General features: G+C 42.3%; 2 protein-coding genes across 4 annotated transcripts in view; one reads left to right on the top strand and one right to left on the bottom strand.

The window, feature by feature from the left end:
* GPR161 (G protein-coupled receptor 161) overlaps positions 1–16,119 on the top strand; it is a 70,004-nt gene extending 53,885 nt beyond the window's left edge. For 2 of the 3 annotated variants that reach the window (XM_056558207.1, XM_056558208.1), the window contains exons 3-6: positions 7,749–8,470; positions 8,591–8,695; positions 10,640–10,756; positions 12,902–16,119. In XM_056558207.1, the coding sequence (XP_056414182.1) occupies positions 7,749–8,470; positions 8,591–8,695; positions 10,640–10,756; positions 12,902–13,134 (1,177 nt within the window). In that variant the 3' untranslated portion in view covers positions 13,135–16,119. The remainder of the gene's footprint in view (positions 1–7,748; positions 8,471–8,590; positions 8,696–10,639; positions 10,757–12,901) is intronic. The other variant, XM_056558206.1, reaches the window with a different exon arrangement.
* Positions 16,120–25,241: 9,122 nt separating this feature from the next.
* On the bottom strand, positions 25,242–93,031 carry DPT (dermatopontin). The gene is made up of 4 exons (XM_056558205.1): positions 92,671–93,031; positions 34,250–34,375; positions 33,520–33,627; positions 25,242–27,017 (listed from the first exon to the last, which is right to left on the bottom strand). The coding sequence occupies exons 1-4, from the start codon at positions 92,964–92,966 to the stop codon at positions 26,951–26,953; spliced, it is 597 nt and encodes a 198-aa protein (XP_056414180.1). The 5' UTR covers positions 92,967–93,031; the 3' UTR covers positions 25,242–26,950.
* Positions 93,032–144,179: the final 51,148 nt, after the last annotated feature.

The following is a 144,179-nucleotide window of genomic DNA, read 5'->3' as shown; positions in this document are numbered from 1 at the left end:
TCGCGGGAGTCCTGCCGCTGGGGACCACTGGGCGGGGGGCGTGTGACGTCACGCCTCCGCCCCTCAATGCAAGCCTACGGGAGGGGGCGTGATAGCTGTCACTCCCCCTCTCGTAGGCTTGCATTGAGGGGCGGAGCGTGACATCACGTCACACGCCGCCCGCCCTGTAGTCGCCGGTAATCAGTCCCGGAGCGAACACGCTCCGGGGACTGATTACAAACGGGGTGCCGCGTGCATGATGCCGGGGGTCCCCAGCGGCGGGACTCCCGCGATCAGGCATCTTATCCCCTATCCTTTGGATAGGGGATAAGATGTCTAAGCACCGTAGTACCCCTTTAAAGTTCTAAAATTAACTGTTACTCTATCAGTAATATGGACATTATGCCAGACCTGTGTTTTTTTTTTATTTATTTTTTTTTTTATTTATTTTTTTTTCCTCTTTAGCACCAAAGGATACAAAGATTTTATCACCAGATTGGTGGAGGAAAACAAACTTCCAAGTGTTATCCTTCTTCTGACAGACTGGCATTCCATACTTTCTAGACCTATAAATAAACTACACAAGGCTGTAAAAGTGGTGTTTGTCAGCTTGGGCACTCGCCAATCCCATAACATGTATGGCTGCTTATATGAAGTCTCATTGTTCTGCTGAAGCTCTTGCACGCTGGAAGGGGCTTTACACTTTAAATACTTAAGGCCAATTTGACTGAGCGCCTAAGTGTTTCTTGTAGCGTGACTGTTTGGTTTACGTAGCTGCCTCTGTGCATGTGGCCCTCAGGATGAGCTTTGATCACTTTTGTATAGTATGTTGATGATTTACATTTACATAATTTTTCAGTCCTCCATTGCCGGTGTACCCATGGCCCACCCATAGACCTCCATAGACCAAACGTAGTGTGATGACTACTTTTGGTCTGATTCCTGAACATATACATTTTGTTTGCAGGACACACATGTGGTAGACTTTTATAGGGTTAAATTGGCTGGTTGTGCAATGGACTCTTTAAAAGTGTAATTCTTCCTTTGCACTTTTAGGCACTCATTGTCTGATGGATGGGGTGCTGACACCCGGCACTCTTGCCAATAAGCTGTTTGGCAGACACTCTGCTCCGGCATATGTACAGTGAATGGGGCCTGAAGAATACAGCTCTGGATTTTGTGTAGTGGTGGCAGAGGTTACTGCACTTGAAATGGAAGTTAAGAAGCAGTAACCCGGGTCCATCACTATTCAATGAAGGGAGCAATATGCTTCTGGCCCAGTTCACTGTGTATATGCTTAAATGGGTACTCCGCCCCTAGACTTCTTATTCCCTATTCAAATAATAGGGGGATAAGATGTCTGATGGTGGGGGTCCTGCCGCTGGGAACCCCTGCGATCTCTCCTGCAGCACCCCGTGTCAACTGCTGCACGGAGCGATCTTCACTCCATGCCTGATGAGGGGCGATACAGGGGCCGGAGTATCGTGACGTCACTGCCCCACCCCCTTGTCATGGCCCGCCCCCTCAATGCAAGTCTATGGGAGGGGGTGTGGCAGCCCACTCCTATAGACTTGTATTGAGTTGCGGGACCCCCCTCGATCAGACATCTTATCCCCTATTTTTTGGATAGGGGAAAGGCGGTCTAGGGGCAGAGTACCGCTTTAAGCCATGGCTCTGCTTAACAGCTGAGAGGCCAGAGCACTGGTTGTTGGTACCCTGCCCATCAGACAGTAATGGAAACAAAATCAAGACACTGAGCACTCCCTGTGTGGAATCAATGATGGAATCGCAGTGATAAAGATCTTGTAAGAAACTCGCTCACCTGGTTCTGTTGTGCTGAGAAGGCACAACGCTCGAAAGCGTATGTTAAATCCAATACACTGCAGCGGCTTTCAACGCCGACCAGCGGGCGTGACGATAATGGAGGATAAAGAGAGGCTGAGGAAATGGAAGCTGAGACCGCGCTGTCAGGAAGGAAGGTAGGTGGATCCAGGATAGTGATATCAAACTTTTATTCTTGTAACAAGTGCATCCAACGCGTTTCAAAACATCTGTTTTTTTTTCATCAGGCGTGATCATAATAAAACTTGGATATAATTTATACAGGATGTGATCAAGATGTCACAAAAACATGTGACGTGTTGATCATTCACAAAACATAAAGACGACATGATAAAAACCTGTAAACATACAAAGCATGATAAAATTACAATGTTATATAATTCCTGGTTAGCTAATATGAATAAATTCTAGAAACATATATAGCAAAGAGATTCAAAATTATCATAAAATAAATCTAAAAAGCAGTTTCTTCTATCAATTCATTCAACCCATGAGGCCACAGCGAATTAATGTTAAAAATCCAAAATGATTCTCTATTAATGAGTCTTTGATATCTATAATGTGTTCCATCGGGAATAGATTCAATTATACGGGCGGGGGGGGGGGGGGGGGGGGTCACTTGCATGAATCGTAGTAACATGCCTTGATACACTGTGCTGCATAAATTTAATGTGGATATTATGGCGATGTTTATTCATTCTCGCTCTAAGTGTCTGCACGGTCCGGACGATATATTGTATTCCACACTTACAGGTAAGTAGGTAAATAACATACAAGAACAGTTCTGTCTTCCTTTAATGGAAAAATTCTCGTCTGTAGAGAGAGAATTAAACGTGGAGATGTCATTTTTAGAAATCCACGAACAACAAAGACATCAATGATGTCCATATTTAAAAGTGCCTGTGCAAAGGGAAGGTATATTCCTTATTTCTGAAGTGGAACAGTCTTCAGACGGCCGGGTGCCAAATGGCTCTTCAATGTCCGGGCCCTCCGATAAGTAATCAGAGGTTTAGTGGGGATTTTTTGTTTCAATATGGGGTCACTTAGCAATATCGTCCAATTACTTTTTTTTTTATTATTTTTTTTATATAAATTATGGAACTATTAAACTTTGTTATAAAATAAAATTTTCTTCTGTCATCGAAATATTTAGTATTTTCCTTCTGTACACTTTTTTGGTTATTTTTTTTGATTATTTTTGGACACTAAATCCTCTTGTTTTAAGGCCTTTGTCTTATTATATGCCACTTTTTAGTAATTTGTTCGTATAGCCTTTTTTCTATGAAGCGACTTTGTAGGATTTTCGCTTGATTCATGAAATCTGTGTCGAGTGAACAGTTTTTTCATATCCTCTGATCCTGCCCAAATGGGATATTCTTAACCCACTTGGGGAAACGGCAGCTATCAAAAGGATAAGAAACTGTTCACATCGACCTTTTTTAAAATGTGTCTGAGTGCACAAGAAGTTACTATCAGTTCTTCTAAAAATTTCCAAGTCCAAAAAAACTATTTACTTATAAGATATATTCGGGGTAAAAACTAAACCCCAATTATTAAGATTAATCGTATTAACAAAATCCAAGGCTTCCTGTTCAGAACCCTTCCACAGAATGATCAAATCATCTATATATCTCCGATAATATAGAATACGTGGATGTGCAATAAAAAGGGACTCGAACCGCCCCATATACAAATTTGCATAACTGGGGGCGAATTGAGTCCCCATCGTACATCCACGTATCTGACGATAAATAGCGTCACCAAAAGAGAACACATTATGTTGAAAAATATACGAAATGGAGTCTGCAATAAAATCAGCTTGTGCTGTCGTAATGTAATCTGATACCGACATTACAACACCACAAGCTGATTTTATTGTAGATTCCATTTCGTATTTTTTTCAACATAATGTGTTCTCTTTTGGTGACGCTATTTATCGCCAGATTGTGGATGTGCGATGGGCACTCGATTCGCCCCCAGTTATGCAAATTTGTATATGGGGCGGTTCAAGTCCCTTTTTATTGCAAATCCATGTATTCTATGTTATCAGAGATATATAGATGATTTGGTCATTCTGTCGGAGGGTTCTGAACAGGAAGCCTTGGATTTTGGTAATTGGATTTTTACCCCGAATATATCCGATAAGTCAATAGTTTTTTTGGACTTATAGCACTCGGACACATTTTAGAAAGGACGATGTGAACGGTTTCTTATCCTTTGATAGCTGCCATTTCCCCAAGTGGGTTAAAGTAGTATTCCAGGCAAAAACATATTATCCCCTATCCAAAGGATAGGGGATAAGATGTCTGATCACAGGGGGCCCACTGCTGAGACCCCCGCGATCTCCCTGCAGCACCACTATGCGGGTGCTGAATCTCCAGTTTCGGAAGCCTCCGGGTTTCTGGAACTGGGGACGTGATGTCACGCCAAGCCCCCTCCATTCATGTCTATGGCCGTCACGCCCCCCCCCCCCCCCCCCCCTTAGACATGAATGGAGGTGACGTGGCGTGACGTCGCAAGTCCCGGAAACCCGTAGGTTTCTGAAACTGGAGATTCAACACCTGCATAGAATGCGGGTACTGCAGGGAGATCGCGGGGGTCTCAGCAGCGGGCCCCCTGTGATCAGACATCTTATCCCTTATACTTTGGATAGGGGATAAAATGTTTTGCCCAAAATACCCCTGTAAGAATATCCCATTTGGGCAGGATCAGAGTATATGATAAAACTGTTCACTCGACACAGATTTCATGAATCAAGCGAAAATCCTACAAAGTCACTTTATAGAAAAAAGGCTATCCGAACAAATTACTAAAAAGTAGCATATAATAAGACAAAGCCCTTAAAACAAGAGGATTTATTGTCCAAAAATAATCAAAAAACTAACCAAAAAACTGTACAGAAGGAAAATACTAAATATTTGGATAGATGTACAGAAGAAAATAAAATTTTATAACAAACTTTAATAGTTCCATAATATATATATATAAAAAAAAAAAAATAAATAAACATTGGGCGATACTGCTAAGTGACCCCATATTGAAACAAAAAATCCCCACTAAACCTCTGATTACTTATCGGAGGGCCCGGACATTGAAGAGCCATTTGGCACCCGGCCCGTCTGAAGACGGTTCCACTTCACAAAATAAGGAATATACCTTCAAATATGGACATCCTCGATGTCTTTGTTGTTCGTGGATTAATAAAAATGACATCTCCACGTTTAATTCTTTCTCTACAGATGAGAATTTTTCCATTAAAGGAAGACATAATTGTTCTTGTATGTTATTTACCTACTTACCTGTAAGTGTGGAATACAATATATCGTCCGGACCGTGCAGACACTTAGAGCGAGAATGAATAAACATCGCCATAATATCCACATTAAATTTATGCAACACAGTGCATCAAGGCATGTTACTACGATTCATGCAAGTGACCCCCCCCCCCCCCCCCCCCCCCGCCCATATAATTTAATCTATTCCCGATAGAACATATTATAGATATCAAAGACTCATTAATAGAGAATAATTTTGGATTTTTAACATTTATTCGCTGTGGCCTCATGGGTTGAATGAATTGATAGAAGAAACTGCTTTTTAGATTTTTTATATTTAATTTTGAATCTCTTTGCTATATATGTTTCTATAATGTATTCATATTCGCTAACCAGGAATTATATAACATTGTAATCTTATCATGCTTTGTATATGTTTCCAGGTTTTTGTCATGTCTTCTCCATGCTTTGTGAATGATCAACACGTCACGTGTTTGTGTGACGTCTTGATCACATCCTGTATAAATGATATCAGAGTTTTATTATGATCACGCCTGATGAAAAAACCAGATGGTTTTGAAACGCGTTGCGTCCACTTGTTACAAGAATAAAAGTTTGATATCACTATCCTGGACCCACCAACCTTCCTTCCTGACAGCGCGGTCTCAGCTTCCATTTCCTCAGCCTCTCTTTATCCTCCATCAGACAGTAATGGCCTATCCGGAGGCTGTCAGCAATAATGGCTGTCGTGCTATCAGTGCATACAGACATGAAGTCTAATCTGACGAACCCGCAAGTGAAGTGCATGCAGGGAATAAAAAAATAAATAAAAGTGCATCTTATTGTCAAATATAGTTTGTTCACATTTTTTTTTTTTTTTTTTTTTTTTTTTACGAAAGTGCCCCTTTAAGACCCAGATCACAATTCTGCTGAGGCTCCTTATTGCTTTATACGAAGTTCCTTGCAATAAATCTACAGCTGCTACAAGCAGTCCTCCATGCACAGCAGGCTATTTCCAGTCTTAAAGACTAGGAGATGTATGGCGTACAAGCCAATGTCCACAGCTGTTGGATCTCAGCCTTTGACACTTGCTCCTCTCTTTGTATGAGGGATTGAAAAGGAGATCTTTTAAAAGTAGGAGTTCAGCTGTTGCGTTTTGGTTGGGGCCAATGACCAGACATGTTTATTAGCTTTAAGCTCTTAAGTTGTGGCTCCCAGCCCAGAAATCTAAAGGACATTCTTGTTGCAAGAAACAAATGTTTCATTGTATCATACAGTTCTAGAAATCCCTTAATGTCTGGAATGGAAACTGTAATTATCTGAATGAGAAGGTAAAGACCAACATTTCCTTAATCTGGTGTAACCAGATAGGTGCAGGGTTATCTAAAGATCTGATTCCAATGTATTTTACCGTCCTGTGCTACAAACTAGTGAGGGATTGTAAGAATGTTCTGGCTATAAGGCTATGTTCACATGGGGAAATGTCTGCACAGGCAATTTCCGTGTGGACATTCTACCGACAGTGGAGCGCTGGCAGAACATGCCGATGCTGGGACTTCTTGGAAATGTGCCGTCTTATAGACGGTAATGCATTTCCTTGCAAAATCTGCAAAAAGAATAGACGAGTCTATACTTTCTGTGGACGCCAGAATCTGAATTTCTGGCGTGGTAATTCTTCTGTGTGTACAGTGCGGCAGAATCCCAATAAAATCAATAGAACTCAATAGTTTTTTTTTTCTGTAGTAATGAAAATATGGATTATGTATTTTTTGCCCTATAGGACGCACCGGCATATAAGATGCACCCAATTTTAAAGGTGCAAAATCTAGAGAAAAAAAAGATTCTGAACCCAACAGTGATCTTCAACCTGTGGACCTCCAGATGTTGCAAAACTACAACTCCCAGCATGCCCAGACAGCTGTCCGGGCATGCTGGGAGTTGTAGTTTTGCAACATCTGGAGGTCCGCAGGTTGAAGACCACTGGTATAGGAGGTAATACTCACGTGTCACCGCTGCCCTGGATGTCGCTACATCGCTGTCGCCGCGACTCTCCGGGCGTCTTCTTCCCCGGGGTCCACGCTCTCCGTTGCCGTCATCACGTCACTACGCACGCCGCTCCTATTGGATGACAGGACGGCGTGCGCGACGACGTGATGATGTCGAAGGAGAGCGCTGGCCATGCAGGGGATCCCGGCACGGAGCAGACACCGAGGAGGCAGGTAAGGTCCCTGCCGGTGTCCTGTAAGCTGTTCGGGATGCCGCGATTTCACCGCGGCGGTCCCGAACAGCTCGACTGAACAGCCGGGTTAGTGTCACTTTCGCTTCAGACGCGGCGGTCAGCTTTGACCGCCGCATCTGAAGGGTTAATACAGGGCATCACTGCGATCGGTGATGTCTTGTATTAGCCGCGGGTCCCGGCCATTGATGGCAGCAGGTGTGTATTTGCCGTATAAGACGCATTAACTTTTCCCCCCCAGTTTTGGGGAAGAAAAAGGGCGTCTAATACGGCGAAAAATACGGTAATTCTTAACGATTTGTTTTATTCAAAGTTGTTTGTTTTTAGGCAATAATCAGTCTTTGCATTATTTTGTCATGTGATATCTTCATTGTGTCATGTCAGTCTCGTATTAATTTTCTTTGTGTTTTATGTAGGTATTATGCTGTTCTTTATCCAATGGTATATCCTATGAAGATAACAGGAAATCGAGCAGTATTGGCCATAGCATATGTGTGGCTCCATTCCCTTATAGGTTGCCTTCCTCCTCTTTTTGGTTGGTCATCGCTGGAGTTCGATCACTTTAAATGGATGTGTGTGGCTGCGTGGCACAAGGAAGCCGGGTACACTGCCTTTTGGCAGATATGGTGTGCTTTGCTTCCCTTTATCACTATGATGATTTGCTATGGGTTCATCTTTCGAGTGGCTCGCATAAAAGCTCGGAAGATCCACTGCGGAACTGTTATAATAGTACAAGATGCGCCCCAGAAGAATGGCAGAAAGAATTCCAGTACTTCCACGTCTTCATCGGGAAGCAGAAGGAATGGATTTTCTAGTGTTGTCTATTCAGCTAACCAGTGCAAAGCCTTCATAACAATACTGGTTGTTATTGGGGCCTTTGTGCTCACCTGGGGGCCTTACATGATTGTCATAAGCACTGAGGCCTTATGGGGGAAAAATAGTGTTTCTCCTGTGGTAGAGACTATGGCTACGTGGCTATCCTTTACAAGTGCAATTTGCCACCCTCTTATTTATGGACTTTGGAACAAAACCGTGCGCAAGGAGCTTCTCGGCATGTGTTTTGGCAACCGGTACAGAGACCCATTCCATCAGCAGCACAGGACTTCACGGATGTTTAGCATTTCTAACAGGATTACAGGTAAAATCAAGTGCCTTGGCATTGCTGAATATGGCCCATAGTATTGTATGTGAGACTGCAGCAATAGGCATGTTGGCAACAGTCATATATTTGTTCTAATGTTATCCCTTTGTTGTATAGATCTTGGGTTATCGCCACATCTGACTGCTCTGATGGCAAGCGGGAAGGATTCAGATCGGCAAAGCACAACGACAAACACTGGTTTCAGCTACTCAAATGATTCAGGTAACTTGGTTGTATACTGCTTTGTTTAAAGGGGTACTAAGCTGCTTAGCGTTTGGAACAAACTGTTCCGAACGCTGGAGCCGGCGCCGTGAGCTTGTGACGTCACACTCCACCCCCTCATGACGTCACACCCCACTCCCTCAATGCAAGTCTATGGGAGGGGGCGTGACATCCGTCACACCCCCTCCCATAGACTTGTATTGAGGGGGAGGGGCGTGGTGTCATGGGGTGGGGCTATGATGTCACGAGCTCCCAGCTCCAGCGTTCGGAACAGTTTGTTCCAGACGCTGAGCAGCGGAGTACCTCTTTAACTGTGTTGTAACTGAAAAATTCTGGACAGAAAATTCAGAAAACTGTGCTTGGCAGGTACCCAATTTTTTTTTTTTTTATAATTGTATTGTATTAGACTTTTTAAGCGCCAGTAACACAATAAAGTGCATGTGTTGCTAAAGAGCAGGAATCTACAGCCTGAGGTTGTAGTTCTGTACCAGCTGTAGAGCCACAGGTTCCAGATCATGGCTATAGAGGAAGCATTTCAGGCTGCAGTTTTGGAATACTGGCCCATACTTCAGACAACTCCAGAACTCTTTTCTACATGATGTTGTTTGTCAAAGAACAGGCGTTTCCATGTTTATAAAACTCTGACAAGTCAATGTATTTCTTTAGCAAATCCGATTTGAAAGACTGTTCATCTTGATGGGGAGAATCCTGTGTTCTGTTTTACATCAAGTCTGCAGCTTTATTCTGCTTGCACTGTGCATTTGACCATATTCCAGTAGTAACATTTTGTGAGCATTGACTATTTTAGGAGGCAAAATGGAAGGGAGGTTGTACAGCTACACACATGGCTTGTGATCAAACAGCCCTTTTAAAGGAAATCTGTCATGTGTCACCTGCACTAACCTGTCGGTACAGACAGGAAGTGCAGGTGACACTGATGACAACTACTTACCTTGTCCCGTGCTCAGGTTCTCCGGCACGCCACTTCAGTATCTTCATTTCCGGGCTTGACTTGGAGCATGGGCGGAGCTTAGTGACATCACCGATGCTGTTCTGTGCTGGGTCCCGCTGCTAGCAAACAGCAGCAGTGACGTTGCAACGCTTCGCCCATGCTCCAAGTAGAGTCCGGAGCTGAAGATACCAAAGAGTCTTGCTGGAGAAAGATAGCACGGAATGGGACAAGTTGCGTACCGTTGTCATCAGTGTCACATGCACTACCTGTCTGTACCGATGTCAGGTTAATGCAGGTGACACTAATGACAGATTTCCTTTTAAAGGGATTATCCACGAGCAACTTTTATCAACTGCTCTGTAGAATAGTGATGCATGCAAGATCACTGGGACCCAGCCAGTTAGTAGTACGGGAAGGTCTAGTCCCTGTTCCTACTAACCAGGATGGCTGTGGTGAGGAGGAGTTTATGGAGCAATAGACAATGGGGGAGATTTATCAAAGCTGTCTATGTCCGGCATCAATATAGACCAAACTACAGAGCGTTAGGCCGGTCTATTGTGCGCCTAATTTATCAAAAGGCGTACGGCTCTTGATAAATTCTGTGCACAGACTTTGGGATCTATGCTTTAGACTGTATTTAATCCTGCTCCAGTATGGTCTGACATTTCAGCGTACTTTCAGCCTATGCGACTTGTCGCTGAAAAGTCGCTTTTGATAAATTCAGCACCAATGCATTTTTCTGTCTAAAATAGACTGGAATGCATCATGTTCTAAAAATCCTCTAAAGCAAAAGTCGCAAAAAAGTCGCACATACTTAGACTGCGACTTTCTGTGCGACAAATTTAGATGGGAAAAACCAGTCTAAATCCTTTGAATCTCCCCCCAAATGAGCTTGTATAGGAGTTCTAGAGATCCATGCAATACTTATCAACAGGGCTCACAGGAAGAGGATATAACATTTACTCTATTATTCCCCTTTCTTCATTGGGTAGGTACTGATGTCATGCTACTAGACGACTGCAGCTCTGACAGTGCCCAGCAAACCCGCATCCTCTATTCCAGAAGAAAAAGTTCTGTCACTTTTGAAGATGAAGTGGAGCAAAAAAATGGTACTTCCCCCCCGCCCCCCCCCCCCCCCCCACATTTTACTTGTTCTCCTTTTTGAAACCTTTACTTATTCTATTTCTGCTTATGTATATGAAAGATAACGGGGAGATTTATCAAGGGATTTAAAGCTGTTTTTTATTATTCCGTCCCATTTACCCATCCTACACTGTGTTTAATCCCCCAACCCCTTGCCGCTCATTTCCTCAGACCAGCCCCCACCCCCCCCACGGTAATCTCCCGACTTTCAGTGAGGACATGCTGTTAGTGTATGCAGAGGACTTCTTCAGATTCGGTGGACTACGTCGATGACCAGTGTTGTGTTCTTTTGTTTTAGTTTTTTTTTTTGTTAAATATTAATCAAATGGCTAACGAGGACTTGTGGGGGAGTGTTTTTTGGAATACATTTTTATTTCCTTTACAGGCTTAGTAGTGGAAGCCGTCTTATAGATGGAGTCCATTACTAAGCCAGGACTTAGCCCCCAAAACAGCTTGCGCTAACCCCCAATTATTACCCTGGTACCCACCGCCACAGGGGTGTCAGGAAGAGCCGGTACCAACAGGCCCAGAGCGTAAAAAATAGGCCTAGGCGGTAACAGGCTGTTACATACAGGGATATATACAGAGGATAATATACAGGGAACCCGACGTGTTTTTTTTTTTTTTTTTTCATATTTTATTGAAAAAAAGAAAAAAAAAAACAATACATAAGGTTCTCTGTATTTTCATTCTCAGCTAGATACCAACCAAGCAGAAACAGCCTGACGTTACCAGGGTGAGCGAGGACCATTGTTACTGGCCCTCCCCAGCCTAAATAATACCAGCCTGTTACCACCTAGGCCCAGGAGCGTCATTATTGACGCTTCGGGCATGTTGATACCGGCTCTTCCCGGCACCCCTGTGGTGGTGGGTACTGGGGTAGTAATTGGGGGTTAGTGCTAGCTGTTTTTGGGGTTAATGCTAAGCCCCATCTTAGTAATGGATTCCGTCTATAAGACATCTTCCACTACTAAACCTGAAAAGTAAATAACAAAAAAAACACGTTTTAAAGACTTTTATTCCAAAAAAAACACTGCCCCACAAGCCCTCGTTAACCATTTTATTAATATTAAACAAAAAAAAAAAACGCTGGTCATTGTAGTCCACCGAATCAGAAGAAGTCCACAGGATACATGGATCTGAAATTAGTAGAGAAAAAACAAACAAAAAATGGGTTAGTACATTTAGGGTGGAAAAAAAGTGGTAAAAGAAAATGTAATACACACATACATACATACATTTTTTCACAGCTGCGACTTTAGGTGGTGTGACAAAGTGGTGTTTTGAAGTCATTTATTGGTTTTTGCTTATGTGTGCTAAAAAAAAATGGTATTCAAAAGTGATTTATTATTTTTTGCTTATGTGAGCCAAATTTATCAACCCCCCCTGTGATAGTATGATAAATATGTCACACACAAGCAAAAAAAATAAAAAAAATAAAAAAAAAAGCCTACAGAACTTGCTTACCAAAGCAAAGATGATAAATCTCCTTTACCTTCTTTTTGTGCAAAATAAATTTTTACATGTCAGAAAGACATGAGAGAGATGGGGTAAAAGGCTCTGAGTGCTTTTCCCTTCTCGTAGTGGTCTGTAAGGTTCTCCTCCACCAAACCCTGATCGAACTTTTGACATGTTTCTATGCAAAGTCTTTAAAGGGGTATTTTCCGCCCCTAGACATCTTATCCCCTATCCAAAGGATAGGGGATAAGATGTCAGATCGCTGGGGTCCCGCCGCTGGGGACCCCTGCAATATAGCAAGCTGCACCCAACTGTAACTGCTTCTGGAAACGCTGGAGGCTCTCGGGCTAATTCCTCCCGACCACGGGGACGGAAGATCGTGACATCACGACTCCACCCCTATGTGATGTCACGCCCCGCCCGCCCCCTCAATGCAAGTCTATGGGAGGGGGTGTGACGGCCCCGGCGATCTGACATCTTATCCCCTATCCTTTGGCTAGGGGATAAGATGTCTAGGGGCAGAGTACCCCTTTAACTAGAAATGGGTTGCAAAGACTTCTTTACTTAGATTCTTGTGCTTTCCTAAGATCACGGCCTTATAGCCTGCACTCTTTGTGGCAAACATCTAATGTATGATCCTATTTTGTCCACAGATGACAAAAAAACACCAGCTGAGGAAACACCTACCGTCTGCCTAGAATCTTATGCATTCAGTTTGGCAAAAACCATTGAGATGGATGCAAAAATGAGCTTGTTTGGAGAAGAAGCATTCCGTAGTACTGTGCAGCCATTGGTAGGGAGTTCTGGGATGAACCGATGTAACAGAAGCCATGTCATCCAGAAGCAAAAGGTTGTACTGCAAAGCATTGAAGAAGGGGCCACATGACCATCTGTACATTAGTACAGTACATGATCGTATTCATAGAAGGCCTCCAGCAAGAGGATTTATAGAAATTATTCACATCACATGTATTTCTTGCAAAGGGAAAGATTATTCTTATCATTACCGGTGCCATGGGCATAAAATGGAGATGAGAATGAGTTCTGTAGTGCGTACAGTAAGATTCGATCCCTGGTCACACTAAGTGTTATATACCAGTAGTATTGCTTTCAAAATGCTAATCTATTTTGGTTACTTTTGTATGTGTGTTTTTTCACATATTTGGTACTCGTGTTGCCTTAAAGATCTAAACATGGTTTAGTTTCTAACTTCAGCACTCATTTTTTGTAACTTCTTTTTTTCAATTTTAAACGAACCGTATTGTTTTTTTTATAATAATACTAGAACTTTGTTTACATATTTTTTGTTTTATTTATTTTTATTATTTACATTTACTTTTTGGTATTTCTTGCTCTGAAAGTACTATTTTTTTTTTTACACTACAATTCATATCTAATGTGCTTGCCAATGCCACCATGGTACTGTCAATGACTTATAGATAGATGAAATATGCAGACCGTTAGAGTACTACATCTGTATGTCAGTATCCTATTGAACTAAATAGTAATTGGACCATTTCTGAATGTGCCTTGTGTTGCATGATTTGTGGCAAACAAATGGAAAAAGTTGGGTGGTATATTAAAGCCCTGCGTAGCTGCTATTTTATTTCCTTGTATAAAAATTTTTTATTTTAATATCCCTGGCAAATTTCGACTTGTCCAGAATGTGCTGGATTCATGCACAGTATTTTAGGATTATTTGGTCAGCATTTTTATCAATACCAGGAATGGGTCCAAAAAGCACACAAAAATGGAGCAAATCTTTCCATTAATTTTTTTCTGTGAGTTCCACTGTGGGTTTTCATAAAACTACTGACCAATATAATGCCGAAAATACTGTGTGTTTATTCAGCCATTAAGTATATTTTAAATCTGGCAGATTTTTTGCAGAAACTTGTCCATCTGTCGCATGATAGATTAGAAAAACAAGGCTGTTTTCTATCTCAAAACAGTGCCGCACCTTTCTAAAGGTTGTGTGGAGTATTGCAGCTCAGCCACATTCACTGCAACTGTGCTCACCTACAGTACCACACACAGCCTGTGGATAAGTGTGAAGAAAATGACCATTTATTTTCCTAATATTGGATAACCCCACTGCAAATTATGTTGGTACCCATTGACTTTAATTGGTCTGCAGCATATCTGCTACTGGTACTCCACAGAAGATTGTGGACGTACCCTTAAAGAGGTACTCCAGGACACTAAACTTATCAGATTTATTTTTACCCACTTTCATGAGTGGGACCAACCACTGAAGCCACCTGCTATCTCCTATATGGCCTGCTCTGGCCCCCACCTTCCTGGACATGGGCAAATGATGGTCTGCTCAGCCAATCACAAGCCGCAACATGTGGTTCATTACTTGCCAACATCCAGGTAGGTCAGGGCTGGAGTGAGCCCAGGACTGGTAAGGACAGGCCCAATACCATAGAAAACAAAGGGCCCCAACGATTACACACACCACGATCAAACCATTATCTCCCATCCTTCGGATGTTTTCTGGATTTCCTTTTCGTACTTATGGTCAATGACTCAGTCTTTTACAGGTGACATCACTGTGTGATGCCTAAGGAAATCCTGAAAACATGACCTGTTGGGGGGGTCTTGAGGACCGCACTTGAGAAACACTGGCCTATACCAGAGCAACATACATGGTGGCAGTCTATACCAGAGCAACATACAGTACAGACCAAAAGTTTGGAAACACCTTCTCATTCAGAGTTTTCTTTATTTTCATGACTATGAAAATTGTAGATTCACATTGAAGGCATCAAAACTATGAATTAACACATGTGGAATTATATACATAACAAAAAAGTGTGAAACAACTGAAAATATGTCATATTCTAGGTTCTTCAAAGTAGCCACCTTTTGCTTTGATTACTGCTTTGCACACTCTTGGCATTCTCTTGTTGAGCTTCAAGAGGTAGTCACCTGAAATGGTTTTCACTTCACAGGTGTGCTGGTGTGGAGGAGGAGGTGTGATGGTGTGGGGTGCTTTGCTGGTGACACTGTTGGGGATTTATTCAAAATTGAAGGCATACTGAACCAGCATGTCTACCACAGCATCTTGCAGCGGCATGCTATTCCATCCGGTTTGCGTTTAGTTGGACAATCATTTATTTGTCAACAGGACAATGGGGGACATGTATCAAAGATTTTACCCGTTTTGTGTGTGTGTTTTTTTTTTTTTTTGGCGCAAAATTTTGCGCAAGCCCTTGTGCATTTTTTTGCGCACGTTTTGGTAGAGCATGTCCTCCAGATGTGGCCGAATCAGGGTAACTTGGAGTGACATCTATAGTACACATGGATTTATTAACTGCGTACTCTTCCTTTACACCAAAAATTTTGCCGCAAGAGCTGTTTTTTTTTGCGCAAATATAAGCCATCTTGGACTTAACGTAGCAAGATGCTCAAAATCATCTATTCTATTTTCCAAAGAGTGGATTGAGGAGATTACTATATTTACCCGCAATTTATGAAACTCATTGCGCTTGATTGATAAATTTTGCGCTTCTGCGCATAATTTAGAATTCAGGAAAAGGGGTTAACTGCTTCTACCATACACAAATAATGATACATGTCCCCCAATGACCCCAAACACACCTCCAGGCTGTGTAAGGGCTATTTGACCAAAAAGGAGAGTGATGGGGTGCTGTGCCAGATGACCTGGCCTCCACAGTCACCGGACCTGAACCCAATCGAGATGGTTTGGGGTGAGCTGGACCGCAGAGTGAAGGTAAAAGGGCCAACAAGTGCTAAACATCTCTGGGAACTCCTTCAAGACTGTTGGAAGACCATTTCAGGTGACTACCTCTTGAAGCTCATCAAGAGAATGCCAAGAGTGTGCAAAGCAGTAATCAAAGCAAAAGGCGGCTAGAACCTAGAATATGACATATTTTCACACTTTTTTGTTATGTATATAATTCCACATGTGTTAATTCATAGTTTTGATGCCTTCAGTGTGAATCTACAATTTTAATAGTCATGAAAATAAAGAAAACTCTGAATGAGAAGGTGTTTCCAAACTTTGGTCTGTACTGTACATGTTGTCAGTCTATACCAGAGCAACATACATTGTCAGTCTATACCAGAGCAACATCCATTGTCAGTCTATACCAGTGGTCTTCAATCTGTAGGCCTCCAGATGTTGCAAAACTACAACTTCCAACTGGAAGTTCTTTATCTTTCGGTTATAAAACAGTATTAGGGGAGGGTCATGTGCTGTATTTTGCTGTGTCTTTACTTCTACATATTTTTTTTTTTCTACCCATTAAAGTCAAAGTAGCTAAATCAATTGCAGAAACTGTGCAGCAAAATACGGCATGTGCGACCCTTCCCCTATTAAAGGGGTTGTACAGAATTAGAAATAAATGTGTGAAGTGTTCTGAAAAACCAGTTCTGCACCTGTCCAAGCATAAGCTGCCATGTTTTTCTTATCTTGCATCCAGCCCTGTGTGATGAATTCCAGTTTTTGAAGGATCACATGTGTAGGGTTTTTCTTTGTATACCCCCCCCCCCCCTCCCAAATAGCAGGAGCATTAGGTTTAAATAAAATTAGGTTAAATATTCCACAGTTCAAAGTACCGTGAAATGTCAACCTTGCCTGAGCTATACATTATTCTACATTTATGTCTTTGCATGATGAATGTTTTAGGTTTAAAGGGGGTGTTCCTTCTTTATACAAAGCATAGGGAAAAGATGTATGATTGCAGGGGTCCCGCAGCAGGGGACCCCCGCCATCTCTGTGCAGCCTCCGGTATTCTGTGCCAAGCGCTGCCGCCGAGACGGGGATGTGACGTCACAGTCATGCCCCTAGTCACACCACACCCCTCCATTCATGTCTATAGGAGTGGTCGTGACTGCAGGGGTGCAGGGATCAAAAGGATAGGGGATAAGATGTATAAAGCCGGAATACCCCTTTAATTGACCCAACCTAGAAAGATTGACATGTTGGTTATGCACAGTGTTACTGCATTTGCCTTCCATCACTGATAAATATTGTCAGGACAGCAATCTAATTGGTGTTGATATTACCAAATATAAACTAGGGATCGACCGATATCGTTTTTTTTGGGGCCGATACCGATAATCTGTGGCCTTTCAGGCTGATAGCCGATAACTTATACCGGAATATCGGTATATCTTATCGGCTATTTCTCAACCCCCCCCAAGAAGCCACTGCAGATCGTTGATTTAAAGCGGGCGCTTTAAATCAATAAACTGCAGCGGCTTTGGCTGAATCAGAGACCACCGCCACCCACTTCTCTCCCCCTGCCTGTCCGGGGGTCCTCCCAACCACCGCAGCTATCCCCCCCTACCCCCGCACCGCACTCCGCCGCTTCACCCCCACCCCCGCACCACACACCGCCCCAACCGCCGCTGCCCCATAGCCTCCCCTATCCCACTGTGCGCACTGACTGTGACGTCACGTTGAGGACGTCACCGCGCTGCGCAGCGCACAGCGTAACGCAGGACACAGCAGGAGCCAGAAGTAGCGCGGGCCCCAGAAACAGGTAATTATAAAACCGGGGATAGGGGAGGCAATGGGGGCGGCGTGCGGTGCGGTGGGGGGGGAGCGGTTGGGTGGGACATTGTCGGATTATCGGCAAGGTAATTGCCGATACCGATAACGTCAAAAATCGTGAATATCGCCTGATAATATCTGCCAAACTGATCCCTAATATAAACTAACAATATTAGTTGTTACATTTCAGGCATGGTGAAGTCCTCTTCTGTTCCCAAGGACCATGATTGTGAAGAAGACTGGACAGGTCAAAATTCGTATTTCAGTATTGACTTATGCTTTTCTATTTTGTAAGGGTTTTTATTTTATTATTATTATTTATTTTAAAAAAATATATTTTTTAATCTGCGTTTTTACTCGCAATAACATTTGGACTTTGATGCATGACTGGCTCATAAACCCCCAATATATGATAAAAATAAATAAATAAATGGGATGGCAGCACTGATTGGTACTGCAGCTCCTACTCTTCTGGTCCCTACACAGCAATGTCCCTCTCTATGCAGGGAATTGCAGGTTGTCCCATTTGCTCAATTCGTGCTTTACTGGGGTTACCGTGCATACATAGCTGCTCCCAGGCTGTCTGTCCCATTCTAGCACAGTGCATACCCAACTTTTTAAAAGGAATGATCATTTTTTCATATATTTAAAAGGAGAGGGGGCAGGGATTATTGTAGTTTTTTAAATTCCACTGTCACCATTTTGTTGGTGTCTGAAGAGTGGTAAAGTACAGACTACTAGATGTCTCTTGATAGGTCACTGCTCCTCAGGGACGTCAAGAAAATAGTGCTGGCTCCCCCTTTCATTTCACCTAGTCTGTGCTATGCACACGTGCAGTAAGCAGTCCATGCTTTTCTATGAGACACTCTCGATGTTAACTTTCTTATGCCATAAAGCAGCTGTGTAGGTGTTGTGAAGTGGCACACCACACAGAGGCTACAATAATAGCACCCCCCCAAGTACACATTTTATTATTAAATAACATTGAAACTACATTGTCCTAAAACTAAAAACATACGGTAAATGAAATGCTTTATCTTCATAGAACAATTTTATTTATAAAAAAAAAATGGTGACACATTCTCTTTAACTAAACAAGTTGTCAGATTGGTTGCTATAGATTTAATGGCTGGCAATGTCTTTTTAAAGCACATTCCTAGCAACTAGTCTGTTGCAGCTTACTCCATTCTTTAACCCCGACAAAAAGAGTAGAGTCGTGGCAAAGAGTCTTGGCATGACTTGGGCCAGTGTTTTTAAATCGGGGCACCTGCAGATGTTGCAAAACTACAACTCCCAGCATGCCCGGACAGCCTGGCTGTCCGGGCAATGCTGGGAGTTGTAGTTTTGCAACATCTGTAGGCGCCTTGGTGTAAATAACACTGACCTAACCATATATTGTTTTGTTACACTATAGGTATTTCTTAATAATATTACCCATTTTATGTGATGGGCTGATGAAGTTGTTTGCTCTATGGTTGGTATATTTTTGTTGTGTGGTACTGTCCAGTTTACATTTAGGCATTGTTCCTAGTTGTGTGACTGTGTGTTCTTAATTTTAATAATTGACATACCGGTATATACGTTTTATCAAAGTGTTAATAATGCAGATTTTGTACTACTGTGAGTAATAGCTCAAGTAATATCCAACAATTTTTATACTTTTATATTACAATGCTGCCAATTTTATATAAAAGTTATAGTAAAGTAAATTATACAGATTTATAAATTACTCCGGTGGAAAACATTTTTTTTTATTTTTTTATTTTTTTTTTTAAATCAACTGGTTTTAGAAAGTTAAACAGATTGGTAAATTACTTCTATTAAAAAATATTTTCCCTTCCAGTACTTTTTAGCAGCTGTATGCTACAGAGGAAATTCTTTTCTTTTTGAATTTCTTTTTTGTCTTGTCCACAGTGCTCTCTGCTGACACCTGATGCCCATATCAGGAACTGTCCAGAGCAGGAGAAAATCCCCATTGCAAACCTATGCTGCTCTGGACAGTTCCTGATACGGGCATCAGGTGTCAGCAGAGAGCACTGCGGACAAGACAAAAAAGAAATTCAAAAAGAAAAGAATTTCCTTTGTAGCATACAACTGCTAAAAAGTACTGGAAGGGTGAAGATTTTTTTATAGAAATAATTTACAAATCAGTTTAACTTTCTGGCACCAGTTGGTTTAAAAAAATGTTTTTCTACCGGAGTACCCCTCTAGGCCTTCCAGTACTAATCAGCTGCTGTATACTACAGGGGAAGTTTAGTTCTTCTATGTCTGACCACAGTGATCTCTGCTGCCACCCCTCTGTGTCAGAATGTGTCCAGTGTAGAAGCAAATCTCCATGTCAAACCTATTCTGCTCTGGACAGTTCCTGACATGGACAGAGGTGTCAGCAGAGAGCACTGTGGTCAGACTTAAAAAAAGAAAAAATTCAACTGGGAGGCTTCGATTTTTAAATAGACAAAATTTACAAATCTGTATAAATTTTCTGGTATCAGTTTTTATTTAAAAAAAACTTTTTTTTTTCCAGAGTAACCGATTAAGTGAAGCTAAGTGTAAATGATTTTTATATGTATTTTTTATGTATTTTTTTTTTTCCTTTTACATCTCTCTACAAAACGTACTTACATGGAGTGGAAAGAACACCATGTGCCATACATACTCTTACCATATGGTAATTGCCCTTTATACTTGGGCACCATTTCTATACTGACAAACGCAGTGTAAGGTTATGTTCACACAGGGCAGCTACACTACATATTTTCAGAGTTTTTTGCACCCAAAAAAATTGGAGCAGAATATCCACAGCAAGTATGTGGATTTTGTTGCAGATTTTATGTATTTGCTGCAACAAAGTTCATGCTTCTAAATCTAGAAGACTAATACCAATGTATTTGGAAGACCTAGATGGGCCAAATGGTTCTAATCTGTCGTCACGTTCTATGGTTTCTGTATATTTGAAATCCCTATGTGTTGATATTGCTGTAGCAACAGTTGTAGATTTGTTGTGAATTTTGACTTCCCTTTTGATGGGGAAATCTTGCAGAGTTTTTTCGAGATGCTGTTTATGTGAAATCCGCACAGCATGTCTATTGATACGTGGATTTTGCGCAGATTATTCATGCAACTTATAGATGAGATTTCTCTGTATCCAATCTACTTTGCTGCTACTGTAAAATGCTGTGGATTTTCTGCACACAAATCTGCTGCAGAAAATTCTCTGCATATCCTATTTGCCCTTGGTAAACATCCCCCTAGGCTCACGTTACCTGGTACAATATTTGGGGCCCAAAGCAAGAGCTGAATATGAACAATCGGCACTGAGTGATTTTAGGGGACCATTCATTTCGGGCTAATCAAAATATTTTGTATCAGTCAGTTGACTTTCCTAAGAAAGAGGGTAGAGATGAGTGAGTTACAGTAAATTGGCTTGTAGCGAACCTCGCAGCTCGGCTGTTGAATACTTTAGGCTGCGTAAATTAGTTCAGCTTTCCAAGGTCTCTGGTAGCCTGGAATAGTCTGGGATGACAGTCTTAGGTCTCCTAGGTCTGTATCCACCTTTTCCAGGCAACTGGGCCCCTTGGAAAGCTGAACTAATTTACACAGACTAAAATAATCAACAGCCGAGCTGCGAAGTTCGCTACGAGCCAATTTACTGTAAGTTCGCTCAACTCTAAAAGAGGGATATGGATACAGAAAAGAAGTGGGCAATGGATATCTATGAGTAGAACTGATTGCTAAAAATCAGCCCTAGTTCTTGACTATAAATGACTTGTAATTGTAAAGTTTTCAGATCTTTCTCTGAGCTCATGTATAATGTTGCCTTGGATGCAAAAAGTGGTCCTAAAGTATTCCAATGCAGTAAATATTTTTACTACTTTGATCTGTTTCAGGTATTTTAATTTTAAAGGATTACTCCGCTGCCCTGCTTCCGGAATTTTATTGTTCCAAACGCTGTGTGCGGGCTTCCGTGTTCAGGGACGCCCCTTGTGACGTCATTCCCGCCCCCTCGTGACGTCACGCCCACCCCCTCAACGAAAGCCTATGGGAAAGGGGAATGAAGGCCGTCACGTCCCCTTCCCATAGACTTTCGTCACGAGGGGACGGGCGTGATGTCACGAGGGGCAGCCCTGAACACGCAAGCCCGCACACAGCGTTCGGAACAATAAACTTCCGGACGCTGGGGCGCGGAGCTCGGGAAGCAGGGCAACTGAGTACCCCTTTAACGTTTTTTCTTTACCAGCAATAGATATTGTTAGAGGGCATCCCATCATGGCCACGGTAGTAACGAAGACAAGTTGGCTACTTGAAATGTTAACCAACCCAGGTATAGGATAAAAGTTTTTGTGTTAGGAATATGAGACCCCTAGTGCCTGTGTGTCCTTTTCTCCTCTGTCTACGCGCTGTATTATATGGTAATCTGTACATGAGCTACTGTCAATAAAGTGCATGAAAATTGGTCTAATCTGTAATATATGGCTCCTGCTGCTAAAGCGGACTATAATCTGTCACTAGTTTTAACCCCCTGCTCCGTACCCCCAGTAAATATGAGGGCTGTGCACATGCTGCTTTTAATACTGGTGTTATGCAATAGAAGTTGTAGGCATCGATGGAAAGTCTCCACTAGGCACTACCATATACCTGTTCTTAGAGTATGTTCACATCAGCGTTAGCCATGTGGTTTATGTGCACATGCCTTTACCCAAGTTTACCTTATTACACCACAACCAATGCATGGTCCGTGAGATACACTAAAGCCAAATGGAAGTAAAGGGCATTTACACTGTGAACTGTTTTGCTTGCTCAGCTTTGGGAAGATGTTGCCACAGTCCGCATTGTCACTAAGGTAGACGAGCAAAGCGATTCCACAGACAAAGAATATCTGATTTGCAGGTAATGCCAACAGCAGGGGAGTGATAAGTGTGGAGGGTGCTCAGGAGATAACAACCGTTTCCCGCCGCTAGAGCGGCGGGAAACGGTTGTTGTCTCCTGAGCACCCTCCACACTTATCACTTCCCTGCTGTTGGCATTACCCGCAAGTCGGAGATATGCCTTATCAATAAAGAAGACTATTGGTGATTGCCACCATTTATTCTTTGTCTGTGGAATCGCTTTGCTGAATAAACACTATGAACTATAGTCGGATGAGCACCATGAACTAAGCAGCCAGCAGGTTTAGTAACTGGGTATCACCCCCACCCATTGCGTGATTAGGAACATGCAACCTAACTAGAGCTGTGCCAAAGACACACTATTATACAGTAAATTGTACTAAGGTAGACAAGACTGACATTTTTCACAGGTAACTTTTATTGCATAACACTGGTATTGCGCCTATAGAAGCAGCTTGTATGCAGCATGGGGACTGGTTGGGTAAGAGGGGGCTTGGTTCGGGGACCGATTTCCTTAACCAGTACATCGGGAGAAAATGCTGAAACTCTATTTGTGGTAGTGTTTGTTGAATTTTTTTTTGCCAAACACAGGACTGGATGCAAAATGGAGAAGTAGTATTATTTCCTTTTTAGATATTTTTCCTTCATTTAGGATCCACTCCATAATTTGGCCTAAAAACTGCATGTAAAAATCCTGCCTTAAAGGAGAGCTCCGGAATATAAAAATTGTCCCCCATACTGCCGGCAGTAAAAACATAAAGATGTACATACCTTCCTCCGCTCCCCCGGGGCCTCCGGTAACCGTCTCCGGTCTCCGCCGTGATCCTCTTCCTGGTTGCCGGTGGTCGGAGAATCCTACTGCGCTCAGCCAATCACCAGCCGCAGCGAAGTCCGACTTGGCCGGCGATAGGCTGAGCGGCAGTGTGAGAACGCTTCAGGACACAAAATTCTTCACTACACCGGCACCTATCGCCGGCCGAGTCGGGACTTCACTGTGGTCGGTGATTGGCTGAGCGCAGTATGACTCATCCGACCACTGGCAACCAGGAAGAGGATTGTGGCTGACACCGGAGCCGGTTACTGGAGGCCCCGGGGGAGCGGAGAAAGGTATGTACATCTTTATTTTTTTTACTGCCGGCAGTATGGGGACAATTTTTATATTCCGGAGTTCTCCTTTAAAGAGGGAGATTTAGCAAAACCTGTGCAGAGGAAAAGTTGCTGAATTGCCCATAGCAACCAATCAGAATGCTTCTTTCATTTTGCAGAGGCCTTGTTAAAAAATTAAAGAATCTGATTGGTTGCTATGGGCAACTTTTCCTCTGCACAGGTTTTGGTAAATCTCTCCCAAAGTGTTTTTTTCTTAATGCATTGCTGCATATTGTTTTATCAGTTTTACAAGTGTTGTATGAAAAGTGCCCAGATGAATGAGCACATTGTTGCTGCCTTATATTTTGTAAGTACAATCGAATTTTATATTTTTGGCTGCCGACACAGTGTTTGTGTGTGTTTTTGTATTACATTTGTTTGCATTTAGTTTGTTTTCTACATACCTGTAAATATGTGCACATTTCATAGCATTCCAAATGCAGTGTTTCATCTGTTAATAAAACATTTTTTGTACTTTAAAAGTGTAGAACTCTTTATTGTAAACCTGTACGGACAGTATACAGAAAGAAACACATTTCTACAAAATACACAAGACACCAAAACCCATTATTAGACATATTACTTGATACAAAGAACAAATGCGCCAGGATTGTTTAATAGGAAATGAATTTTCCCATAAACCATAAGCCCATATTCACACGTCAAAATTTGCGTGCCAGATTCCGCATTGGAATCCGGCAGGGAGATTCCACTGCAGCAGAGTCCCGTTGAATTAAACTGGATTCTGCTGCTCTGTGCACATGGCGGAATTTCCGTGCCAGATGTTTCTGTTCCATTTTCCATGTCCGCACAAAGAATGAACACGTTCATTCTTTGTGCAGATACTGCGCGAAGGATGTGGACTATGCTCACCCTCCCGGTAGGCCTCTCAATAAACCACAGGTCACATCTATCATTTCTGTGGATCCTTGGACCCGTGGTTTATTGAGAGGCCTACCGGGAGGTGGGAGAATGAGCATGGTCCACATCCTCCACCCCACTGTGATGCAATTCCAATTTCATTGTTGCCATAGTTTTATAAATTTTAAATGTGAATTGAATGACTTATACCCCCTAAGCGCTGGCTATCGGCCTTTTTTGCATTTCTTCTCATCGGGGCTCGTTGAGTGGATCCGGGAGCGGACTAGCGTCCCCCAAAGTACTAATCCATTGTGGAAAGTTTGCAATACACTGACCAGGCTGCTTGGTGTTCTGGTGGGCCGGTGAATTTATTTTGCAGCCCCCCATAAACACCCTGAGAGTTCTTATTGATGTTCTCTTGTGACTGGAGTTGAATTAGAGCGCTGGCTGCCTTTTTCGTGAAAGTTTCTTTGGTCCAGGTTGGGGAATACTAGATTAGAAAATACTTGCAGAAAAGAAGCTGTAGAGATACTTTAGGTGAATTTAAAAAAACAAAAACATAATAAAGAGAAGTTATGAAAAAGCCTTTTATTTTAGCTGATACAGTTTTGTGCATTTGGATGCCCATCCTGCATACTACTGAATATAAAGTGAAAAAGGTCTTGAACATCATTGTTTTTCCATACAGTAAAAAATAAATCATTGGGCCTCACTTATGCGTAAAGTAGCTCCCTAACCAATCAGATCACTGCTTTCATGTTTGTACATGGTGGAGGAAAGAAAATCTGAAATCTGACTGGTTCCTACAAAAAATTTCAATTTTTTGTACTGTATATGCTTTTGAGGCCCTCTGTCTTGTACAGAAGCAAATGTTAAAAGGGTTATCCAGTTGCTTTTTTTTTTTTTTTTCAATAATATTCCCGATCTGTTGAATATGACAAAACAAACCTTTTACTCCCCTCCTGTGCCCCAGCATTGCCTCTGGTGTCCTGCTTTGGACTGATAGTCTTCTTGAGCAGCATCCTGACATGTTAGGCCAGGGAAGCACCAGGGTCCAATGTGTGACACTGCCACTTAGCGAATCGCTGGCCACAATTGATGTCTAGACCCACCAGCGATTCCTCAGAAAGAGGATCGCTGCGGGCCATCGGAGGCTTTGCGGGATCGCAGCAGGTATGTAAAGGTTTGTTTTACTTTTTAGGTTTACTTTTGAAACCCACCCCCTAGGGCTGGGCGGTATACCGGTTCATACCGAATACCGAAATTTTTGTGCTGCACGATATGAATTTTAACCCATACCGCAATACCGGTTTGGCCCCTCCCCCTCGGGAATGAATGAATTATCAGCCCAGCGCTGTCCCCAGGTCTGCAGGTTGAAGACCACTGCTCCACTGTATCCCTATGCCCGGGCTGCAAAAGGTAAACAAAATAAACTTTAACCCGCCTTCTTCGTAAGTCCGGACCAGCTTCCTAGGGAATGGAACGTGGGAGAGCCATCAGCCTATCACCGACCGCAGCGATGTGACGCCTCGGCCGGTGATAGATTGAGCGCACTGTCATGTAACAAGCCGGCTTCTTACATGACAGTGGGCTCAGCCTATCACTGGCCAAGGCGGAACATCGCTGCGTTCACGTCCCCAGGAAGAGTGTAAGGCCAACGTAGGAACGTGCGTTAAAGTTTATTTTTGTTTACTTTGCAGCTGGGGCATAGGGATACAGCTATAGAGTGTCAGTGTCGGGGGCCACAACAAGCAGGAGGACGAGGAGGGCAGCACTTGCGGGTGATATGTGAGTATTTACCCCGATGAGGACAGCGCAGAGCTGGGCTAATGATTAATCTTGGGGGGGGGGGGGAATACTGTTATATACCGTGGAACTGCCATAAGTTACAAAAATACTGCGATAATGTACACATATTTGGCCATACCGCCCAGCCCTACCACCCCCCAGCCGCTGGACAACCTCTTTAATAGCACATGTATAGACACAATAAAGCATACTAGAAAGGCAGACAATGTATATAACATGGTAAGCTGTAAGCAGTCTTTGCTGTAAAGTAAAAAATATAACATTTTCAGCTGTGCCTTTTGGCATAAGGATATATCTTATTTTGTCACTGTGAAGCTTTAAGCAACTGCTGTGATGACAATCCTAATTGTGTTTGTAGCTATAAAGGACAAGTAACTTCTGCAAAAATCATACAAGCAAAGGCAAAGTAACTAGAATACATATTCGGTTTCTTTACAACCAGTATTGATCCGTACATTGGACTTGGGCATTCTCTAAAAGTTTTCAAATTCACAGTCAAAATCTGTCATTCTGCAAAGGATATACTTCCATTGACGATCCCTAAAAAAAAAATTAAAAAAAATTTAGTTGTGGAAAGTTACTTTAAACGGTTACTCCACTCCCCAGCGTCCGGAACATTAAAGGGGTATTCCAGGAAAAAACTTTTTTTATATATATATTATCAACTGGCTCCAGAAAGTTAAACAGATTTGTAAATTAGAAAAGAACTCCGTCCGGCACCAAAGTATGGGGTAAAAGGCTTGTCTTTATTTATTCCACAGCAGGATACATACAGATCAAGATATCTGACGCGTTTCGCCCTTTACAGGGCTTAATCGTAGACTAATACATCTTGTAACAAGCATGATTAAAATACTGAACGATCCGGTCACATGACCTACCGCATCAGTTTTCAGGTGCTCCGGTGGGCTGGAGACCCTCTCCTAGGACTGTATCCACCTTTTCCAGCCTACCGGAGCACCTGAAAGCTGAACTCATTTATGCAGGCTAAAGTCAGCAACTGCCGAGCCGAGAAGTTCGTATCGAATCACTGTAACTTCACTCATCTCTAATAAGGAGAGATTTCTGTCAGGGCAGGCAGAATTGACTGGGAATAACCCTGATGCTTATTAGTTCAGTCAGCATCAAAATGGTTACAGGTTCTTTTTTAATATTTTCCATTTTTTTTACTTTAGAAATTATAATTAAACTGAACAAATAGTGGTAAAAACACCCACTTGCAGACATTATGATATTTGAGTTTGTCTGGTTATGAGAAAGTAGAAAAACAACAAATCCCCTTTCTTCTCCTGTTTTCTGACAAGTTCAGTGTTGATGTATAAGCCTGATGTTCATATTATTTCCATTAAACCCTTGGCATTATGTGAGCAAATATACTACCGTATGCTGGGAACCACAACACAACTTTTAGCACAGCACATTTACAACGATGTGCCTCTGCAATCACCTATAATAACTCAACACACAACCATTAATGTCTAAACCTTGGAAACAAAAGTGAATACACCCCAAAAGTGAAAATGTCCAAATTTGGTCCAATTTTCCCTCCCTAATGTCATGCGACTTGTTAGTGTTACAAGGTCTTAGTTGTGAATGGGGAGCAGGTGTCTTCAATTTGATGTCATCGCTCTCACATTCTCTTTATACTGGTCACTTGAAGTTGAACATGGCACCTCATGGCAGAGAACTCTCTAAGGAGCTGAAAAAGAAAATTGTTGCTCTACATTAAGAGAACCTAGGGCAGTGATGGTGAACCTATGGCACGCCGAGCCCCCCTCTGTGGGCACGTGGCCATAGTTCGCCAGATCTTTTCGGGACACAAGGATGCCCCGGTTACCTTTCTGCGGCCCCGTGTTAACTTTAAGAACGCAGGGGCCGCCGGAAGGTAGCGCATGCAGGGACGTCACTGACGTCCCGTGTGTGTGCCCATAGCAACAGCAGAGTGGAGGCGTGAGGAGGAGTACGCGCACGCATGGTAAGTTACCTGTATGTTGTACGTCATCTTCAGTCTTCCGACCACCACTCCTCCGGTCCCGGGACCTACTGCTATGGCCTGTAGGCCGGAGGAGCAGTAGTTGGATCACTGAAGTGGGGCAGTACACAGACATACAGCCTCCAGCCATACACTGTATATGGCTGAAGGCTGTATGTCTGTGGGGGAGCTATACTGCACCTAATGTGGGGGAACTATACGGCACCTAATGTGGGGGAACTATACTGCACCTAACATGGGGGAACTATACTACCAACCAAATGTGGGGGGAACTATACTGCACCTAATGTGGTGGGAACTGTACTGCACCTAATGTGGGGGGACTGTGCTGCCAATCTAATGTGGGGGAACTACAACCTAATGTGGGGGAACTATAAACTATCAAAAAAAAAAAAAAAGTTTGGATCATTGAACTCTGTTGTAGTGTTCTTTTAAAACAAAAGATGTTAATTAGTTATGGCAATTGTATGAGTTGTTTTCTCTAAACTTAAACCTCAGTATTCTGTTTTTATTGCTGTGCTGGCACTTTGAGGGAAAAAAGTTCGCGTGCATTACGGTTTAGGCACTCGGGCCATCACTGGCCTAGGGTATAAAAAGATTGCCAAGACCCTGAAAATGAGCTGCAGCATGGTGGCCAAGACCATACAGTGGTTTCACTCAGAACATGCCTTGCTGAAGAAGTTGACAAGTGTGTCTTGCCTACAGTAAGGAATGGTGGTGGGAGTGTCTTGGTCTGGGGCTGCAAGAGTGCTGCTGGCACTGGGGAGCTACAGATCATTGAGGGAACCATGAAAGCCAACATGTACTGTGAGATACGGAAGAAGGGCATGATCCCCTTCCTATGGAGACTGGGCTGCAGGGCAGTATTCCAACATGAAAGAAACATAGAATGTATGGGCAGATAAGAACCATTCTGCCAATCTAGTCTGCTCAATATTATGAATACTTTCAATTGTCCATGGCCCTATCTTGGGCAATAACCTTATGCCTATCCCATGCATGCTTAAAGGGGTACTCCAATGGAAAACATTTATTTATTTATTTTATAAATCAACTGGTGCCAGAAAGTTAAACAAATTTGTAAATAACTTCTATTTAAAAATCTTTACCCTTCCAGTACTTATCAGCTGCTGTATACTACAGAGGAAGTTCTTTTCTTTTAGAAATTATTTTCTGTCTGACCACAGTGCTCTCTGCTGACACCTCTGTCCGTGTCAGGAACTGTCCAGAGTAGGAGAAAATCCCCATAGCAAACCTATTCTGCTCTGGACAGTTCCTGACATGAACAGAGGTGTCACCAGAGAGCACTGTGGTCAGACAGAAAAGAAATTCAAAAAGAAAAGGACTTCCTCTGGAGCATACAGCAGCTGATAAATACTGGAAGGATTAACATTTTTAAATAGAAGTAATTTACAAATCTGTTTAACATTCTGGCACCAGTTGAGACCAGAGAACCCCTTTAAATACACCAAACACACCTCCAAGACTGCCACTGTCTTGCTAAAGAAGCTGAGGGTTAAATGGGTACTCCGGTACCACAGCTTTATGGTTAGCTAGCGTGTTTGTAGCGAGTTGAGCACTTTTGTAATCCACATGTTATACATCTGTCCACAGCATGTCTATTTTTTACTGACCTCTTTTCTGTGAAGGAAGTTCAGTAGTTTTTCTGGTTGCTTTTGATTGTCGTCCACACTCACGGCCATGTTTGTTCACTGTTGTGGACAAGACATCTGTGCTGCAGGCATTGCTGTTTTTTTTCTCCTGAAATGGCTTTGTTCCGTGATTGGTTGGGAGTTCCATTCTCTCCCTTCCTTTTTCGCACAGCACAAGATAACAGCGGGAGGATGGATGTCTCCTCCCGCTATCAGCCAGCCCTGCGCCCACGGCTCATAGTGTACTGAATGCCCTGTATCAGTGCTGCGGCTGACATGTAACCCCTTCCCCGCCATAGGGACTGTGCGCCCGTGGGGGGAATCGGGAATCGGCTATCATGATTCCCCCCACGGGCTCATGGTACCCATGGCGGGGAATTAGAAACATGTCAGCTGCAATGCTATCATGATTCCCCCCCAAGGGTGCACTGTCAGCTTCTCACCCCGCAGTTCCCACATCAGGGAATGAATGGTCAGCCGCAGAGCGCTGTCCCCACATTGGAGACTAATCATATGTGACCCGCGGGCACTGCTCTGCTTCTCCCCCCCCCCCCCATAAGTGATGTCCATGGGGGAAAGGGTTAACTGTGAGCCACAGTGCTGCACATTCTCCCCACGTTGGGGAATGAATGATTTGTGAACCGCGGGTGCAGGGCTTCTGTTCCCCGTTCGGGGATCGGAGAACAAAAGCTGTCCCCTGCAAGCGCTGAAAGTCAGTGAGCCACGGGTGCTGCAGAGCTTTTGGAGCTAGAGGAGGTGACAACTTCTGTTTTCCAATCCCCAAACAGGGATCAGGGAACAGAAGCCCTGCGCCCACAGCTCACAAATCATTCATTCCCCAACGTGGGGAGAATGTGCAGCGCTGCGGCTCACAGTTAACCCTTTCCTTGATGTGGGGACATCGCTTTTGGGGGGGAGAAGCAGAGCAGCGCCTGCAGGTCACATATGATTAGTTCCCCGTGGGGAGAGCGCTGCGGCTGACAATTCATTCATTCCCTGATGTGGGGACTGCGGGGTGAAAAGCTGACAGCGCGCCCACGGGGGGAATCATGATAGCATTGCGGCTGATATGTCACTAATTCCCCCGCCATGGGGACCGTGCGCCCACAGGGGGGGAATCATGATAGCCGATTAGCCGGATTACAACCTCCCCGCAGGCACACGGTCCCCATGGCGGGAAAAGGGTTACATGTCAGCCGCAGTGCTGATACAGGGTATTCAGTACGCTGTGAGATGCTGGCGCAGGGCTAGCTGACAGCGGGAGGAGACAGAATAGGGGATAAGTGTCTGATCAGGAGGTCCGAATGCTGGGACCACCGCGATCTCCTATATGGGGTCGTGTTTCTCCTGTGCAGGAGGCGTGTCGGCCGCAGCATGAGGCTGCCGCTGACATGCCCCCTCCATGTATCTCTATGACAGAGGTGGATGCAGCGTTCGCGCATCTCCACCTCTGCCATAGAGCTGTATGGAGGGGGCATGAGGGGGTCCCAGCGGTTGGGCCCCCCACGATCAGACCCTTATCCCCTATCTTGCGGATAGGGGTTTAAGTGTCTATGGATGCAGTACTCTTTTATGGCAGTGCTAGGAAATAATGGAGTGGTAGCAGGGTGTGTGGTGCAGGGCAGATGATGTTACCCTAGGGGCAGATGGCATTAACCCCTTGTATTCATGACGCCAGGGCGAGGTTTAGCCTATAACCACCCGAAGGTATATCGCTGGATCCTGGGCTTGGCATGGGGGCAATAAAGACTCTGATGCCAAGTTACGGACAACGGTAGCTTTACTGAGGGTAGACAATTGGTAAAGTCTATACAGTTCAGCCAGGGCCCAAGGAGGTGACCAGTGACGCAGAGACCTTAAGGGCTTGCTGGGACTTTTAGTAGGACTGGACAATTGAATGCAGACCACGCTGCAGATGACAGGGATTGACTTGACTTGACTCATAAAGCTGTGACTTTAGCTTACTTGGCCTCATGGAGGCTGCAGGACTGGATTTTGAGGTCTCCATCACTCTGGACACACACACTAGGCGACTGCACTGGACCTCAGCTTAGCAGAAGAGCAGAGCTCAAAGAGAGAGAAGCGTCACCCAGGGCTTATATGGGGGAGACTAGCAGGGATCGCATAGGTCATTCTTGGGATCACCTGGTCACTGGTACCTCCTGGGTAACAATCACATGACATATCACATGGTATAACTCTTAAAGCAACATTACATTTTATAACACTTTACATGGTAAAACATATTTACAATGGGGAAACAAGTGCAGGGGGCCTTGGGGACACTGAAGGAGGCTGCCTGACAGGACAGCAGGAGCACGGGGTAACACCTCCTGGGTAACCACAATGGCCTTACAAAATATTTACACTTTTGGCCCAATTTGGATATTTCCACATTTCCTTTTAGGGATGTACTCACGTTTGTTGCCAAGGTTTAGACATTAATGGCTTTGTATTGAGTTATTAGACATTGTTATACAGACTGTGCACTCACTACTTTACATTGTAGCAGATTGTTATTTCTTTAGTGTTGTCACATACATATGTGTGTATATATTTATATAGTAATTAAATCTCCTAGGTTAACTAGGTCTTTCCCAGTCTACACAGCGAAGAAAAACTGATTTTTGTCATATACAGTACATGGCCTTTAAAGATTAAATACAGCCATTAAAGCCCTCGCTAGTAATATGCCTGATTAGACATTTAATGTGTGTATGAAAGACATTGTAGCACCTGGAGCTAAGCTCAGGGAAAGCTAGGGGAAAATGCCATATTAAAATCATATAATGACCAGATATACTATTACAGTTTAAAGGGTACCTCTCATCAAATAAACTTGTGATATATTTTAGATTAATGAATGTTGAATAACTTTCCAATAGCATGTTAATGAAAAATATGCTTCTTTCTATTGTATTTTCCCGATCAGTCCTGTCAGCAAGCATTTCTGACTCATGCTGGAGTCCTAAACACTCAGAGCTGCCAGCCTGTTTTGTTCACAGCCAAACAGGCTGTGAACAAAGCAGGCTGGCAGCTCTGAGTGCTCTCGTTTGTGAACAAAGCAGACTGGCAGCTCGTAGTGTTTAGGACTCCAGCATGAGTCTGAAATGCTTGCTGCCAGGACTGGTAGGGAGACCCCTAGTGGTCATTTCTTCAAAGTGGAAAATTAAATAGAAAGAAGCATATTTTTTAATAACATGCAATTGTGAAGTTATTCTGCATACATTAATCTATAATATATCAAAAGTTTTTTTTTGATGAGAGGTATCCTTTAATGTGAAAGGACAGGTATTATTTTATTTCTTCTATAATGTATGTTCAAAGCACTGGGCATGATCTGTCAATGATATATGAACAATAAAGGAATTAGAAATAAGCAATAAATGAAACTAACCTTTCCACTCCAGAGAAGGTTGTGGTTGCTCCTCTTATGTAATAGCCGTAGGAATATAGAACCATATCCACTTCCTCCCCATAGTGTCCTGGATAGTCTTGTGTCAACCTGTAGACACATTGTAAAAAGATCACATTTCCAGTAGAATAAATTGAAATTTACACCATTATTTCTAATGAGGCTTCTCAGTTCGATCCCTACTCTATTACAGATAACAGAAGGCCACTTACCAAATCATGGACGCATGCCTTATGGGAGAACTGAAAATATAGATTTTAATGAATGGCTTTATATTTTTACAAGGTTTACTGTAACAATGGAAATATTTATCTGTACATAGTCACCATTATTAGATGGTAGATGCTGTGATTGTCAGTGGAATCTATCATCAGTTTCATGTTGCCAAAACCAAGGTCACAATTAACTAGAGACAGGCTCCCAATGACTCATGGTTCACAGTGTATGGAAGTGATGACAGGTTCCCTTTAAGATGAATTTGCACCCTCCTCATGACGGGCACAGTGGTATTAAACAATAGTACTTTTATAGCAGTTTCCTAAGATATTTTAAATAATAAGAGCGTTTTCTTTGTAATAAAAGTTATGTTAGTTGTTTACCCTAGTAAAACCCATTTAAAGGGGTACTCCAGTGGTAAACAATTATTATTATTATTTTTGGTGGCAAAAAGTTAAACAGATTTGTAAATTCTTCCATTGTAATATGCACTTACCAGCAACTATAAGAGCATCTTCGACTGTAACGGCAGCAGTAAAATTGCCATTCTCTATCCAAGACAGCATCAAAGTACTGACTCTGGAATCCAGCTACCAGTCCATTATTAGAACATGTCTGATACCTGCAAACGACAACAGAGCAAAAGTTATTATGTACAGAAGTTGTGTGTGTTATATTTCTCATTTGTTATTTTCCGCTTTGCCTTGTAAGGTTATAACATTTCTATTTTTCCATGGACTCAGACGTAGGAGGGCTTAAAGGGGTATTCCGGGCAAAAACATCTTATCCCCTATCCAAAGAACAGGGGATAAGATGTCTGATCGGGGGGGGGGGGGGGGGGGGGGGGCACCACTGGGCCCTCCACAATCTTCCTGCAGCACCCGCATTCTATTCGGGACTGCATCTCCAGTTTCGGAAACCCATGTAACTTCTCGCCCCCTTGTGACATCATGTGCCGCCCCCTCCATCAATATCTATGGGAGGGGGCATAACTGCCATCATAGATATGAATGGAGGGGGCTGACATGACGTAATAAAGGGGCGAGGGATTAAGTCACGTCTCCAGTCCCGGAAACGGGGAGGTTTCCGAAACTGGAGACACAGCCCCGCATAGAATGGGTTCTGCAGGGAGATCAACCCCTTTAATTTTTGAAGGGTAAGTTGTACTTTTTTAATGACAGCCTTCATTTTGTCATAAATTGTACTGCAAAACCGCCAGAATTTTTTTTGTGGTAGTGAAACTGTAATAAAACCCACAATTGTCTCGCCCCTTCCCATAGACTTGCATTGAGGGCGTGGCCGTGACATCACAAGCGGACCGTGACATCACGACCCTGCATTGCCAGTCATCCGGCACAGAGCGAAGCTCACTCCGTGCACCGGATGTCTGGAGTACCGTAGCTTAAATCACGGGGTCCCACCGCAGACATCTTATCCCCTATCCTGTCTAGGGGCAGAGTACCCCTTTAACTATCCTCAGCAATGAGAAATTGCAAAATTCTTTTTCAACTTGGCGTTTTTCAGTTTGTTTGTTTTTAAAATCCTTTTGGCGTTTTTTCACTCTTTTTTGGCGTTTTTCAGTTCCTTGGTGGTTTTGCAAAATCGCAGCATGTTGAGCCTATGGCATTTTTTCCCCTGAAATGGTGGTGTTTTTCTCCCATAGAAGTCTATGGTAGTAAAAAAACGCCAATAAAACGCCATGTGGGTTTTAACTTTGGCGTTTTTTCAGGCAGATTTTATTCTCTTTTGGAATTTAACGATCCAAAAAAATGATGGAGATACCTTTTTTAATAAAATTTGGTTAAATTTGGTTATATTTCGTTAAATTTGGTTTAATTTTGCTGTGACCTTTCCTTAACTGCAGGTACTACAGCTCCCAACATGGAACAGAGTGTGCTCCATGATGGGAGTAGTAGTACCTGCAGTTAAGGACAAATCACAGTGGGTATCACTCCTGACACCAGCTGCGATCGTCTTATCTATTGCAGAGTGGCTTTCTCCTGCGTTCCGCATCTCTGCACTGTACTCCGGCCAGTGATGTGAATAGAACATCACTCATTCATATTTCTCTCTGAGAGCAGTGATTGGCTGCAACCATCCGGCCAATCACCACTCTGGGCGGAAAATATGAATGATGTTCTATTCACATCACTGGCCAGAGTATAGTACAGAGATGCGAGCACTGTATAGAGCCACTCCGCATCTCTGCTATATTATGGACGATAGCACGGTGTGTCACGACTGACACCCTGGGCGATATGTCTATTAGTACAGGTACTACTACTCCCATCATGGACAGTCTGTTCCATGCTGGGAGTAGTAGTACTTCCTAAAAAAAAGTGAAACACACACACTTTATAAAAAATGTATTAAAAGTTCATTATAAAAAATACAAATTTCCGTAAATAAATTTTTTTCCCCATCCCTACTGCATCCTTATTTTTTATTTTTTGGTACCCAACACATTTAAAAAAAAACGCCAAAATGTAATTTCAATTCAAATGCAAAAACGCCAGAAAAAACGTGAGACACGGGAAATTGCACTGGTGTTTTTCCTGGCGTTTTTTTCGGTGAAAAAAAACCAAGTGGAATCCTAGCCTTAGGATTGTTGAACGATTATTATTTGGATGACTTCAAGCTGTTGGCGATTCAACACATTCTGTATCAAATAGGGAAATGTAGATATGTGTAGCTCAACCACAGAAAAATGAGCGAGGTTAACTAAAAGCTCTCCCCCACAGAGAGATGCAGAAAAGTGGAAAAAATAGAATATTAGTCCTCAGCTCAATATCAGAAAAAAGATTAATGGGGGATGTCTGGTATCAATAATAGAGAAGAAACACAATTTGTGTATAAATGGTATTTAATAAATATTAAATAGTGCGTTCCCGCAGGGCCCTACGGTAGCGCACAATTAGTTAAAAAAGAAATATAAAATACAACAAGTAGTTACACTACAGAGCGAGTGTATCTATTAAGGCTAACAGCCGTATAATGATACACTGGGTGATACACTGGGTGATGATATGTTAAAGTGTTACTCTGATCAGAATAATAGTAAATTCAGTGTGCACAAAAATAAGAATAAAAATAATAATAATAATAAAACGTTCCTCCTGGAAAGAAAAATGGTTTGATAGAAAAAATGGATGATACAAGAAAAAAAATAAATAAATAAATAATAATAAGTCCTGAAAAATAAGTCCTGAAAATGAAAAGTGACAGTCCTGTAAATTATGGAGTTATGACCTGTAGGATGGATCCTATAATTGGCCTAAAATAATGTCCTGCAAAAGATAATGTCCTGCAAAAAAAACGTACACTGTATATGATGATACCATATGAATTGTTTGAATAGTGGATATTGCAATTAAATCGCTGTTGCCGGTTTCTCCACTCCACAGCCTACAAATAGAAATAAAGTCACTGGCACGATTGTGCCACTCACCGCACCGCTGGTGGACAGATGGATGATGAACGAATAAGCTCTAGCCGGGGCGGCGTGATGGTCGCGGGATATACAGCCGTTCTCACCGGCGAGCTGTCCCTTGGCGTCAGGTGTACTCTAGCCGGGGCGGAGTGTTGGTCGCAGAATATCCAGCCGCTCTCACCGGCGAGTTAACTCTTGGCGTCTGACGTAGCAGGTCAGCTGATGGCAGGTCAGCTGACCTTGTGCGGGAGGTTAGTTGGTGCTAAATGATGTTGTATAGTAATACTGCATGCAGATAGAGATGTTGATCCAATGGTGGAGGGTTCAACACCGGTTCAGCAGATGAGTTTAAGTACCGGACCATGTAATGAATGGATAGTGGATGAAATCTCTCCAGAGAGGAACTATCCGATAGATGCTTGTATAACCGCAGCTGTAGTGTGAACTAGACCAATAAAAGAGGCTCAATCTCAGTCACCAAACTGAGATGACTGAGATTGAGCCTCTTTTATTGGTCTAGTTCACACTACAGCTGCGGTTATACAAGCATCTATCGGATAGTTCCTCTCTGGAGAGATTTCATCCACTATCCATTCATTACATGGTCCAGTACTTAAACTCATCTGCTGAACCGGTGTTGAACCCTCCACCATTGAATCAACATCTCTATCTGCATGCAGTATTACTATACAACATCATTTAGCACCAACTAACCTCCCGCACAAGGTCAGCTGACCTGCCATCAGCTGACCTGCTACTTCAGACGCCAAGAGTTAACTCGCCGGTGAGAGCGGCTGGATATTCTGCGACCAACACTCCACCCCGGCTAGAGTACACCTGACGCCAAGGGACAGCTCGCCGGTGAGAACGGCTGTATATCCCGCGACCATCACGCCGCCCCGGCTAGAGCTTATTCGTTCATCATCCATCTGTCCACCAGCGGTGCGGTGAGTGGCACAATCGTGCCAGTGACTTTATTTCTATTTGTAGGCTGTGGAGTGGAGAAACCGGCAACAGCGATTTAATTGCAATATCCACTATTCAAACAATTCATATGGTATCATCATATACAGTGTACGTTTTTTTTGCAGGACATTATCTTTTGCAGGACATTATTTTAGGCCAATTATAGGATCCATCCTACAGGTCATAACTCCATCATTTACAGGACTGTCACTTTTCATTTTCAGGACTTATTTTTCAGGACTTATTATTATTATTTTATTTTTTTTTTCTTGTATCATCCATTTTTTCTATCAAACCATTTTTCTTTCCAGGAGGAACGTTTTATTATTATTTTTATTCTTATTTTTGTGCACACTGAATTTACTATTATTCTGATCAGAGTAACACTTTAACATATCATCACCCAGTGTATCACCCAGTGTATCATTATACGGCTGTTAGCCTTAATAGATACACTCGCTCTGTAGTGTAACTACTTGTTGTATTTTATATTTCTTTTTTAACTAATTGTGCGCTACCGTAGGGCCCTGCGGGAACGCACTATTTAATATTTATTAAATACCATTTATACACAAATTGTGTTTCTTCTCTATTATTGATACCAGACATCCCCCATTAATCTTTTTTCTGATATTGAGCTGAGGACTAATATTCTATTTTTTCCACATTCTGTATCAAGCTCGGAAAACATTGCCCTCTAGATGAAGGTAATCTGCCGCTCCCACATTCCTTGCTATTATTATTATTCCTCCCTATTTTTAGCGGGTATATCTAAAATGGAATCATTTTGGGAAATGTGAAAAATATGGGGGCGTTTGTTAGACCCTCCCGAGATCCCCACAGAGATATTATTACAAGTATACAGAACCCCTTAGCAGTTATTTCTAAACTCCCTTCGGCCCTAACCTGTACTCGTCTATTCTCTTTGTACTTTTGATTCTTTTTAATTATTCGTTTCTGAATGACGCTTATGTGATCGTATATTTTTGGTGAGCCTTACATGCAGTTAGCTTATCCCTCTGTCTATTGTCATTGACATCCTACCATGTATCTGGCATATTATGAGCACCTCAGTTCTATTGTGTTCTGTTTACTCTTTCTTTTTATGTGAGCTGTATTTTGCATCCATTCACACCTTGTAACTCTCTCTTTTTTGGTGTAAAGTTTGGAAAAATACTTTGTTAATTCAAAATAATTTAATAAAAAAATAGCTGATGTTTTTTTGGTTTGCCTGGATGGTGGGTTTGCCTTGATCAGGATCCCTGCTGATCTAATGGTAATGGCCTATCCTGTTGATAAGCCATCATTTTTTTCCTCCACCTATTCTTGCCCAGCACTACCTATTTGAAGGTTTTTTTTTAATCCATCTCCCCTCTTTACCTCTATGCTGCTGCCAGCCTGCTTACATTTCCTTGTGATGTCCCTGCTGCTGCCCGTACATGCACGCTTCTGATACTGGCACAGAAAAACTTGCAGCCCTGCTCTCTACCCGAGTACTGGTTATTAGATTTTGATATGGTCGCTTGGAAGCCAGCCTGCATGCGTTAGCTGATGAGCGAACCTGCAACCTGTCTATCCTGCAGAGAGAGGGAGTGACCTTACCAGCCTGGCCACTGCTAACACAGAGAAGTGGTGGTCAGAAAGCTAGAGAATGAGCAAACACTGGGGAGAGAAACACCATAAGAGAAGAAAAAGACAAGTGGGGAAACTGAAAGTATTAGCAAAAATGTTCAAACAGATGTGTTCTAGACATACAGACATGAAAGCTAGATATAAGCATACAGATCAGAATATCCCTTTAAGGCTGCTTCACTTGCTCACATGTTCCAGAGCAATACTGTGGTTTACTCCATAGCAAAGGTTCCTACATAGCATTCCTGATTTTCTGTGTAATTGAACCATGAACGTCTTCTGGATTCAATCTCTGCCTGAACCGCTTTGAATCTCTAGTGCTTGACCGAGTCTGTTTTTTCTCGCTGGTGTAATTTAGAAGTTAATTTTAAAACACAGGACTGTTATACATATGCATAGAATGCTCTAAAAAGATAACTCGAAATAACCCTTTAAAGAGTATCTCTCATCAAAAATGTTTTTTTATATTTTATAGTTTATTATATATAAAACTATTTACTAATAGGGTTCTATTAAAAAAAAAATGTAATCTATTTTTTTTTTTTGTGTTTAAACATTTGGCCACTAGGGGTCTCCCTAGGAGTCCCTTTTTTGGTGATTTCGGACTCACGCCGGCCTGGCGGCTGAGTTCGAAATCTGATACTCAGTGCAGCTCCCGCCTGTCAAGCAGACAGGCGGGAGCGAGCACTGTGCCCGCATCCCTGCTAGGCGCGCTCCTGACTCTGCTGGCCAGCGGTGTTTCAGGCTCCTCCCGCTGACAAGGAGAGCCGGTGTGAGGTGAATTTTTCAAACCCATGTAAAAGTCGGACCGTGGTCCGACTTTTGCATAGATTTGAAAAATCCACCTCACAACGTTCCTGCCCTGCACTCCGCCTGTATGCGCGCTCCCGAGAGGGAGCGCAGCATACAGGAAGAAGGGCGGAAGTGGCCCGGCAAGGCTTCAGATGACGTCACGCCTGCCGGGACCAGCCCACTTCCTCCCTTCTCAGACGCTCCTCTCTGAGCTACTGGAGTTGAACATAAAAAGGTATTTTTATGTTTTTTTTAAGTAAAATAAACGCTAGGATAGATAGAGTTAGAGACCGGGACAGATGGGGAGGGAGATTAGGGAAAGTTTAGTTGATAATAGGTAGTCTTTAACCCTTTAAGGACCCAGCCATTTTTTGAACATCTGACCACTGTCACTTTAAACATTAATAACTCTGGAATGCTTTTAGTTATCATTCTGATTCCGAGATTGTTTTTTCGTGACATATTCTACTTTAACATAGTGGTAAAATTTTATGGTAACTTGCATCATTTCTTGGTGAAAAATCCCAAAATTTGATGAAAAATTTGAAAATTTTGCATTTTTCTAACTTTGAAGCTCTCTGCTTGTAAGAAAAATGGATATTCCAAATAAAAAAAAATTTGATTCACATATACAATATGTCTACTTTATGTTTGCATCATAAAATTGACGTGTTTTTACTTTTGGAAGACACCAGAGGGCTTCAAAGTTCAGCAGCAATTTTCCAATTTTTCACAAAATTTTCAAACTCACAATTTTTCAGGGACCAGTTCAGGTTTGAAGTGGATTTGAAGGGTCTTCATATTAGAAATACCCCACAAATGACCCCATTATAAAAACTGCACCCCCCAAAGTATTCAAAATGACATTCAGTAAGTGTTTTAACCCTTTAGGTATTTTACAGGAATAGCAGCAAAGTGAAGGAGAAAATTCACAATCTTCATTTTTTACACTCGCATGTTCTTGTAGACCCAATTTTTGAATTTTTACAAGGGGTAAAAGGAGCAAATTTATACTTATGTTTGTAGCCCAATTTCTCTCGAGTAAGCACATACCTCATATGTCTATGTAAATTGTTCGGCGGGCGCAGTAGAGGGCTCAGAAGCGAAGGAGCGACAAGGGGATTTTGGAGAGTACGTTTTTCTGAAATAGTTTTTGGGGGACATGTTGCCTTTAGGAAGCCCCTATGGTGCCAGAACAGCAAAAAAAAAAAAAAAAAAACACATGCCATACCATTTTGGAAACTAGACCCCTTGAGGAACGTAACATGGAATAAAGTGAGCCTTAATACCCCACAGGTGTTTCACGACTTTTGCATATGTAAAAAAAATATATATATTTTTCACTAAAATGTGTGTTTCCCCCCAAATTTCACTTTTTTGCAAGGGTTAATAGCAGAAAAGACCTCCCAAAATTTGTAACCCCATCTCTTCTGAGTATGGAGGTACCCCATAAGTATACCTGAAGTGCACTACGGGTGAACTACAATGCCCAGAAGAGAAGGAGTCATATTTGGCTTTTTGAGAGCAAATTTTGCTCGGGGGGCATGTCGCATTTAGGAAGCCCCTATGGTGCCAGAACAGCAATAAAACCCCACATGGCATACCATTTTGGAAACTAGACCCCTTGAGGAACGTAACAAGGAATAAAGTAAGCCTTAATACCCCACAAAAGGGATTTCACGACTTTTGCATATGTAAAAAAAGAAAAAAAAATTTCACTAAAATGTGCGCTTCCCCCCAAATTTCACATTTTTGCAAGGGTTAATAGCAGAAAAGACCCCCCAAAATTTGTAACCCCATCTCTTCTGAGTATGGAAATACACCATGTGTGGACGTCAAGTGCTCTGCTGGCGCACTACAATGCTCAGAAGAGAAGGAGCGCCATTGAGCTTTTGGGAAAAAAATTGTTTGGAATGGAAGTCAGGGGCCATGTGCGTTTACAAAGCCCCCCGGGGTGCCAGAACAGTGGACCCCCCCACATGTGACCCTATTTTGGAAACTACACCCCTCACAGAATTTAATAAGGGGTGCAGTGAGTATTTACACCCCACTGGCGTTTGACAGATCTTTGGAACAGTGGGCTGTGCAAATGAAAAATTAAATTTTCATTTCAAAATTAAATTTTTCATTTTCACGGACCACTTTTCCAAAAATCTGTCAGACACCTGTGAGGCGTAAATGCTCACTGCACCCCTTATTACATTACGTTAGGGGTGTAGTTTCCAAAATGGGGTCACATGTGGATATTTATATTTTTGCGTTTATGTCAGAACCGCTGTAAAATCATCCACCCCTGTGCAAATCACCAATTTAGGCCTCAAATGTACATAGTGCGCTCTCACTCCTGAGCCTTGTTGTGCGCCCACAGAGCATTTTACGCCCACATATGGGGTATTTCTGTACTCAGGAGAAATTGCGTTACAAATTTTGGGGGTCTTTTTTTCCTTTTAACGCTTGTGAAAATAAAAAGTATAGGGCAACACCAGCATGTTAGTATAATTTTTTTTTTTTTTCACTAACAAGCTGGTGTAGCCACAACTTTTCATTTTCATAAGGGGTAAAAGGAGAAAAAGCCCCCCAATATTTGTAGTGCAATTTCTCCCGAGTTCGGAGATACCCCATATGTGGCCCTAAACTGTTTCCTTGAAATATGACAGGGCTCCAAAGTGAGAGAGCGCCATGCGCATTTGAGGACTAAATTAGGGATTGCATAGGGGTGGACATAGGGGTATTCTATGCCAGTGATTCCCAAACAGGGTGCCTCCATCTGTTGCTAAATTCCCAGCATGCCTGGACAGTCAGTGGCTGTCCGGAAATGCTGGGAGTTGTTGTTTTGCAACAGCTGGAGGCTCCGTTTTGGAAACACTGCCATACAATACGGTTTTCATTTTTATTTTGGGGGGGACAGTGTAAGGGGGTGTATATGTAGTGTTTTACCCTTTATTAGGTGTTAGGGTACATTCACACTGACGTGTTACGGTGAGTTTCACGCTAGGAGTTTGAGCTGCGGCGAAAAATTTGCCGCTGCCCAAACTTGAAGCAGGAAACTTACTGTAAGCCTGCCCGTGTGAATGTACCCTGTACGTTCACATGGGGGGGGGGGGGGGGGGGGCAAACCTCCAGCTATTTCAAAACTACAACTCCCAGCATGTACTGACAGACCGTGCATGCTGGGAGTTGTACTTTTGCAACAGCTGGAGGCACACTGGTTGGAAAACCTTCAGTTAGGTTCTGTTACCTAACTCAGCATTTTCTAACCAGCGTGCCTCCAGCTGTTGCAAAACTACAACTCCGAGCATATACTGATCGCCGATGGGCATGCTGGGAGAAGTAGTTATGCAATAGCTGGAGGTACGCAACTACAACTCCCAGCATGCCAAGACAGCTGATTGCTGTTAGGACATGCTGGGATTTGCAGTTTTGCAACATCTGGAGGGCTACAGTCTTAGAGAACACTGCAAAGTGATCTCCAAACTGTGGTCCTCCAGCTGTTGCAAAACTACAATTCCCAGCATGCCCTGACAGCAAACAGTTGTTTGGGAATGCTAGGAGTTGTAGTTTTGCAAGATCTAGAGGGCTACAGTTTAGGGACCACTATATAGTGGTCTCAAACTGTAGCCCTCCAGCTGTTGCAAAACTACATATTCCAGCATGCCCAAACAGCTGTCTGGGCATGCTGGGAGTTGTAGTTTTGCAACATCTGGAGGGCTACAGTTAGAGACCACTGTATAATGGTCTCAAACTGTACCCTCCAGATGTTGCTAGACAACTCACCGGCTTCCGTCGGATCCAGCCGCACGTCATCGCCGCCCGCCGATCTCCGTCGCCCGCAGCCTCCGTCGCCCGCCCGGATTGGTAAGTGGATCTTCGGCGCCGGTCCCCGTCGTTTCCCCCGTCCTGCCCCGCCTATTGTGGGAGGGCAGGACGGGGAAAATTAAAGAAAACCCCCCCGCCCCCGATCTGCTATTGGTGGTCGCGTCTAGACCACAAATAGCAGGGATAGGAGGGGTGGCATCCGTGCCACCTCACTCCTATCGCTACAGGGGGATCCTGGGTGTCTTAGACACCCGCGATCCCCCTTACATTCCGGGTCACCGGGTCACTATAGACCCGTAATGACCCGGAATCGAGCAAATCGCAAGTGTGAATTCACTTGCGATTTGTCGCGATCGCCGACATGGGGGGGTCTAATGACCCCCCCTGGGCATTTGCACGGGATGCCTGCTGAATGATTTCAGCAGCCATCCCGCTCCGTTCCCCGCCCGGCGCACGGCGGAGACCGGAACTGCCCATGACGTAACTGTACGTCATGGGTCCTTAAGACCCAGGGTGTCGGGACGTACCGTTACGTCATGGGTCCTGAACGGGTTAAAGGTGTACTCCGGTGAAAACCTTTTTTTCTTTTAAATCAACTAGTGGCAGATAGATAAACATATTTGTAAATTACTTCAATTAAAAAATCTTAATCCTTCCAGTACTTATTAGCTGCTGAATGCTACAGAGGAAATTCCTTTCTTTTTGGAACACTGATAACATCACGAGCACAGTGCTATCTGCTGACATCTCTGTCCATTTTAGCAACCATGCATAGCAGATGCGGGCTTGGGTTCAAATCCCTCTAAGGACAACAATAAATAAAGCTTTATTATTATTATAATAATGTCAGCAGAGAGAACTGTGCTCGTGATGTCATCAGAGAGCATTCCAAAAAGAAAAGAATTTCCTCTGTAGTATTCAGCAGCTAATAAATACAGGAAGGATTAAGATTTTTTAATATAAGTAATTTCCAAATATGTTTAACTTTCTGCCACCAGTTGATTTAAAAGAAAAAAGGTTTTCACCGGAGTACCCCTTTAAGTATTCTGCTTGATTTAGCACATATATGATGCTTTACTTATAGCACTGGTCTACTATAACAAAGGGAGACCTTCTGGGCCCAGGTGCAACCTCACTCTCTGCACTGGTTAGGACCTCCACAGATCAGTAATTTATATAAGTTTAAAATAAATTCTTGCACATCTGATACAAGTCTGTCAGATTTATGAAACAGAACATTAGGAGAGGAGGCCTCTGTAAGTCTATCTCTTCTCCACCAGATGGCGCAGGTGGATTCAGTGGAAGACAACAGTAGAAATGCAGTGTTGTCCTGTCTACAGAACTGACTGGTAACAAGCAAGTTGTAACAATGTTGTCTTGATTGCTTAATTAATAATTGTTCTTGTGCGCAGACAAATCGCATCTTGCAGACAGTTGTTGGTTATAATTTACCTGCCGAATAAATTTTCAGTGTCGGGTGAAGAACTCCTTTGGCACACGATCTGGCAGGAGATTATATCGGTATGTTTAAAATGAATGTATCATTTTCATAAAGGCAAGAAGAAGCATTCTCATGTGCTTACAACAAATCCACTGCCAAAATCTAATTTCTTCATGGCCAGCGTTGTCATTTCCTTGCTAATCACATTCAGGGCCTGTCTAAAGCAGAGGGGTTTCAGAACTCCTATTCAATAGTTAATAAAAAAAAAGTCAATTCAGAATATTGACTAAAATAGTTGGCTGACGTCACCTCATAAAATGCAGAAACACACTACTGATTCGAAATAATTAAATTTACTGGAAAGCAGGGTTTTATAATGAGAAGACGCAACACGTGGACATCTGAGATAAATGATCATCTATTACCACCTGGAGTAGGAGGATGTGTCTGGGGTCTATGTGGCGCTATTGATCTATATTGTACATGCCATTTTATGGGAATTTTATCCTTAGAGAGTGTCTAGCTCAGTGGTCTTCAACCTGCGGACCTCCAGATGTTGCAAAACTACAACTCCCAGCATGCCCGGACAGCCGGCGTAGCCTCTCAGCGCTCCTTACCGTTTCCATCTATGTCGTGGTGATCCCGGACCTCGGGCCTGCAGCTGTTTACCCGCGGTGAGTGCACGCTACCTCTTTTCACTGTATAATTTACAAATCTGTTTAACTTTCTGGCACCACTTCATTAAAAAAAAAAAAGTTTTCCACCGGAGTACCCCTTTAACCCTATGGATTGCAGCTATGGATCAGAAAAGCTGACCTGCAATACATAGATATATGGTAATTCAGCAAAATGCTGTGTTTAACCTAAGAACACATGGTTTTAAAATGCTTAGACAATAATTATATCATTTTCATGAAAAGCATTAAAATCACTCTTTTAATACAGATGCAGATTCTGAATCTGTAATTCTTATCTTTCTATTCACTTGCGGTCCCCCAATGTCCGCCTGGGTACAAGACATGCTGATGCATAGAGAGGACTACTTAGCTCACTCCGCAGGCTAACAGCAGGGAATGCAAGGTGGTAGAAAGGTAAAAATAAGAAATTCCCAACCAGCAACGTTTAACCTGTTCACTGATGTCTTTAAAGGGGTACTCCAGTGAAAAACTTTTTTTTTTTTTTTAAATCAACTGGTGCCAGAAAGTTAAACAGATTTGTAAATTACTTCTATTAAAAAAATCGTAATCCTTCCTGTACTTATTAGCTGCTGAATACTACAAATTATGCGTGAAATTATTTTCTTTTTGAAACACAGAGCTGTCTGCTGACATCACGAGCACAGTGCTCTCTGCTGACATCTCTGTCCATTTTAGGAACTGTCCAGAACAGCATATGTTTGCTATGGGGATTTCCTTTTACCCTGGACAGTACCTAAAATGGACAGAGATGTCAGCAGAGAGCACTGTGCTCATGATGTCAGCAGAGAGCTCTGTGTTTCAAACGGAAAATAATTTCCACTGTAGTATTCAGCAGCTAATAAGTACAGGAAGGATTAAGATTTTTTAATAGAAATAATTTACAAATCTGTTTAACTTTCTGGCACCAGTTGATTTAAAAAAAATAAAAAAATAAAAAAAGGTTTTCACCGGAGTACCCCTTTAATTTAGGGAGGGTTTGGAGGTGAGTCTCCTCACATAGTGGTCCAAAATGTCAAAATATTTCTTTAGGCAAATTGAACAATTTTATTTTGTGGCTTCTGCTTATGGACGGCATTAAATGGAAGTGGTACTACATGCAATATACAGTAGGCATAACACTCTACAGGAATACAGTGCATTAAATGAAACATGATATGCACCAATAAAAGGGGGGGGGGGGGTGAAGACTGTAAAGACCTGAGAGGGGAGCAGTGAAGGACAATGTAACTAACTATACAATGTAAAAAATGTCTATGAAAATAAATGCTTTAAAATCACAACATCAAAGTTGTGTAAAAATGTGAAACAATAAAACTGTTAAATTTACAGAAATATTCTGAAAAATTGTAACAATACCTGTCATATCACAGAAAAAAATAATGCTTATATATATGTGTTCCTCACTAGTTAATGCCGATTCTTTACATGTATTTTTTGTGTCTAGCTTCTGTAATTGGCTTAGAAATGCCTCTGTTCTGCTGCTCTAATTCTGCCATTCATTGCTTAGGAAGGGGCATGTCCAAGGCAACAACTGAGCCCACCCTCACTCACCATGCATTTACTTCCTCCCTGAGTCTGCTGTGCAGTGATGGGTCTGATAGAAGAGGATTGAAAACAGAGGGGTGCTAGTCCTCACTAGTCCTCACTTATTGGACTTTGTCCCAGCCTATGCTTCACATGGGACAAAGATGATGCTGCAGCCGGACAGGATGTTCTGGATGGTATGGGGAGCCCTATTTTTTTATTTTTTTATTAGCCATGATTTCTATAAAAAGTAGATAGATATTTTCATGAAGTATATGAGATAGGTTAAAGGAGTTACCCAGTCAAAAAAAAAACCTATGGGAACCCCCGACATCTTCTGTACAGGACCCTGGCTGTCCACATGAATGAAGTGTGTTGACCACAACAGGAAGCTGTGACTGACATCCCTCCTCCATGCATCTCTCTATCCACTAGACCCCTTGTGATCTCCTAAGTGTGCGTTCACACTGAGCAAATCAAGAGGAATTCACGCAGAAAAATGTACATGCGGAAAAAAGAATTTTCTATTTGCGCGGAATTCGAGTGGACTTTGCGCGGAATTCGCACGGAATTGTGCGCGGAAATGGGGGGGAAAGAAGTGAAGGGGTTTTCAGCCATTTCCGCGCAAATTCCGTGTGAAAATGATGTCGGGCGGAATTATTTTTTACCATTGACTTCTATCGATTTCTGCTAGTGGATTTTGCTTGAAGAATAAACATGTTCTTTCTTCAAATGGAACGGAATTCAGTGTTGGAATTCCGCTAGCAGAATTTCCAATGTGTGAACAGGAGAGGGGAAAAAACATTAAAGTCAATGGGCAGAGAAGATGTGCATTAAAGGGGTATTCCAAGTCAAAACTTTTTTTTATATATCAACTGGCTCCGGAAAGTTAAACAGATTTGTAAATTACTTCTATTAAAAAATCTTAATCCTTCCAATAGTTATTAGCTTCTGAAGTTGAGTTGCTGTTTTCTGTCTAACTGCTTTCTGATGACTCACGTGCCAGGAGCTGTGCAGCTCCTATGGGGATATTTTCCCATCATGCACTGCTCCCGGGATGTGACATCATCATTGAGCAGTTAGACAGAAAACTTCAGAAGCTAATAACTATTGGAAGGATTAAGATTTTTTAATAGAAGTAATTTACAAATCTGTTTAACTTTCCGGAGCCAGTTGATATATAAAAAAAAAGTTTTTGCCTGAAGTACCCCTTTAATTTGGAGCGGAGAATTCAAGAGGAATTACTCGAGTAAATTCCTCTTGAATTACTCAGTGTGAGTAAGAGAGGAGTGTGCCCTGGAGATTCCATGCGTTCCATTCATTCTCTATAGGAGCACTAAAGAGAGCTGAGTGCTTGTTCTCCCATAGAAACGAATGGAGTACATGTTGTCTATAACACATGCTCCATTTAGAGAGCTGGATCCCATTAAAGGGGTACTCCGCCCCTAGACATCTTTTCCCCTATCCAAAGGATAGGGGATAAGATGTCTGATTGCGGGGGTCCTACCGCTGGGGACCCCTGGGATCTCGGCTGCGGCACCCCGCTGTCATTACTGCACAGAGCAAACTCCCTCTGTGCGTAATTATGGGCGATGCAGGGGCCAGAGCATCGTGACGTCACAGCCCCTCCCCCTTGTGATGTCATGGACCGCTTCCTCAGTACAAGAGACACCCCTGCCAATGAAGGCCGATTTCTCCCAAAATAGCGTGAAATAGGGGAATTTGGGAAAAAAATGCCAGAAAAAAACCAAACTACCCATATACAGTGGTCCCTCAACATACGATGGTAATTCGTTCCAAACGACCCATCGTTTGTCGAATCCATCGTATGTTGAGGGATCCGTGCAATGTAAAGTATAGGAAGCTGTACTTACCTGTCCCCGCCGCTCCGGACCAGGTCCTCACCGCTCCCGCTGCTGTTCCAGGGGCTCCCGATGCTGTCCCGCTGCTCCGGTGTCTTCTTCGCGATCCTCCGGTGTCTTGCGCATCTTCTGCAGGGTCCGGGCCTCGCTTTCTGGTGACGTTATTACGCTGCTGCGCCGGCGCGGTGTACGTAGTGACGTAATAACGACGCCGGAAAGCAAGGCCCGGACCCTGGAGAAGATGCGCAAGACAGCGGAGGATCGCGAAGTGGACCCGGAGCATCGGGAATAGGTAAGTGAACCTGCTGGGGCACATTACACTGCTATCCGACAGCAGCTTAAGCATTTTGCGCTGTCGGATAGCAGTTAATGCGATGGCCCCGACATATAACAGCATCGTATGTCGATTTTATCATGTCGGGGCCATCGTAGGTCGGGGGGTTTCTGTACATGATGTGATTTTGATTTACTGCAATTGAGCCAAAAACACCACTAAAGGGTCTGTTATAGGATTATTAACTGCTTGTAAAAAAAGAAATCATGGGCTTGAATTAGAGATGAGCGAACTTACAGTAAATTCGATTCGTCACAAACTTCTCGGCTCGGCAGTTGATGACTTATCCTGCATAAATTAGTTCAGCTTTCAGGTGCTCCCATGGGCTGGAAAAGGTGGATACAGTCCTAGGAGACTCTTTCCTAGGAATGTATCCACCTTTTCCAGACCACCGGAGCACCTGAAGGCTGAACTAATTTACGCAGGATAAGTCATCAACTGCCGAGCCGAGAAGTTCGTGACAAATCGAATTTACTGTAAGTTTGCTCATCTCTAGCTTGAATAACTTGTTTGAATAGTTAAAGGCAGTTGCCGTACTTTGTTGTATTAGTGTGAGAGTTAGATCAAACTAGTCCTTATCTTAACAAAGCTCTGGAGCACATAGTGCGTCCGGAGACCAAACAAGCTGCGAGGGTGAGGTAAAGATCAGATCTTGGTACCTTTGTAAGGATCATGGTGACAGGTCTGATAGAACTATTACACCCATAGAACTAATCTCCAGTATAACATAACATAACTGCTTTAGAAAATCTGTCTGGATTTATATCTTTCCTTTACTTACATGAAAGGTTTAAGTAAAGCGATAGAAAAAAACGAATGGAAATAAAGCATTCAAAAAGGTGTTTTATTTATTCATTAATTTATTCACGTTAGTTCATTTCCTGGTCGCTGTGGTCAATATTTCTCTAGAGCAGTGGTCCCCAAACTGTGGCCCTCCAGATGTTGCAAAACTACAATTCCCAGCATGCCTGGACAGCCGTCGACTGTCCAGGCATGCTGGGAGTTGTAGTTTTGCAACATCTGGAGGGCCACAGTTTGGGGACCACTACACTAGAGCATATACACCAATGTTTTTAATACAGATAGGCCCAGATCTATCGGTTTAAATGCCCAAAGCTGTCTGGTTTTGCCCATAACAACCAATCACAGCTCAGCTTTTATATATTAATAAGCTATGGGAAAATGAAAGTAGAGCTGTGATTGGTTGTAAGGGACAAAACCAGACAGTTATGGTTTCAGGCAGATTCATTAATATGGATCTTTGTCTAACTCTGTAATCCTATGATTAGTCTTTAAAGTGACACTCTGGCCACAACGCTGTCTTACCTAAACGGTATATGGGGTTTGCCATCCATTCAGCTTCCAAATTGTATAACTCGCTAACTTCAGCAGGTATTACCTGCCCGACCACCTTTTGCATCTGCAGATAGGTGCGGGTCCCGGGGTGACTTTCATCTAAGGGACCTTTATGGTATATCCTGTGGATAAGTGTCCTAAGCCTATGTGTCCAAGTGTCATATATTAACAGATAGTAAGACATACAAAAAGAAAAGACAAGTCAAGACATAAAAGGGAAAATGGGGGGAGCCAATAGGTGCATTCTAGGAAGCATAAGAACGCTTACTAATTAAGTCTAGTCTGTTGATCAGTCCAATAAGAATCTTAGAGGTCCCAAATAGCATTGAATGTATCTAGGTCATACATAACTACAGCCAAGAGGTACTCCATTCCCCTGACTTCCTTAAAGTGGTTATCCAAGAAAAAACTTTTTATATATATCAACTGGCTCCAGAAAGTTAAACAGATTTGTAAATTACTTCTATTAAAAAATCTTAATCCTTTCAGTACTTATGAGCTTCTGAAGTTAAGCTTGCTCTTTTCTGTCTAAATCCTCTCTGATGACACCTGTCTTGGGAAACGCCCAGTTTAGAAGCAAATCCCCATAGCAAACCTCTTCTAAACTGGGCGTTTCCCGAGACAGGTGTCATCAGAGAGCACTTAGACAGAAAAGAACAACCTTAACTTCAGAAGCTCATAAGTACTGAAAGGATTAAGATTTTTTAATAGAAGTAATTTACAAATCTGTTCAACTTTCTGGAGCCAGTTGATATATATAAAAAAGTTTTTTCCTGGATAACCCCTTTAATCTAGACAAGCGTGCTAGAGTCAAAGAAGGCACTGAATTCTTACAATGTTTAGAAATAAGACATCTGGCAGCCGTCAAAATATGCAAAAGCAGTTTCAAATTGTGCCTTACGAGCTCGCAATATCAGAAAAGATGCGTGAGAGACCCCCAAGCTGTATTGCACCTTCATTATGCAGGAGAAAGTGCTAGGTTGAACTTTTGCAGTTACGGCTGTCTTTCTTAAAGCTGTCTTTCTATCATAAAAAAAATAAATGTTGCTCAGATATGTCCAATGTTTTGATCGCACCAGGTGTCACTCATGAGACCTGTGGAGATCTCTAGTTATAGGCCAGGAAATAGCGAGTCTCCCACGCCTGCCGCAAGATCTGACCTTTTCACTGCTTAAACTTATATAACAAAAAGGTCGGATTTGATTGACAGCCGGGGAGTGAGGTGCTGGTCGCCACAAACTCCCTAGGCTTAAAACTAGCAATCGCAGCTCTTGAGAGTTAGACTAGGTGTGATATTATATCCCCCTGTATTATTAACCCCATGTATTATTATTAGGCCCCTGTGTAGTATTAGCTCCCCCTGTAGTAATATTAGCCTCCTGGTATTATTATTAGGTATTATTAAGTCAGTTTGGGAACCCCTGGTATATACTTTATACCATAACAATGTTGTATCTGTGTTTATCACATACTGTAGCTCCTCTACTAGTCCACCACATCTTCTGCCACTGGAATCATAGTAAATGAATGAGCCTGGCTTTCCCTTAGAATTAGTTTTAGAAACGCTCTGTAAGCTCTGTGATCAAAGTGAGATGGTAAGATTACATTGCTGACAGAGCGACATTGTTTTTGAGATAGAAAGCATGTGCGCCTGCCAGATCCGCAGTGAAATTCCAATACCCTTCAGCAAACAGTTATAATGCCATTTAGAGATGAAATTGTAATGTTGATAGCCAGTTTAGTTACCCTTCCGTCTGCATGTAAACAGAGTTTATATTTATGTTCTTTTTCCTTTTCTCAACAAAATCCTTTTTCGGCCAACGCTATTGTGATTGTGGGCTTATTTTTTGCGAGGCAAGTTTTTTATCGATACTTTTTTTTCCGATACATGCTATATTTTGATCTGTTTTATTCTACCCAAAATTAGCGATTTTATTAGGTTTTTAAAATTTTATTATTAGGATTTTATTGGGAAAGGGGTATTTTTTTTCTTTGTACTTAATTCATTGAAAAACATAATTTTTAAAAAAATATTTTTCACTTTTTACCTTTTATACTATGCTGCAGTACAGTATAACTGTCAGTATACATTGACATTCAGCCTGTGCAATCCAGACTTTGGCTGGACCTCGCAGACTACCGTACTAGGCAGACAGAAGGCCATCAGCTCGCCTCCTGTCGCCATGGCAACCAACGGGACCCCGCAATCGCATTGCAGGATTGTTGTTGGTGCGCAAGGGAAGCCCCCTCCCTTTGTCAATTTCATAGTTGGCATCTATGGGGTTAATGCTGCTGAGACTGACTTAAAATTGTCCTCTTCTGAACACTATATGAGGGCTCATATTTTGCGCTGTGATCTGTAGTTTTCAACAGTATCGATTTTGTTTTTGATCACTTTTTATTATCTTTTTTCTGCTATATGAAGTGAACAAAAATGTGCAATTCTGCACTTTGGTATTTGTAACAGTTTACGCCATTGACCGTGCGTTTTACTTAACATTATATTTTAGTAATTCAGACATTTATGCATGTGGCAATACCACCTGTAAATTTTTTTTTTTTACATTATTTTATTTATTTATTATTCTTTTTCCCTTTTTTTTTTTTTTTTTTTTTTTTTTAACACTGGGCTATTACATAGCATTGATCAGGCTAGAGCAACACAAAGAAGATCGAATGGCATGGAGGAAGGAAGGGACTCTCCGACCATCATTTAAGGTGATCCGGACCGTGCCATCGCCCTCCCGGTGGTCCGAATCCCCTATAGCAACCAGACAGCGACATTGAGTTGCCGGCTTTAGGTCCCACGATCAGCAAGTGGCTGCGCGGTACGGAGCGGGTTGTTGGGTGGTTGTGGTTGGAGATTGTCGGTGCAGAACTTTGCTGCCATCATTTGTCACCACATCCGTAATTACACATGAACATGTACAGTCAACAAATGATGACCTCTGTAGCATACAGCAGCTGATAAGTATGTGGTAGCCCAGTACGGGAGTTGTTACCCCGTACCCTTGCTGTCCTGTCAGGCAGCCTCCCTGCAGTGTCCCCTTGGTCCCCTGCATCTGTTTTACTGTAATTATATGTTATCCCCTATGTTATATATGTGTAAGAGTGTTGTATCTTTAAGACTGTTTAACATGTGATCTGTCATGTGATTGTTACCCAGGAGGTATCAGTGACCAGGTGTTTAAAGGGTGACCAATGGGACCCCTTCTAGCCTCCCTTATAAAAGCCCTGGGATGAGCAAGCTCGCTCTCTTTTGGAGATAAGTCTTTGCTGAGGTCAAGTCAAGCCTAGGAGTGAGTGTCCAGAGTCATAGGAGACCTCTAGTCCAGTCTGCAAGCTACAAACCTGCAAGTAAGCCACCATCACAGTATTGTCAGTCACAAGTCAAGTCAGTCACAGTCATCAATAGTCAAGTCAGCGTGTCCTGCACTAAATTGTCCCGTTCTACTACAAGTCCCAGCAAGCCCTTAAAGGACAACTGCAGCGGAATTACACTTATCCCCTTTCCACAGGATAGGGGATAAGTGTTTGATCGCGGGGGGGCCGACCGCTGGGACCCCCCTCGATCTCCCTAACGGGGCGCCGCCATTAGCGCCCATAGAGACGTAGCATCGATCTAGAGGTTGACGGTGACGCCCCGTCTCCTCCCCGTCCCCATACAGTTCTATGGGGGATGCGGGGAGGCACGAATGCTGCCTCCCCGCCTCTCCCATAAAGATGTATGGAGGAGGCGTGCCGGCCGCAACGTCATGCTGCGGCTGGCACGCCCCCTGCACGGGAGAGCCGCGGCCTCGTACAGGAGATCGCCGGGGGCCCCAGCGTTCGGACCCCCCACGATCAAACACTTATCCCCTATCTTGAGGATAGGGGATAAGTGTTTGTACCGCTGCAGATGTCCTTTAAGGTCTCTGAAGTCACTGGTCACCTCCGTGGGCCCTGGCTGAACTGTATAGACTTTTCCACCTGTCTAACCTCAGTAAAGCTACCTTTGTCAGTAACTTGGCATTGGAGTCATTATTGCCGCCATTCCTAGCCCAGGATCTTCGGGTGGTATTGAAGATAAACCACGCCCTGGTGTCACAAATACAAGGGGTTAATGCCATCTGTCCCTAGGGTAATTCCATCTGCCCTTTGCATCACACCCCATACCACAAGTACTAGAAAGATTAAGATTTTTTAATAGAAATCATTTACAAATCTGTTGAACTTTCTGGAGTTCATATGAAATTTTTTTTTCCACCGGAGTACCCTTTTAACATTTACAGTATATAGCAGAGCATAGTAATGTGAGATTATTTCTATTTAAGAAAAAAAAAAAAAAAACATTTTATCTACCTCTTTTTGTGAGCATACTTTTTATGTTTTTATTTAAAGTAAATAAAACCAATCCATAAAACCGATGTCAGTGCAAATGATGCAAGCACGCACATTTTTTTAATCACTATCTCCATAGGGGTATTACAAATAGTATACAGCTGTTAAGTAATAGTCTCCAAACTAATGGCATGTCTGAAGACTTTGGATAAACAAAACTAGGTCAATCCAAAGGATGGAAGGTGTCTTGAACACAAAAAAGCTGGAGGCAGTTAATGGCAGTGCCAATTATTAGGTCCATTCACACAGCAGAATTCTCGGTGGAATCCAGCTGAAAAATTTGTCTAGGAAATTCTGTTGCAGCAGCCTTTCATTGTTTTCAATGGGATTCTGCTGTACTGTGCACATGGGGTGTTCCATGGCGGAAACATATACGGTAATGCAAAAATTTAAATTCTGGATTCTCCTAATAGAATAAAACGTTATTTCTTTCAGCATAATATGCTCAAAAATGCATTGCTGTTTATGGAGATGGCGCATTTCTAAGTGGTCCTAACGCTGGCTTGTTCTACCAGCCCCTGCGGCCAACCAAATTTTCCTTGGTGAACATTCTGCTGTATGTTCATATAGTACTGTCTTATTTGGACATGACACAGGTCTTTATACTGTGTCATGTAGGGAATTAATCCTATCTTGGATGGGTCAACTCTTACAAAAAAAACTAATCTACAGTAAAAAATTAACCATCCATGAGGAGATTAATTCCCTAAATGACACAATAAGGCTAGATTCACACTACAGCAAAAATAACAATAGAACTCCAAGGTGTGGACGGGATACACGGGCGCTCAACAACCAGGTAGCAGGATAAAATGTTTAATCACCCATAATGCAACGCGTTTCACAGCACAGCTGCTTCATCAGCTGTGGGGGTGTTGCTGCTGGCGAAGTAACGGGAGTAGGTAAGAGGAGCTCCCCGCCCAGGAGACTACTTACAGGGCCGGCGAGGATTAGTTTATAAGTTCATATCTTCAAGATCCTTGGGGGCAAGTGCGTCCCCCAGGGATGGTGAGGAAAATAGGGTAAAATCCAATGATTGGTTTCATTTAAGAGCATGTGACAACAGCATGTGGTATATGTATGGCATCTCTTTGGGCTTGTCAGTGCCATCACTATTCTGTGAATTTGTTATAATAATACTATATTTGTGCATGACTGATTTTGCACTCTAGAACATGCACTCTTCAAGTTTCCAGTAAGAATATACGATGTTAAAAAGAAATTGCTTTTAAAGTCATTATAAATGACATTATAAAATGTCATTATAAAAAAACTTTTGACATGCCAAAAGTTATGATCGGTCTGGGTCTATGGGAGAGATTTATCAAAACCTGTTCAAAAGAAAAGTTGCTGAGTTGCCCATAACAACCAACATAACAATCGCATCTTTCATTTTTGAAAAGGCCTTTGAAAAATTAAAGAAGCGATCTGATTGGTTGCTATGGGCAACTCAGCAACTTTTCCTCTGGACAGGTTTTGATAAATCTCCCTATGTGTCCAGAACCCAACCAATCATTAGATATAACTGAAGGAAGCACACAGTTATGCACTTTACTCTCTGGCTCTTGTGATCTCCCTCTTGCTACATTAGATGCGCCCATAGTCAATGCATTAAACACTACGTACACTGCTCAAACAATAAAGGGAACACAGATAACACATCCTAGATCTGAATGAATGAACTAATCGTATGAAATACTTTCCTCTTTACATAGTTGAATGTGCTGACAACAAAATCACACAAAAATTATCAATGGAAATCAAATTTATCAACCCATGGAGGTCTGGATATGGAGTCACCCTCAAAATCAAAGTGGAAAACCACACTACAGGCTGATCCAACTTTGATTTAATGTCCTTAAAACAAAATGAGGCTCAGTAGTGTGTGTGGCCTCCACGTGCCTGTATGACCTCCCTACAACGCCTGGGCATGCTCCTGATGAGGTGGCAGATGGTCTCCTGAGGGATGTCCTCCCAGACCTGGACTAAAGCATCCACCAACTCCTGGACAGTCTGTGGTGCAATGTGACGTTGGTGGATAGAGCGAGACATGATGTCCCACATGTGCTCTATCTGATTCAGGTCTGGGGAACGGGCGGGCCAGTCCATAGCACCAATGCCTTCCTCTTGCAGGAACTGCTGACACACTCCAGCCACATGAGGTCTAGCATTGTCTTGCATTAGGAGGAACCCAGTGCCAACCGCACCAGCATATGGTCTCACAAGGGGTCTGAGGATCTCATCTCATCTCCCTGAGTTTACACAGGGGTATCCATTGTAAAACAACCCTGAAGCTTAAAGAGGAACTCTAGTACATTACCTCTTATCCACTATCCACAGAATAGGGGATACATGTCATATTGCAGGGAGTCTGACAGCTGGGACTCCACGCAATCTCCTACATGGCATTCCGACTCTACTCATGCACGGAGCAACCTCTACTCCCTGCCGTATTACTTTCAACCACTGCATGAAGCAGTGGCCTACAAGCCCCTCTATGTATCTTTATGAGTGAGCCGGAGATACACAACCGCTGTATCTCCGGCTTTCCTAAAGACATACATGGAGGGGCATGTCGGGCACAGCTTTGTGCCTTGGTTGACACACTTCATTCATACAGAGAGCTGGGGTGCCGGGTGGAAGATCATTAGGGACCATTGCTGTATAGTGTATGCTGTAAAAACTACATTTCCTAAAACAAAAAGACCAGGACTGCCTGTGTGCAGTTTCAGAACCAACAGAGAGGGCTGGAAGAATTACAGCTCTACAGAACCGTGAATGCAGACTGTAACCCAGGATCAGACAGAGATGTAAAAAACTGTGATGCATTTACCAACTTACTCAACTTTTGTATGACTAAAGAAGTGTTCTGGAGGAAAAAAATTTTTCAAATTAACTGGTGCCAGAAAGTTATATAGATTTGTAAATTACTTCCATTTAAAAATCTTAAAGGAGATGTCCTGTGCAGACTTTTTCTATTCCGTCGTGCCCGGGCTGCAAAAAAAAGACAAAACAAACTTTCACTTACCTTCATATGTTCTCCTGGAGCTCCGCAACAGCTGATCGGTCGGCCGGGCTGTTTACTTCCTACTTCCTTTAGCCCGGTACGTCACACGGCGCTTTATCACCGGCCGAGGCGGGACATCGCTGTGGCCGATGATAGACTGAAGCGCCGTGGGACATAACGGGCTAAGGGTGCGTTCACACGCTCTTTGTTTTTTGCATATTTGAAAGGGGCGGGCTCTTCTCGGCTGTCCATAGCAGATTTTCTGTGGTGGAATTTACGCTGCGGAAAATCCGCCACAGTCCCTACTGACTTCAAAGGGGCTTGCGGCGGATTTTCCGCAGCGTAAATTCCTCCGTGGAAAATCTACTGCGGCTAGCCGAGAAGAGCCCGCACCCTTTCAAATACGCAGCGGAAAACCCGCAAAAACAAAGAGCATGTGAATGCACCCTAAAGGAAGTTGGAAGTAAACAGCCCAGCCGACCGATCAGCTGTTGTGGAGCTCCAGGAGAACATATGGAGGTAAGTGAAAGTTTGATTTGTCTTTTTTTGCAGCCCGGGCAGGACGGCATAGAAAAAGTCTGCGCTGGAGATCTCCTTTAGATCTTCCAGTACTTATCATCTGCTCTCCACGACAGTGGAAGTTGTGTAGTTCTTTCCAGTCTGACCACAGTGCTCTCTGCTGACACCTCTGTCTGTTTCAGGGATTAAATCCCTATAGCAAACCTCTCCTACTCCAAACAATTCCTGAAACAGACAACGGTGGCAACAGAGAGCACTGTGGTCAGACCGGAAAGAACTACACAACTTCCTCTAAAGCATAAAGCAGCTGGTACTGGAAGGATTAGGATTTTTAAAAAGTAATTTACAAATCTGTATAACTTTCTGGCACCAAATGATCTGAATCCCCCCCCCCCCCCCCCCTTGGAGTACCCCTTTAATTATGTGTGTATAGTGAACAATCACCTTAATAAAGTAAATCATGCCATAGATAATCTTCATTCTTGCCTGATGAAATACATGCTATTATATAATGTCAAAAATGTGTAAGTGACATTGTACTACTCTCAAAATGTCAACTTTTATCCTAAAGTAACTCATTTATTGTTTTTGAACAAACACAGATAGAACACTTTGCTCCATTTCCTCTTATTATTCTGTAGAGCAAATGTGAATTGATTTGAGAAACGTGATATAGGGAGGAAGCGCACCTGTTGCCAAATGGCAATTTGATACTTCATTCTTTATTATAGTGCATGAAGTAATTGCAGCCATTGTGAATGCTCATTGTGCTGAGTAGTAACTGAATGTATTCTGCTTCTAACAAGTGCAAATTTAATGGTTCACCTGTCTGCCTTGTTCTGGATCAACAACTGGATTCAACAACATAAGACATAGAAAATTAGACAAAATCATTCTGGAAAAAAATATCACTGGAGAACATTTTTTCTATTAAATAAAAATAAAATAAAAAATTAACATTTTAGTTTTTTGAGAGGCATGTCTGTACTGTGGCTGATCCTAATCATGTTATCCTAATTCTCGAAACATGGGAGCATATTTATCAATGTATTTTCTCCAACTCATTACAAATCAGTACATTGAAAACTCTTGTCTTTGAGCCTAATATTATATTTATTAAGTCCCTGTGCCATGTGTTGGCTGTGCCATGTGTTGGAAAATGTGAGCAGGACGTTAGGCTGTGTTCTCACCTTGCAGTTGAATTGTGCTTTTGATGCTTTTCTTTTACCTTAGAAACATAGAATGTGTTGAGTAGAAATGAGCAAATTTTAGAAAAATTCGATTCGGCCCATTCGCAGAATTTTCCCCAAAAATTTGTTGTGGTCTGAATTTATTCATGGCAAATTGCTATTAAAAAAAGGCTATTTCTGGCCTACAGAGAGCCTCAATAGGGGTGTAGAACTTTACCTTGCTGTAACACGCATAGTTTGTGTGCTGGGTTAGTGAAATAATACTGTTATTCAGTATGACATGCAGATCAGAGGCGTCGCTATTAGAATCAATGTCGCAGAGCGGCACAATGACCGAGACTGGAGGTGGCATCAGTATGAGGAGACCATTTAGTGGCTGAATGACACAGCGTAGAGGTGGCAGCAGCATGAAGAGACCATATAGTGGCTGAATGACACAGCCTGGCGGTGGCGGCAGCATGAGTAGAATATATACTGCCTGAATGACACAGTGTGGAGGTGGCGGCAGCATGAAGAGACCATATAGTGGCTGAATGACACAGCTTGGAGGTGGCGGCAGCATGAGGAGACCATATAGTGGCTGAATGACACAGCGTAGAGGTGGCAGCAGCATGAAGAGACCATATAGTGGCTGAATGACACAGCCTGGAGGTGGCGGCAGCATGAGTAGAATATATACTGCCTGAATGACACAGTGTGGAGGTGGCGGCAGCATGAAGAGACCATATAGTGGCTGAATGACACAGCTTGGAGGTGGCGGCAGCATGAGGAGACCATATAGTGGCTGAATGACAGCGTGGAGGTGACAGCAGCAGGAGGAGACCATATAGTGGCTGAATGACACAGCCTGGAGGTGGCGGCAGCATGAGGAGACCATATAGTGCCTGAATGACACAGCATGGAGGTGACGGCAGCATGAGAAGACCATATAGTGGCTAAATGACCCAGCCTGGCGGTGGCGGCAGCATGAGTAGAATATATACTGCCTGAATGACACAGTGTGGAGGTGGCGGCAGCATGAAGAGACCATATAGTGGCTGAATGACACAGCTTGGAGGTGGCGGCAGCATGAGGAGACCATATAGTGGCTGAATGACAGCGTGGTGGTGACAGCAGCAGGAGGAGACCATATAGTGGCTGAATGACACAGCCTGGAGGTGGCGGCAGCATGAGGAGACCATATAGTGCCTGAATGACACAGCATGGAGGTGACGGCAGCATGAGAAGACCATATAGTGGCTGAATGACCCAGCATGGAGGTGGCAGCAGCATGAGGAGACCATATAGTGGCTGAATGACACAACGTGGATGTGGCGGCAGCATGAGGAGCCCACATAGTGGCTGAATGACACAGCCTGGAGTTTTTGCGGCAGCATGAGGTGAACATATAGGGGCTGAATGACACAGCCTGGAGGTGGCGGAAGCATGATGAGACCATATAGTGCCTGAATGACACAGCGTGGATGTGACGGCAGCATGAGGAGACCATATAGTGGCTGAATGACCCAGCATGGAGGTAGCGGCAGCATGAGGAGAACATATAGTGGCTGAATGACACAGCCTGGAGTTGGCGGCAGCATATAGTGGCTGAATGACACAGCCTGGAGTTTGCGGCAGCATGAGGAGAACATATAGTGGCTGAATGACACAGTATGGAGGTGATGAAAGCAGGAGGAGACATATAGTGCTGAATGACACAGCCTGGAATTGGCGGCAGCATGAGGATACCATATAGTGGCAGAATGACACAGCCTGGAGTTGGCGTCAGAATGAGAAGAACATATAGTGGCTGAATGACACAGCCTTGAGGTGGCAAAAGCATGAGGAGACATATAGTGGCTGAATGACACAGCCTGGAGTTGGCGGTAGCATGAGAAGACCATATAGTGGCTGTGAGACAGCTTGGAGCGGGCATCAGCATGAGGAGAACATATGGTGGCAGAATGAGACAGCTGGGAGCTGGCATCAGCATGAGGAGAACATATGGTGGCAGAATGAGACAGGCTGAAGGTGGCATCTGCATGAGGAGAACATATGGTGGCAGAATGAGACAGCCTGGAGGTGGCATCAGCACGAGGAGAACATATGGTGGCAGAATGAGACAGCCTGGATGTGGCAGCAGCAGCATCAGGAGTCCTGAAAGTGATCCGGTGACAGAGTGGTGCATTGGTTGGCAATACCAGTACCCGGTAACGAAGGTGGGTGAAAAAAGGAGAACTTGGCATCAGATGTGTGGCATCAGGCGGGTGGCAGGATCAGAATAGTAGCTGAGGCAGGTAGGCAGAAGAAAAAGGTCTCTTTTGTAAAAGTGTTAGTGTGCACAAGTAAGTATTGATGATATGCATTACGTAAAACGTAACTTTTAATAAAGTGCTTAGGATAAAATATATGGACCCAAATTTTTTTTTTAAAATCAAACAAAAGGAAAGGTGTGCAAAAATCACCATGTGCCACCTACACCACCAAGTATTGCTGTTATGCAAAGACCTCTAAAAGGTGGAAGGGAACAACGTATGGTCCATTGTAACCGGTGGGGGTAAAAACTTCCCCTGTAAGGCCCTACTCTCTCCCAATTAATTCCCTTCTTGGCAAGTGTTACTCACCCTAAAAAGGGTGGCCCCACACAGGAAACTCTCCCTATTTCCACCTAAAAACCTTGAGAAATGGCAGTGTTTGTAGAGAGAAATAGGGAGAGGTTCCTGTGTGGGGCCGCCCTTTTTTGGGCGAGTAACACTTGCCACGAAGGGAATTAATAATGCGAGAGTAGGGCCTTACAGGGGAAGCTTTTACCCCCAGCAGTTACAATGGACCATACATTGTTCCCTTTCACCTTTTAGAGGTCTTTGCATCACATCAATACTTGGTGGTGTAGGTGGCACATGGGTTTTTTTGAACATCTTTCCTTTTGTTTGAATTCAAAAATGAAAAAATTTTTGGGTACATATATTTTATTTTTATCCTAAGAATATTATTAAAAGTTGAGTTTTACGTAATGCATATCCTCAATACTTACTTGTGGTCTGATACGGAGGAATGCCTGTAACTGGGGAGCAGCACCTTAAATATGTTTAGCACTATCCATATTTGTGAAGTGTTGGTGTGGCACCATGGTCAATCTACTCTGGTGGGTGGATATCCTGGCTGATCCATGCCTGATTCATCTTCACAAAGGTCAGTCTTTCCACATTTTTCATGGACAGACGATTTCTAAACACCCGCTCTGAAGGCACACTACTGGCTGGTCAGGACAACTTTCCCAGGGCAAGCTTTGCTAGTTACAGCCACAAATCACAATCAAGTTTGGCTGCCCAGAAGTCCAGCAGATCTTCAAGGTGTGTTGGCATGGTCATGTCAAGGTATGCCACCACCTGCTGGTTCAGGTCCTGCTCCAGGTCTATCTGCTGCTGATGAGTTACTTCACTATGCGGGTGAAGAAAGGTACTCATCAGTGACTGTAGACTCAGGCTGCCGCTGATGGAGCTGGAACTGCTCCTGCCACGCTGCCCCTCCCCAGTAGCTATGGCAGTGGAAAGTGAGCGCAGAGGCCCCCAGACCTGCGAGAGGATGGACGGTGGCGCAGATAGGCATTGGCCAACTGACTACGTAGGATGTCTCTGTAGTAGGTCAGTTTGTCCTCCCTCTCAGTGGGTGTAAAAAAGGCCCCCATTTTGTGCCAGTAGCAAGGGTCCAATAAGGTGGAGAGCCAGAAGTCCTAACGCTGCCGAATGGTGACAATTCAGCGGTCACTACGCAAGCAAGTGAGCATGCATCATGCCATTTGTGCAAGTAACTCGAAGGGATTCCCTGCCTCCATCTCCACTGCATGCTACCACAGTGTGTCTGGGTCCTCTTTCTCGACTTCCTCATGACCCTCTAGCTCTTCTAGCTGCTCCTGCTCCTCTTCTCCTGTCAAATGGCTAAAAAACCGCCCATCTTGTGAAACCTAAACTGTGCTCCACTGTGCCACTCCCCCTCCTCCAGTATAGCCTCCACAGGGCTCATGTGGCTGTAAGATGTAGGCGCCACGTCTCCAGTGCCCTGACCAACCATTGTTTCCAACACGTGTTGTAGCAGATGAAGCAGTGGAATGACGTTGTTCATCCCGTAATCCTGCCGACTGACTAATAATGTGGCTGAGCAAACGGAAGGTGTCACGTATAAGCTGCCACTGGTTGACATTGAAGTTACACAGGGGAGTCCCCCTATCCGCTTGGATCATCAAAAATTGGTGATGGCTTTTCTCTGTTCGTATAGTCAGTCCAACATATGGAGGGTGGAATTCCAACATGTGGAAACGTTGCAAATCAGACTATATTGGTGGATACCGTTCTGACGCTGCAGCTCAAGGAGGGTGTGCTTTGCGGTGTACAAGTGGCTAAAGTGCATGCAAAGTTTCCTTCCCATTGTTAGGATGTCTTGCAAATGAGGGGAACACTTCAGGAACCGCTTGACAACCAGATTGCAGGGCGTATGTCTCAGGCTACCTTGTCACAGCGCAGACAAGATGTTCTTCTCGTTGTCGGTCACTATGGTTCGCATTTCCATTTTTCATGGATTAAGCCATGACTCGATTTCTTGATGAATTACTTTTAGCAGTTCCTCCCCTGTGTGACTCCGGTCGCCAAGGCAAACCATGAGAACAACAGCGTGACACCACCGTGCCCTGCACACATGGTATGCTGGAGGGTCACTGAGACTTGTTCATGCAGTGGAGGCTGAGAACGCGGTGGAGAATGAGGAGGTGGTGTCGCACACTGTCACAGGACCAACGGACTGAGAGCGTGGAGGCGGAAACGGCGTGACCTGTCCAAGTTGCTGTTGGGGCTGTGCAGGAACCACATTCACCCAGTGGGCCATGAAGGATATGTATTGTCCCTGACCATAGTTACAGCTTCAAACATCGGTGCTGCTGTGCACTTTGGTACACACCGACAGGCTTAAGGACTGGCCTACCTTCTGTTCCACATAATTGTGTAGGGATAGTACTGCCTTCTTAGCAAAGAAATGACGGCTTGGGACTCTCCACCTCGGCTCGGCACGAGCCATCAGTTCTCTGAAAGGTGCAGAGTCCACCACTTGAAAAGGCAGGGACTGCAGCACCAGCAACTTAGACAGAAGCACATTCAGCTTCTGCACCGTTGGATGAGTGGGCGCATACTGTTGTCTCTTGGACATGGCTTTGCTGATGGATTGCTGGTGAAATGACTAACTTGAAGTAGGAGGAACAGGAACATCTGGAGCATAAGAAGATGGGTATGACACACAGCTCCCTTCGGCTGAGGTGGTGGAGCTCTGGCTGGCTGAAACAGGGAGCGGCGTGCCACTGGGTGATGCAGCAGGCTGGACCACCACATCGGAGCCATGGTTCTCCCAGGCTGCTTTATGGTGACGCTGCATATGTTGACGCAGTGCCGTGGTGCCAACATTGAGACCCTGGCCATGCTTCACCTTCTGCTGACACATCTTGCAAGTGGATCACCGTGTTAACTAATCGATGATGGCAAATGAGTTACTGGTTGAGACACGACCACTAGCTCACACCGGGAGCTCAGGCCTCTCACTGTGACTAATGCTGCCTCTCGCCCCTAGTCTGCTGCGACCTCTGCCGGATGATTTTAGGCCTCTGCCACTCCTCTGTGCATGTCCTGGCACTTCTCTGCCTGACATACTTAGTGCGTATAGGAGGGGAGTACAATACGCTCCACTACGCTTAAAACAGTATTTGTCTACAACACCAGCAGGTGTGTACGTTTGCCTGGCCTTTCACAGTATCTAGGCCCTTAAGACTTTAACAGGAACAAAATGGTACACCACTTAGATATACGTATGTGGTATGCACTTATGAGGGGAGGACAATGCACTCCTGTACGCATAAAACTGTTTTTGGGGGGGGTTAAAGTTTGGTTCCAGTGGTGATGACCGGTCCGGAGGTCACTTACCATCGGTGATTGGCGGCGGGCGGCGCAACACACACTATGCAATACACACTGCTCTCTGTCCCTCTCATTCTGCAATAGAACGCTGATGTGGCTGGGAGGTGAATCGCTGCTGTAAAAATGCTTTTCTGTGCAACACACACTGCTTTCTGTCCCTCTCTCTCTGCAATAAAAGGCTGAAGTGACAGGCCGCAAGATGGCTGCCAATTATATAGGGCTGTGACATCACAGGGGTGTCTGGCTGCTTATAGGCTGCATGCTGCATGTGATTCAGGGTCATCACGCCTACCCTTGTTCCTGCCTTTCCAGGATTCCTTGCCCCATGTCCTCACATGTGGATCCACCATTTTAGATGCCCTGGAGCCTGGACTGCACTAAATGGAGTTTAATGAAGCGATTTCCTGAAATTCGTAACAAGTTCAGATTCGTCAGATTCGATTCACTCATCCCTAATGTTGGCCCATCTAGTCTGCCCAATATTCTGAATACTATGAATAGTCCTTGGCCCTATCTTATATAAAGGATAGCCTTATGTCTATCTCATGCATGTTTAAACTCCTTCACTGTATTTGCAGCTACCACTTCTGCAGGAAGGCTATTCCATGCATCTATTACTTTCTCAATAAAGTAATACTTCCTGATATTACTGTATAAACTTTTGTCCCTCTAATATAAAATTATGGCCTCTTGTAGTTTTTCTTTTTTTAAATATCCTCTTCTCCTTTATTGTGTGGCTCCGCTTTATGTAATAAAAGTCTCTATCATATCCCCTCTCTCTCTTCTTTCTTCCAAGCTATATATGTTAAGGTCCTTTAATCTTTCCTAGTAAGTTATTGAGGCTAAGTTTCCACTTGTTTTTTTTCTGGCAGTTTTTGGATATCTGCCACTGCAGTTTTTGAGCCAAAGTCAGAAGTGGATCCATAAGGGAGGAGAAGTGTAAGTCCTTCCTTTATATTTCCTATTCCTTTTGAATACACTTCTGGCTTTGGGTCAGAAACTGCAGTGGCAGTATTCCAAAAACTGCCAGAAAAAAACCAAGTGGAAACACCTAAAAATACAAGGTAAAAATATATTGGACTGGACTTACTTAAAAATAAATAGATAAGTCAACTATTTACATCACCCTTTTGATGACCTTTATTAACTGAACTGAACTTTTCATTGACTAATTAGACTTGGTCAATTTGCAGACGATAGTTTTGAGTTAAGAATTCTAAACTTACTTTAAGTAATTAAAATTAATAGGGGAGCTTTATAAAAACCTGTACAGAGGAAGATGGGTGCCGTTGCCCGTTGCAACTGCAGCACCAACCAGTTTTAATGTTCAGAGGCCTTTTTAAAAAATGAAAGTAACAATCTGGTTGCTATAGCCAACAGCACCACTCCTTCTCTGCACAGGTTTTGATAAATCTCACCTTATATATTTTCAACAAATAGTGGTCAGTACAGCCAACCCAAAGGGGTAAGGTTTCCTCTTGAGGAGAGCTCCATAACTGTGTGGAGATTGATAGACCGTAAGAACTCCACTGGAAAGTCTAGGAAGAAAGGATGTGCAATAATGTCACAGAGCACTGATAAAATGATTCTGTTGGATTGTAATTTTAACAAAAAATGTTTTATCAATGTGAACGAATAGAGATGAGCGAATCAAAGCTGACAAAGTCAAATTCCTTCTGAATTTCATGAAAGATTTGATTCTGAACGAATTCGAACTTCTTTGCGCTTCGTGGTAACAAATCACTTCATTCACTACATTTTGTGTGGGCCGGGGGTTAAAATGGCAGCTACACATGTGAGGACATGGGGCAAGGAAGTCTGGGAAGGTGGGTAGGCAGGATCACCCCTTGAACCACAGGGCGACATGCAGCCTAGCAGCAGCCATTGCCAGCCCTGTGATGTCACAGCCCTATAATATTCGGCAGCCATTGCCGAAGACGGGCATTTCCGTTTGGCTGAGAGAGCAGAGACTGTGTGTGCGCACTAATCATCGTTACTGACAACACAGATCTTTGCAGCGGCAAATCCATTCACCTCAAGCCCGCATTTGTTCTGGCTAGAGAGAGAGCAGACACTGTGTGGTCAGTAATCAGCGTTACTGACCATACAGATCAGCACAGGGGAAATCCATTGACCTCAAGCCCGCATCACTGCAGGCAGGCAGGGAGAGTTTAGAAGTCGTTTCATAGTCTGCCAATTGAGATCCTCACTGGAAGCACTCCCCATTCAAAGACTGCAAGCAACCATTGTCACGCCACATCCAGACTCCAGATCCGAGACTGTAATCTGCATGTCATACTGAATAACAGTATTATTTAATTACCCCAGCACACTCCATATGCGTGTTACGGCAAGGCAAAGTGTTCTACACCCCTATCGAGGCTCTCTGTAGCCCAAGAATAGCCATTTTTAATAGCAATTTGCCGCAATTATATTCAGATCGAACTGAATTTTTTAGAAAAATCTGCAAATCGTTCGAATCAAATTTATGAAAAATTCGCCCATCTCTATCAACGAAGAAACTAAAGTTTGGTCATTGACTTTGATATTTTGAGTACCATACTTCATGTAAATTAGTTCTTAAAACACACTTTTTAAGATTACAAATAATATTTGAGTAATGTAGTCAAATCTTTTAAGATATGTTCATTTCTGAAATGCAAGTTAAGTTATATTTACGAAAAGGGAATCTGCCGTTAGTGTCTCCTGCACTGACCTGTTGGTACATGCTGGTAGTGCAGGTGAGACTGATGATAACGATACTTAACTATCCTTGATCCCTGGTCCATTTCATCTTCCTTGTTCGGGCAGCAGGCTTGATGGATGGGTGGAGCATGCTGGCATAACCTCTGATGCTTCCCCAAGTTGTGGCTGGGCGGAGTTAAGAAGCAGCATTGGTGATGTCAGCATGCTCTGGGAGCTCCGCCTGTGCATCAAGCCTTCTGCCTGAAGAGGAAGATAACAGACGAACAGGACCATGATTCGGGGATACGTAAGTATAGTTATCATCAGTGTCACCCGTACTATACACCTGTACAAATAGGTTAGTATGGGTGACACTTATAACAGATTCCCTTTAAAAATGTTACTGTCAGGCTGGGTTGAGATATGTCCGGCATCCAGCTCAGTGAACCCAGCCTAAAAATAATGGCAATGTGCATTAGTTGTTTAGCATCCTTTGTGTCTAACCATCCGGTGTCAATCTTGAGACATCGGATGAATGTGAACTGTCCCATTTAAATGAATGGGAACAGTTCTATCATCCGTTTCTCTCTGGTGCACGCCGGTGTGAAATGCTGCCAGATGACTAATATATGTGAAGGGGGCCTTAGAGTTGACAGGAGATATGCATCCAAACTGGTTAAAAAGACATGAAGTCTTATTGGTTTATCAACAAAGGTTTAGTATTTTTAACGTAACACCATGGTGTGCAGAATTCCCAGTAAAGTGCTAATGGCCTATCAATTCAAAATACCAAAACTCCATAATACCGCTCAAGGTGGCTTGTGGTATCTGGCAGTATAAACCAGATCCATGAAGTCTTGTAATTTACTAATTGAGACCTCCAGGAAAAAGACAGCAGATTAGGGACCACAAGGAGACAAATTTGAGCTGCGGTGGACCAGCCTGGGACAGGGGTAGGTAAATCTAATCCCTTAGGAGAACTTGGGGAAAGGAAAACTCTGAGCCTGAAACCTCCTCTCCTTTATACCCCAGCCTAGTGGGATTGATGAGGTAACTGAAGCCCAGTAGTACCCAGTCATTGATAATTATTAAATATATAAATGAAAAAAAAAAAGAAATATATATATAATATAAAATTGGCTGCAGTGTTAAAATGCAGGCATGGAATGTTGTCACTACTGAATTGTAAGCAGAGTACGGCGGTGGGCCTTAGGATCATTGGGGCTACAGTCATGGGGATTTTGCTAGTGGTGAACCAAGCTGCACCTATGTATCAGAACCCATGAGCCTTTAGTTACACCTGGTCAGGATAGGTATCTTTAAAGCTAATAAACCTATCTATTTGGTAGTGAAGCCCCGGCTGCAACCTCTTCAGTGTTTATATTTTGTTTATTAGAATGTTACAATACAGTGACCCCCCCGACATACGATCATTTCAACATACGATGGCCTCTCAGACGCCATCGCATGTTGAAGGCAGCATCAACATACAATGCTTTTGTATGTCGGGGACTGCTTTAGCTGCCACTGGATAGCCGTTTACGGTGCCCCGTGTGGTCCGCTGACGATCACTTACCTGTCCTCGGGGCACCAGTGCGTCCTCATCGGGATCCCCTGCATGGTCTGCGCTCTCCATCGTCATCATCACGTCGCTGCGCACGCTGTCATGTCATCCAATAGGAGCGGCGTGCGTACCGATGTGACGGCGGCGACGAAGAGTGAGGATGCCGGGGAAGCAGAGGCCTTGCCGGAGCATCGGGGACACCGAGGGACGCGGCGACAGCGATGGAAGGCGACAGCCAGGGCAGCAGTGACGAGCGGTGACGGTCCGGAGCGGCGGGGACAGGTGAGTACAACTTCCTATACCAGTGGTCTTCAACCCGCGGACCTCCAGATGTTGCAAAACTACAACTCCCAGCATGCCCGGACAGCCGTGAGGTTCGCAGGTTGTAGACCACTGTCCTATACTTTACATTGCACAGATCCCTCAACAAACGATGGTTTCAACAAACGATGGTCCATTTGGAACGGATTACCATCGTATGTTGAGGGATCACTGTATATGAGAACCTTGTACCATTGCTACTAATAGTTTGGCGATTGCTAGTACAAGCCGATATATAAGCAATAAATAGGCAGCAGTTTTTGCATGAGCACCACAGCCCCTCCAAACAGCTAATCAGTGGGGTTGTCTTTTGGGTAAGATAACCCCTTTTGTTGACATCATTTGAAATGACAGATCTAAGCACATGCAATGGAACTGAAAATATTTTCGAGGTTGCTAGGCCTTTAAATCACAGTGGAATGCCTGCTGATCTACAGAGAGAATTGCAGATTTGATATGTTTGGCAATGCATGCTCCTGTGAGTACTTGTAGTTCCCATCACAACCTTGTAATCTTCCTCTACATCCCCTCAGCAGCTAGAATACAAAACAGTGAAGGAAAAGGAAGACGGCAACATTGTATCAAGGCATAAAGCGTATCTGGAACACAGCGCCTTATCTCTATAAAGAATCTAGAGCCATGAAATTACAAATAATCTGACATTATTGGAAAATACAACAGAATAATAATAATAATGTAACAAATCCTTGTGTATTAAAGGGTACCTTTCGTCACAAAAACTTTTGATATATTATAGATTAATGTATGCAGAATAACTTTACAATTGCATGTTATTAAAAAATATGCTTCTTTCTATTTAATTTTCCACTTTGAAGAAATGACCACTAGGGGTCTCCCTGCCAGTCCTGGCAGCAAGCATTTCAGACTCATGCTGGAGTCCTAAACACTACGAGCTGCCAGTCTGCTTTGTTCACAAAGGAGAACACTCAGAGCTGCCAGCCTGCTTTGTTCACAGCCTGTTTGGCTTTGAACAAAGCAGGCTGGCAGCTCTGAGTGTTTAGGACTCCAGCATGAGTCAGAAATGCTTGCTGACAGGACTGATCGGGAAAAATACAATAGAAAGAAGCATATTTTTCATTAACATGCTATTGGAAAGTTATTCAAGATTCGTTAATCTACAATATATCAAAAGTTTATTTGATGAGAGGTACCCTTTAACCAATAGCTGCAGTTACAATGATTTGTATAAGCAGAAGACTCATAAATGTTGTGGGGAAAATAGTAATGTATAACTGGATTGTCATCCATAAATTATGTTTAACAGCGTAAGTGGAAGAGGGATAAGTCTTCAACATTCAAAATACATAATTTGTTATACATAAAATTTTCTCCAGTGACTCAATGCGATGCCTGTGTAAAAACCTTGTTATTTCTGTAAACACCATTAGCCGCAAAAGCCAGAGAAATAATTTCTATAACAAAACTGAAGAAGCAAATTATGTTCCTATTACCCTGAATGGGAGGAAAGAGAAACAAGATAAGTCACAAATGTATATAAAAACAAGAAAAGAGCAAATAGTGTAAAGTGGCACAGAGCTCATGGACATTAGCAGCCTGTTCAATATATACTTAGCTTTCTTTAACCCCTTAAGGACTCGTTTTTTCCTCCCTACCTTTTAAAAATCATAACCCTTTCAATTTCCCACCTAAAAATCCATATGATGGCTTATTTTTTGCGTCGCCAATTCTACTTTGCAGTGACAATAGTCATTTTACCCAAAAATTCACGGCAAAACGGAAAAAAAAATCATGGTGCGACAAAATCGAAGAAAAAACACCATTTTGTAACTTTTGGGGGCTTCTGTTTCTACGCAGTGCATATTTCGGTAAAAATGACACCTTATCTTTATTCTGTAGGTCCATACGATTAAAATGATACCCTACTTATATAGGTTTGATTTTGTCATACTTCTGGAAAAAATCATAACTACATGCAGGAAAATGTATACGTTTAAAATTATCATCTTCTGACCCCTATAACTTTTTTATTTTTCCACATACAGGGCGGTATGAGGGCTCATTTTTTGCGCCGTGATCTGAAGATTTTATCGGTATGATTTTTTGTTTTGATCGGACTTTTTGATCACTTTTTATTCATTTTTTAATGGTATAAAAAGTGACCAAAATACGCTTTTTTGGACTTACACCATTACGAATTTTTTTGCACGTACGCCATTGACCGTGCGGTTTAATTAATGATATTTTTATAGTTCGGACATTTACGCGTGCGGCGATACCACATATGTTTATTTTCTTATTTATTTACACTGTTTAATTTTTTTTATGGGAAAAGGGGGGTGATTCAAACTTTTATTAGGGAAGGGGTTAAATGACCTTTATTAACACTTTTTTTTAACTTTATTTTTGCAGTGTAATAGGTCCCATATAGACCTATAACACTGCACACACTGATCTCATGCTGATCACTGGCGTGTATTAACACTCCTGTGATCAGTGTTATCGGCGCTTGACTGCTCCTGCCTGGATCTCAGGCACGGAATAGTCATTCGTCGATCGGACACCGAGGAGGCAGGTAAGGGCCCTCCCGATGTCCTGTAAGCTGTTCGGGACGCCGCGATTTCACCGTGGCAGTCCCGAACAGCCCGACTGACTAGCCGGGATAGTTTCACTTTCACTTTAGAAGCGCCGGTCAACTTTGACCGCCGCTTCTAAAGGGTTAATACCGCACATTGCCGCAATCGGCGATGTGTGGTATTAGCCACGGGTCCCGGCCGTTGATGAGTGCCGGGACCGACGCGATGTGATGCGGGGTCGCAGCGCGACCCCGCTTCATATCGCGGGAGACGGCAAGGACGTAAATATACGTCCTGCATCGTTAAGGGGTTAAAGGGGTACTCTGGTAAAAAAAAAAAAAAAGTTTTTAAAAATTAAAATCAACTGGTGCCAGAAAGTTAAACAGATTTGTAAAGTTAAACATATTAAAAAAATCTCAATCCTTCTAGTACTTATCAGCTGCTGTATGCTCGACAGAATTTATTTTCTGTATGACCACAGTGCTCTCTCTATATATATCCCTTTAAAGGGGTACTCCGGTGAAAACCTTTTTTCTTTTAAATGAACTGGTGCCAGAAAGTTAAACAGATTTGTAAATTACTTTTATTAAAAAATCTTAATCCTTCCTGTACTTATTAGCTGCTGAATACTACAGAGGAAATTCTTTTCTTTTTGGAATGCTCACTGATGACATCACGAGCACAGTTCTCTCTGCTGACGTTATTATAATAATAATAACTCTTTATTTATTGTTGTCCTTAGTGGGATTTGAACCCAAGGCCCCAGGACTGCAAGGCAGCAATGCTAACCACTGAGCCACCATGCTGCCCTTAGCATACATCTGCTATGCACGTTTGCTAAAATGGACAGAGATGTCAGCAGAGAGTACTGTGCTCGTAATGTCATCAGTGTTCCAAAAAGAAAGGAATTTCCTCTGTAGCATTCAGCAGCAAATAAGTACTGGAAGGATCAAGATTTTTTAATAGAAGTAATTTACGAATATGTTTAACTTTCTGGCACCAGTTGATTTAAAAGAAAAAAGGTTTTCACCGGAGTACCCCTTTAAGTCATGGTGAGTGTGGCCCTTGTGCAGACTATTTATATGGAGTGCACTTATTCACATGTTATCCTGGAAACATGACAAACCATTCAGACTGACGCTTTTATTTTTCAGTGAGAAAATAAAAGCAACAATGGAATTGGTCTCTAAAGGTCTTGGTTTTTGTCCCATTTATAATAATTATACCTTGTTGTGTTTATAAGGGTTAATTCTGTTTTTCACTTTAAATTAAATTAACTTTATTTCCCAACAAGTTGATCTCATTTAGTTTCTTTGTTACTTTTAATAGTTTCCCTGTTATGGTACTTGGTACACATCAACCCGAAGCCCCATTCTTTGTCCTGACATGCTCACCTGTGAACTGGCAATGAGTAAGGTGTGTGGTGGTGGTGGTGGGGGGGGGGGGGGGGATATAGTTTTAGATATTTGTTTCTTCTTTGTAACTATTAGCTACATTTTTTTAGCTTTGTATTTAGCTTTATCACTTAAAGGAGTACTCCAGTGCAGTAAATTTGTGCTGGAGTAGACACCCTCTCTTCCTGAGGACTGCCGGGGGACTACGGGGGGTCCCAGCGGTCGAACCACCGTGATCTCAAACTTTGGATTGGTGATAAGTTTTATGGTCCTGGAGTACTCCTTTAAGAAAAATATATCCATTCACTTAGATATTGTGCATAACCTATTTATTCACACATTTAGAATTCACCATAAACACCCATTAGCCCTCATTTACTAATGTCAACCCGACTTTTTTTGTCAGGTTGTGCGACCAAATTTGTGTCACATAGCCCATACGACACAAATTTGGTCGCACAACCCGACAAAATATATCATCACTCTGAGTGTTTTTTAAACCCGTCAAAATGGGCGTGGTTATCACAAAAAGGGGCGTGTACCCGACAAAAAAGAAAAAACACTCGGAGTATGATGATAAACTCACAGGAAAACCTGTGAATTTCTCTTCACTAAAACCCAACAGCTCAGAAATTACTGAAAACCAAGTGAATCCTACCCCCATCATGGAACAAGGTCTGTTCCATGTTGGGGGTAGTAGTACAGGGGCTAAGGGGTTGATCGCATCGGGTCTCACTTCTGAGACCCAATCCGATCAAAAGTTATTAAGCAGGGGAGCGGGCGGCATGTTCCGCTCCCCAGCGAAGTATTTTACTTTCATTTTCAAATTCCCCGCTGGGATCCCTGAATGGCCGGTACTGAGGAGCCAATCAGGGATCCCTGCGAGCTGCGGTGGGGAAAGATATATAGAATCGCTGGGGGGGAATGTATATGTCATTCTATGTATATGTCGCACAGCGCTATTATATACCCCCGCAGCGCATGTGTACACACATATATATATACCCCCCGCACATCGCTATTATATACCCCCCCGCAGCGCATGTGTACACACATATATATATATATACCCCCCGCACATCGCTATTATATACCCCCCCGCAGCGGAATTGTACACATATATATATACCCCCCGCATAACGCTATTATATACCCCCCGCAGCGCATGTGTAGATATATATATATCCCCCCGCATAGCGCTGTTATATACCCCCCGCAGCGCATGTGTACATATATATATCCCCCCCGCATAGCGCTATTATATACCCCCCGCAGCGCATGTAGATATATATTATATATGCCCCGCACAGCGCATCTATATACGTATGCCTCTGAAGCGCTAATAATGACTAATGCAGTGGTCTCCAACTTGCGGACCGCCAGATGTTGCAAAACTACAACTCCCAGCATGCACGGACAGCCGTTGGCTGTCCGGGCATTCTGGGAGTTGTAGTTTTGCAACATTTGGAGGTCCGCAGCTTGTCAATGATAGCGCTTCAGAGGCATATGTATATAGAAGCGAAGTGGGGACCAGACATACGGTATATCGTTATCTGGTCCCCACTTCGCTACAATACATAATCCTCAGCAAACACCACAGCTGCCCCATCGCATTCCCCAACCCGGGTGTTATAATTACCTGTTGCCAAGGTCCTCGATCATTCTGGCTTCGGCGCTGTTGCTGTGCGCTGTCACTGTGCGCACTGACGGTGACGTCACGACGTGCGTTGGGGACGTCACTTGTCAGTGCGCACAGTGACAGCGCACAGCAACAGCGCAGAAGCCAGAATGATCGCGGACCTTGGCAACAGGTAATTATAACACCCGGGTTGGGAAAGGCGATGGGGCAGCTGTGGTGTTTGCTGAGGATTATGTATTGTAGCGAAGTGGGGACCAGATAACGCTATATGTCTGGTCCCCACTTCGCTTCTATATACATATGCCATAGGCTTCAGAGGCATATGTATATAATAGCGCTGTGCGGGGCATATATAATATATATCTACATGCGCTGCAGGGGGTATATAATAGCGCTATGCGGGGGGGATATATATGTACACATGCGCTGCGGGGGGTATATAATAGCCCTATGCGGGGGGATATATATATATATGTACACATGCGCTGCGGGGGGTATATAATAGCGCTATGTCGGGGGGATATATATATGTCACATGCGCTGCGGGGGGGTATATGATAGCGCTATGCGGGGGGGATATATATATGTACACATGCGCTGCGGGGGGTATATAATAGAGCTATGCGGGGGGCATATATATATATATGTCACATGCGCTGCGAGGGGTATATAATAGCGCTATGCGGGGGGGATATATATATATGTACACATGCGCTGCGGGGGGTATATAATAGCGCTATGCCGGGGGGATATATATATGTCACATGCGCTGCGGGGGGGTATATAATAGCGCTATGCGGGGGGGATATATATATATGTACACATGCGCTGCGGGGGGTATATAATAGAGCTATGCGGGGGGCATATATATATATATATGTCACATGCGCTGCGGGGGGTATATAATAGTGCTATGCGGGGGGGATATATACATATATATATATGTCACATGCGCTGCGGGGGGTATATAATAGCGCTATGCGGGGAGGATATATATATGTACACATGCGTTGCGGGGGGCATATAATAGCTGATAATCACAACTTAGATTAGAAAAAGCTGGCCGGCACTGCCAAGCTTCCCGTGACTCCTATGTGAACCAGGTCAGTCCCATAACAGTTAGTGGTGCTCAATTCCTTATGAAAATGAAGAGTATCCAGAATCCCAATATACAAAGAAAGGAGGAATGGCACTCACCGCTTACTGTAATTTCTTTCTTTTATTCTCCATAAAGTGCAGGTGCTTTAAAAAGGCATTTCACCCAGCCGGGTGTGGACGCCAGTGCGCGTGCTACAGGTAACAATTGTTTCGCTCTGGCTTGAGCTTCAACAGACCTTCCCTTTCCCATGCTCCTTCATTCCTTATAACACGTCATGAAGGATCCACGGGGCGGGGATTACAAGCACAATAGGTTTAAAAAACAGTGTAAAGTGCAAAAAACACATACATTTAAAACCAAAAACTAAATAACTACAAAAATAATCCTAAATCAATCCTGTCATTTAATCCTCCTAACTCTTGTGCACCAGTTTTCAAAATCCACTTTGCTTCGATCTCGCGGAGGATTTTTTCATTATCTTTACCTTTAGTACAAATTAACCTTTTAATGCCCATAAATTTCAGGACGCTTGCATCTCCATTGTGTGCCGAATTAATATGTTCTATTAATCTTGGGGAACCTTTTCCTGATTTTATTGACCAGGTGTGTTCCCGAAAACGTGTATTTAGTGCACGAATAGTGCTTCCTATATAAAATCTCCCGCAGGTGCAAATTAATGCATACACTGCAAAGGAAGTTTTACAACAAATGAATTCGGTAATATTTTTTGTTTGGCCACCAATGGAGATGCATTTTCCTGGTTGGAAATATGCGCACCAATTGCATCGTCCACACCTATGATTCCCGACTACTGCGTTTTTTTCTAACCATGTTTTGTTACTTTCCTTTTCTTTATATTTGCTACGTACTAATTCATCTTTTAGATTTTTTGTACGTTTAAAAGTAACTATTGGTTTATTTTTTCTAACATTCCCCATAAGCGGGTCTCTCTCAATTAAATGCCAATTAGAAAAAATAGCACTTTTTATTATTTCTGCTACTGGGCTATATTTAAAGGAGAAACAGAACCTGTCATTTTCGGGATTTTTAATTTTTCGTTTATTAGTTTTTTTATGGAGTAGAGTTTTTCTATCTAATTTTCTAGCTCTAATTAATGCTTCAGTTAACACGGTCTGAGGGTATCCCCTTAACAAAAAGCGCTTCGTTAGGGTCTCGGCTTGTTGCTCAAATGTTTCATCCGAGCTGTTAATCCTCCTTAATCGTAAATATTGGCTATATGGGATTGCGTTCCTGGTATGGGATGGGTGATAGCTCTGGTAATGTAAATACGAATTTGACGCTGTTTCCTTTCTATAACCTTCTGTTTCCAGAATACCATTTTTTGCTATCACACGTACATCCAGGAACTCCAATTCCTCTTTACTCCATTTACATGTGAAGAACATGTTCATGTCATTGTTATTTAACAAGGACATGAACCCTTTGAAATCCTCCACAGACCCGTTCCAAAGTAGGAAAACATCATCTACAAAACGAAAATAACAACGTATAAATTTAAGAAATGGGTTTCTCAAACAAAAAACATATTTTTCCTCAAAATAGGCAAGAAAAAGGTTAGCCAGGGTACATGCTACCGGGGTCCCCATCGCGGTCCCCCGGTTTTGGCTGTACCACTGGCTACCAAACTTAAATACATTATTACCCAAAATAAATGAAAGAGATTCTCCGACAAATTTAATATAGGCTTCACTTTTTCCTGCTTTTCCCAAGATTTCCTCAATGCACTGGACGGCCAACCCCTGGGGGATCCTGGTATAAAGACTCTCCACGTCTATGGATACTATTAGGAAATCATCCTGCCAGAGGATGCCATCCAGAGCAGTGAGGAAATCATTGGTGTCTTTTACGAGGGAGGGAACATTCTGTAATAAAGGTCTAAGTAACCAATCCATATATTTCGATAGAGACTCCGTTAGAGACCCCACCCCGGAGACTTCATGAGCACCAAAACACTTGAGTATAAAATCTCAAACCTTGCAGAAAAAGAGACGCGCCTCTTTTGGACTATAAATTCCCTGGAATCATATCAGGATTGCGAAAGGGTCCCAAGAGGACTTAGAGGTTATAAGGAAGCGTCCCAACTTGCAAATGATCCCACTTTTATGTTGAAATGGACAGAACTGCATAAATCTTATTCCCTTGGCATATTAAATCTAGTGTTAGAAAGAAACACTGAAGAATACAATCGAGTAACAGCTGAATTAAAAGCAGCCAAGTTGGAACTCAAGAAACGTGTGTCTGAACAAACCTATAACGATTTTATGAAAAAATTGGAAAAAAGATTAATAAATCTACAAAAGATATTAAAGGATACAAAAAGGGATAAATTTTTGCGCGATCGTGAAGATTACGAAAGTGGCAATATTTTTCAAAAAAGAAATGAAAATGTAAAAAAAGGAGGTAGAAATTTCTACAAAAAGAAAGGAAATAAAAATAAAAATAAAAAATTCTCTGACACCTGGACTACCGAATCTGACTCGAGTAGTTCAGAAGATTTGGAAAATAAAAGGATACAGAGAGAAGATAATGTGAATAAACCCCAAGGTCCATCAAAAAACGGGGAAGCAGAGAAAAATATACAAAAGAAAAAAGAAGGATACGGAGAGGAGGAAGGAAAAAGAAAAAGCTCCTTGAAACACAAAAGGAAGTGGGTCTCTTGGCAGCAGGATTAGAATATGGAGATCTGAGTCCCGGACTTATGGACAAGAACTCTGATTCTACCTCAAGGGACGCTGCAAGCGTAATAAATCTGTCTGGTATTGCATTGAAATCCGGAGTTGAATCGCTACTTAAAAAAGGCTTAAATTTTTGTTTGACAGAAAAATTTGATTTTGAAGATTTCGAAATTGACCTGTTCCGAAGTATACGAAAATTAAACTTAAAGAGATTTTTTTCAGATAAAAATAAAGTAGAAAAAGAGGAAAAAAGGAGTGAGGGAGAGGTACCAACTGTGATAGGCCCTTTGGGCTTTAGTATCATGGGAGAGATAAATGATACAGAAAAGGAAGGTCTTAGAGCACTTCTAGATTTAATGGGTGAAGAATCAAATATTCTAGATAAAGAAGAGATCGACACTATTGAGATTGCAGAATTTAGAGGTGGAAATAAGTCAAGGTTCTCACCCCAGTTGACTCCTGGAGGGAACATTGATATTTTCCAACAAAAAGTATTAGCTGAAGTACGAGCTCTAATTTATCCCCGCGTCCCCCCTAATCTTGCCAAAGAAGAATTAGATGCCTTGAAATGGCTAAAGAATCATGACGAAATTATTATAAAGAAGGCAGATAAGGGGGGTAACGCAGTGATATTATCTAGAGATTATTATGAAAAAGAGGCATTGCGCCAATTAAATGATCCGATCACCTATACAAAATTAGAAAAAAATCCCATGAAAATACTGACATCTAAATTACAGTCTTTCTTACGAAAACAGGTAGAAATGGGAATTCTCTCAGAGAATTTGGCAAAACGGTTATTTCCCGAAACACCAAAAGAGGCCAATTGGTATTTTTTGCCGAAAATACATAAAACACTGGAGACCCCACCCGGGAGACCGATTGTCTCCGGGGTGGGGTCTCTAACGGAGTCTCTATCGAAATATATGGATTGGTTACTTAGACCTTTATTACAGAATGTTCCCTCCCTCGTAAAAGACACCAATGATTTCCTCACTGCTCTGGATGGCATCCCCTGGCAGGATGATTTCCTAATAGTATCCATAGACGTGGAGAGTCTTTATACCAGGATCCCCCAGGGGTTGGCCGTCCAGTGCATTGAGGAAATCTTGGGAAAAGCAGGAAAAAGTGAAGCCTATATTAAATTTGTCGGAGAATCTCTTTCATTTATTTTGGGTAATAATGTATTTAAGTTTGGTAGCCAGTGGTACAGCCAAAACCGGGGGACCGCGATGGGGACCCCGGTAGCATGTACCCTGGCTAACCTTTTTCTTGCCTATTTTGAGGAAAAATATGTTTTTTGTTTGAGAAACCCATTTCTTAAATTTATACGTTGTTATTTTCGTTTTGTAGATGATGTTTTCCTACTTTGGAACGGGTCTGTGGAGGATTTCAAAGGGTTCATGTCCTTGTTAAATAACAATGACATGAACATGTTCTTCACATGTAAATGGAGTAAAGAGGAATTGGAGTTCCTGGATGTACGTGTGATAGCAAAAAATGGTATTCTGGAAACAGAAGGTTATAGAAAGGAAACAGCGTCAAATTCGTATTTACATTACCAGAGCTATCACCCATCCCATACCAGGAACGCAATCCCATATAGCCAATATTTACGATTAAGGAGGATTAACAGCTCGGATGAAACATTTGAGCAACAAGCCGAGACCCTAACGAAGCGCTTTTTGTTAAGGGGATACCCTCAGACCGTGTTAACTGAAGCATTAATTAGAGCTAGAAAATTAGATAGAAAAACTCTACTCCATAAAAAAACTAATAAACGAAAAATTAAAAATCCCGAAAATGACAGGTTCTGTTTCTCCTTTAAATATAGCCCAGTAGCAGAAATAATAAAAAGTGCTATTTTTTCTAATTGGCATTTAATTGAGAGAGACCCGCTTATGGGGAATGTTAGAAAAAATAAACCAATAGTTACTTTTAAACGTACAAAAAATCTAAAAGATGAATTAGTACGTAGCAAATATAAAGAAAAGGAAAGTAACAAAACATGGTTAGAAAAAAACGCAGTAGTCGGGAATCATAGGTGTGGACGATGCAATTGGTGCGCATATTTCCAACCAGGAAAATGCATCTCCATTGGTGGCCAAACAAAAAATATTACCGAATTCATTTGTTGTAAAACTTCCTTTGCAGTGTATGCATTAATTTGCACCTGCGGGAGATTTTATATAGGAAGCACTATTCGTGCACTAAATACACGTTTTCGGGAACACACCTGGTCAATAAAATCAGGAAAAGGTTCCCCAAGATTAATAGAACATATTAATTCGGCACACAATGGAGATGCAAGCGTCCTGAAATTTATGGGCATTAAAAGGTTAATTTGTACTCAAGGTAAAGATAATGAAAAAATCCTCCGCGAGATCGAAGCAAAGTGGATTTTGAAAACTGGTGCACAAGAGTTAGGAGGATTAAATGACAGGATTGACTTAGGATTATTTTTGTAGTTATTTAGTTTTTGGTTTTAAATGTATGTGTTTTTTGCACTTTACACTGTTTTTTAAACCTATTGTGCTTGTAATCCCCGCCCCGTGGATCCTTCATGACGTGTTATAAGGAATGAAGGAGCATGGGAAAGGGAAGGTCTGTTGAAGCTCAAGCCAGAGCGAAACAATTGTTACCTGTAGCACGCGCACTGGCGTCCACACCCGGCTGGGTGAAATGCCTTTTTAAAGCACCTGCACTTTATGGAGAATAAAAGAAAGAAATTACAGTAAGCGGTGAGTGCCATTCCTCCTTTCTTTGTATATTGGGGGCATATAATAGCGCTATGCGGGGGGATATATATATATGTACACATGCGTTGCGGGGGGCATATAATAGCGCTATGCGGGGGGATATATATATATGTACACATGCGTTGCGGGGGGTATATAATAGCGCTATGCGGGGGGGATATATATATATATATATATACACATGTGCTGCTGGGGGCATGTGATAGCGCTGTGTGGGGGGCATATATACAAATTACCCTGCAACACAATTTTTTTTCCCCGTGCGACACAATTTTTCCCCCCCGTGCGACACATTAGTAAATCAGGGAGAAAAATACACAGAGTAAATGAAGCAACACTCAAAGATAAACCCCACACTCTTAGTAAATGAGGGCCATTGTCTATAAACAAACATTTCTGTCCAAGTAACTAAATGAGTCCACAGTGGATAGGCTGGTAGAGATGTTCATGTTTCCTAGAACTGCTCCTGTTGGAATGTTTGCTTTTGGTATCACATGTAAAAACTGTAATTGTTGTGTATTTGCAGTGGATCTGAGCAATACCATACATAGTACTCATAAAACATGAACCACTCAGGTTCTGTGAATCACCAAGTGGGATATTTAGACATATATAGACATACAATTTTAAAGGGGTACTCCAGTGGGAAATTTTTTTTTTTTAATTAACTGGTGCCAAAAATGTAAACAGATTTGTAAATTACTTCTATTAAAAAAATCTTAATCCTTCCAGTACTTTTCAGATGCTGTATGTTACAGAGGAAGTTTTATTGTTCTTTTCTGTCTGACCACAGTGCTCACTATTGAAACCTCTGCCCATGTCAGGAACTGTCCAGTTGCAGGAGCAAATCCCCATAGCAAACCTATCCTGCTATGGACAGTTCCTGACATGGACAGAGGTGTCAACAGAGAGCACTGTGGTCAGACAATAAAGAACAATACAACTTCTTCTGGAGTATTCAGCAGCTGATAAGTACTGGAAGGATTAAGATTTTAAAATAGAAGTAATTTACAAACCTGTTTAACGTTCTGCCACCAGTTGATTAGAAAAAAAATGTTGCTAACGGAGTACCCCTATAACCTACACTGTCAGCACAGGGGTCACTGATGCCAATCACTGATTTTAAAGTGGCAGAATAGAGGCAGAGAGACAATCATTTTAGTCACATGTATTTCTGAGACATTAACTTTGATGTCACAGTACAGGGATAATACACACAGTGATGTCACAGTACAGGGATAATACACAGGGATGTCACAGTACAGGGATAATACACAGTGATGTCACAGTACAGATATAATACACAGGGATGTCACAGTACAGGGATAATACACACAGCAATGTCACAGTACAGGGATAATACACAGTGATGTCACAGTACAGGGATAATACACAGTGATGTTACAGTACAGGGATAATACACACAGTGATGTCACAGTACAGGGATAATACACAGGGATGTCACAGTACAGGGATAATACACAGTGATGTCACAGTACAGGAATAATACACAGTAATGTCACAGTACAGGGATAATACACACAGTGATGTCACAGTACAGGGATAATACACAGTGATGTCACAGTACAGGGATAATACACAGTGATGTCACAGTACAGGGATAATACACAGTGATGTCACAGTACAGGGATAATATACACAGTGATGTCACAGTACAGGGATAATACACAGTGATGTCACAGTACAGATATAATACACAGTGATGTCACAGTGTACAGGGTTTAATAGACAGTGATGTCACGGTACAGGGATAATACACAGTGATGTCACAGTACAGGGATAATATACACAGTGATGTCACAGTACAGGGATAATACACAGTAATGTCAAAGTACAGGGATAATACACAGTGATGTCACAGTACAGATATAATACACAGTGATGTCACAGTAGAGGCATAATACACACAGTGATGTCACAGTACGTACAGACATAATACACAGTGATGTCACAATACAGTGATGTCACAGTACAGGGATAATACACACTGATGTCACAGTACAGATATAATACACAGTGATGTCACAGTACAGGGATCATACACAGTGATGTCACAGTACAGATATAATACACAGTGATGTCACAGTATAGGGATAATACACAGTGATGTCACAGTACAGGGATAATACACAGTGATGTCACAGAACAGATATAATACACAGTGATGTCACAGTACAGGGATAATACACAGTGATGTCACAGTAAAGGGGTAATACACAGTGATGTCACAGTACGTACAGACATAATACACAGTGATGTCACAATACAGTGATGTCACAGTACAGGGATAATACACACTGATGTCACAGTACAGATATAATACACAGTGATGTCACAGTACAGGGATCATACACAGTGATTTCACAGTACAGATATAATACACAGTGATGTCACAGTATAGGGATAATACACAGTGATGTCACAGTACAGGGATAATACACAGCGATGTCACAGAACAGATATAATACACAGTGATGTCACAGTACAGGAATAATACACAGTGATGTCACAGAACAGATATAATACACAGTGATGTCACAGTACAGGGATAATACACAGTGATGTCACAGAACAGATATTATACACAGTGATGTCACAGTACAGGGATAATACACAGTGATGTCACAGAACAGATATAATACACAGTGATGTCACAGAACAGAAATAATACACATTGATGTCACAGTACAGGGATAATACACACAGTGATGTCACAGTACAGGGATAATATACACAGTGATGTCACAGTACAGGGATAATACACAGTGATGTCACAGTACAGATATAATACACAGTGATGTCACAGTACAGTGATGTCACAGTACAGGGATAATACACAGTGATGTCACAGTACAGATATAATACACAGTGATGTCACAGTACAGTGATGTCACAGTACAGATATAATACACAGTCATGTCACAGTACAGGGATAATACACAGTGATGTCACAGTACAGTGATGTCACAGTACAGATATAATACACAGTGATGTCACAGTACAGGGATAATACACAGTGATGTCACAGAATAGATATAATACACAGTGATGTCACAGTACAGATATAATACACAGTGATGTCACAGTACAGGGATGTCACAGTACAGGGATAATGCACAGTGATGTCACAGTACAGATATAATACACAGTGATGTCACAGTACAGTGATGTCACAGTAAAGACATAATGCACAGTCATGTCACAGTACAGGGATAATACACAGTGATGTCACAGTACAGGGATAATACACAGTGATGTCACAGTACAGATATAATACACAGTGATGTCACAGTACAGGGATAATACACAGTAATGTCAAAGTACAGGGATAATACACAGTGATGTCACAGTACAGATATAATACACAGTGATGTCACAGTAGAGGCATAATACACACAGTGATGTCACAGTACGTACAGACATAATACACAGTGATGTCACAATACAGTGATGTCACAGTACAGGGATAATACACACTGATGTCACAGTACAGATATAATACACAGTGATGTCACAGTACAGGGATCATACACAGTGATGTAACAGTACAGATATAATACACAGTGATGTCACAGTATAGGGATAATACACAGTGATGTCACAGTACAGGGATAATACACAGTGATGTCACAGAAGAGATATAATACACAGTGATGTCACAGTACAGGGATAATACACAGTGATGTCACAGTACGTACAGACATAATACACAGTGATGTCACAATACAGTGATGTCACAGTACAGGGATAATACACACTGATGTCACAGTACAGATATAATACACAGTGATGTCACAGTACAGGGATCATACACAGTGATGTCACAGTACAGATATAATACACAGTGATGCCACAGTATAGGGATAATACACAGTGATGTCACAGTACAGGGATAATACACAGTGATGTCACAGAACAGATATAATACACAGTGATGTCACAGTACAGGGATAATACACAGTGATGTCACAGAACAGATATAATACACAGTGATGTCACAGTACAGGGATAATACACAGTGATGTCACAGAACAGATATTATACACAGTGATGTCACAGTACAGGGATAATACACAGTGATGTCACAGAACAGATATAATACACAGTGATGTCACAGAACAGATATAATACACAATGATGTCACAGTACAGGGATAATACACACAGTGATGTCACAGTACAGGGATAATACACAGTGATGTCACAGAACAGATATAATATACAGTGATGTCACAGTACAGGTATAATACACACAGTGATGTCACAGTACAGGGATAATACACAGTGATATCACAGTACGTACAGACATAATACACAGTGATGTCACAGTACAGGGTTTAATACACACAGTGATGTCACAGTACAGGGATAATACACAGTGATATCACAGTACGTACAGACATAATACACAGTGATGTCACAGTACTGGGATAATACACAGTGATGTCACAGAACAGATATAATACACAGTGATGTCACAGTACAGGGATAATACACACAGTGATGTCACAGTACAGGGATAATACACAGTGATGTCACAGAACAGATATAATACACAGTAATGTCCAGTACAGGGTTTAATACACACAGTGATGTCACAGTGTACAGGGTTTAATACACAGTGATGTCCCTGCCCTCCAGTTATGTCCATCATGCAGCAGGCCATTTACACCTCATGAACAGAGTTCCTACGAAAGTGTAACTAGCCTTAGATAGCTGTTAGGGCAAAAAAGACACCTAGTCCCTTTTATATATCTATTTGTGCTTCAGTAACATAGAAAAATGCTTATATTTTCTAGTGCCAAGTGTCAAAGAGTTGTTCCCAAGCCATCCACACAGGTAAAGATTACATCTGACTGCTACCTCCAGTTCCACGCTCCATGCCCACAACACAGTAATGGGGCCCCTACAAGGTTATAGTTCATCCCTCTCAGTGATAATTCAGGTTGTCTCTTATACACAAACTCCCAATACTGCTGTTCTCTCCAGTTGCCTCTCAGTGCCCACTATAGAGAAATAATGCCCCATTTGTGTGACAAAGAAATAGTACCTTCTTTATTCTCCATGCAGTGCTAATAATGCATTTGTGCTCTCCATAAAGTAATAGTTGCTCCTTTTTGTGCCTCCACATAGTAATAATACCCCCATTTACACCCTGTAGCAACTGCGGACTCCTTGGTGCTTTCTAAAGTAGTAATACCCCTTCTGTGCTACCCTTAGTAATGTTCCCCTTTTACTCCACGCAACATTATAATGGCCTCCTTGTGCCCTCCAAAGATGTAATACTTACTTTTTTTTTTTCCGGTAGTAGTCATATGGCTACTATGAGACCCTTGGAGAGAGCCTATAGCAGGGTGGTCCTACGCCCTTAGTGATTGGTGAGCAGAACCTGTGCAGGACTTACCTATTCAGATGAACTATATTTTTACAACAGTGTGCCCTTCTCCACCATAATAAAAGTCTTATTTTACATTTGCTATAGGGACCCCTCTCTTCTATGTACACCACTGTATAACTAGATAGTATAGCTGTTCTAGACATTAGACATTCTATTTATATTCATATCACCTTATAAGACATGAATTTCTCTAATCCGCCTCAGAAGCAATGTTATGTAATGCCCCGGTTTTGCTAGATCAATCCTTAAAGGGGTACTCTGCTGCACAGCGTGTGGAACAAACTGTTTTGAATGCTGGAGCCGCTGCCGGGAGCTTGTGACATAATAGCCCCACCCCCTCATGACATCACACCCCGCCCCCTCAATGCAAGTCTATGGGAGGGGCATGGCAGCCGTCATGCCCCTCCTATAGACTTGCATTGAGGGGGCAGGCTGTGACATCACGAGCTCCCAGCGCCGGCTCCAGCGTTTGGAACAGTTAATTCCAAATGCTGAGCAGCGGAGTACCCCTTTAAGAAAATGTTAATTGTATTGTGCAATAAAAACACTCCAGACCTTTATAAATGAAGTGGTACTCCGGCAGAAAAGTTTTTTGAAGAAAATCAACTGGTGCCAATAAGTTAAACAGATATGTCAATTAATTCTATTAAAAAATCTTAAACCTTCCAGTGCTTATTAGCTGCTGAATACTACAGAGAAAATTCTTTTATTTTTGGAACACAGAGCTCTCTGCTGATATCATGACCACAGTGCTCTCTGCTGACATCTCTGTCCATTTTAGGAACTGTCCAGAGCAGCATATGTTTGCTATGGGGATTTTCTTCTACTTTGGACAGTTCTTAAAATGGACAGAGGTGTCAGCAGAGAGCACTGTGCTTGTGATGTCAGCAGAGAGCTCTGTGTTCCAAAAAGAAAATAATTTCCTCTGAAATATTCAGCAGCTAATAAGTGCTGGAAGGATTAATATTTTTTAACAGAAGTAATTTACAAATTTGTTTAACTTTCTGGCCCCAGTTGATTTAACCCCTTTAGGACCCAGCCATTTTACACCTTAGGACCAGAGCGTTTTTTGATCATCTGCCCACTGTCACTTTAAACATTAATAACTCTGGAATGCTTTTACTTATCATTCTGATTCCGAGATTGTTTTTTCGTGACATATTCTACTTTAACATAGTGGTAATTTTTTGTGGTAACTTGCATCCTTTCTTGGTGAAAAATTCAAAAATTTGATGAAAAAATTTAAAATTTTGCATTTTTCTAACTTTGAAGCTCTCTTCTTGTAAGGAAAATGGATATTCAAAATAAATTAAATTTTTTTTCACAAAAACAATATCTCTTCTTTATGTTTGCATCATAAAATTTGAGTTTTTACTTTTGGAAGACACCAGAGGGCTTCAAAGTTCAGCAGCAATTTTCCAATTTTTCACAAAATTTTCAAACTCACTATTTTTCAGTGACCAGTTCAGTTTTGAAGTGGATTTGAAGGGTCTTCATATTAGAAATACCCCACAAATGATCCCATTATAAAAACTGCACCCCCCAAAGTATTCAACATGACATTCAGTAAGTGTTTTAACCCTTTAGGTGTTTCACAGGAATAGCAGCAAAGTGAAGGAGAAAATTAAAAATCTTAATTTTTTACACTCGCATGTTCTTGTAGACCCAATTTTTGAATTTTTGCAAGGGGTAAAAAGGAGAAAATTTTTACTTGTATTTGAAACCCAATTTCTTTCGAGTAAGCACATACCTCATATGTCTATGTAAATTGTTCAGTGGGCGCAGTAGAGGGCTCAGAAGGGAAGGAGCGACAAATGGTTTTTGGGGGGCATGTCACCTTTAGGAAGCCCCTATGGTGCCAGGACAGCAAAAAAAAAAACACATGTCATACCATTTTGGAAACTAGACCCCTCGGGGAACGTAACAAGGGGTAAAGTGAACCTTAATACCCCACAGGTGATTCACGACTTTCGCATATGTAAAAAAAAAATAAAAATTTTTTTGTACGGTCTATCAGTGCATGCTGGGAGTTGTAGTTTTGCAACAGCTGGAGGCATACTACTTTGGCTGGGAATGCTGGGGATTGTAGTTCTGCAACAGCTGGAGACACACTGGTTTGCTACTTAACTCAGTGTTTCACAACCAGTCTGCCTCCAGCTGTTGCAAAACTACAACTCCCAGCATGTACGGTGCATGCTGGGAGTTGTAGTTTGCAACAGCTGGAGGCACACCGGTCGTGAAACACTGGGTTAAGTAAAAAAAAAAAAGTGTTTCACAACCAGTGTGCCTTCAGCTGTTGCAAACTACAACTCTCAGCAGTCACCGACAGCCAACGGGCATGCTGGGAGTTGTAGTTATGCAACCAGCAGATGCACCACTACAACTCCAAGCATGCACTTTAGCTGATTGTGCAAGCTGGGAGTTGTAGTTATACAACAGCTGAAGGTACACTTTTCCATAGAAGTAAAAAAAAACTCTGTGTTTCACAACCAGTGGGCCTCCAGCTGTTGCAAAACTATAAGTCCCAGCATGCCCATAAGGTAATGCTGGGAGTTGTGGTGGTCTGCCTCCTGCTGTTGCATAACTACAGCTCCCACGATGCCTTTTTTGCATGCTGGGAGCTGTTGCTAAGCAACAGCAGGAGGCTGTAACTCACCTCCAACTGCTGATCCACGCCGCCGCTGCAGGTCAGTCCATCGTCGCCGCCCCCGCTCCTGGGGCCCAGATCCCAACAGGGACGCCGGGGATCGGGGTCCCCAGCTGCCGGGGTCCACCTCCTGCACCCGCTCACGTCCTCCGGAAGAGGGACGGAGTGGGTGCCCTGATTGGTCGGCCAGTAAACCGGCCAACGAATCAGGCCGATCGTGAGGTGGCCCCAGTGCCACCTCTCCCCTGCCGGCTATGGCTGTTCGGGGCCGTCAGAGACGGCGCCGATCAGCCAGTAATTCCGGGTCATTGGAGACCAGATTGACCCGGAATCCACCGCAGATCGCTGGGCTGAATTGTACAGCGATCTGCGGCCATCGCCGACGTGGGGGGACATAATGACCCCCCTGGGCGATATGCCACGATGCCTGCTGAAAGATTTCAGCAGGCATCGGGCACCGGCTCCCCTCCAGATGGCTGCGGGGGGGGGGGGGGGGGGCGGGAAAGCGCATGACGTTCTCATACGTCATGTGTCCTTAAGGACTCGGAAATGGAGACGTATGAGAACGTCATGTGTCCTTAAGGGGTTAAAAAAGAAAAGTTTTCCAGCAGAGTACTCCTTTAAAATGTCCTGGGAATGATCTGGGCCCCTTGTATAACAGAGCTCCATGTAATGGAAATGCATTGTATCATTATTGTATTACTCGTAATAAGATCCTCAAAATCCTCTATTATCTTTGTGTAAATTATCGTGTCCAGTTGGCATAATATTGTCCTGATATTTTAATAGGTGGGAAAAAAAACATACAAAACACAGTAAAGAGGAACCACTGACAGGGTAAAAATCACATACCCTCAACCCAACACAGTGTAGCTTAAAGGAGTTATGCAGAAAGGTTATATTAGAAAAAGGAGTTGCTTTCTTCCAGAAACAGCGCCACTCTTGTCCTCAGTTTGTGTGTGATATTGCAGTTGAGTTACAATAAAGGGAACAGAATTGTAATACTACACACTACCTGAGGATAGATATGGCGCTGGTTTTGGAAGAAAGCAGATATGTTTTTCCAATCCTAACACTTATTTACACTAAAATTGTAAATATTTCTCTTGTGTATAAAAGTTAATGACTAAATAAAATATAAGAGGTTAAACATGGAAAGCAAATGTCCAGTTGACATCAGATCTGCACCTAAATGCAATAAACAGGGACCCTATGTGCATAGGGAGAAGGGAAGAGAACGAGGATATGATCAGTTCTTACCATTCCAGACCGGCTCGGTTTATATCTTCCCACCAACATTCAGTAGGTTCTCCAAGTTCATGAGGGGTTGGCATACACCCATAATTCCATCTTCTATCTGATCCATCCTTTTTGCCATATGTGCTTCTTATGGCAACCACTACCTGTCCATGAGGGCACTGGAAATTAAATCCTTGCCTAAAAAGGTTAACCCACTGATCGCCATCTGTGTAGTCCTGCTGGGAGTAATAGTAATCATACTGTGCCCAAGTTGCCGCCACCAACTGGAGCAGTACCCCAAGCAGTATCATCATCATGTTGACTGGGATCCTGGCACACAATATGGGACTCAGTCTGTGATCTTGCTCTTTTTATCCCAAGGAACATTTGGTTTCCAGATGTTCGGTGTCTCGAGCCAAGTGCAGTGTGTCATAGTTTAACAGTGGAAAAAAAATGGAAGAGAAATGTAATTGAAAGTCAGATTCTTAAGGTGGAAATGTATGTTTATACATTAAGATAATTCAACGGTTAAATCATTTACAAGCATCTATTTTAAGGGATTTTATAGGATACCGGACATCATTTTTGTTTTGTTTACAAGAATAAAAATCTGTCCTAACTGATATTGAAATGTCATGTCTTTTTAGGGTACGTTCACACGAGTGGATTTTCGCAGCGTATTTAGCTGCGGATCTGCTGGTGAAGGCCCCGCTCTATGCTGTCTTTACATGTGCCTGGTGGTAGCGGCAATATGTCACGACGAGCAGACACCCTGCAGCTATGTGCGCGGCGTACTTGCACATCACGGACACTCTCCCTGCTCTGAGCTAGGCTGACAGCTTCCGCGATGTGTGAGTATACTGCGCCTCGCACATTGCAGTGTGTCTGCTTGTAGCGGCGTATTGTCGCCACGAGCAGGCACATGTAAAGCCAGCATAGAGCGGGCCTTCACCAGCGGATCCGCAGTGAAATCCGCTGCAAAAATTTGCTCGTGTGAACGTACCCTTAGGGTGCATTCACATGTGCATATTTTTACTGCAGATCTACTATAGATCTTTTTGCCCATTGACTTCAATGGGAAGCAAAATCTGCTACTGCAAATCTGCAGCAGAAAATACACACGTGTGAATGCACCCTTAAAGGGGTAAAAAAAAAAGTCAAATCAGCTGGTTTCAGAAATTACTTTTATTAAATTACAATACTTCTATTAAGAAATCCTAATCCTTCCAGTACTTATCACCTGCTGTACACTACAGAGGAAGTTTCGTAGTTATTTCCAGTCAGACCACAGTGCTCTCTGCTAACACCTCTGTCCATGTCAGGAACTGTCCAGAGTAGGAGCACATCCCCATAGCAAACATCTCCTGCTCTGGACAGTTCCTGAAATGGACAGAGGTGTCAGCAAAGAGCACTGTGGTCAGACTGGAGAGAACTACACAACTTCCTCTGTAGTATACAGTCGTTGATAAGTACTGGAAGGATTAGGATTTTTTTTTATAGAAGTACTGTAATTTAAGTAATTTCTGGAACCAGCTGATTAGAAAAAAATGTAGTACTGGAATATTAAGATTTTTTTTTATAGAAGTACTTTATAAATCTGTTTAACTTTCTAGCACTAGTTGATTTGGAAAAAAAAATGTTTTCCACCAGAGAACCCCTTTAAATATATTTCAACTAATAGAGCATTTCTGGAAATGAACAGTTTAAGAAATTAGCCTGCTTTGTTTTAATAACCTGTTGCTCTTGTTTTCGTCCATCTTATAGAATCCACTAAGGTGGTCGCACATGCTCAGTTCAACTAACATTTTCTGGTCTCAGTGGTGGAAGTATTAGAGTTAGTCTCTTCTGAGCATGTAGGAAAGTGTGTGCGATGTGACCCAGTGCACAGCATGGCCATGTTACTGAGAGAAAATACTCTTTTTGAAGAACAGTACAGTAATGGAAGTTATTTTACTTTAAAAAAAAAAAAACTGCACATTTATACTCCTTTATATTAAGTATGTGATCTAATTTTAATAACTTTGCTAAATTGGAAGGCACCTTTAATTATTTGTCCATTATAATAAGTAACATGCAAGACAGCAGGAATGTCAACAAATGCAGAGATTTAAAGGGGGTTTCCAGTCTTTATTTTTATTATATACAGGCATGGGATGGGGTGCAAAATAAAATCTGTACTCATCCCTCAGCTTTCCACTACTCCAGTTTTCCCTGCAAATATTTCAACCATGAGAGGATCTGACTTTAAGCCATTTAATCCAGGTCTTTAATAGTAAATGTGTGGTTCTATGGAACCACATTGATCTGTATGAGGAATCTACTGATTACTGACTAAATTACTGACTAAAAGTGTAAAAAAAGTTGAATAAAAAGTAAAAAAAACACACACATTAACCCCTTCCATATTAAAAGTGTGCATCACCCCCCCTTTTCCCAAATTCCATATTAAAAATATGTAAACATAATAAAAATAAACATATGTGGTATCGCCTCATGCGTAAATGTCCGAACTATCAATATATAATGTTATTTAAACAGCACGGTCAATAGCGTACGCTTAAATAAATTCCAAAGTCCCAAATTGCGTATTTTTTGTCACTTTGTATACCCAAAAAAATGTATAAAAAGCAATCAAAAAGTCCCATCAAAACAAAAATGGTACAGATCACGGTAAGATCACGGTGCAAAAAAATTGTCCTCACATAGCCAAATATATGGAAAAATAAAAAAGTTATAGGGGTCAGAAGGTGACAATTTTACACATACTAATTTTGGTGCATTTAGTTATCATTTTTTTAAGTAGTAAAATAAAATAAAACCTATATAAATTAGGTATCCTTGTAACTGTATCGACCTATGAAATAAAGATAAGGTGTCATTTTTACCAAAAACTGCACTGTGCAGAATTGGAAGCCCCCAAAAATTACAAAATAGCGTTTTTTTTCCAATTCTGCCCCACAAATATTTTTTTCTGGTTTCGCCGTAAATTCTGCGGTGAAATGATTGATGTCATTATAAAGTACAATTGGTGGCACAAATAAAAGTCCTCATATGGGTCTGTATGGGCCAACTTAAAAGCATTATGATTTTTAGAAGGTGATGAGGAAAAAACGAAAGTGAAAAACTGAAAAACCCTGTGTCCTTAAGAGGTTAAACTGCATGCAAGAGCTGGCAGGACCCATGCCACAACATTCTCGACAGCACATATGCCCCACCCACACCTCAACAAACCCCACCCCCTGCTGTAAACTCCGCCCCTTGTGAAAAACCCCGTCAATTTCAATTGTAACTTCAACAACCTGCTGGCTTTATACCAGACTGCAGCCGCTCACTGGGCAGTGACTGATCCTTCTTCTCCTCCTCCTCTGCCGTCCGGTAATAAGAAGGGGCTGCCGGGGAAGATACAGAGCTGCCTGCCGCTACACTGTGCACACATGGGACTATGCAGCCTGCTACAGCCATTAAGTGTAGCAGGCTCTGACCAGCAGGGAGCGCTGTGTGTAGGGGAGAGCCAGCTTTGTATGGAGAACATTGGCCACTGTTGATTCATTTGTAAGCGTGCCCTAAGGATGCACTTACAATTGAATACGGACACCCCCCTAGCGGCGGGCCTCCTCACACTCTGGGCACCTGTACCGGCGATATGTCCGCCCCTGATTACAATAATATGGAACTATGCACTCTAATGTGGAATCACAATAACAGTTACTCCAGTCATTTCTTTATAGGACCAGCTCAGCTCCAATAGACTATTATATTTATTCCCACTAACTAGTGATTCTTTTTTTTGGTGGTATTCTAATTATTGGCTATATTTTTTATCTGATACCTACACAGTGCAACAATATTAATTTCATTTTATTTGTGGCGAAATTATATACTTTTAAGGGGTGGTTTCACAAGGGCCCTGTGAACCACCTATTTATCTACTGTATGTTATTTTATGAATATTAAATCAATTATTATCCCAATTTCTGTAGACTTTTGAGCTCCAACATATTATTGTTTTACTAATCCAGTTCGGCGCAGCGATCTGATGTCTGTCCGAGGCGAATTCGTGAAAGGGATGAGTCTCCCATCTCCCACACGGCCGGCCGATGTTTGCTGGGCTTTTTACACCTTCCCAGGAACTATATCACCAGACCACTGAGCCCGATTATAGTCCTAGGTGGCCCAATATGTGAGCCACCTGAAAATAAACAAGTGTTTCTTCTTTCTTCTTCTTTTTTATAGTAAGGTTTGTAACAGGTATCTTTTATCTGTATAATTGAGTTCCGATATGTGTAACAAACTCAATAGAATTTTATTATGATGTATATGGCATGTTTGTAACACGACCCGTTGAGGTATTTTCGCTGGCTTTTTTTCTATAAATAAGAAGGGAGCCTATCCCTGATCAGTATTGGATCCGACAAAGAGGGGGTCTCTGCCCCTCGAAACGCGTTATCCCTTGTAATTACCTGCATGAATAAATACTTTTTTGCCTCATGAAATACCCGAGTTTGTGGACGATAATTCTACACTTCTACACTGGAAAGGAGCGCTTCTCAGCACCGCAATTTTACGGATCATAGATCCCACCTTCCTTCTCTACTGACCAGACGTCCAGGACCAGCTCCTGAGATGACCAGGTGCCAGCAGCCCTTTCACCACTACATGATTCCCAGGGATCTGGGATCAAAGCTTACAACGGTGTTGTGTTTGTAACACAACACCCCCAGGGGAGCATACTAAACTCTGTTCACCTATATACATTTTTTTCATCACAGAATCATGGCACATTAGTGCGCTTTTTCTTCTGTTTTCTTCTTTTTCATATATCTGAGTCTCTATACATGGATAGAAAGAGAGTCGTCACTCAGGGCCAGCATGGTAGGAAGCAGCCACAGGGACCACCACAATGACTAGTTATCCAGGTCCTGGTGGCTTTTTTAAACTAGGATTTCTCTTAAAGCCCAGAGCCCCCAGCTGTTCCAAAATTCAGACTTCCAGCATGCCAGGAGTTTTGTAACAGCTGGAGGCACACAGGTTGGAAAACACTACCCTATACTTTTATGTAGTGTGTGCCTGCCCAGGTGTGAAATAATGTATTGACACACAGTAAAGTCCCCTGCCATGAGCTGTAGATAGGGAAGGCAGGGCACACCTGTATACACCCACATGCTCTGTATGGGGCTGCACCCACCACTCTCCATCTTCACAAGCTGAGGCAGCAGATAAGAGCTAAGGAGCAAAAAATTAGATCAAGCTCCACATCACCTCTTTCAGTAAGGAGCTGTCATCTTCTTCACCTCACTGCCTACAGAGTCCCCTTCCCCATAAACACTTGCCGGTGTGGTGAGCTGGGGTGTTGCAATAGTGTAGCAGGGTCTGGCGGTATTAACCCTGTGGGGTAAGGTGTTATTAACTCCTGATTATTCGTGACGCCAGGATGGTAACCGCCGTCAACCAACCCAATAACGGTCTTCAATAAAGGAATGTCCACAGCAGGAATTATGTAATAACTGGAACTTTTACTTGTAATTATTAAGAAACAGTCTTTACAGTTATGCAGTTTCTCTAGAGGCAACCGGGACACAGGATACCTCGCAGGCTTGCTGGGACTTGTAGTATTGAGAATATCTATGCAGGCCACTGTGCTACTAATATTATTCTTGAGTTGAGTAGTAGTCATCAGAATTGTAGATAGAGCTTGATAACTCACGTTTTGAAGTGGCTGCAGGTTCTTTAGGCTTTGGCCTAGCGGAGATGAATTTAGATAGTACAGGTATTGTGCTTGGCTGAAATCCAGGAGATAAGAGAGAGAGAGTTTAGAGACTACAGACCCTTATATACTAAGGAGGCTGGACTAAAGCCCATTGGTTGCAAAGCCTGTGGGTTCTGTACCCAAGGAACTCTGGGTATGTCACATGACAGTGCTTCACATGACTAACACTTCTGTACACATTTGTACAAACTTTATACATATCAACAATGCATACACAATATATACAATGCCTTTATATAAGACTATAGAAGGCGAGCAAAGGGGTGAACCCTGCAGGAGAGCCCTATGGACTGCAGGGACTCTTACTGAGGGGAATTAGGGAGGGTACAGGACCAAGTCCTGTACCGGGACACCCCACCGGGCTCTGGCTTTGCTTCTTGTCTGGGTGAATGAGTGCCGCATGTTAGAAATATTTACTACATTTTGCTATGCGTGCAGCTGCGTGTTCAAACAGATGGCTTAGCCCACCTGACGACAACCTCCGATGACTAGTCCAGGCCTGCCGCTCAGCCAGTGCGGGACTTGGGGGCCCTAGTAAATTGAATTTCAAAAAATTTGATTGCAGCAGGCCCCCTTTCTGGCCCAGGCCCTTGGGTAGTGAGCAACATGTCAGTCAGCCTCTGGTTCCACGTTTAGATAACTATTTTAAAGTTTATTCAATAAAAAGATAAGCTTTAATGCACACCACAATGCTATGATCTTCCTTTCTATCGGAAGATTAGAGAGCTGCTACTCCCAGCCTGCCCGCAGACAAAAGAGAAGGTCATCAGGAGAATGGTGAGATGACCAACAAAACTTTTTTTTTCCATTTAATCCCTTCTCTAGCACTAGTAAAATGTCTATTTGTTCATTCACTGGAATGTGCTGAGATATAATACCAGATTTAAACCATGGACAAGAGGCATTTTTCTTAAATAACAGGAAGTCAAAATATGTAAGTGTAATATGTAGTGCTTTTATATGACATAAGGTTATGGAGAGGATGCTCTTATGCCGCTTATTTATGGATTGCTGATGTGGCGTAAATTAAAACTGGAGACTTATCTGTTTTCTATTAACATCACAGTCCACAGCTGCTGAACAGTTAAGTTAGGTGCACAATACATATGTTCAGCAAACACAATCAACCATAACATTAAAACCATTCTTGTTTTGGACCCCCTGTGATGTCAAGAACAGCTTAGAGGCGGGGACTTCAGAAGACCTCTGAGGAAGTCCTGTGGTATCTGGCACCATGAGTTATGTTGCGATGGGGAGGTCTCCATGGATCGGACTTGTTTGTCTTGTTTATCCCACAGATGCCTGATCAGACTGAGATCTGGTAAACTTAGAAGCTCAGTCAACACTGTCCATGTTTGCATGTGGCAGGGCACATTATCCTGCTGACAGAGGACACTGCCATGAAATACCATTGCCATGAATGAGGGTACTTGGTCTGTAACAACTTTTAGGTGGGTGGCATGTGTTAAAGTAACATCCACATAAATACCAGCACCAAAGTTTTCCCTGCAAAACATTGCTCAGATCAGCAGGCATTATACTGCCTTCCCCGGTGTGCCTTCTCCCCACAGTGCATCCTGCTACAATTTCTTTTTTGGATAAACAAAGCACCCAATCTTTTTATTTCCCTGTGATCCACTTCTGATGCTCAAGTGCCCAATGTAGATGTTTTTGGTAATGAAGGGGTCTGCAAGGACTCTTTGACTAGTTTGTGACCACCCAGCCCCAAGCTCAGCAATGCACTGTGCATACGGACACCTTTTTAACATAGCTAGCATTTTCAGCATTTTGTACTACTGTATTTTTTTAGTGGGACCAAATCAGACTGTCTAGCCTCCATCTCCCCCATGCGCATCAATAAGCCTGGAGCGCCCATGACCCTGCTGCCAAGTCACCTGTTGTCGTTTCTTGGATACTAATAATTAAATAGCAGGCACATATCAAAGACCTTTTCTTTTAGAGATGTTCTGACCCAGTCATTTAACCATCACAAAACCTCCCTTGACAAAGTCCTTCAGATCCTTACCCTTTTACATTTTTCCCCAATTCCAAAACTTGCTGCTTAATACATATCCCATCCCTTGACAGGTGCTATTACGGGAGATTTATCAAAACCTGTAAAAAGGAAAAGAGGTGCAGTTGCCTGTAACAACCAATCAGAATGCTTCCTTCATGTTTAAAGAGGCCTCTGAAAAATTCAAGAAGCAAAGTGATTGGTTGCTTTAGGCCACTGCACCCCTCTTCCTCTACGCACATGTTGATAAATCTCACCCATTGTCCAGAGATAATCAATGTTGTTTACTTCACCTATCAGTTCTATATAATTCTTACTGAAAGGCAATGTATTATAAGACACTACAGTTAAGAAAACAGTAGGAGGGAGATTTATCAATGCCTGTCCAGATCACTTTTCATTTTTGAAAAGGCCTCATACAAATGAAAGAAGCGATCTGATTGGTTGCTATGGGCAACTCAGCAACTTTTCCTCTGGAAAGATTTTGATAACTCTCCCTGTAGGTGTTTATCTTATGGGGAGACGTTAAGGACCCAGTAAAGGGTCAGGCACAGGGACTTGCTATAGTAGTGTTGAAATTGATTATAATGATTCTGATGACTGATCAATATATTAATACTTATATGCCATTGCTAATGCAGCAGAAAGATATTTGTTACTTTTAACCCATAAATCATCTTGCTATTTGCTTGTAACTAAGATGAAGACCTTGGGATGAGGTCAAATGATGCAAGATAAAGAAGAAGTTGGAATTTAGAGACAAAGCATCTGAAGAAAGACTGTGCAGAAGGACGAATACATCCGGAATTTTCTGGTAAAATATGGAAATGGCAACATAAGTGACCTATGGCTTAGAAAGAAATGAATGCTTAATATGCTAATATATACAGATGCAATACTCAAATAACCAATCAAAATATAACATGATGATTTTGACGTGATAACTACTACTAACAACTAACCTCCCCTTTTTGTCAACTGTAAAAATCAATGTACTTCCATATAATAAACAGAACTCCTTGGGACAGCTCCTTAGCCAGTATGCTGAGGAGGAGATATATACCAACATTTTGTCTGGTGTTTATTCCTTGTGTCGACACTATATAGTATACAGCGGCAGTCACAGTTTAAGGCCCAACCAGCAGCCAACCTTAACAGTAATGCCGGGAGGAATTAGTCAGTGGCTATACTTTCAGCTCTGCTGGCTACAGTATGCAGAATATGTTTTCCCTGGAATGATCTGTATGACTCCCAAATACAAAATTAGAAACAACACTAGGCTATTTATCCAGTTAAATATTTTTTTCTGACCTTGTATATTAATTACCATAGCTACTGTGTAAAAGTTATGTACAGGATCATGACACAAAGCATTCGGTCAGCTCTAAATCTCAGATCTTATCCTTTTCATCTTTAGAAAGCATATATTTTCACGGGAGACCTGTAGGTTTCATAAGTAACTTATGAAAAGGGTCTTAAAGATAGCATCTTCCGATTCTTCATTGGACCTTTGACTGAACTAATAGCATGAGGCAGAAAACCAAGGATAAAACTAATTAACCTCCTAGCCCTTAAAATAAGGGCAGACTTTAAGTTTAATATATCATCTTACAAGCAGCTTACTTGTTGTATGAGTAAGTGTCTTTTTAGATGATCTCTCATCCTGTTTTGCATTGCAAAAAAACTGAGTTTTAGGTGTTTATAACTTTCACATGCCTTAATATTTTTACGCAAATGTAAATGAGGGAACAGTGGAATAGTCTCCTATGATAAATTACTTAAAGGAGTACTCTGGAGGAAAAAAATATTTTTACATTAACTGTTACCATAAAGTTTTACAGATTTGTAAATGACCTCTAATACTAAATCCAAGGCTTCTCGTACTCAGTTGTTGTATACCTGGGAGGAAGTTGTGTAGTTCTTTCCAATCTGATACACCACCCTGAAAGGTTTACATTTTTTAAATAGAGTTTTTTTTTTTTTTTATAAATCTCTATAACTTTCACAAATTTTATTTTAATTTTTATTTATTTTTAATGAGTGCTCTTCATTTCAAAGTGCTGTACTAATGATAAGGGGTTAAAATACAAATAACACAAATGCAAATACAATGGACCTAAGATAGTAAATGATGGACTGATATTTGAAATGTTCTTCCAGTGTTAAACAAATACATTAACAATTATACAATAATTGTCCATTAATATTAATTAAATAGGACATTAGGAACAATGCTTAGGTACTTTATCTGATGAAAAATGGAACAATAAAGTCAGTAAACTTTTCTCATTTCGATTACACTAATAAAGTGACATAATTTATGGACACATTACCAATTATGGTCAGAGTGATGCAATTCGTAGGCTCCTAGGCTTCATTTTCCTTCTTCTTTTGGGTATGGAGTTATAAATCTCCCAACTGTTTTCTTTTCAGCCAGATCTTTTTCATTCAGAATGTCCGCGCATTAAGATCAGGGAGTATTGGAAACAGACACCATTACTCAAATCCAACTTGGTTATTTAATCCCACAGAATACATTCATAGATAATATGACACATTTTATTTCCATTTCACTGATTCATGGAAGATGGATGTCATTTTTGCTGATTCATAAAAAAAAAGTCATTTGAACAGTTGATGCACGGATTTGACTGTTAAATGTTCAACTGCAAAACGTCTTATGTTCTTGCTTTACTGTATTGCTGTAAAGTATTTTGATAATAATGATAAATGATAATAAACAAAAGAAAGTATTGACATGTGTAACGTACAGGACAAAGTTCAGACCTCTGCTGTTAGAATTTGGTCAAAAGAAATCTCTTTACATGCAACCATGTTCATGCTTTTATCTTGTTCTGTATTCATAGTTTAATCCATGCATAACCCAAAGGACTAAAGATCAAAAGACATAAAATGCACAGACCAGTTCCACATGTTTGGTTCTTGGAAGCTTCATTTACTCCTGCCAGCTCAACAATTTGTATCTAATCCCATATTACAGCCTATTACTCTATGTCCTATATTTGCCCTGGAGTCATTTGTCTACACTAACTTGTAGTTCAGTGAACATAGCTACTCAAGGCAAATTACTATGCATTTCTTCCAACCTCTAGGCTAGCCTTTTAATCATTGCATCAAAAATGACTGTGGATGGTAAACAAAACTTCATTTCTTCCAGTACTCTGTCACTAGGAATTACAGCCTGGTATCTCACCTACATTTTCACATAGCAAAGGCAAACAGTCAGCTCACCATAGGAAGAAAGGAGTCTAGGAGTTCACGGATATTCCACAAGTGCAGCGGCTCCAAACAATAGCAGAAAAAGAATCCAGCAATCCAAGGGTAAAATGTTAAACTTAATTTAATCCATATAAAAGGTTAACTGAATATACAGTTTCAAGAAAGGACCACAGAGGACTTGTCGCGTTTTGTGGCAAACCACTTAATCATAAGACTTATTATTAAGTGGTTTGCCACGAAACGCGTCAAGTGCTCTTTGTTCCTTTCTTGAGACAGTATATACGTTTATTTAGACTTTTATGTCGATTAAATAATGCTTCAAGTTTTTTACCCATAGATTGCTGGATCTTTTTCCTGCTATTGTACAATTTAACATATGTGCACACATTCTGCATAAAGCAAATAAGCAAGAATATGCCAAGCCATATATCATGTAGGATATAATAAGTCTCATATAAAATGTGTTCCTGAGGTCATCCTATAGTCTGAGTTTCATTAGTGTAGTTACAAAAAAAACTTTTTGATACAGGAAAAAAGGTTCTGCATTCTTATATTGGTCCATACATAGGTTGGTTAATAAAAGACTGAGCAAAGTAAACCAGGTAGCCGGTTTACATTTTTTTTAATACCCACTTTTAGGGAATAATGAGTTAACCTACAGTCATGGCCGTAAATGTTGGCACCCCTGACATTTTTCAAGAAAATGAAGTATTTCTCACAGAAAAGGATTGCAGTAACACATGTTTTGCTATACACATGTTTATTCCCTTTGTGTGTATTGTAGCTAAACCAAAAATGGAAGAAAAAAAGCTAATTGGACATAATGTCACACCAAACTCCAAAAATGGGCTGGACAAAATTATTGGCACCCTTAAAGGGGTACTCCGGTGAAAACCTTTTTTTTTTTAAAATCAACTGGTGCCAGAAAGCTAAACAGATTTGTAAATTACTTCTATTAAAAAATCTTAATCCTTCCTGTACTTATTAGCTGCTGAATACTACAGTGGAAATTCTTTTCGGTTTGAAACACAGAGCTGTCTGCTGACATCATGAGCACAGTGCTCTCTGCTGATATCTCTGTCCATTTTTAATAGAAGTAATTTACAAATCTTCAGTGCAGTGAAGGAATAGAAATAATCGGCACTCACCGGTCTTCTCTCAAATCAGCTTCTTTATTGAAATATACTCACAACATGAAATGCAGTCAGGGAGAGGGATCGGTGCAGGGGGGGGGGTAAGTAGTTGGCGACAGATTCTGTTTCACTCGTTACACAAGCTTCATCCGACCATAACTACCTGGAACTCTGTGCTGCTTCTTATACAGGTGAGCGGCCAATCGCAATAGCTCTGGACCGCCCTCCCGACCTGTCGTACCTGACGAGTCCTCGTTAGAGTCTCGTCATTAGCTAACCATCGCCATTTTGTAAGTACGTCAGTAGAAACTTGTTATAAAACTGTGCAAATTGAAAAACCAGATATTTTAAAAACAAGACCCATAATCTACCTTTTCGTTAAGGCCAAGAGGGCCTGCTGCTGCTGTCTGTATGATCCAATATGTTTCTCTTTGTAATAGGTACTGATCTAAGCTAATCCCCGGTCTGGGTTTGACTCTTTCTATCGCGGAAAATTTCCATCATATGGGCAATAAGACGGGGCGCTCCTTTTAAATTTACAAATCTGTTTAACTTTCTGGCACCAGTTGATTAAAAAAAAAAAGTTTTTCACCGGCGTACCCCTTTAACTTAATATTTGGTTGCATACCCTTTGGAAATAAATAACTGAAATAAGTCGCTTACTATAACCATCAATAAGCTTCTTACACCTCTTAGACGGAATGTTGGACCACTCTTTCTTTGCAAACTGCTCTCTCTTATTGGAAGGCGCCTTTTCCCAACAGCAATTTTACGATCTCTCCACAGGTGATCAATGGGATTTAGATCTGGACTCATTGCTGGCCACTTCAGAACTCTGCAGGGCTTTGTTGCCATCCATTTCTGGGTGCTTTTTGACGTATGTTTGGGGTCATTGTCCTGCTGGAAGACCCAAGATCTCGGGCACAAACCCAGCTTTCTGACACTGGGCTGTACAGTGCGACCCAAAATCAGTTGTAAATCCTCAGATTTCATGATGCCTTGCACACATTCAAGGCACCCAGTGCCAGACGCAGCAAAACAACCCCAAAACATAATTGAACCTCTACCATATTTCACTGTTGGTAAAGTGTTCTTTTCTTTGTAGGCCTCATTCCATTTTTGGTAAACAGTAGAATGATGTGCTTTACCAAAAAGCTCTATCTTGGTCTCATCTGTCCACAAGACATTTTCCCAGAAGGATTTTGGCTTACACAAGTTCATTTTGGCAAAATTAAGTCTTGCTTTTTTATGTCTCTGTGTCAGCAGTGGGGTCCTCCTGGGTCTCCTGCCATAGCATTTCATTTCATTTAAATGTCTAGGGATAGTTGGCGCTGACACTAATGCTCCCTGAGCCTGCAGGACAGCTTGAATATCTTTGGAACTTGTTTGGGGCTGCTTGTCCACCATCCAGACTATCCTGCATTGACACCTTTCATCAATTTTTCTCTTTCGTCCATGCCCAGGGAGATTAGCTACAGTGTCATGGGTTGCAAACTTCTTGATAATGTTGCGCACTGTGGACAAAGACAAATCTAGATCTCTGGAGATGGACTTGTAACCTTGAGATTGTTGAAATTTTTCAACAATTTTGGTTCTCAAGTCCTCAGACTGTTCTCTTCTCCTCTTTCTGTTGTCGATGCTTAATGTGGCACACACAGACATACAATGCAAAGACTAAGTGAACTTCTCTCCTTTTTATCTGCTTTCAGGTGTGATTTTTATATTGCCCACACCTGTTACTTGCCCCAGGTGAGTTTAAAGGAGCATCACATGCTTGAAACAATCTTATTAATCCACAGTTTTGCAATAATTTTGTCCAGCCTATTTTTGGAGTTTGGTGTCACATTATGTCCAATTTGCTTTTCTTTTCCTCCCTTTTTTGGTTTAGTTCCAATACACACAAAGGGAATAAACATGTGTATAGCAAAACATGTGTTACTGCAATCCTTTTCTGTGAGAAATACTTAATTTTCTTGAAAATTTTCAGGGGTGCCAACATTTACGGACATGACTGTATGATGTCCAGTTTTATTTGCAGTACAGAATGGATCACTTTTTGATCAAAACGTGTCCCCCATCCACCACAGGGAGGTGGCCTCATTTAGGATGGGACCCTAGCACAAATTCTGAGCCTAACACTCAAATATCCACTCACCTCTACTGGGCACATAGCCTCTGTCTGGGTGACATGATGGATCCATAAACAATTTAAAACACCACCTGTGAAAAAGGCGGAGGGGTGCACAGCTAAAGAGGGTGCCATTTCCCCCTGGGTTGTACAAACAAGCAAAAAGAAAAACAGCCAGCACAACAACCTAATACACGGGTGCACACTGCTATGGCAGATACAGAGTATACAAAAAAAGAAGATTGCAGCAGCACACATTGGTCAAAAAATGGAGGCTCTTAGCGCACTTTTTGATCAAAACGTGTCCCCCATGCACCAAGGGGAGGTGGCCTCATTTAGGATGGGACCCTAGCACAAATTCAGAGGCTATGTGCCCAGTAGAGGTGAGTGGATATTTGAGTGTTAGGCTCAGAATTTGTAAACTATGTAAAGACGAAAGTATTTCATACGATTAGTTCACTCATATGATTAGTTCACTCATTCAGATCTAGGATGTGTTATCTTAGTGTCCCCTTTATTTTACCTACTTGAATGTCCCACAGCACCTGCTGGGACATCTTCCGGTCTTCCAACTCTTCTTCCTGCTTCTGAGATGGACTAGTCTCTCCAGTGATGGCCCACTCATTTAATCAATTATTGACTTTGTCGAGTTTATCTTGGAGGTAGGAAGTAAAGTAATGAGAGCAGGGCCGGAAAACATCACAGCTGCCCCCAGCTATATGTAAAACATTTTTCTACCTAGATAACCCCCTCTATGGCCAATGTAGGACTGGTAATGAAGGGGTTAAATGAAGGAGTGTATTCCTCCAATGAATCTGCTCTTTCTGACACATGAAGGTTACCGAACATGGCCTGATGATTCATTACTTTCAGTGAGATAAAAATCCTTCATCAATTAAAATGTGATCTAATTTTACCACAGATTAAGTTTTTACAATGGCTGCAATGAATCACACTCATGCCTATTCTTATGCTCGTGTATGTAACAATTTGCCATGTCCACACTCATATAGTAATTTTTCTTCATCATTCTAAGGCAGTGGTCCCCAACAAGTGGCTCTGGAGAAACCTGCGGCTTATGACTCCCTGCTGTGTGGCTATCTTTAGAAGTCTTGAGTTATACTCACTACCAGGACTGCCCCGGGGGCCCCCATGCTACAGTACCGCTTGGGACCCCAGACAGTAGAGGTGAAGAGGGTAGAGCCAGCAGCAAGGGGTCCCTAATTATGTTTAATTTGGCCTTTGCCTCTGACCGCAGTGCCATCAGTACTTTTCTGATGGTGGCCCTGCATACTTATATATATCTTACTATATGCTTTAGCAATTTTTTTGACATTATAGTAGACCTATAGTAGCCGTCAAACAATGACAGTTTGGATTTTAAATTCCAGTGACAGTTTTTTACTCAACAGTTAAAAATTTTCTTCAAAAATTTTGAGTTAAAGGGGTTATCCGGCGAGAGGGGGTGGGGGGTGCAGGTAAAATTTTGCCCATTGCACATCATATAAAAAATAAACCTTTACTTGCCTCCAGCGTTCCTTCGGCATCCTGCTCCGGTTCCCAGATGCGATCTTCTTCCTGTCAGAAATCATTACGCTTGGGCCCTAAGGTACTTTGGGCCCAGAGTGTCATACTACCACTCAGTGATATCCAGCTTCTCCAGAACAAACTGCAGTAGCAGATTTTGTATGCTTTTTAACACTAAAATAAAGCTGTATAAAGTATCCTTGTTTGTTGGCAGATGCCTGTTGGTGTTAAAATGCACATGAAGGTATTGGAAGACACAATGGCTTTTTCCAAACATTCCAAAAATTGTTCTTTTTGGGAGTTGCAATCTCAAAATAGTAAAGAAGAAATAGCTTTTGTAGACATTGAAAGTTTGAAAAGTTGAACAAATCATCAGGTATCTCAAGAGAGTGTAGAAGGAATAGCTTTCAAAAACATTGAAGTCATGGATCATGGCGGATTGTTTATGTGTAGGTCTGGCTGGTAGAAGCAGTACATACCTTTGGTAACTATTCATGTCAGGTTGGAATACCAGATGTAAAAAACTTTGTCATCATATACTCCATTGGGAAGATCCTGCTGCTTCTACCTCTTGCAGTGATAGCGCTGGCAGAGGGAGTGGAGGGTAGGTGGGAGTGGATCTCTGTTTTGGCAGATGTGAATTCAAGTAGAGAAAACAGACATGGTTGCACATCCACAATTTGTATTTTGACCTACTTGCTTCTCAGCATAAATTCAAAAACGAACAGGTTATTAGTATACATTTTGATGAAAAAGTACAAGCCACGTCAAGGCCACCTATTTAGAGTGGGTCCCTAACATCCCTAGCATAAAATGGTGTAGCACTGGGCATCGACCACCACTGCCGCAACACCAGTGCCCACAGGGGGAACGGCCCACTGGCAGGGCAGCCCCAATGCCACTCAAACCAGTCCCAGGGCTGCGCCTCCCCCCAGACATGGTGCCATTGCAGCAATGGATGCCTTACAGCACCACACCAGTGTGAACAAGGTGCTCACTTACCATGTGCTCCCAGTCAGACTGGGAGGCTACCAGAAAAGAAAGGGCGCTGAGGGTTGGGCTGAGGGGGTGGGGAAGAGTGCAGACCAAGTAAAAACAACAAAAAAGAAGGGCATTAGGGCTGCTCTGCCAGTGGGTCGTTTCCCCTTGTGGGCACTGGTGTTGCGGCGGCGGTGGTCGCTGCCCAGTGCTACGCCATTTTATGCTAGGGATGTTAGGGACCCACTGTTATGGTCATGGCAGGTGGTGGATCCTCTGGCCCTGTGTGGATGATGACGTGAGCCATGCATGGGAGCGGAGTCTAAGGTGCCGCTGGTTTCCCCAGAGCCCGCTGCAAAGCGGGATGGTCTTGCTGTGGCAGGCGGCACCCAGGTCGCTACCCCTGGCACGACTCATCCACACAGGTAGCTGGGAGGTGGCGGGGCACAGAAGGAGACTGGCAGGACGTGGTAAGATGGCAGTAGGTCAGGGCAGAAACACAGGTGCAAGGAAGGAAGGTAGCAAGGAACAGGTATCCAGTAACAGAGACAAGGAACTTTCACTATGGCAATAGGCAACCAAAGATCCGGCAGGGAACCAAAGGAAGGAGCTGATATTTAACCAGGGTGCAGGTGTAGACACTTGACTAAATGAGCACTGACCCTTTAAGAGAGAGAGCTCCTGCGCACACGCACCCTAGGAGGCGGGGGCACGCACACCGGGGCTGCGAGGACAGGGAGGTGAGTGACGGGCTGGGATTCGCATGCGGGCATGTCCCGCGATGCGAATCCCAGCCCCGCCGGCAGCGGGGACATGACAGAGCGCTCACGGCCAGTGTGTCTGGCCGGAGAGCGGATGTTACACCCACTCTAAATAGATGGCCTTGACTTGGCGAGAGGGCATGTACTTTTTGATCAAAATATATATTAACAACCTGTTAGTTTTTGAATTTATGCTGAGAAGCAATTAGATCAAAATACAATTTGTGGATGTGCAGGAAGTGTGGATATGAATGAGCAGGAAGCTGCTCAGGGCCCTTTTTTTTCTGGTAGCCTCCTAGTCTGACTGGGAGCACATGGTAAGTAAGCTTTTACACCTTGTTCACACTGGCGTGGTGCTGTGTGGCGTCCATTTCTGCCATGGCACTGTGTCTGTGGGGAGGCACGGTCCTGGGACTGGTTTGAGTGGCATTGGGGCTGCTCTGACAGTGGGTCTTTCCCCCTGTGGACACTGGTGTTGTGGCGGGGGTGGTCGCCACCCATTGCTGCACCATTTTATGCTAGGGACGTTAGGGACCCACTCTAAATAGGTGGCCTTGACGTGGCGAGTGGGCTTGTACTTTTTGATCAAAATGTATACAAACAACCTGTTCATTTTTGAATTCATGCTGAGAAGCAATTAGATCAAAATCCAATTTGTGGATGTGCGACCATGTCTGTTTTCTCTACTTGAATTCTGTTTGGCAGATGTTTGCTGGTAGAAAGCTATGTAGCTTGTCCCTATAAAAATTCAATTTAGCCTTCTTCTCGGAAAGTGAAAAAAATTTACCCATTCTGACTTCATACCGAGGATTTAAGAGTGCGGCTTATCAGTACTCTTTTCTTTGTGTGCACAATACCCTTGTCAGTGTCAGCAGGCAGTAGTGGACTAGTGGTGGTTGTAGTCAGCGGACAGCAGGCATTGGTGAACTTGTGATGTCGCTCCCTGTTGTTATGTAGATTCTAAACTTTGGCCCTGGATATGCCTTACTTTTTGTTTAGAGAGTTGCAACAGAATTGGTGTCTCAAAATATGGAAGAAAATATAGCTTTTGTAAACATTAAAAAGTAAAAAAAAAATGCATATAAAAAATCTCCCTTTTTAATAGTTCCAACAGGTTTTGTGGCTTGCAATTAAAGAGGACACTATGGCTTTTTCCAAGTGTTTCAAAAAGTCTCCTTTTTTTTGGAGTTGTAACAGGATTGGTGTCCCTAAATAGTGGATGAGAAATAGCTTTTGTATGAAAATGAAAATTATCCCTTTTTCTGGGGTCATCGCTAGTAGTAGCAGCAGCAAGGGTGTAGTTGTAGCCAGAAAACAGCAGATGGTTGTGGACTGGGGGCGTTGTAGTAACCAGCAGACAGCAGATAGTGGTGGACTAGTGATACTTGTAGCCAGGCCTTGTGATGCTGCTCAATATGCTTACGTGGGTCCATAATTCCTAAACTTGGACCCTGGCTGTGACTGACTTTCATTCTGCAGAGACAGCACTGTGCCTGGTTTTCTGCATCTGGTTAGATAGAAAAGAATTTAATGAGGCCAGAATACCCTAAAGAGATAAGTACATAACTTGGCCTAAAATGTTTATTCCATGTTTACTATAAACAGGAAATTTATCAACAAATTTAGAGTGTTTTTTGGTGTAGAAAAGTCTCAGAAATGTTTCTCTTGCACAAAATGTGTGCTACTTTATGCTCAAGTGATTTTGACTAAAAGGACTTCGGTAAACACTTTTGTCCCAATGCCCTTAACCCCTTAAGGACTCAGCCCATTTTGGCCTTAAGGACTCAGACAATTTAATTTTTACGTTTTCATTTTTTCCTCCTCGCCTTCTAAAAATCATAACTCTTTTATATTTTCATCCACAGACTAGTATGAGGGCTTGTTTTTTGCGCGACAAGTTGTCCTTTGTAATGACATCACTCATTATATCATAAAATGTATGGCGCAACCAAAAAACACTATTTTTGTGGGGAAATTAAAACGAAAAACGCAATTTTGCTAATTTTGGAAGGTTTTGTTTTCACGCCGTACAATTTCTGGTAAAAATGACATGTGTTCTTTATTCTGAGGGTCAATACGATTAAAATGATACCCATTATTACGTACTTTTATATTATTGTTGCGCTTAAAAAAAATCACAAACTTTTTAACCAAATTAGTACGTTTATAATCCCTTTATTTTGATGACCTATAACTTTTTTATTTTTCCGTATAAGCGGCGGTATGGGGGCTCATTTTTTGCGCCATGATCTGTACTTTTTTTTGATACCACATTTGCATATAAAAAACTTTTAATACATTTTTTATAATTTTTTTTAATAAAATGTATTAAAAAAGTAGGAATTTTGTACTTTTTTAATTTTTTTTCGTTCACGCCGTTCACCGTACGGGATCATTAACATTTTATTTTAATAGTTTGGACATTTACACACGCGGCGATACCAAATATGTCTATAAAAAATGTTTTTTACGCTTTTTGGGGGTAAAATAGGAAAAAATGGACGTTTTACTTTTTTATTGGGGGAGGGGATTTTTCACTTTTTTTTTACTTTTACTTTTACATTTTTTACATTTTTTTTTACACTTGAATAGTCCCCATAGGGGACTATTCATAGCAATACCATGATTGCTAATACTGATCTGTTCTATGTATAGGACATAGAACAGATCAGTATTATCGGTCATCTCCTGCTCTGGTCTGCTCGATCACAGACCAGAGCAGGAGACGCCGGGAGCCGCACGGAGGAAGGAGAGGGGACCTCCGTGCGGCGTTATGAATGATCGGATCCCCGCAGCAGCGCTGCGGGCGATCCGATCGTTCATTTTAATCGCGAACTGCCGCAGATGCCGGGATCTGTATTGATCCCGGCACCTGAGGGGTTAATGGCGGACGCCCGCGAGATCGCGGGCGTCGGCCATTGCCGGCGGGTCACTGGCTGCGATCAGCAGCCGGGATCAGCCGCGCATGACACGGGCATCGCTCCGATGCCCGCGGTTATGCTTAGGACGTAAATGTACGTCCTGGTGCGTTAAGTACCACCTCACCAGGACGTACATTTACGTCCTGCGTCCTTAAGGGGTTAATCACACTACAAACATACATCATACAAAGTGGTGTTCTGTAGTGAGAAAAAATAAAAGTGAACTAGCATCATATGTATCACATGCCATGCACCCTAAATATGGTGCATGTACATTCCATCTGTGATAAAGAGTGAGTGCTCCACTCAAAATGTGTCAAGATGCTGCTTTTCCATGTACACTGAAGTGTAAATTGCTGTTCTTAATGATTAAAAAATAAAGCTTGAATTTTACTCATTTGCTGTGTCATCCTGCCTTTCTTTTGCTACAAGTCCATGCAGATCCGTGCACAGACTATTCAAGGGAGGTGAGCTTGTCTACTGCTTGTACGCTCCAACTACGCCGTCAAAACCTGTATATAACACCAGAACATCTACACTGACTTTGATAAATGTCCCCCTATATGCGTATTTCTGTTAAGCATTGGTAGAAGCACTATGAGGGAGATTTATCAAAACCTATGCAAAAGTAGAGGGGTAAAAGTGCATATAGTATCCAATCAAATAAAAGGGGCCTTTTAAAAAATAAATAAATCTGATTGTTGCTATGGGCAACTGGTAAGCTTTTCTGCAACATGCTACACCTCGGGCATCACAACATGCTAAAAAAATTAGGGCCTATATCCCTTAATGTTCTGTTTTTGCAAGTATACATCCAGTTGCTGTTTAAACTTCTGTACAGACTCTCATAAAACCGCAATCTAATTTGCTTTTATGAAGATGTGAGTAGAAGCCTTGACAGAGGAATGGCTGTGGATATAGTGTTTCTGGATTTTGCTAAAGCATTTGATACTATCCCTCATAGACGTCTGACAGGTAAGTTAAGGTCTTTGGGTTTGGAAACTTTAGTTTGTAACTGGATTGAACACTGGCTCATGGATCGTACCCAGAGAGTGGTGGTCAATGATTCGTACTCTGATTGGTCCCCGGTTATTAGTGGTGTACCCCAAGGTTCAGTACTGGGCCCGCTGTTGTTTAATTTATTCATCAATGATATAGAGGATGGTATTAACAGCTCTGTTTCTATCTTTGCAGATAACACCAAGCTTTGTAGCACAGTACAGTCTATAGAGGATGTGTATAGGTTACAAGATGACTTGGATAGACTAAGTGTCTGGGCATCCACTTGGCAAATGAGGTTCAATGTGGATAAATGTAAAGTTATGCATCTGGGTACTAATAACCTGCATGCGTCGTATGTCTTAGGGGGGATTAAACTGGCAGAGTCACTGGTAGAGAAGGATCTGGGTGTACTTGTAGATCACAGACTACAGAATAGCATGCAATGTCAGGCTGCTGCTTCCAAAGCCGGCAGGATATTGTCATGTATCAAAAGAGGCATGGACTCGAGGGACAGGGACATAATACTCCCCCTTTATAAAGCATTGGTACGGCCTCACCTGGAATATGCTGTTCAGTTTTGGTCGCCTGTTCATTAAAGGGACACTGTGGAGCTGGAAAGGGTGCAGAGACGCGCGACTAAACTAATATGGGGCATGGAACATCTTAGCTATGAGGAGCGATTAAAGGAGTTACAATTGTTTAGTCTTGAGAAGAGGCGTTTAAGGGGGGATATGATAAACGTATATAAGTATATAAATGACCCATACAAAAAATATGGAGAAAAACTGTTCCAGGTTAAACCCCCCCAAAGGACGAGGGGGCACTCCCTCCGTCTGGAGAAGAAAAGGTTTAGTCTAAAGGGGCGACATGCCTTCTTTACCGTGAGGACTGTGAATTTATGGAACGGTCTACCTCAGGAACTGGTCACAGCTGGAACAATTAACAGCTTTAAAACAGGGTTAGATATATTCCTGGAACAAAATAACATTAATGCTTATGCAGAATTATAAAACTACATCCCTTCCCCTTATCCCCTTACACCCTTCCCTTCAATTCCCTGGTTGGACTTGATGGACATATGTCTTTTTTCAACCATACTAACTATGTAACTATGTTATTACAATTTAAGTCGATAGAAAAAGTATTCTGCTGTAGGGCAAACGACAACATCCGCATTAACATATATATTGTTTTCCTTTCTAAGTGTATAAAACATGTATGTCGAATGGTAACAAACATGCAGTTTAAGTGGATTTAAATCTGGATGCAGTTTCACTGTGACAAGTATAGATAGGAGGGTATTATGTCAGTGCCATCATACAGAGATTTATCAAAACCTGTCTAGAGGAAAAGTTGCTGAGTTGTCCATAACAACCAATCAAATCGCTTCATTCATTTTTGTAAAGGCCTCTGAAAAAGGAAAGAAGGGATCTGATTGGTTGCTATGGGCAACTCAGCAACTTTTCCTCTGGACAGGTCTTAATAAATCTCCCCTATTGTTTTTTGATTATCTAAAAAAACGCGTGCCAAGCTCTGGTCAACAAAATGGTATAGTAATAGCGAGCCTATAATACATTTCTGAACATTCAGCTGGCACATTATTTTCAGTTTAATCCTAGATCAGAATCTTCTCTAATATTTGCCAGTGTTACAATGTCATTTGGATGAGATTACAGTAACACAGTTATGACATAAAGTGTACAACTACTAAAGTAATGATTTATGCAAAAATAGTCAAGCAAAAGGCAAAAAGCTTTGGCTTCAACCCCACTATCCCTTTCCATGGATCATAAATCTCCTTAAAGGGGTACTCCGCCTCTACACATAGGGGATAAGATGTCTGATTGCAAGGGTCCCGCTGCTGCAACCCCTGTGATCTTTGCACAGCACCTGGCGTTCTGAACAAATGGTGGGTTCCAGGAGCACTGGCTGTGACATCATGCCACCCCCACCCCCCTCCCATAGACATGCATTGAGTGGCGTGGCGTGAAGTCACGAGGGGGCATGGTGTGACGTCTTGACCACTGCTGCCAGAACCCAGTGCTTGTTCATATAGCGGATAAGATGTCTAGCAGTGGAGTACCCCTTTAAAACATTTTACAGCATCAGCATTTAAGTCACTAATTGTCTCCATTGCATGATGTTGTTCTATCTAACGGGTCCTGTACAATGACTTGTCTTTTTCTTTTAGCCTCGGCATACATAGTTGTAATAGTCACCTCAAGAGTTTTTAAAGGCCTTTTCAAAAATGAAAGAAGCGATCTGATTGGTTGCTATGGGCAACTGGTCAGCTTTTCCCCTGCACAGGTTTTGATAAATCTCCTCAATAATGTTTACTCCTTTCTTGACTTTTATAGTAATCTACTAGTTTCTGAATTTCTATGTTGAGACCTTAACTGTATGGAAACCTGGTAATTGGTTCTAAAACCACAAAATGTCATTGAAAAATAGGAAAAACTGAGGATTAAAAAAATAAGTATATAATTATGGTGTCCAAAGGAACAGGTAAAGAGTAATAAAGAACATGTAATACCTCCCTGTACTGTTTGGGCGCTACCAGACAGCCAGTCATTGCATGGACTTCAAAAATACAGGTGTTTTACCAGTGAATTGCCCATTCTGATTGGTCGGTTCTTCCAGCCATTGACACGTTTCACAGATCTGGACTGTCTGTAGCATTGTATGTTGAGTATGGTGGAGTATGGTTTCAAGTTACAGTGGTCCAGAAAAGTCCATTGTATGTTAAAAATAATGTTACCTGATACCATTGTAAGTTGAGGGACCACTGTAAATGCTTTTAAATTTGGAGGTCAATGATACTACATTCACTTATGTTTCAGTGACCTGTAGGGAGAGTACAGTGGAAGAGTCGACCAGTTGCCCATAGCAACCAATCTGATGGCTTCTTTCATTTTTAAAAAGGCCTCTGCAAAATAAAAAAAGGGATCTGATTGGTTGCTATAGGCAACTGGTCGACTTTTCCTCTACACAAGTTTTGAGGAATCCCTCTAGTCATTTATGTCCAGTTAGAAAATAGCACAGAAACAACATTTTCTGCATGACTACTTGGTGTAAGGAAGACTACGCAGAAAACACAATGGCCCTCATTTACTATTCTAAACCCGACCTCTTTTGTCGGGTTTTTTTGGCGCATCTTTGTCTGCGCCATGTCGCAGACATCGTGCGCCAGTCTGCGACACTATGCGACATTTTTTCCCGACGGACCCGATGTGGATTCTCCCAAACCCGAAAAAGGGGCGTAACCCGACATTTCTGAGCTTTCCCACGTATTTATTAAGGTTTCCAACCCGAATTTGTTGAATTGTTGTGGATTTTTTCCCGACAGCTCAGAGGAGTTGGAAACCAAAACCTACAAAACCCACGTGCGACAAACAGGATGCGACATAATAATAAATACCAGGGGAAAAAAGCAGTCGGGTAAGAAAGCAACATAGACTTACAACCCGATTTTCTTAGTAAATGAGGGCCAATGTTTTCCCGCATCAAGGACTTTGGAGTACACAAGCCAACTGAAAGGTATTCATGTTGGAATTTATGCTACTTTCCATACAGCAAATTCTTAGGAAACTGATAATTACTTGGCAGATTATAATGATTCTGAAGAACATGGGATTGCGGGCTGATGTTGATTTTATTCAGTAACAGTATATTGGTATTAGTTAATCATTATTTACTGGTTTAATGATAGTGTTACTGGTGTGGTGGTATTATTTGTGCCTAATGTAATGGTATGATTGGTAATGTTAGTTTTTGGACAATAACTGACTATAGTATGTGACTATGTTGTTGGTATGATATGATACTTCTGCATTTGGGTCTCACTTTTAATTCCTCAGGGCCACACTTCACTTAAAATATGCCCTGACAGTAATACCATAATATGCCCTGACAGTAATACCATACTTTATTGTACTGCATTCATTTGATAGGAAGGAGAGCAATTTTTCCTGTGTGCATTTTTTAAAATTTTGTGTACTTTAAAATCCAGTTTACAGTTGCCAGCCTGTATAAAGCACACCATATGTGATTGTACAGTACCTTATAGCAAATTAGGTAGTCATGTGCTAAATATTATTTAACGGTCTGTTCCGTTATTATAACTTGCACATAGTCATCACCAGCTTCAAAATCTATGACATCACTATCAATGACCATCAATGGCTTTTCATAAGCACTGTGACCAAAATATTCATGATCGATGCCCTGGCAATAGGAGTAGAACATCATCTTCGGAACTAACTCACTAACAAGCATAGAGGTACTACTTATTTCTTTAGAGGGACATTTTAACCCCTTAAGGACCAAGGACGTACGTCCTTGGTCCTGCTCTTCTGATATAACGCGGGGTTACACAGTAACCCCGCGTCATATCACGGCGGGCCCGGCGTCATAGTGAAGCCGGGACCCGTCTCTAATAGCACGCTATTAACCCTTTAGCCGCGCGCTCAGAGCTGAGCCGCGCGGCTAAAAGTGAAAGTTCCCGGCTAGCTCAGTCGGGCTGTTCGGGATAGTCGCGGCTAATCGCGGCATCCCGAACAGCTGACAGGACAGCGGGAGGGCCTCTTCCTGCCTCCTCGCTGTCCGATCACCGAATGACTGCTCAGTGCCTGAGATCCAGGCATGAGCAGTCATGCGGCAGAATCGTTGATCACTGGTTTCTTATGAGAAACCAGTGATCAACATAGAAGATCAGTGTGTGCAGTGTTATAGGTCCCTATGGGACCTATAACACTGCAAAAAAAACGTGAAAAAAAAAGTGAATAAAGATCATTTAACTCCTCCCCTATTAAAAGTTTGAATCACCCCCCTTTTCCAATAAAAAAAAAACACAGTGTAAATAAAAATAAAAATAAACATATATGGTATCACCGCGTGCGGAAATGTCCGAATTCTAAAAATATATCATTAATTAAACCGCTCGGTCAATGGCGTGCGCGCAAAAAAATTCCAAAGTCCAAAATAGTGCATTTTTGGTCACTTTGTATATAATTTAACCCCTTAAGGACACAGCCCATTTTCACCTCTAGGACGCAGCCCTTTTTTGCACATCTGACCACTGTCACTTTAAACATTAATAACTCTGGAATGCTTTTACTTATCAATCTGATTCCGAGATAGTTTTTTCGTGACATATTCTACTTTAACATAGTGGTAAATTTTTGTGGTAACTTGCATCCTTTCTTGGTGAAAAATCCCAAAATTTGATGAAAAAATTGAAAATTTTGCATTTTTCTAACTTTGAAGCTCTCTGCTTGTAAGGAAAATGGATATTCCAAATATTTTTTTTTTTTGGATTCACATATACAATATGTCTACTGTATATTTTCATCATAAAATTGACAAGTGTTTACTTTTGGAAGACACCAGAGGGCTTCAAAGTTCAGCAGCAATTTTGCAATTTTTCACAAAATTTTCAAAATCGCTATTTTTCATGGACCAGTTCAGGTTTGAAGTGGATTTGAAGGGTCTTCATATTAGAAATACCCCATAAATGACCCCATTACAAAAACTGCACCCCCAATGTATTCAAAATGACATTCAGTAAGTGTTTTAACCCTTTAGGTGTTTCACAGGAAAAGCAGCAAAGTGAAGGAGAAAATTCAAAATCTTCATTTTTTACACTCGCATGTTTACAATTTTTACAAGGGGTAAAAGGATAAAATTTATACTTGAATTTGTAGCCCAATTTCTCTCGAGTAAGCACATACCTCATATGTCTATGTAAATTGTTCGGCGGGCGCAGTAGAGGGCTCAGAAGCGAAGGAGCGACAAGGGGATTTTGGAGAGTACTTTTTTCTGAAATGGTTTTTTGGGGGCATGTTGCATTTAGGAAGCCCCTATGGTGCCAAAACAGCAAAAAAAAAAAAAAAAACATGGCATACCATTTTGGAAACTAGACCCCTTGAGAAACGTAACAAGGAATTAAGTGAGCCTTAATACCCCACAGGTGTTTCATGACTTTTGCATATGTAAAAAAAAAAATAATAATTGTGTGTTTCCCCCCAAATTTCACATTTTTGCAAGGGTTAATAGCAGAAAATACCCCCCAAAATTTGTAACCACATCTCTTCTGAGTATGGAGGTACCCCATAAGGCAGTGTACGTGTGTATATGTAGTGTTTTACTCTTTATTTTATGTTAGTGTAGTGTTTTTAGGTTACATTCACACTGACGGCGGATTACACTGAGTCTCCCGCTAGGAGTTTGAGCTGCGGCTGCTGCAGCTCAAACTTGAAGCAGGGAACTCGCTGTAATCCGCCGCCAGTGTGAATGTAACCTGTACATTCACATGGGAGGGGGGGGGGGGGGCAAAATTACAACTCCCAGCATGCACTGACAGAACGTGCATGCTGGGAGTTGTAGTTTTGCAACAGCTGGAGGCACACTGGTTGGAAAATACTGAGTTAGGTAATAGAACCTATTACCTAACTCGGTATTTCCCAACCAGTGCGCCTCCAGCTGTTGCAGAACTACAACTCTCAGCATGTACTGATTGCAAAAGGGAATGCTGGGAGATGTAGTTATGCAACAGCTGGAGGCACGCAAGTACAACTCCCAGCATGCCGAGACAGCCATTTGCTGTTCCTGAATGCTGGGAGTTGTAGTTTTGCAAGATTTAGAGGGGTTCAGGCTGGAGATCACTGACAGTGGTCTCTAAACTGTGGCCCTCCAGATGTTGCAAAACTACAAATCTCAGCATGCTAAGACAGCAAACTGCTGTCTGGGCATGCTGGGAGTTGTAGTTTTGTAATATCTGGAGGGCTACAGTTTAGAGACCACTGTCAGTGATCTCCAGCCTGAACCCCTGTAAATCTTGCAAAACTACAACTCCCAGCATGCCAACACAGCAAACAGCTGTCAAGGCATGGTGGGAGTTGTAGTTTTGCAACATCTGGAGGGCGACAGTTTAGAGACCACTCTCTAAACTGTCGCCCTGCAGATGTTGCTAGGCAACAGACTCCCGGACACGCGGCGCCATACTCACCTCCACCGCCGCCATGATCACAGCCTCCACCGGGTGAGTGACCGCCGCTGCCGCCGCCGCTACTACACGGTTCCCCCCGCTGTGCCCGGACACCGATGGGTGGGCATAGCGCAGGGGAACCGAACTTTAACCCCCCCGCCCCCAGTCTGCTATTGGTCGGTCGCTCGGCCGATCAATATCAGGGATAGGAGGGGTGGCAACCCTGCCACCTCACTCCTATCTCTTCAAGGGGGATCGAGGGTGTCTTGGACACCCTCGATCCCCCTTATTTTATCGCGGAGCCGCCATTGATGGGCAGGGGGAGAGCGATTCTTTCTATACCGTAGAATGTTAATGCTGTTGGGTTAATATTATGTTTGTCTTTCATGTGTTGCATAACCCGTGGAGAGCCCTTCCCGGATCTAAGTGAATATATATGCTCACGACAACGGGTGTGCATAGGACGTGTAGTACTACCTACATAAAATCGGCCACATTCACATATAAAGGCATAAACTACAAAATTGGTTCTGCAGCAAAATCCTTAACCTTTTTATCGGTGCCTTCTAGTTTATGATTTACTCCGGTGCACAACTATGGGCGCCATTTGCAATCTCTGCATCTATGGTGCTACTTTTTGTAAACAAGTCTTTTTTGTTTTTATTAGAGCATTTACTTTTTTATGATGGGCTTATTTATGCTGTAGTTAGCTAGAACAGGATCTTTTTGGATTATATACCAGTTTTTGCATGTAACCTGTTTAATTGTATTAGAAAGGGGACTATGTTTAAATGGGACAAAAAAATCTAGGATTTTCATCCCTCTCTATCTTAGTTCTGTTTTTATTTTTATTGCAGGACCTATTCAGGAGTTCTTCTCTATCCTGATTTCTATCCGAATTTCTATCTGAACGAAAAACCATGTTCAGAAGACAAAGAGAATACACCATCCACTTTTATCAATAAAGAACACACTCTCTTTAGGAAGAGGTAGGTCCGACGTGGAGGAAAGAGATCCAGGAACCGGCACAAAACGCAAGAAAGTAGGCTGGCGAGCATAGATCATGCTACCACAGAAAACGCAAGTTATCCTCCTGACCCGCCCACAATTATTAATCTTACTTATGTGACTTTAGATGTTGCTGCTATTTCCGTATTGGAGAAAGATCTTAATTTTTGCATGACGGACAGGTTTAATTTGAAATTGACCTTTTTAAAAATATCCGCAAATGAAATCTAAAAAAGTTTTTTTTTCTAATAAAGATATCTCTATTGCAGCTAGAGAAGGTGAACAACCTATTTCTCTTGGTCCACTGGGCTTTAGTCCTTTAATAGACCCTAGTGAAGCTGATTGTCTTTTTGCATTAACATTTGCATTAATTACTGGGAGCAAATTTAGATAGTAAGCAGTTAACATCAACTTAAACTGAATTCTTTTCAGGAGGTGAAAAATCCACATTCAATCCGCCCATTACACCGGGCAGTAGTTTGTATTTTTTTCAACACAGAATTTTGGAAGATATATGGGCTTTAAGATACCCTGAAGATAGCCCTTATCTTACACCCCATGAAAAGAAGGAAGTTATTTGGTTAAAGTCATTAAAAAACAATCTGATAAAGGGGGTAATGTTGTTTTAATGAAGGAGGAATACTATGTACATGAGGCTTTACGACAACTATCTAATACAGAGAATTACACCCGCCTAGACACCAATTCCATAAAAAAATGGTTCACCAGCCTACAAACTTTCTTGGGGAAAAACGTAGAACAAAGAATTATCTCTAATACCACAGCTACAAAACTCTTTCCCACAAATCCTTAATACCCTCAGTGGTATTTCTTACCCAAAATTCACAAAACATTGGATGCCCCACCTATTGTCTCGGGAGTGGGGTCTCTAATGGAACCTTTATCACGTTACATTGAGTGGCTGTTACATCCACTTCAAAAAGAGATACCAACACTGGTCAAAGATACTGAGTTCTTAAATGAACTCACCGAAATAACAAGCCATGCCCCCTGAGGAAGCTTATGGTAGCAAAACATATATTGGGGTATATGCTTGGTAAGGCTCATTTCATGAATGCTGGGACTCATTAGGATTTTGCACTTGCTGTTTTGTGGTTTACCTTTTACTCCGCTGCAAATGTGTTGCTAAATATGCTGCTATAGACTCTGTATGCCCTTGATATGCTGCCCCTATTGTTATGCCCTTGATATGCTGCGCCTATTGTCTGCTTCATTAATATGCAAGTGACTACACTTCACTTCTTTACCTTTTTACAGGCTACTGTTGTACCCATTTATGGATGCATTGAGGATAACTGGGAGCTGAACTATATTATACTATTTCATCATCCTACTGCTACAGTGTCTAGATTCCTATTGCTGCTATTATATTTGCTCTGCTTGTATTGCATATACCATTCCCATATGGCATGCATTATATCATGCCATCTATACTTTAATAGCCTTATCATGTCATATAACACATAGAGATAGTTATTGGTGCCATTTTTTTTTACTTGTTTTTATATATTATGTATTTACTAATAAAGATTGTTATATATTTTTCTGATATCATTGTGAACTTCCCTTCATGCTATTCTGACAGATCTTTTGGATACTGTCTGTTTTTCTTTGGTGTAATATTCTAAAAGAGATACCAGCAATGGTCAAAGATACTAATGAGTTCTTAATTGAACTAAGCGAAATAACATGGCAGCCAGGATGCATTTTAGCATCCATAGACATAGAAAGTCTCTTTACTGGCATAAATCAAGATATAGCCATACAATGTATACATGAATTATTAATCAACACTGATAGAAGTGAGAACTATATTAATTTTGTGGTAGAAGCTCTGACTCTGATCCTGTCAAGTAATGTCTTTCAGTTCAATGTCTTTCAGTTCGTATAATTAGAAGAGTGGGGTGGCCATGGGCACCCCTGTGGCATGCATCTTAGCCAACCTCTACATAGCCATCTTTGAAAAAAAAAAAAAACAATATGTTTTTTCTGAATCCAATTCCTTCTTATCTAAAATACTTAATTACGTCCGATTCGTGGTCAATGTGCTTATAGTGTGGGCCGGATCAGAGTCAGATTTTAGAGCCTTTGTAGATTTTTTTAAATGAAAAGAACAACATGAACCTAAAATTCACTTTGAAAACAAGTGATAGGTAACTTTAATTCTTAGACATCATGGTTAAAATACAAAATGGAGAAATTCATACTATAGGCTACAGGAAGCTGACAGCTTGTAATTCTATATTGCACCATACCAGTTATCACCAACAATATACAAAGAAGGCAGTTCCCTATGGGCAACATTTAGTGTCATGGCATCTTTTGATGAACAAGCCAATGACTTAACCAGATGCCTACTAAACAGAGGATATCCACGTAATTTGCTAGAGACGGCCCTTACGGGAGCCAGAACTCAGGATAGAAAAGAACTCCTGAAAAGGTTTTGCAATAAAAATAAAAACAGAACTAAGATAGAGAGGGATGAAAATCCAAAATTTTGTTTCACATTTAAACATAGTCCCCTTTCTAATACAATTAAACAGGTTATACACAAAAACTGGTATTTAATCCAAAAAGATCCTGCTCTAGCTAACTACAGCATAAATAAGCCCATCATAGCCTTTAAACGAGTGCCCAACCTAGGAGATACACTCACAAAAAGTAAATACTCTAATAAAAACTAAAAAGATTTGTTACAAAAAGTAGCACCAAGGGGAACCAGAGATGTGGAGATTGCAAATGGTGCCCACAGTTGTGCACCAGAATAAATCATAAATTATTAGGCACCGATGGTTAAAAATGTCATATACTGCAGACCCAGTTTTGTAGTTTATGCCCTAATATGTGTATGTGAACGAATTTTCTCTTTAAGGCTATGTTTTGAGTCATGTTTTTGGGCCTCATTTTGGTCAGTACTTTTACCAAAACCAGAAGTGTAACCAACTTGGAGAAAAATTTTAATGGAATAGGACCCCACATTAGCTGTGCACAATGAAATGTGCATGTGTGCTACCCTAGCTACAGGATCCCTACTCCAGCATACTACTGGCAGATATAATTTTCTATTGCTTGACAAATACCCCCCAAGTGTTGAACTTAATACATCTCATGCACAGCTATAGTACTATGGGTGTCCAAATGCGGCCGCCGACAGGGAAGGTACAGCCAGTACCCCAGAATGGGACTGGGCCCCCGCTGCACCCACTTGCAGCAGCCCCAGCACAGAAATAGTAGACTGCTTTGTAAATAGCGGTCTTCTGCTTCTGTAAGTACATTACGCAAATAGCAGACATAATGTATGTTGAGAAGCGTCAAACAAAGAGAAGTGATCCAGCGTGGGTAAGTAGAAATCCAGACTTTATTAGAACTCACGGTAAAAGCAGTACAAGCAACCAGCAGATCAGACGCGTTTCAGGCGCATGCGCTCTTCGTCAGTGATGTCATCCATGTGCACAGGTGTCAGTTAAATACCGGACAGGTAGTAGGTGGAGAATTAACCACCAATCACACTACACTAAGGCCGCTGACTTCGGTGCAGAGGAAAATACTAATACAAAACATGGTAGAGATGTCAGTAAAAGTACAGAATGCTACAAACAGTGCACTAATAAGCGAATTTGCATAAATGGCTTACAATAAATTTGACACAGAAATACAACATGGTGAATAAATGTTAAAAGAAAAACATATAAAATACACACCAGTTATAGCCAACTGTGGATATTATACAAACGTGTGTGTGTGAATGCGGCGTTAATAATGGAACAGCAATTCTCTTTTTAAATTCAAACCTTTTGGTGCACTTGTGCCCAAGGTGAATTGCCAAAATGCTTCACGTTCCAATAATTTTCGCCGCACACAACCACCACCACGAGGTCCTGTGTGAACACGTTCTATAGCATAAATTTGAAAATGATTAGAGTTACCACCATGAATGGTTTTAAAATGTAAGGATGCTGCCGAGCGGTTTCTTACGGCAGTGCTAGTTATGTCATTGAGATGTTCCAGTGCTCTAACCCTAAGTTTCCTGGAGGTCGAGCCTACATATTTAAGTTGGCACTGCGAACATTCAATGACATAAATTACATTGTGGTGGTTACAGTTGATGTAATCTTTTATATGATAATTTTTAGTTCGCTCTGCATTAGAAAATTGTGTGCATAATTTGACATAATTACATGTTCTACAAATCCTGCTCAACCTATTGCTCAACCAATTATTTCTGTTAACTGTATTAGACAATACCAAACTAGGAGATAAAATGTCTCCTAGGGTTTTAGCCTTTTTTGGGACTATGTGACAGCCTTTGGATAATATTTTTGCTATAGTTTCATCCTGCCTCAGAAAATGAAGATGCCTATTAATGATATGCTTGACCTGTGTGAATTGAGGGGAATAAGTAAGTGCAATGACTGTTTTCCTCTGAAAATCTGAGCAACTATGTTGTGTATGATTAGTGGGTGGAGAGATCAAAAGAGAGCAATCCTTTTTAGCAACAATGGTTTTAGCTCTGGATAAAATGCGTGCGGAATATCCTCTGTCCGCGAGCCTACGTGAAGCCTCACCGACCTGGGACTCGCAAACACAGGAACCACTGCAATTTCTCTTTATCCGTGTAAATTCTCCTACAGGAATGGCCCTGATAGTGTGTGGCGGATGATTACTGTCAGCTCTAAGAATAGTGTTCCCTGCAGTAGGTTTGCGGAACGTGGAAACAGAAATAATTTGGTTTGGCACTGAACTAAATTCAAGGTCAAGAAATGAAATGTTGAGTGGACCTGAGTGATGGGTAAATTTGAGATTGAAATAATTATTATTGATGTATTCCAGGTATGGCAGACATATCACCCCTCCAAATGAGGAGGAGATCATCTATGAATCTGCCATACCACTGTACGTGGGACACAAATGGATTAGATGCTGATAAAAGGTACTTGGATTCCCAATATGACATTGTCAAATTGGCTAGGGAAGGTGAATGTCTTGTGCCCATTGAAACACCATTAGATTGAATAAAAAACACCCGATCAAAGGAAAAGTAATTGTGTGTCATAAGATACCATGTACTCATTTTAATGAATTCTTTCAGATTAGCAGTATAGTCACTGTGGTTGTCCAGATGGTATACCAGCGCTTCCATGGCAATATGCCAGGGAATGCTGGTATACAATGAGACAACATCATAGGTTAACCAACTGTACTCTTTCCTCCATGTGAAGCGCTCAAAAGCTCTAAGAACATCCCTGGAATCTTTAAGATAACCAGGGACCCTTTGGACAATTGGCTAAAGCATTTGGTCAGTCCATATTGGTCGCATGGGGGGGGGGGGGTGTAATTTGTTTATGGGTTTTGGGCAGGCCATACATGATGGGGATGATAGGTTCATCCACCAGCATGTATTCCTTATCCCTGGTTGTAATGACACCCAGGCTGACACCCTCACTAAGTAGCCTATCCAACTCACTTTTAAACTTGGCGGTAGGATTATTATCCAACTTTTTGTACTCTTTGTCTGAGAGTGGATCATTTATTTGTTGTATATAAACAACCTTATCCATCACAGTGACTGTGCCGCCCTTGTCAGACATTTTAATGACTATGTGTTCTGCAGAGCTAAGTTCATTGAGGGTGGCACTTTCACTGCGCGAAAGGTTGCGATGTTTAGTAGACAGTCCTGGTAGACTGTTACCCAACGTAATTAAATCTGTCTCCACTGCATTTTGAAATAAATCCATACCATTAGTTCTGGATTGAAGAGGATAGAAATATGGGTTTGCATTTCTATCAGCAGGGTTGCTATTAGTAACTGCATCCATTTGCTCCCAGGCCAGATCTTGTAGTGTGCACAGAGCCACCTGCTCAGGGAAATGCAATCCACAAAATTCATTAACTTGATCAGTTTTAGGAATTAATGCATCATTATCAGAAACATCATCTACTAAAAATTTTTTTTTGATCGTTAAATTCCGTACAAATTTATTAATTTCGCATAACATTTTAAAAATATGCAGAAATATGCAGATTTGAGGGGGGAAAATTCATGCCCTTGCTCAGGACACTCATCTGTTCAGGGGTAAGTGCCCTGTTTGATAAATTTAGCATTGTTAATTTCTGATCACTTGGTGAGAGTGGTATAATCCCACCATAACTTCATTTCCTGAAATTGCAGGCGTTCAAGATTATGCATACACACTTTTAGGTTCACCAGATTGGGTTCCTGGGAACCTGTTGCGGCAAATAAATTAGCTGCTTTGGCAGAACGGTTCAGACCAGCCATGACTGCTAAACGCAACAGTGAGAAGCGTACACTTAAACTACAGGCAGCGTGAATCATTTAGTGGCAGAAGAGAGCCCAGTCTCAGTGCAGTATTGGTGGAAAGGTGAGTGGAATTTTTTTGGGAAGACCTATGTAGGGGCATTATTTACCTGGGGACATGGCCTACCTGGGGCCACTACTTACTGGGGGTACTACCTACTGGGCTACTGGGGACATTACTTAGCTGGGAGCATTATCCAACTGAGGACATTACCTGTCTGGGGGCATTACCTATTACCTACCTTTTGGGGGCACTACCCACTACCTACCTACTGGTTGCAATATCTATTGGGGGCAATCCCTACTACCTACTGGGGGCACTACACACTGCCCACCAACCGGGAACATTTCCTTCTACTTACCGAGGGCAGTACATACCTACTGGGGACATTACCTATGAGCTACCTAGGGCCATCATCCACTAGCTACCTACTGGGGAAATTACCTAAAAGCTACCTACTGGGGGAATTACATACCCACCTCACCAAATCCCACTACCCTTTCTCCCAACACACCTACTCCCTTTATACAGGGTACCAAAGGGAGCAGTACTTGGAGCACTGAGCGTAGGGAACAGGTTGGGAATGTGTCAAAAAGTGTGAATCCTAAGAAGGTTAACATGTGCCCACCTCCATAGAAGGTTAGATATAGGGGGTCAGAGGTAGCACATGCATCATGGTCCTGATGCCTAGTGGTGCCCAATGACTTCTATGATATAATAGAAGATGCTAGTTATAATAAATGGCACATGGTAGGGTGGTCCAGAAGCCTCAAATCACTCCTCTGAATGTAAGGTCACAATACAGTTGAAGGGTCACATTTTAGGGTTTACATGACCTGGACATGTGGTTCTGTGAAACAGAATTTAGATCACTATAGGGTTCAGTGATGTCTACATGTGGTTCAGTAGAATTGCAAAGGATCTGAGTTGCAGAGCTGTAATATAAAAATTAAAACGTGACCATATTACTGATGTGTAAAACCAACCTAAGTTTTAATATGTACATTGAAAATCGTGAATAATAAGAAAGCCTACATCTGAATTGAAAACACCACATTTATTGGCTTGTACTGCAGAAAACTAGAGATAAGCAAAGCATTGTTGGAAGAGTAATTTGTTGTTTTGCATAAATGAATAAAACGGAATTGGAAAAAAAAATAAAAGAAATCACATTTTCTCATAAGGTTACCAACAAAAATAATGAGAAAACCATTCCTAAACATACGATTGTGTAAACAGGAACCAGATGAAATCTTTATCTCTATGTTGGGGATTATTAGCAAGATACAGATATATTATTTGTTTACACAATCTGTCATTTAGCCTTTTGTTATCTAAATTGTTCTAAAATCTGCTGTTTAATTTTATAATCTAATTTAAATATTTTGTAGGGTCTGGAGCTCCATTTGTTGCATAGACATCAAAATCCTCTAATTTTCTTCAAACAGAGACAAAGCTAAATGGTAAGATTTTGGTTGTCTACATCCACCAGTCAAAAATTATAATAAACAAATTATGAGATTTGAAACTGGGCACTGCTCGAGTATACACCATGGGTGTAGATATGGCAGAGGTTATAACGGGGGTAAGTATGAACAGCAATCCAGGACAGAGTAGCGAGATGGAAAGCGCACTCACCAGAGTCTTGCTGGGATGAAAGCTTTCTTTATTGCTGCACAGGGAGCACAGGGAGCTGTGGATGGAAACAGGCAGGGGGCGTGCGGGGGGCAGCAACTAGTTTTGCGCACGCAGGTGCTTCCTCTTGCTCACACTTGAGTCAGAGGCAATCCAGGACAGACTGTGGCGCCACACGGCCAGTAGAAAGCATAGCATAACTTTTTGCATAAAAGAAAAAGATCGGAGCACTCACCATGAATCCAGATGCATAGATTTATTTAAAGTTCAAGCGTAGAACAATGGAACATTACCCTGGTGTAACGGGCAGATCTTAGGACGGCAGGAGTGTACACCCAGACGACAGCTACTGTTTTACGCTGCTAGGCGTTTCTTCAGGCCTCCGGTGACGAGGGGCCTGAAGAAACGTCTAGCGGCGTGAAACAGCAGCTGTCGTCAGGCCCAGGTGTACACTCCTGCCATCCTAAGCTCTGCTCGTGACATGGGGGTAATGTTGTTCCATTGTTCTACGCTTGAACTTTGAATAAACCTATGCATCTGGATTCATGGTGAGTGCTCTGATCTTTTTCTTTTATGCACAAAATAATTGTATACACTTGCTTGCTTCCCACTGCTGTAGTCATGGTGGCAACTGGTCCCCTATCTTCTGGGCTTCTTCTTGCTTCCTGCGACATTGCATTCATGTAGCATGTGCCTCACTCAACCAAACAGTAGGCGCAGAGGTGAGCTCCGAAATGAAGGAGAAGCCAAGAGGACAGGGGGGCTGGAAGAAACATTGATTGCACCAGCATGGAGCAGGGCATGTATAGCTTGTTTATTATTTTTAATACAGCGCCAGCCATAAAAAATGTTTCCCCCATACAAGTAATAATACATTTAATAGGCTATCTTACTAAAACATCAGTTCCCAGCATACTTTACATGAAGGCATACTTTACATTTTTCTTCTTACTGAATAAACATTATAATCACAACTTTAATCATCTTTTATATAAGAAAATAAATGTGAGCGCTGTGTCATTGAAATATAAGATGAAATATATGACATGTGGCTTATATCACAGGATTTAAATCTGAAGCTTTTGCAGAAAACCCATAAAGTGTGAAAGTTAAAAAAAAAATGTCATCAATTATAGTACATGAAGCATTTTTTCCATGTTTTAGTACCACATGTGTTAAAATGGCTGGAGTCCAATAAGCAAATTCAAGCAATAGTTTAGCTCAGTCTTTTGGATAGAACAGTTTGAAACTATTTGAACATTTAAGGTAGTCAGGGAAGAAGTAACACATGAAAAAAAATAAGAGTTAGGCTGGGTCCACACTACGTTTTGTCCCATACGGGAGCGCATACGGCAGGGGGGAGCTAAAACCTCGCGCTCCCGTATGTGACCGTATGCGCTCCCGTATGTCATTCACTTCAATGAGCCGACCGGAGTGAAACGTTCGGTCCGGTCGGCTCATTTTTGCGCCGTATGCGCTTTTAAAAAAGTAGAACAATGTCCAGCACAAAGCACGATGCAAGATGGAATTTATTGTAGATACACACAGCAAACAGCAACACGGATCATGGAGTAGAGTGACGCGTTTCAGCAACCTTAGTCGCCTTAGTCAACCACGGTTTTAGGTCCGGTTGTAAAAGCGCATACGGCGCAAAAATGAGCCGACCGGACCGAACGTTTCACTCCGGTCTGCTCATTGAAGTGAATGGCATACGGGAGCGCATACGGTCACATACGGGAGCGCGAGGTTTTAGCTCCCTCCTGCCGTATGCGCTCCCGTATGGGACAAAACGTAGTGTGGACCCAGCCTTAGTTGTTTGATTAAAAATAAGCAAAAACATTTTCAGATATCTAACAGATCATCATGGTTATGATTGTTATTGGGGGGGGGGGGGGGGGGGGGTGACCCAAGGCCCCACATTGTTAACATACCCCAGTTTCTCAAACCCAAGGCTTAAAGGGGTACTCCGGTGAAAACCTTTTTTCTTTTAAATCAACTGGTGGCAGAAATTTAAACATATTTGTAAATTACTTCTATTAAAAAATCTTAATCCTTCCTGTACTTATCAGCTGCTGAATACTACAGAGGAAATTCTTTTCTTTTTGGAATGCTCTCTGATGACATCACGAGCACATTTCTCTCTGCTGATGCTATTATAATAATAATAACAATGCTTTATTTATTGTTGTCCTTAGTGGGATTTGAACCCAAGTCCCCAGCACTGCAAGGCAGCAGTGCTAACCACTGAGCCACCATGCTGCCCTTAGCATACATCTGCTATGCATGGTTCCTAAAATGGACAGAGATGTCAGCAGAAAGCACTGTGCTCGTGATGTCATCAGTGTTCCAAAAAGAAAGGAATTTCCTCTGTAGCATTCAGCAGCTAATAAGTACTGGAAGGATTAAGATTTTTTAATAGAAGTAATTTACAAATATGTTTAACTATCTGCCACCAGTTGATTTAAAAGAAAAAAAAGGTTTTCACTGGAGTACCCCTTTAAGGGCCTTTTATTGGCTGAACAGGTCAATTTTTGCCCCAAGGTAAAGGGGGCAGCACAGCACTCAGTCAGTGGTGTCACTGGGGGTGAGGCAATTCCCCCTCCTACATCTCTGTGACCCCCTATATGCCCCTCCAGTTGAAACATTGTTTCAACACTCCTGCTCCTTTAGGCATTTAGATGCAGCAAAAGGCAAGTGTGGAGAAGAGGCAGTAAAAAGACATTTTGCAATGAATATAATGAGGATTGAAAGGGTCTGGGGTCCTGTGTCCTGTGTGTTGGTGCACTATAAATGATGTGGGTGAGGTGCAGTGGTGCACTATGAAAGTGGCATTACTCACCACCAGAGTTACTTCTGTTTAGAGATGTGGGATTAAAGGGGTACTCTGGTGGACATTAAAGGGGTACTCTGGTGGACATTAAAGGGGTACTCTGGTGGAATTAATTTTTTTAAATCAACTGGTGCCAGAAAGTTAAACAGATTTGTAAATTACCAGTACTTCTAAGTGGCTGTATACTACAGAGGAAATTCTTTTATTTGGAGATTTCCTTTCTTTCACGACCACAGTGCTCTCTGCTGACACCCCTGTCCATGTCAGGAACTGTCGAGAGCAGGAGAAAATCCCCATAGCAAACATATGCTGCTCTGGACAATTCCTAAAATGGCCAGAGGTGCCAGGAGGGAGCACTGTTGTCGTGACATAAAAGAAATCCTAAAAGAAAAGAATTCTCTGTAGTAGACAGCCACTAATAAGTACTGGAAGGATTAAGATTTTTTAATAGAAGTAATTTACAAATCTGTTTAACTTTCTGGCAACAGTTGATTTAAAAAAAAAAAAAAGTTTTCTACTGGAGTATCTAGGGGTATTCCAGACAAAACCTTTTTTTTTATACATATCAACTGGCTCCCGAAAGTTAAACAGATTTGTAAATTACTTCTATTAAAAAATCTTAATCCTTCCAATAGTTATTAGCTTCTGAAGTTTTCTGTCTAACTGCTCAATTATGATGTCACGTCCCGGGAGCTGTGCATGATGGGAGAAAATCCCATAGGAACTGCACAGCTCCCGGGACGTGAGTCATCAGAGAGCAGTTAGACAGAAAACAACAACTCAACTTCAGAAGCTAATAACTATTGGAAGGATTAAGATTTTTTAATAGATTTAATTTACAAATCTGCTTAACTTTCCGGAGCCAGTTGATATATAAAAACATTTTTGGGCCTGGAATACCCCTTTAAGGGCTGAAATGACCCTGGTGGGCCAGTTCAGTCCCTGTTTTTATCCCAGTGATATGACCACTGTAGACAATAGGGTTAGTTGTATACAGTGGTCCATCAACATATGATATTAATTGGTTCCAGGAGAACCATCATATGTTAAAACCATGATATGTCGAGTACATATGTCTATGTAAAAATGGTAATTGGTTCTGTGGCCTCGGAACCATTGTATGTTGAATACATATGTCTATGGGAAACTGGTAATTGGTTCTGGGATGACCATTGTATGTGGAGTGTATGGGGAGTGTTTAACAAACCAGGGTGCCTCCAGCTGTTGCACAACTACAACTCCCAGCATGCATGTACAGCCATTGACTGTCTGGGCATGCTGGGAGTTATAGTTTTGCAACAGCTGGAGGCACACTGATAGGGAAACATTGATGTATGGGGTGTATAGTGTGTATATGTATTGTATGTGATGTGTGACATCACATACAGTACTGTACAGTTCTTTAAATACCCTCAGGGATGGACAGAATGTCCTCCATTACGATCCTGCCGACTACAGCTCTATAGGAAAGGAAGGGGAGGGGAGCCGGCAGCTCATTGGATGCCTGCAGCAAGATGCTGCAGGCTATTGGCTATGGCTGCACTGGGGGGGGGGGGGCTTAAACGGAGCTCACAGTGGAAGCCTCCGTGAGTTAGCAGGACAGCATGTGAGTAACAGGAGGCAGAACGGGGCACACGGGGCACATTAAACAACTATCTGTCAGTTGCTGAAGTTGTCAGCGCTGTCAGATAGCTGTTTGTACAATGGCCCCGACACACAGCAGCATCGTATGTCGAGGCTGCCTTCAACATACGATGGGCTCTGAGAGGCCATCATATGTTGAAATGATCATATGTCGGGGCCATCATAAGTCGGGGGATCACTGTACTGGGGAAGTTAGGCTACGTTCACATCAAGAAAGTGCAGTACACCTGTATGTAACAAAACCAGTAAAAAGGTGTTCTGGGGTATATAGCAGTGTAATGTGGCTATAGGGATGAATAGAATAAATATATTTCATGTGTTCTACCATGTTATCCTGTGGCACCGCAGGGAAGCAGACTGAAAGTAGTCACACTTGAAATTCTTTAGTTCTATTCATTTCTATGGGTATACTGCTGTGTACGCCAGAACAACTTATTGATGGTTTTCTATGTATTTTAAATTTACAGGTCTTTTTGGATATGGGAAATAATTAAAGGGTTTAGTCTGAGCCTAACTTTACATGTGTTGCTATAGGGTCAGGGGACAGATACCAAAGAGAGGGGGCAAAAGCTGTCCCAGAAGGAAAATTTGCAGCCATATGGGCAAGTTGTCATATTGGTCTAAGCTGGATGGTGTGAAAAAAGAAAAAAAAAATCTCTACAGTCAGAGATGACTTCACCTGTGAGTTACAGGCTTTAAAGTAGGTCTCTCACCTTTCTTGACATGTGATGTAGTAAATTCTCATTTTGGCGGTAATATTGGTATGTGGAGTGGTAGTGTACACTTGTCTCTGACTGGAAAAAAAGCAATGTATGTCCTTGACCATAAGTTTATGTGTTTCTATGGCCCACTTATATTTGCTTACATGTGGTGATGGTGTGGTTTACATACTTAAAGAGTACCTGTCACCAAACTTAACTTTTAATGGTCTATATGTAATTATAAGACACTTTGCTATATACTTGCTGTTAAAGTTCTCAACCTTTATATGCTTTTAATGTGATTGATAAAACGGCCACTAGGTGGCCCTGTTCTATTCCCTGCAAAAGTCAGTGGCTTGCAGGAGACCAAACCCCGGAAGTGCGTGTGAAACATGACATGGCACAGCTATCGCAGGCTTCAGTGATGTTGCGCCTGCTGGGAAATGCCCACTTTCTTCTGCTGGGAGCTCGCACAATGTGACAAGGGAAAGGTATGATACACAGCTTTTTTAAAGCTCTGAATTTTTTTTTAAGGACAGGAGGGTTGTTAGGAGTAGTTAGAGAATATAATCTGAGTTATCTTAGAAAATATGGTTTGATGACAGATACTCTCGGGAGTGATGAGGGTTCTGAATAAGTAAAGCAAAATTCATTTCAACATGCATTACTCACCTTATTTTTCTGGGATATGTGGGGGGCCATATTTTATGTGGGCTGCTGGGGTTTAAGTGGCAGGGCTCATTTCGGCCCTGCTGGTCCTCAGGCCTGTTGTCAGTGGGTCTATGTATTTTATGTGTGGCTTTTCAGCCCCAAGGACAGCTTATGCTGAGCAGTAGTTATACGTCGTATATATCCTGCTCAGCAAGAATATAAATTAAAAGAATGATGTTTTTAATGATTTTATTAGAGGAGGAGCTACGGCCAGGAGTCAGGGTGGTATGCATTTTGAATAATGTGAACAGAGCCTTTCTGGCAGTGTGTTCCCAAGTCTCCAGCTGTTTCTAAACAACAACCCCCATCATTCTCAGACAGCCAAAGGCCCCACCAGCACAACCAGACACCTATCTCCATCCTGTAGACCTAATAAGACAGTTTAACAACCAGGACAGCTCAATGGGTTAATTTAATGGTAATGATTACATTTTTAGAGGAATGTTCTAAATTTAATCCTTACAAATATTTTTTGTATGATTGTTTTTTTTTACTATGTTATATTATATTGTTTGTCCACAACAATCTATAACAGATTTCCAGAAAAAACAATAGGAGCTGGCTTGTGAAATTAAGGTCTGGAGCTTGCAAAACTGGTTTCAAAAGAACACAATGGCTTATTCAAAGTAATAAATCTTGTTGCGTTCAGCTTCCTGCATTCTCTCTATACCAGTTGTGCATCTGGAACACACTGATAAATAGACTATTATATTTGTGATCCCAGCCATGTACATGATAGAAGTCCTGAAGTTATTCATGTGGTGTCCCGGTACCGTATTGCATACTGTACCTTGTATGGTGGTCAGAGTCACTACGTTCAGGTAGGGTCGCCCAGGTGGGACAGCCCCTAGTCGCCTCTTTTGTAATGTTTAAATGTATATATTTAATCTAATGTATAGTATACTTACCTTGGTAGCGTTGCAGGACCTTCGGTCATGTGACTATGTTAATTCCTCTGTGGGGGACCTTTGGAGGTCCTTGGGTCACATGGTAACCCATAATTCTCTGTACAGAAGATTGACAGTTGTTATGGACCAGTGAGCTTAAATCCAGCCCCTGCCCATATAAGGGAGCTGTAGCCAATGATCTCTCTCTTGGGTTGCTGCTCTTGTGGATGCCGGACTAGCAGGACGGATCTGCGCAACCTTCAAAGACAAGCTAGGCCAGAAACCTGCCGGCCTCAGCCTAAACTAAACCGTGAATTACCATCTCAATCCCTGCTAAAGCTAGTGTGATTACTGGAGCAAATCTAATCCCCTAAATCCAGTGGATCAATGCAACAATTACCTCCTTAAACTCAATAGACTCACGAGGTCCCAACCACTTGTCAAGCTCTAATAGACTCTGTTGTATTGACTGTTCCTGTTCATTATTGCATAAAATCTTCAGTAAAAGTTCTGACAAGTTTCTGCAAATATCCGTTTGTGGACATTCAATTATTTCCTATCTCCATATCGCTCTTGGGAAGGGTGGCAGTAGGATAAGCATTCAGAGTATAGCCCCCACCCTGGTGTCACGAATAGAAAGGGTTAAGCAAGCATCCTTAGTAACCGCACAGCTACACCCCCATATACCCTACTCCCCCAGGCTATCACATTCATATATTTACACACATTTTATTGCGTGCATATGTTAGTGTGGTGACCCAGTCTTTGTACATAACAGTCTCTTAAGAGTAAACCGGGATACAGGTTCCTCACAGGTTTTGCTGGGACTTTGAAGCAATGAGCTTTTTTATTCAGGCCACTTTGCTACTTATTATAATATTTTAGCTGGTAGTAGTCACACCGGATTTGATAGCTTAGGCTTTGTAACTCATGGTTTAGTGGCTGCAGGATTCTTAGGCTTTGGCCTAGTTGACTTGAATTGATGCTGATGAGATGATGAGATATTGTGCTTGCTTGATATCCGGAGGGTAAGAGAGTAAGAGCGAGAATTTACAGACTACAGCCCTTTATATAATAAGGGGCTGGACTAAGCTTATTGGCCAGCAAACCTGTAAGTCCTGACCCAGTGAACTCTGGGTACATCACATGACCCTGAAAGGTCCTTAAACAATAGTACAAACCACAATTATAGATCACATGACCTGCTAAGGTCCTATACAGTTATAATACCTATATATTTATAATATCTATATATAAAATGTATACATGTGAACACAATGATATATGAGGCAACCAGGGGTGAGCGATGCAGGAGAGCCCTATGGGAATGGAGGGACTTTGGTTGAGGGGACTTTAGACAGGGACATGTCCAGGTCCTGTACCGGGACACCACATTAGTAGAAATGAAAGATGATGGAGAACATTTTAGGATGTTTTGCAGTATTTGCTTGCAAGTTAAATGCATGCCTATGTTTCACCATATAAGATTTTCCTTACTGATACACTACAAAAATATTTTCCGATGTAGTGGGCTTGATTGGTTTATTGTCTCTACTGACGAGCAGTAAAATGGATCATTCTGGAGAGTTCAGTAGATATCAATTTATTACATTTCTAAGCAGCAGATTTCCAGCTTGTCAACATGCTGCATATAACCTTGAGCACATTCACCTATGTGTGAACATAACCTTGCCTTTGGTATGGTGGCTTAAAGGGGTACTCCGCCCCTAGACATCTTATCCCCTATCCAAAGGATAGGGGATAAGATGTCAGATCGCCGGGGTCCCGCTGCTGGGGACCCCCGGGATCGCCGCTGCTGGGGACCCCCGGGATGACGCTCTGTGCGTAATGACGGGCAATACAGGGGACGTAGCATCGTGATGTCACGGCTCCGCCCCTCGTGATGTCAGGGCCCGCCCCCTCAATACAAGTCTATGGGAGGGGGCGTGGCGGTCATCACGCCCCCTGCCATAGACTTGCATTAAGGGGGTGGAGCCATGATGTCACGCTGCTCCGTCCCCTGTATCGCCCATCATTACGCACAGAGCGAACTCACTCTGTGCAGTAAATGATAGTGCGGTGCCGCAGTGGCAATCCCGGGGGTCCCCAGCAGCGGGACCCTGGCGATCTGACATCTTTTCCCCTATCCTTTGGATAGGGGATAAGATGTCTAGGGGTGGAGTACCCCTTTCAGGGGTTGTCTGCTTCTTTGCTAAAAAAAAAAAACTTAAAAAAAAAAAAGTTATTATGACTGTTACCCTGTAAACAAAGACTTGTCGCCAGAGGATCTGTGCTGGATCAGTGGGGAGTGAAGAGATAAATATTGTTGCTTCTTTTTGTTTTTGTTTTGTAAAGTACTCTAGTGCAGGAACACTTATCCCCTATCCAAAGGATAGGACATAAGTGTCTGATCACGGCGTGTCGGTCACCATTTTATGCGGGGTCGACATGCCCCGTTTCTGAGGACTACTTGGTTGCCGTACAGGAGATCCCGGGAGGGTTCCAGCGGATTACTCTTGGATTATGGCCTTTATGTTTGAACTCTTAAAAGCCACATTAAAACTGGAATAACCCACCTGAAAACACTTTTTTCATTATAGACTTCAAATGTATGTCTAAAGTAAGTCTCTTTGGCTCAGAACTCAGGTGTTTTATAGGAATAAAGCAGCTGAAGACAACTTAAGTTGTAAGTGTCTAATTGCAGGGGGGGGGGGGGGTCCGACCACTGAGACAAGGGATGAGCAAATCGAATCTGACGAATCCGAATTCGTTACGATTTTCAGGAAAAATTTGATTTGCAACGAATCCGAATATTGCTGCGATTCAATTAAACAAATCGCTTCATTAAACTCTGTTTAGTGCAATCCAGTCTCCAGGGCATCTAAAATGGGGGATCCACATGTGAGGACATGGGGCAAGAAATCCTGGGAAGGCGGGAACAAGGGTGTGTGGGCTGACCCTTAATCACATGCAGCATGCAGCCTATCAACAGCCAGCCACCCCTCTGATGTCACAGCCCTATATAATCGGCAGCCATCTTGCGACCAGTCATCAGAGTTCTATTACAGAGAGAGAGGGACAGACAGCAGTGTGTGTTGCACAGAAAAGCATTTTTAAAGCAACGATTGACCTCAAGCCCAAATCCAGCCTAGAAGTACTGATAGGGAAAGGAGTAAGATTGAGAGAGAAAGTGCAATTTTGGGTGTAGTACACAGCGACTTAACTTAAAAACTAATAGTAGCCAGCCAGTTAAGGTGAGAAGAATGCTAAAAGGGTATTGTCCTCTATTACGTGTAACCTGTGTGTACATCTAAGTGGTGTACCATTTTATTTCTCTTAAGGTATTAAGGGTCTAGATACTGTGAAATGGCACACAAAAGTATACACCTGCTGGTATTGTAGACAAATACCGTTTTAAGCGTACTGGAGCGCATTGTCCTCCCCTCATAAGTGCACACCAAATACGCACATCTAAGTGGTGTACCATTTTGTTCCTGTTAAAGTCTTAAGGGCCAAAATACTGTGAAAGGCCAGCCATAAGTACACAACTGCTGGTGTTGTAGACAAATACTGTTTTAAGCATACTGGAGCACATTGCCCTCCCCTCATAAGTGCATACCACATATGTACATCTAAGTGGTGTACCATTTTGTTCCCATTAAAGTCTTGAGAGCCTAGATACTGTGAAAGGCCAGGCAAAAGTACACACCTGCCGGTGTTGTAGATAAATACAGTTTTAAGCGTACTGTAGCACATTGTCCTCCCCTCATAAGTCCATACCACATATGTACATCTAAGTGTTGTACCATTTTGTTCCTGTTAAAGTCTTAAGGTCCTAGATTATTTGAAAGGCCAGCCAAAAGTACACAACTGCTGGTGTTGTAGACAAATACTGTTTTAAGCATACTGGAGTGCATTGTCATCACCTCATAAGTGCATACCACATATGTACATCTAAGTGGTGTACCATTTTTGTTCCTGTTAAAGTCTTAAGGGCCTAGAAACTGTGAAAGGACAGCCAAAAGTACACACCGGCTGGTGTTGTAGACAAATACTGTTTTAAGCGTACTGGAGCGCATTGTCCTCCGCTCATAAGTGCATACAACATACGTACATCTAAGTGGTGTACCATTTTGTTCCTGTTAAAGTCTTAAGGGCTTAGAAACTGTGAAAGGCCAGCTTAAAGTACACACTGGCTGGTATTGTAGACAAATACTGTTTTAAGCGTACTGGAGGGCATTGTCCTCTCCCCATAAGTGCATACCACATATGTACATCTAAGTGATGTACCATTTTGTTCCTGTTAAAGTCTTAAGGACCTAGATACCGTGAAAGGCCAGTCAAAAGTACACACCTGCTGGTGTTATAGACAAATACTGTTTTAAGTGTAGTAGAGTGTATTGAACTCCCCTCATATACACAAGTATGTCAGGCAGAGAAGTGCCAGGACGTGCACAGAGGAGTAGTAGTGGCCTAAATTCATCAGGCAGAGGTCGCAGCAGACTAGGGGCGAGTGGCAGTGAGAGGCCTGATTTTTGGGTATCAGCTAGAGGTTGTGTATCGACCAGCAACCCATCTGCCATCATCAATTTGTTAACACGGTCATCCACTGCATCACAAGTGACATCTGACACTACCCAGTCAGGGTGTCCTCAGACACAACCCTCAGTTGGCATGGTCCGGGAGCAGTCCCTGTCCACCCCTTGTCTCTGTCCTATGCTGTTCCCTCCCCCACAGAAGTATCTTATGCTGTGGGTTGAGCTCCACTATTTAATGAGGACAATCTACTAGAGGACAGTCAGAAGCTACTGCCCAGCCAAGACGTGTAGGAGACATCTGCCGCTTCCTCCGCCTAGGCAGGCAAGTAGTGATGAGAAGAGTGGTGTGAGAGGTGGTGTTGCGAGTGTTCAGGCTCCTGAAGCAGACACTGTTGAGGAACCTGAGGAGGACATTCGTGATGTACAGAAACAACTCGATGATGATGAAGCAGATCATACTCTTTAGCCAGTTGCAGAAGGGGCTTCATCATCATCAGGAGAAGAGGGTTGCAGGTTGCCCGTGAGGCAGCAGCTGAGCCAGCAAGGTGGTATCATGGTTGGCAGTCAGCATGGTGGCAGAAGTAGAAAGTCTGGAGCCAAAAGTGCCTGGGGTAGACCACCTGCTTTGCGGCAGCCTACCTTCCCAGGAGGAAGTGGAACAGGGGTTCCTGGAGTCGTTGCAATAGCAGGCAATCAGTGCAGACTGTTGGTGGGAAAATCAGCTGCTCTGCGGTGTGGCGGTTTTTCATCAAGCATCCTGAGGATGTTAACCTGGCCACATGCAAGATGTGTCAGCAGAAGGTGATGTGTGGCCAAAGTCTCAATGTTGGCACCACGGCCCGGCATCAACATATGCAGTGTCATCATAAAGCACCCTGGGAGAACTGTAGCAATGATGTGGTGGTCCAGCCTGCTGCAACACCCAGTGGCATGCCGCTCGCTGTTTCAGCCAGCCAAGGCTCCACCACCTCAGCCGAAGGGAGCTGTGTGTCATACCCATCTTCTGTCGCTCCAGATGCTCCTCCTACTTCGAGTCAGTCATTCTGCCAGCAATCCGACGGTGAAGCTATGTCCCAGAGACAACGGTATATGCCCACTAATTCAACGGCGCAGAAGCTGAATGTGCTCCTGTCCAAGTTGCTGGTGCTGCAGTCCCTCCCTTTTCACTTGCCAGGAAGGGAATTAATAGGGCGAGAGTAGGGATTTACAGGGGATTTTTTTTACCCCCACCTGCTACAATGGACAATACATTGTTCCCTTCCACCTTTTAGAGGTCTATGCATCACATCAATACTTGGTGGTGTAGGTGGTACATGGTGTTTTTTTCACATCTTTCCTTTTGTTTGATTTAAAAAAACATTTTGGTACATATATTTTATCCTAAGAAAAGTTAAGTTTTAGCTAATGCATATCCTCAATACTTACTTGTGGCCTGATGCGGAGGAATGTCTGTAAGTGGGGAGCAGCACCTTAAATATGTTTAGCACTATCCATATTTATGAAGTGTTGGTGTGTCACCATGGTCAATCTACTCTGATGCATCAGGCATTGGTGGGTGGAAATCCTGTCTGATCCATGCCTGATTCATCTTCACAAAGGTCAGTCTCTCCACATTTTTTATGGACAGACAAGTTCTCTTTGGGGTTACTATGGCCCCCGCCGCACTAAACATCCGCTCTGATGCCACACTACTGGCCTGGCAGGACAGCTTTTCCAGGGCAAACTCTGCTAGTTGCAGCCACAAATCAAGTTTGGCTGGCCAGAAGTCCAGTGGATCTTCAAGGTGTGTTGGCATGGTTCTGTCAAGGTATACCACCACCTGCTGGTTCAGGTCCTGCTCCAGGTCTGGAATGAAGAGAGTCCAGCTCACCTCCCGTGTCGTGCTATGCACGGACCGGTGCCCGGCCAGGCGCCCCGGATACTAGAAATGAAGAAGGAGTCCAGCACTGCAGTGAAGGCAGCTTTATTGTGTGAGGAGCAAGCATTAAAAGCACACTAGTCAGACATGTTTCAAGCGCGAACGCTCTTCCTCGGTGACATCAGTGTGAGCACAGGTGAGCCATTATATACCCAATTCAAAGGGTGGGGCAAGGTGAAACAACGCCCATGTACCTGACATCACACTGATAGACAGGGATCGAGGTATACAGGTAAAATGCACATGCAGGATACAAAATACAAAAGAAGTATATATATAAAAGTGTATCAAAATACATAAATAAAATGTATAATACCACATACCAAAAAGGCTAAAAACTAACAAAGGGTAACAGGACTAACAGGACAAAATATGGGAAATTAATAATGAAACAACAGTTCCCGTCGGATATTTAACCCTGTGGGACTGCGTGTTCCTAAAGTGAACTGCCAGAAAGCTTCTCTGTCAGCTAATTTTTTCCTGATACATCCTCCTCTAATGTTAGATTTAACAAGTTCAATAGCATAGATGGTAAAGCCACTCGTATTACCATGATGCACAGTTTGAAAGTGAGCAGATGCAGCTGATCTGTGTCTGCTCGATGTAGTGGTACTGTCATTCAAATGCTCTAACGCTCTGGTTTTTAACTTTCTGGTTGTGTAACCCACATACTTAAGTTGACAGAGTGAGCATTCTATGATGTACACCACATTGGTATAATTACAATTAATATATGACTTTATGGAAAAAGTCCTGGTGCCGTCGGCAGAGGTGAAAGTTTTTGTGGGTTTTGCATAATTACAAGTGCGGCATATTCTCTGTCCGCACTTGAAAAAACCCTTTTGGGCTAACCAGTGTGAGTGA

This window comes from Hyla sarda, chromosome 2, assembly GCF_029499605.1.
Source record: "Hyla sarda isolate aHylSar1 chromosome 2, aHylSar1.hap1, whole genome shotgun sequence".
NCBI classification, from domain to species: Eukaryota; Metazoa; Chordata; class Amphibia; order Anura; family Hylidae; genus Hyla; species Hyla sarda.
This window is presented reverse-complemented; position numbering and strand designations above follow the sequence as displayed.

Coding starts and splice junctions, on each gene's coding strand:
- DPT (XM_056558205.1), bottom strand. CDS start 92,966: ATGATGATGATACTGCTTGGGGTACTGCTCCAGTTGGTGGCGGCAACT. Junction 33,628..34,249: donor AGATGCTCTTATAGTTGCTG/GTAAGTGCATAT, acceptor ATGTGTCTACAG/GTTGACACAAGACTATCCAG. Junction 27,018..33,519: donor ACCTTCTCTGGAGTGGAAAG/GTTAGTTTCATT, acceptor TTTTTTTTTTAG/GGATCGTCAATGGAAGTATA.